Below are 144,179 nucleotides of genomic sequence, written 5' to 3'. Positions count from 1 at the left end.
TGTCATTTATCACATCAATTTAGTAAATTATGGAAGTATGGCTTAGTGACCAATAACGTATTAATTTTCAAGAATAGTTCATCTCATCTGGTATGTTTAGGGACAAGAGATAGCACCTCAGCCATTGTACAGAACTATGTCATTGTCCATTCAGGGCTCACAGAGAAAGTATGAATGACTCAGACTGAATCATATCCTCTGTTCAAAAGGCAGTTTAAAACAAACATTATACTTTTTATGAATCAGTCACTTAGTGTTGTATTCAAATGTGAATTGTAACCAAAATGTGTCTATATAAAAAGGTTTTAGAGAAAAATGCCCTGAATATAAGAGTTCCAAAAGTTGTTTGATGGAAATTTAGACCCTTAAATTCATCATCATTGTCATTTTTTTCCATTTCTTTCATGTACATACACCTAGAGCAATAGATAACATACATTATTAATACATTCAGTTTAACAAATACAGTCAACTTTTCATATACGTAGATTCCACCAAGTGTGAATCAAAACTATTTTTTAAAATTGTGTCCATATTAAACATGTAGAGACATTTTTCCATGTTATCATTCCCTGAATGATACAGCATAAAAATGATTTAGATATTATTTACATTATATTGGGCATTTTGAGTAATTTAGAGATGACAAAGTGTACAGGAGGATGTATATAGTCAGCTATAAATACTACACTATTTTATATCAGAAACTCGAGCATCTGCAGATTTTGGTCCTAGAACAAATCCTGAAGCATGACTATATTTATGTGACATGAGGATAGAAACCAGGAAGATGATTATAAAAAGATTTGTTTCTCACAACTACTTTATATTTTTTAAATTGAGATAAACTATATGTACATAAATGACCACCTTTAATAATAAATACATTTATATTTTCCCCCAGTGATCCTCACCTCCTTGGCATCTCCTGGTAACCACCAATCAACTCTCTATCTTTATTAGCTCCACTTTTTAAACTTCCATATATGAGTAAGAACATTTTATATTTGTGTTTTTGTTCTTGGCTTATTTTATTTAACATAATGACTCTCAGCTAATTGCATTTTGCTGCAAATGACAGGATTTCATTCTTTTTTATGACTGAATACTATTCCATTATGTAAACCTACCACATTCTCCTTCTCCACTCATCTGTTGATAGTCACTTTTGTCAATTCCTTATTTTTGCTATTGTGAATAGTGCTGCAATAAACACGAGAGTGCAGATATCTCTTTGATATATTGTCTTTTATTTCTTTTGGATACATTGCAGGTTTTTAACCATTAAAAGTGACATGGCCAAATTTTTTAAAATCCTGATAATATCAAATATTGACAACATATACACCAGACTTTATAAAACCAGAGGCAAAAAGAGCAATTAGGAAGTAATTGGGACAAGACAAGAAAGAGCTAAGTAGCACTACAGCTAAAAGAGTGGCTGCAAGTAAAAATAAAAAAATCAAAAAAACATATTTAGGAAGAAAAAAGCAACATGATGGAATGATTGATAAAATACCAGAACAGAAAGCAAGTAGGATACAGGAATATGTAGAGGTAGGAGTAAGAGAAAGGTAGTGAAAGACCGCAGCCTTAATCTCAGGTTTTTAGTGAGATGGATAAGATATTAGCCAGGTGGAAGGACAATTATATATGTGTTTTTGAAATTTAAAGAAGCAGTCTAGGCCAGATGGAGTGATGTGAGAGTGTGTAGTCTTGACCTTGTGTGAGAATTCAGCCAGACAAAATGCATTGAGTGATAGAGGAAGAATTTAATAATGAAATAATGTAGAATACCAAGTGAGAATCTTTTTTGAAGAGATAAAATATACTGGTACACTTTCAAGGAATCAGTACATTTAGCTAACATCTTCTGAGAAATGATAATACAGAACTTTTTTTTTCTACTCTAATTTCTTCAAAATGTATCACTGGAGACTACATTCTGTAGTTCCTAAAGGAGAGCTCGAGCAGACCTGTAACTCTGCTGCTCTATTTCCTATATAACAAATATTTTCCTGTAATAAGAGTTAATTGTAAACAGTTCCCATAAGAGTATAAGAATGTTCAGGGAAAGATATTAAATTATTAAACGGAATTGGAGTTAAACTTAATTTAACCCAACCCGTGTCTCCTTATCCAGCTGGGCTTGTAGCAAGCTGAAAGGCAGAATGGGAAAAGCAGGGAAGTGGTGTGTTTCTCTTCTACCTTTGTCTGGAATTTGTGTTTGTCTTTAATTTTCAGCAGTTTAACTCTGAAAGGTCTATGTGTAGGTTCTTTGTATATGTTCTTATGGGTTTACGGGTCTTTTCTCATAAGTAAGTTAATATTCTCATAAGTTTTTAGAAATTCCGAAGTATTATCAGTTCAGAGACTGTATCTTCCTGACTCCCTCTGTCCTATTTTTCAGAGATTTTAATTGGAAATATTCAAAGCTTTCATTACTCATTTTTCTTTTAGGAACTTTTTCTAATAACATTTATAATTTTTATCATTTTATAATTTTTGTTTATGCTTTAGGTTGCCTATTTTCTACTGAATTGTTTTCCTGTTCACTGATCCTGTCTTCTACTGTGCCTCATCTTTCTTCAACTGATACTTTGAAATGTTAACATCATTTTACTCTATTCGTTATAAGTTTAATCTTCTTATTTTCTGTAAATTCGATGAAAACTCTGCTCTGCTTCTTAGAGGACTTAAACTTGGCCCTTTAGTCTCCTTCCCTAAGAATATTCAGATTTCAGCAACTGTGTTAGGGGAGCATGTGTTTGGGGCTTCTCCTATTTCCAATTTTGTCTCTCAGTGGCCCTTTTCAGGGAAAAGTTCATATCATAGTCTTATGTTCACATGTGAAAAATTCAAATTCGCTTAAGGAAAATTCAATATCAGATTAAGACATCACTTTTCTGTGGGTTTTTACCCTTTGTAATATTTATCTTGTTAGTCCAAGGCATTTTAACAGTTTTCTGAAACCTTTAAATATGTACTTATTTTTTTCTTATTTAATACAACTTCTCTAGTTTTTTTTTTCAAGGAAATTTTGGTCTTCCATAAGTCATTCTATCTCGCCCATCAGTGAAAGTCGCAACAGGTCCTTTCGTGGAAATATTATATTCATTATGGGCCCCTCCTACTGGAGTTCTCTTGTCTCCAAAAAATGCCTCTCCATTTTTGAAGACTACTTGAAAAATCAAGTCACTTCTTACTCAGGAGTCACTCTAGTTGTAGATGCTGAGTCTCTCCCATCTTCCTGGCGTTCTCATGTGTTGAAATTTGAGATGATACTATAATAGGTTTGTTTACCTCGTAGCTTTTGTTCGTTTCACAGGAAGTACTTACACATTGCTGGCACCAGCGATGAAGGAGATTAGGAAAGACTTGCCATAGTTTTGGTTAGAAACAGGAGAAGATGCTAAATTGGAATACATAAGAGGATAGCCAAATGGTGATTAAGAGTCCATCTGAAGTTGTAGACCATAATTTGGTCTCAGTTTTAATGGAAGTATATTCCTCAAATAATCACAGTAAACATAAAAATGACAAAACTATTTTACTAAAACTAATCTTGGCATTAATTATTAAAAACCAGTTTGGAGAGTATATCATAGCCATTATGACTGAGTAACCATCACATATTCCCTGTGAAATAGGTATTCTAGGTCAATCAGTCTAAGTCATGATAATGTTTTCAACTTTGTCAATGCTTAGTTTGGAGATGGACAAGTTTGACAAATTTGGACCATGAAATGCAACTAAATATTTGCTTTGGACTTTTGATAAAGTTAATCCAGTCTTTTCCATTTGATGTGAACAAGGATGCTGGGTATCACAATTTCTGCTAACAGACATCTCATGTTCATGAGGAGAACTGACCTTATGATGAATGTAATCTTCAGTGGCAGAGAAGGGGCACAGAAATAAACTTAGCCCTTCATAACATCTTTTAGAAGCCAAATCAAACATTCCAGGAGACTGGCCTAAATCTGGACTACCTACTATGTGGGTTCATACATTTTATTTTTAAATGCTATTTAAGATGTAGTTTCCATTTTTCATATGTAAAATAATTAAATGAAATGCAGAATAGGTACCTGGAAATATTCTTTAGATACATTTTAAAACATAAAGGACAAAAGTTTAAAAATTTTGGAAGAAAGAGGTTTAATTAAAGATTGGATCAAAATTATGTTTATATGTGTTAATTATATTTACCTGTAATCATCGTTATTTAATCACTTTATCTGTAAATTTTGAGCTGCTCCCAAACTGAAAATTCCAAAGGAGCTACCAGAATTATTAGATCTGTGGACTTCAAAGCATCTGAGTATAAAATGAAAGACTCAATTGTACAAGTTCACATTTGACTAAAGGTAAACCTTATGATATATATAAATCGTGAAAATGGTGGAATCGAACCAATCCTACAAATTAAAGCATTTTAAACATTCAGAAAATATATCTCATAATGTGATAAAAGGCATGCACTTGCTTCTTTCCTATTTTTAGCATTGCTATCTAGCAGAAATTCACCAAATAAAGCATTTAGTCTGACTATATTGCTTTGAATCATTGCAATGACTCTGGATTTTATAAATGAATTACAAATTATAGGAGAGGTTTTACATTCTAACTGTGTTTTACCTTTTTTCTCTCTCTTGACTTATAAGAAATCTTCCTAGCATACCTCATTACATTATTCAGAGTACATTAATCTCACCACTTTTAAAAATAAACACCTGCCAGACTTCTGACACTGATTGTAGCTAAAGAAACTTTTCTGAAATTGTCCTTTTAAATATCTGTTATCCCTGGGGATAATTAGAAGAAAGGAAATTTGAACATGAAACTAAATTCAGTTTTTGTATTTTAATACAACAATAAGTTCTCTAACATAAGTGTCCTTTAGGTCATTCTTAAATATATGCTAAAAATTATACTGGAGTATGTTATTTAGAAGCCAAATTCTTCATTCTTCCTAAATAATGTGCATGGGCTAGAAACACATTAATTAATTTCAGAACCCATTATAATGTTATTTGCTTAGTGAATGGAAAGGTGGAATCTCACACAAACACAGTTTTACCAATCAAAAAAATAGCATTAATACAATTTCTTCCAAAATCATATGATGCTCTTACATTCTGGGAAATCATTCAGGCTTGACAGCAAGAAAACACTTTTAAATTGGAAAAGACTTTAGTTATCAAAGTTTTCTCTCAGGTTTTATTTCTCTTTTAACTTCTTTGGTCAGTAATGTTCCACTCAAGTACACTCTTCATAGCTTTTGAACACCATTCCCCATGTACTTATTTCCCACTTGAGTGCTATCTAGAAGAAAATGTTAATCTACCTTCACCTATAAAAAATAATTATTTCTTCCTGATTGATATAAATTATTAGACTGAGCTACATGAAATTGCCAGCATTCAACCATTTTGATCTACAAATCCAGCTTGATGGTACAAGCTAATATTATCAAAAAATTGAGAATTTCTTCATATCAGAAAAAGGTACTCTAACACAATCAATAATAAAAATTAGTTGTGATTTGTAATGTTTCTGAGATTGTAATTTCCTTGGATTTCAATTTATCTGCTATATAGTATGAATAACATTATTTTTGCCTAATATTACTTCCCCTATTGCTAATTTCAGGGATAATTTTATTCTGCTTTCTTAGAAAAATAGAATTACAGGAATAAAGGGTCTAAATATAGGGATTTCAGTTTACATGTATCTGGCAGAAACTGGGGGAGCAAAAATAGGTAAACTAGAGCTAAAGGACTGGAAAGAGTCTCTAGTGCTTTCAGCTGAAGCATAGGCTGAGGCAGGTGGGAAGGAAACCACCAACCCCAGGGACTTTTGACAAGCCTTCTTCTCTTTTTCCCAGAACTGAAAGTCATAGAGGACACCAAGCATCATGCCTGACCAGCAATGGAACAGCCGTACCTTAATGTTTATCACTTCGCTTCCACTTTCCTAATTTCACTCAAGTTTCTATTACTGAGAAACTCAAACTTGTACTAAAACAAAGAAGAGGATTCCAAGGAAAGTATGTCCTTTAAGTGATCATTCAAAGACTTTTGTCTCCAAGAAAATATCATTTTTTCCAGAGAACCTAATGATATAAGCTTAACACTGAGATACATCACACCCATGATTACGCAAACACACATACACAGGCGCACAAACTCAACTCAAAGATCTTGCCAATAAAACTAAGTGAAAAAGCTTTTCCTGGATCTTTAGAACATATTGACACTTTGTGGCCCACAGGCATAATTAGTAAGGTAATTGGTAGGAGTTAGAATGCAAATCAGCCCTAATAACAACATTCTTTTCATACTCTGAAAGAAAGATGATCTGCTTAATCAGATCCTATGTGAGTAATGAATCTCACATCTGTCTGGTCACTTCTGAGGCCCTCTGCTCCTATTAGAGGATTAGTCAAGTACTCATGTGTTAAAGCTGCTACCCACTAGACCTCCAAGTCACCTAATAATCATTAATATAAGTAAATACTAATGGCTATGAAACTAGAGGAAAAACATTTTACCCCATGTGAAATCTCTTTCCAAAGAGACAACAAGCTCTTATTTTCGAAATATTTAGGCAAAATTATTGTACCAATCAGTTCTACCATTTGGATAAAACTGCTTTCAATTTGGAATTTTCTGATGTTTTCTTCATGATTAGATTGGGATAATATATATTCGAATACAATATTAAAAAATAAGGTTTAAGACTGTCACTCAATTGGGTTATAATTATTTATTTTTGCTATTTAGTTGTAGGAGTTCCTTATATATTTTGGATATTACCTCTTTATCAGATATATCTTTTGCAAATATTTCATCTCATCCTGTAGGTTGTCTTTCCATTCTGTTGTTTGCTTTGCTGTGCAGAAGCTTTTTAGTTTGAAATAGTTCCCTTGTCTATTTTTGCTTTCATTGCTTGTGCCTTTGGTGTTTTATCCAATAAATCATTTCCAAGGACAATGTCAAGATTTTTCAATGTTTTCTTCCAGAAGTTTGATTGTTTCTAGTCTTAGCTTTAAGTCTTTAATCCATTTAGAGTTGATTTTTGTGTAGGATGTAAGATAAGGGTTCAATTTCTTTATTTTGCATGTGGATATCTAGTTTTCCCAACATCATTTGATGAACAAACCATCATTTCCCCATTGTCATTCTTGGCACACTTATCTAAGTTAACCATATAGAAGTGGTTTAATTTCTGGGCTCTCTATTGTGTTCCAGTGATCTATATGTCTGTTTAATGCCAATAGTATACTGTCACAATTACTGTAGCTTTGTGACAAGTAACCTCATTAACAATGGGCAAAGGAACTGAATAGACATTCCTCCAAAGAAGAAATATAAATTACCAAATGGGATTCTTAGTCAGCATCACTAATAGTGCATAAGATCACTAATATCAACAAAATGTAAATCAAAACCACAATGAAATATCACCTCATACGTATTAAGCTGGCTATTATAAAAAAGCACAGATGTTGATGAGGATATGAAGAAAGGGTATCTTTATAAACTGTTGGTGAAAATACAAATTGGTGAAGTCATTATGAAAAACAGTATAGAGTTTCATGAAAAAATTAATAATAGAACTACCATATGATATAACAGTTTCACTTCTGGGTATTTATCCAAAGGAACTGACTTCATTATTTTGAAGAGATATTTGCACTCCCATGTTTATTGCAGCATTATTCACAACCTAAATATCTATCAACAGATGAGTGGATAAATAAAATATGGCAAATGCATAGTTTATGTATATGGAATAGTATTTAGCCTTGAAAAAGAAGAAAATTCTACCATTTGTGACAACATGGATGAACCTAGGAAACATTAGGCTAAGTGAAACAAGTCAGACACAGAAAAACAAATACTACATGCTACCATTATATAACAGATCTAAAAACAGTTAAACTTACAGAAACAGAGTTAAATAGCTGTTGCCAGGAACTGGAGGAAAGCAGAAACAGAAGTTGTTGTCAAAAGATACGGAGTTTCAGTTATGTAAGGTGAAGAAATCCTAGAGAATTACTGTACAATGTACTCCTATTGGTAACAATACTGTATTGTATATTTAAAAATTTACTAAGAAGGCAGATCTTATGCCAAATGTTCTTATCACACACACAAAAAAACTAATAAACAAGAAAGCAGGAGGAAACCTTTCGAGGTGATGGATAGGTTTATGGCATAGATTGTGGTGATGGTTTCATGGGTATATACAAACTCATCAAGCAGTATACATTAAACATGTATGGTTTATTGTATGGTAATCATACCTAAATAAAGTGGTTTAAATTTTGTCAATAAAAATGACTTTAATCTAGGAAACAAAAGTAAATAAAGAACTAGTAGATTCAATAATATCAAATATAGAGTCTAAACAGCAGATTATCAACTAATTTTATAATCTCAATCCATAATAATGAAGGCATTTTACATTGTGCCTCAGTAAATAAATATACATATATTACTGAAAAAAAATCAGGTAATTTTATTTGTTTTAAATGTTGCTTGTAATCTGTGAAACTTATTTTTCAATTCTGCTATGACTCGCAATTTTAATAAACTAGTCTAATTTAGTCCATATCGCAGATGAAATCAAATAGTCCTTTCTCCCCTCTACAGCTTTGGAGAGCATTTGGTTGAATTTAACCTCAAAGATAGAGAGGGAAACTGAGACATAATATTTGGACAGAAGATATAATCTTTATCATAATAATGTCTTGTAACAATTTATTTACATGGGCTGGAAACACTAAAGGCTAAGTATGAAAAAAATAAATACATATTTTTGTAATTTTCATAATGGCCATTACAGTTAAATTAGATGAATCAAGAATAAAGAAGTTAATTGCATGGATAAAGGTTGTAAAGTAAGTTAGTAGTAAAGAGGGGAATAAAAACCAAGCATCTGTCCCCCTCAGTCAGTTTCACATATGTCCTACAAATAGTAGATATAGCAGTAAATTGCATTCTCTCTAACGCTTCTTATTACCTAGGGTTGCTTTTCACTATAAAAGAGAAAATGAATGTAGAAAATTCAAAGCTATGTACAAATGATTTTGGTTCTCAATTTCACTTCTCCATTGAATATAAAATTTTCAAGTACCATGTAAAAATGTCCTCTGTTTCAAGTGACTAGCATTATAGCAGTCCCCATGGCACATTCACACACTTGAACTGAAAGGTAATGTTACAGAGATCATTTCCAAATGGAGATAAAAATAAGAGAAGAATCCTTCATCCTAAGTCCCATTTGGAAATATGGCTCAAAAGCATGTTTACTTATTACTTCTGTTTGCTTAAAGAGGTGGACACACGTCTAGGGAGCAGTTTCAGAAAGGGCAAATCTGTCAGGGATCTATCAAGTGACTAGAGTATGGTCTAGGCATGTGAGGAATTCTAATATAGGTATTTGGAGAATCTTATGAATTCAGTTCTTGTTTAGGAGCCTAAAGAATAATTCATTAGCAACATTTTTTATTGCCATAAGAAAGATGCGGGGCCAGTTCCTAGCGTCAGTTGCTACCTCTTCAGGCTATTTGGCAAACATTATGTAGTAGATGTTGCCTGAAAACAAAGTTAGAGGCCAAAAAATATGACGTGGCTCATCAACAATTCTCCTAGCCAAGAAATAAGCAGCATGTTAATGGGCCCTCAGATATTAGCTATCCATGATGTGTTGCACTGTTATGCTGCATGTGTATGCATGAAGAAGAAGGGATAAAGTAAATGCAGGAAATAGATGGGCACAAATGCCCTTCGAACTTGACCAGCTCTATATAAACATTAGGGTGATTTACCTTATCTAAATGCATATGAAAAATGATTATAGCCATTTTAAGTCACTAAATTATTGACTCTATTCAAAGGAATAAAGTCCTAATATAAAACAAATTGTTTTGTTTACTTTTGCTTACCTAATTTTAATAGGATTTTTGTTTTGCTTATTACAGTTTCTTATTTTAAACCTACAATGTCAGTAACTTCACTTGTGACTAACTGCTCCTTCTAATGGTGATAACTTTTTAATTACTCAACATATCTCTTGGTGGCACTTTTTCACATTAAAACAAGTTTGATAGAAGAAAGTCAGAACTGGAGTATTTAAATGAATTTGAATTATAGCTATTAACACTATAAAAGTCCAGGGAGAAAACAGCACAAAAGGATAAAGGAAATTTTTGATAAGGGATGATAAGCATTCTGACCCATGGTTAACATTGTGCTGAAGTAAGTGGTTTATAAACTTGATTCAATTAACTGATAAAGGGACACACAAAGTTGTGTGCAAAACTTTTCAGTAAATATGTATTTATGCAATGGTTTACTAATTAAAGGATCCATAGTTTTCATAATATTTAAAAGCAATCTCAAGTGGATTTGTGATCAAAAGTACTAAAAAATCCCTACTCCCTCCAAAGAGTAGGGAGTAAAGCCTCATAACGATCTTGCCAAACCTTAACAAAAACTAGATAATATATACTTTATACAAAATGTTTAAGAGAATTAAAAAGGAAAGAACTATATTCAACTTATTTTGGGTGCCAGTTTACACTTGATATTATAACTGGACAATATAAAGATAAAATGATAATTATAGACCACTTCTTTGGATTCAACATGTAAAATGAAAATGAAAATTTTCTGCATAGAACTCAACAGCACGTAAGTCAATCTAACACTAATGACTGTTAATAGGTAAAAGGTAAAATCTCAGAGACTTAACACAATAGAGACTTTTTTTTCTTACTCAGATAAAGGTAGTGATAGGGAGGGAAGGCTGAGTGTTATGCATCAAGCAGTCATTAAAGGACCCAGTTAGCTTCTTCCAAGGTCATAGGGGTTGTGACTTCCAGCCAACAAATGGGAGAAAAAATATAATTCAGTAGGGAGAAAGGAAAGACCATTTAGTGGATGGTGCTACAATAATTGTTTATTAGTATCAAAAAATAAAATGAAATCAAATACCTACGTATTACCTATAGCACATTTAGTTACTATGAGAATATTGATATTTGAATTAGAATCCAGCTTCTTAAGGCCTGGATAAGGAAATTAAATCAAAGAATCACTTCCACTGTATTTTACTGGTCAAGCTGTCACAGAACCCAGAATGTCTAAAATAAAAATATATGGTGAAAATACATCATTTTGACAATTATAAAATGTTTATAATACATTTTATGTAGTAATGCATTTGCTTTCTAAAAGCAATTAAATCAACATATCTAGTGCCAGCTGTAATAACTTTCATAACTTCAAAGTAGTGATTAGTGTAAATATTTTGAGATTTCTGAATCAACTATTTTGTGATGTAAAATGATCTACTGTTTCTATTAGTAACAAAGTAGTAACAGGTGCTCTTAATTGTACTCTGTTTTTTTGCCTATATACTTAGTTAAAAGAATTACTAAATTTCATTAAGAGTTTATAGAAAATATTTTTTTCTCATGCAGGTACTTTGTAGTTATGTATTCATGGATATTAAGTTATAAGACCCTGCTGAAGCCTGGTTTTTATTTGCCTCCTATTGCTTTCATGTCATTGACAGGTTCATTATTTATCGTTTTGTTTTTTTCTTTCTTTTCCTTCTTTGACCACTACAATTACATCCTTCAACAGATTATCTTTTTGCTGTATAGTTGCAATCTAAGTTTGAGTCTAAGCTATGTTTACTGTCTTGGAAACTAGTAATAATTGCTCATTGGGGATATCATTTTATCAAGGAACTTTCAGAGAGATAGAGAAAATAATCTTCAGGCAGAGAAGATAGCCAACCCAATTCTGCTAAATAACAACTCAGCTACATAACAAATACTTAATAATGGTTATGATTAAGTGACTTTTGAGGATAAGTTATTTGCAACTAGATTTTATTTTTCCCTGTTCTAGAAGGCACCATGGCCTTTATTCTGTGTCCTAGGAAGTGAGAAGGTTGTAGCTATAAATCTATTTTTTTAAAAATTTCTAGAAGATATTGGGTGTAAAACATTGCTAATTTGGTGTCTCTCTAACAGTGAACAAAATGGGACAAACAAGCATTCTGAAAACATAAACAGAACATACCTTTGTCTCAAAGCATTTAGGGCTCAAGAGAAATCATTGCTGCTTTAGCGCCTGGAGAAGAGCTACAGCTCAGGTGTTCAATAGAAGAGATGCACACAGGCATCTATGTTGTCAGCAAGCTAGCACTATCAAAGCATCTGGAGACAATAGGAGTCAAGGATACCATCTCTAGCACAGATCCCCGGTAAGCAGGCCTTTTTAGGAAAACTTGCAGTGCAAGTTTTCGAGGAACCTCATCAGAGAGCTGCAGCAGAGATCCTCAACATGACCAGATCACCCCATCTCACTTAGCTCTCCCACTAACAACTTTATCTATTATTTGCCTTGTTCTCCCCATTATATTTTTCATTGTCAGAAGTCACCATGTCTTTTTATTTTAATTTTCTATTGTTTATCTCTCTTGGCTATAATGTAACTTTTGGTCAAGAAGAAATCTTATTTGTCTGTTCGTTGCTTTAACTGTGGTTCTCAAAAAGCCCAATTAATATTTATCAAAATAATGAAAGGATGAATGAGCATTATCTATTCTTTCTTCACTGTTGCATGGGAATAGCTGTCCCTGGGTTCACCAATAGTCTTCATGTTACTAAATCCAAAGGATCGTATCAGCAGCATTTGACAAAATTGAACTCTCCTTTTTTTCTTAAAACAATCTGCATTATCAACTTCCGTGCACTCCAGTCTTCTAATTCTCATTTTCTCCTTTCCTTCTCAGTCTCCTCTACTGCTTCTGCCTCAAACTGACTTCTATCCGGGTCTTTTAGAACTCTTTCCTGAGTTCACAACTGTTCACGTTCTAAATGCACCGTAGACAACATATTCTTATTCATACAAAGACTATTTGTTTGTCTCCTAAATACGTATTTCTATGTGTCTGTATACTAGACCACACTTCTCTGTCTCGTGGATATATACAACTATATCTTTGATATATGCACTTTTTTTCAAAAGTGTAGAATGTATGCTTGGTCAGGTGCAGTGACTCATGCCTGTAATCCCAACAGTTTGGGAGGTCGTGGTGGGTGGATCACTAGAGGTCAGGAGTTAGAGACCAGCCAGCCAACATGGTGAAACCCCATCTCTACTAAAAATACAAAAATTAACCGGGCATAGTGGTGCATGCCTGTAATCCCAGCTAGTCAGGAGGCTGAGGCAGGAGAATTGCTTGAACCTGGGAGGGCCAGAGGTTGCGGTGCACTAAGATGGCACCACTGCACTCCAGCCTTGGCGACAGAGCCAGACTGTGTCTCGGAGGGGGGAAAAAAGGGTATAATGTGTGCTAAACTAAACTCTTAATTTTTGAGACCCCAGATTTGTGAATGCTAGTGTTTTATCATTGCAAGAAATAGTTCCACCATCCAATTCATCATACAAAACTTACACATTGTGCAACAGATAATTTGTGACACCTTCTCCTTTCTCATACCCATCAAACCACTAAAAGAACCTGTCTTGTCATTTCTGATTCTAAACATTTATTCATTTTTTTGTTTTTTTGTTTAATTAATTAATTAATTAATTAATTTATTTATTGAGACAGAGTCTCGCTCTGTCGCCCAGGCTGGAGTGCAATGGCATGATCTTGGCTCACTGCAACGTTGGCCTCTCAGGTTGAAGCAATTCTCCTGCCTCAGCCTCCCGAGTACCTGGTACTACAGGCATGCGCCGCCATGCCCGGCTAATTTTTTGTATTTTTGGTAGAGATGGGATTTCACCATGTTAGGCAGGCTGGTCTCAAACTCCTGACCTCAGATGATCTGCGTGCCTCTCCCTCCCAAAATTCTGGGATTATAGTTATGAGCCACTATGCCCGGCCCATTTATTCATTTCTTACAATGTCCACAGACATTAGCATGGTTCAAGATTGAACTGTTATAATTTCTTTTTTTCTTCTATTTTATGTCCCACTATTGTCTTCTTCTAATCTATTATCCGTTTGCAGTCTGTAAAATTTTCATGTACTCTTTCAAATCCTTTAATAGTTTTCTATTGTTCTTAGTCCTTAATATACCTGAAATGTCATGCCACATCTGGCCCCTGTCAAGAACTTTTGTCTACCTAACAGCTCTATTTGGGTATCTCGCACTGTCTGAATTCATCAACTTTTTTCCAAAAGTGTTTATTAACCACTTTTGTTGTTGTTGTTGTTGTTGTTGTTTTTGACATGGAGTCTCACTCTGTGAGCCCAGCCTTAACCACTATTTCTGATTTCACTTAATGCCTAGTGACTCAGTCTAGATTCCTAAAAGTAACTGCTGATTATTTTCTGTTATTCAGCCCATGCCCTAATCAATCACCAAGTTCTTTATGTATTTGATTTTTAAGTTTTATTTAAAAAATTTAAATTTTAATTTATACATAATAATTGTACATATTTATGGGATACAATGTGATGTTTCTATAAATATGTAATGATAAAATCACCATAATTAGCATATCCATCACTACAAACATCTATCATTTCTTTGTAGTCAGAACACTCAAAATCTCTTCTAGCTATTTTGAAATATACAATAAATTATTGTTAACGATAGTCACCCTAATCTGCAATAGGACACCAAAGTTTATTCCTATCTAACTGTAACTTTATACCCACTTATATTTTTACCTGAAAGTATCTTTAAATCTTTCAACTATTTGTATTTTGCTTCTTATAACAAGTAACAATTTTGATACTCCTATATTAAAACTAGATTTTCTTATGCAATTAAAAATAATTATGTAGTAATATTCTTAGGAATAGTATATTTCAATATTATGCAATACGGAGTATTTAGGTTGTTAATAGTATTATTTTAAACTGTGCTGCACTGAAGTTACTAATTTGTTTACTTCTCCAATTATTTTATTGTTTAAATTTCTGTGATAATGGATCTAAATATATGCATGGGTTGAAATATACACATTACCCTCAAGAAGAATTGTACTAATTTATGTTTCAAAAAACAATGTACAAAAGTGCTCACACCAAAGCCAACGTAAGTGACATTACTTAAGGTGACACATTGTGGTCGTTTTAAAAAAATGAATTTATTCATTACATTGATGTTTAAAAAATGAATTTATTTATTACAGTGAGCTTACATTACAAACATTGAAAAATTTTTAAATGTTTAATGTCCCTTCAAATTTTCTCTTATGCTAATTACATGAACAAAACTTGTGTGCATTTTTCTGCTATGGTCATCATTTTCATGTTAACTTGTTAGGACATTTTACATTTTCAAAATTTATGTTTTTTTATATATTGAAAGCATTTTTCCAGATTGTCCTTTTCCTATTTTTTTTTAGAAATTGATGTTCAAGTATTTTATATAAACAAATTATTCATAAATTACCGCCTCTTTCACTTTGTTCATTTTCCTACAGTAAAACTCACAGCAGGATTACATATGTATTCAAAATTTTATCTTGCAGCAATTGTATGGTTTTCTAATATCTATTATGAGGTAGTACTCAGGTTGAGATTTATTTATTTATTTATTTTTGTATCTGCTCCCATGCTTGTTGTTTACATCTATGCCACTTGAATATTTCCTAATTTACCATTATTTGTTGTCTTCATCTCATATTCATTTATGTATGTATTTGGGCATGATGCAAGACAATCTATTTCCAGTGTAACACTGTTTCAGAACTATAAGTTTTTTTGCTTTTTTTGTTTGACAGAGTCTCACTCTGTCACCCAGGCTGGAGTGCAGTGGTGCAATCTCAGCTCACTGCTACCTCTGCCTCCCTGGTTCAAGCAATTCTCCTCCCTGAGCTTCCCAAGTAGCTGGGATTACAGGCATGAGCCACTGTGCCTGACCTAGTAACATAAGTTTTTAATTACCATACTTTATATGTTTTAAAAATTTGGAGGGAAATTATTTTTTAATGTTCTGAAAGTTGCTTAACTCACATTTACTATGTGAGGTAAGCTTTAGAATTAATTTTTTGAGAACCATCAGCCATTACTTTTGGATTTTGATACTGACTACCTTGCATATAATTTCAATTAGATAAAACTGACATCTTTACAACTTTAGGTCTTTCTATATATGAACATTCTGTTAGAGGCAGTAGGCAGACAAATTTCTAGATAGATAGGGGCACGTCCCTGGTGAAACCAGATCTTCAACCCAAAAACAGCCCGAAGCCTGAAAACCAGGTTGCCAGTTCTGGATGGAGTCCACGACCAGAGGGAGAACCTCTATTCCTGTTTGCCAGCTCTTTCCTAGCTGGTTCTTTCTGAATAATGCTTTTTAACCAATGGAATGTTGCCTTTTGCAAGGCACCTACCGCCTGGGCCTCCCCAGTTCTGAGCCTATAAAAACCCTAGACTTAGCTACACATGCCTACCTTCCAGTAGGGACCTGCCTTCCAGTAGGGACTACCCACTTCGGGTTCCCCCTCCTCTGAGAGCTGTTCTGTCTCTCAATAAAATTCTTCCCTGCCTCCCTCACTTTTTGGTTGTCCTCATTCTTCTTGGACACAGAACAAGAACCTGAGACCTGCCGAACAGCAGGTGCCAAAGATGCTGCTGTAACACCATAGCCCTCCCATCTTCCATCCTCCACTGGTGCTGAGTGGCAGCCCCATGTGACAGGAAGTGGAGGCAGAGCTGGGCCAGCCCAGGAGCCACGTGCTGGAGCCAGGTGAGGAGACTGAATGAGCTGGGACATGACCCTTTTTTCCAAAGCATGGAGACGGTGGGAATGAATAAACTGTAAGACATATGAGCTGTGAACCTTCTGGGGCCCAGACCTACTCCATAAGCCAGAGTTGTGATATGCTGTAACCGTATATTTGTACTACACAAATTTGTTGCTCTAAATTGTGCTTCATGTTTTTACTTTGTTTTTACACATATTTTGAGATAATTTCATCCTTAATATTTTTAAATGTTGCATATATTAGAATATTCTGACTTCATACTTGAAGGTCCTGTGACAATGTCTAAAATTCTTGGCACACTAAACTTTTTCCTATTGAAAACATTTATCTTCTTTTGCAACCTGTTGTCAAAAAGATTGCTAAAGAGGAAGCTTTGAAACTATCTCATTTTTGTACTTTATTACTTGTTCAGAGAATATTAAATTTTTACTTTACCTTGTGAATGTAACTAAATGTAGATCAATTTTCACTAACATTGCTTGCAACTCACTCAGTCCTTTTAGCTCAGGGAAAATCCATTATAATATAACTTCTGACCACTTCTTTTTCATTTAATCTAATCACTTAAAGGAGCAGATGGACAGTAGAATTTTCTTATATATGAACACTTTTCTGATTTGTTTCAATCCCAAATCTCTGAGTCACAAGGCAGACAGACACACAGGAGAGATCAGGGTAAATGTATTTCTCTTTAAAGACTCAGAGATTCAAAATGATGTGTTGAATTTGGGACAGGTCAATCTTAGTCTAGCTCTATATTTTTAGTCAGGTGAAGTGTCTTCAAAATTTTTGTCTTCAGTAGTCCCTCAGCTTTCTATTCTATTTTATTATACATCTTCTTAGGCAGGTTTTCACTATTTTGTTTTTTCCATTTGTTTTAATTTTGCAATGTTGACTGAGGATGTCTTTTAAAATGATATTTGAGTATGTTGTCCAAGTACCTTTTTAAAGCAAAACCTATGCATTTTTTTTCCACAAAAGGCAAATTTGGGTTAACAGGCAGAATATGGTATTCAGAGAATTTGTGACAAAGTATAGGCACAGGCAAGTGGTTAAATGTCAGGGACTTTCCAAGAGGGATATCAGAAAATCACCAATAGTCAGGTCATTGGAGCATGACAATGAACAATTTAGGAGCTGTCACTGTTCAGAGATCCACAGAAGTAAGCTAAAAAATAACTGCATGAAGTAACAGGGTGACATATTAGGGGACTAATTGCAGTCTCTGAACTGGTGAGAGAAAAGGGACTGACCAGAAAGAAAGCAGGAGTTCAGGGTGAGGAACTTAAGTGGGAACCTTTGCCCAGGGGACCAGGACCGATCTGCGATTACAGACATATACCTTCGAACAAAGCAGAAGCATAGTTTCTTGATTTGGCCTGTATGGTCACAGCCAGATTGGTAGCAATGACAACTTGTTGCTGACCATCTGGCCGTGAATTAAATCCTTGCTGGCAAGGGAGAATTTTGGGTCTAGAAAGTACAGCAGGGTTAAGCTTAATGTCAAAAAGTCTGGCAAACGAATGGTAGCCAGCTTCTGATGCTGTGAACAACTGGCCCATTTCATAATGTATTCATACTACTTTTTTTTTTCAGTAGTCTTTAATTATATACTTTAATTAGGAACATTAGAGCTTTCTAGCAATAGGTACTTCTCTTATTATTAAGAATAGCGTATCGTATACAGGATATTCTTCGTTCCTTGGTAAACATTGCTTATGTTGTCTACATGTCAAAATGTTTATCTCAGCCATTTCGAATGGTGGGGCATATTATTTAAAATCAAGAAATACAGAGTATCTTTAAACTTGAGATATTTCCCTGTTATGCACATTTTAAATTTAAAATGTTGCATTCAAATGAAAAAAGAAATGTGTCAAAATTTGGTAATTGGTATTTCCAATAAATGCCATAATTTTCTATTCTTTTAGAGATCCTGTTATTAAATTAGTCCACCAAAGCATATTTATGACTTATTTATATTGTCTATTCTCAAATTGACACAGATGCAGACATGAACCCTTTCTCATACAACATTACTTTCTGGACATATTTGATAAATGATTTTATAAATAAAAATTTTAAAGTGTCCACTTAATTTTTAGTAATCTAGGATGGAAACCAGAATATTCGATGGGTGGGGTTAGTGATTAGAATATTACTTTTACTTCTACTCCTTAAAGCTGAATAAGATGCTGCTTGTCACTTTCCATTTTTGTATCAGCCTGTTGACTTTACAATCTGAAAGCTCTTGATCTTTAATGATCTGTAGCACATCTGTATGCATAATACTGTCTTCCAAACTCCTCAACAATACAAAAACATTAGGCACGTATCACAGAGCTCTTTTAATACATTTTCTACGCAACAATGCTTTTCCCAAATGCAACCCATTTTTGCATAAAAAATAAGATTGTACTGTGTGGAGATAATCAGGTAGTTATGCTGAACTAATGAGCTTTTCTTTTTCTGACAGTACTCTGATACAGTAATTGGAGAATTTAGTTATTCCTTAGATTCAGGATGATGAGTTCTCTACCTTTGGTTATCATGAAAGATTTCCTTATACTAGAATATCCTGGTCAGGTAAGTGCATTAACAAAGCAACACTCCAATCCATTGATAACATTATATGAAATAATAAGCTGTCTATTCATTTACATAAAATCATTCATTAAAACTGAGATACTTTGCATATAATATAAATTAATTGTGCCCACTTGCCAATGTTATTTTTATTAAATAAATGGATCTGAAACTATGTGTTATTTTTCTTCATTATTACATAAAACAAAATCTTTAAAAAGTGGTCACCGGGAAATGATAATACCAGTTAGGATAACTTAACTTTGTTTAGAGGAAATATTTCTTCTAACTTGAAAACACATTTTACGAGTTATATTTTCACAATTTTAGACATTCTGCCTCTCATTCTGTTTGTCTCAGGTGCTGATTATCTTTCAGAATTTAGTCTTGATGCTCTATGACCATATACATGCTCTTTCTGCACTCTAAAAATAATATTCAATACAAAATACAAAATAGGATATCAAGGGCCTACAAAATTCATTTAGACTAGTAGCATATTTTTTTAGCACATGTGGGCAACATTCTTATGAAAAGATGTTTTATTGTTTCCCCAATATGACAAAGAAGCTAGTGAGAAAGTGGCAAATCCTCCATGTTTGGCTATTTTACTTTCAAGCTCTGGCCAGTTTCTTACACTGTTGTGGCAATAGCCTTTGGTTTCCTATTTCCTATTTCTTTCCCTTCTTTTCATAGTTTGCTGTATTCACGGTTGAGGAAATGAAAGCTTCCATACTGCAATGAAGTTAGTTTCTTGCATGTACCCAACATAAGAAAGGCAAGTAAATGACTACTTTTTAAGATAAGCATGTCTTACCTCCGAATCTATGTTTAGAGATTTTAAAAGTATGGTATTACTTTTTAAATATTTCTAAGACAAGCATACTTGAAAAAATGTTATGCCTTTTTCTAATTCCCTTCCTTCCCTGGCTTGTTTGAGGGAACCCAGACAATAAAACAAAGCTGATGAGAAGCCAAGAAAAGACATGATTAAATTAAAGCAAAATAATGAAAGAACAGAGTCACTTACATGTTCAGCAAAAGCCAGCAAAATATATATATATATATGAACAAAAGAAGAGAGGGGAAAAAAGGAAGGGAGGGAGGAAGGAAGGAAGAAGGAAGGAAAAGAAGGAGGGAAGGAAGGAAGGAAAGGAAGGAAGAAGGAAGGAAAAGGAGGGAATGAAGGAAGAAAAGGAAGGAAGGAAGGAAGGAAGGAAATGTTCTCAAACTAAAATGTGTTTTCTGCGAGCTGAGTGAGCAAAACAGAGATTTCTTGCAGCTGTTACATTTGCTCTTAGAGCTGAAGTGGTAAATCAACTCAAGATGATCTGTCAGCCAATCAAGAATCTTTACATTTTGGCTGGGTCTTTAGTACAGAGATCTGGGTGGTCACAGGTTGCTTTCCTGTAGGATAATGTTTAATGTACTGTACAGCACATCCTTGAAAACTGGCCAAGACTAACATGGACTTGGCAGACACTTTCTGCAGCTCCGGGTGCCAACAGATGTCTTTGCTAGGTGAAAACAAATAAGAACCAAAATTCTTCCCAGCCTGCTGAAATAAAAGGTTCCTGGGAATTGCTGAGTATTAAATTGCTGTCCTAAAACCTTTCATTTTGTGCTCTTGTTCTGAGTTGTGTTTTTGTTGCAATTGGCTCCCTGCCTAGGAACTTGGTGTGCTCTGCTGGGTTAACCATGATAAGCAGCTGGCGTGAGGGACCACGAGCTGATTCCACAGTGGCTCAGTGGAATTCAGGATTACCTCTACCACAAGAGGGTAGTATAAATCTTTGAAAGGCAGAGGTGATATTTTGATTCCCATCCACAATCACTCTTCTCTTTTAACCTGGTCTCTGGCTCTGACTGTTTTACTTTTCCCCTTTCTCTAGAAACTCATACAACTGCCATTCTGCAAGCTTACATTGCTGTGGCACTTTATTAGCTTCAAAACTGTCAAAAAACAATCAGTGTGACTGTCTCCTGTCTGCAGGGGAGGGGGATATTCAACAGTTAGAATCTATATTCATATACTGGTAAACATGTTGAAACTGTCCCCTTAAGACCCATGAATAAGACTATGGAATGTTTTCTTAGTATTCAATGTCTATGTAATAGAAGGAAAAGGGATTAGCTGGAGGCGAATATGCATTCACAAATATTTGTTATTGAAAATTGCAAGAAAACTTGCTCATTCATTTATAAGTATTTTATTGAGATTTTTATTAAACCTCCACTACATACTACACACTAAGGATACAGCAGTAGGCTAGAGAGACCACCCTGCTCTCATGGAGCTTGCACATGAGTGTGAAAGACAAATACCAAGTGAGTTTACAAACAGTTATAAAAGTCTGGTGGTGGTAAGTGTGAAGAAGGAATATGAATCAGGATAAAGAGATGTGGGGAAAAGGGCAGCGTGATTTAGATAAGGTGGGTGAGTAAAGTTCTTAATCAAATACACAGGTGAGTACATATAAATTGAGTGGTATTTATCCATTCATTTAACATGTATTTATTGACTACCTAATATATATAATTTATGTCAGATGTTCTATTTAGCATTTAGTCAATATTATTTACATTCTTCAGGTATCAATTATTGCCACTCTTGCATAGCATAGATTTCAAGATATAAGGTTTTGATATTAAACACCTGTGTTTGCATCTTACTGTAATGTGGCCTCTGGTAATTTTTAAAATACTTTTCCTATATATAAAATAATATGTACCATAGAGTTGTCAGGCATATTAATGACATAGCAAGGGAGAAGGGCCAAGCATAATACTTGAAGCACAGTTTATACCTATCAAATGTCAGTTATTGAAATTCTTAAAATCAATGCATAGCCATATCTTTCAAGTTAAAAATATTAACAGTATAATCATGGGACCCTTTCTGTCCTTAAAAATCTTCCATAATTTAATGGTACAATGTTCAAAATGAACAGTTACAGACTGGAACAGAAAAAAAAGAAAACTGCCATTGCTTTTCTACAAATGAAAACAAGTTAACTCATAAGCCCCCATTTTCAAAATATTGTTCGTTCAAGGTAAATCAACTACAGATGGTCTCTGACTTCCCATGGTTCAGCTTACGATTGTTTAATTTTACAATGGTGAGAAAACAATATGTATTCAGTAGAAACTGTACTTCAAATTTTGAATTGTGATATATTCCCAAGCTGACAATACGTTGTATGATACAATACTCCCTTCTAGTTCTGGGCAGCCAGTGAGCCAAAGCTCTCAGATGGCCAAGAGATCACGATGGTGAACAACTGATAATCTACAGTGTGCTCTGCTGGTAAGTATTTTTTGTTGTGTTTTTTTTTTTTTTTTTCTTGGAGATGGGGTCTCACTATGTTTTCCAGGCTGGTCTCACACTCCTGGGCTGAAACACTCCTTTCCTCAGCCTCATAAATAGCTGGATTATAGGCGTGAGCCTCTGCACCTGGCCAGAAAATGTCTTCAATCATAGACTGCAGAGCTCCACCGCCAGAGTTTGTGATTCAGGAGGTCCTGGGTGGAGCCTGATAACTTGAGTTTCTAACAACTTTCCAGGTGATGCTGATGCTGCTTGTCCATGGACCACTCACCCAGATAAATCGTTATTTTCTTTTGGGCTTGAAAATCATTTTGCTACATTTTTCCTTCTTCGTATTTTATAACATAAAACTTATCTCTCAGTATTTCAAAATCAGCTCTTAGTATTTCAAGTCTAATTTTGCTAGGCTTCCTTTTAGGATTTTTATAGCTTTATGTCTTACATTTAAGTCTTTAATTCATCTTGAGTTAATTTTTGTATATGGTGAGAGATAGGGGTTCCAGTTTTATTCTTCTACATACAGCTTGCCAGTTTTCCCAGCACTGTTTATTGAATAGGATGTCCTTTCTCCAGTGTATGTTTTTGTCAACTTTGCCAAAGATCAGTTGCTTGCAGGCATGTGGCTTTATTTCTGACTTCTCTATTCTGTTCTGTTGATCTATATATCTATTTGTATACCAGTATCATGCTCTTTTGTTTACTATAGCCTTGCAATATAATTTGAAGTCAGATAATGTGATGCCTCCAGCTTTGTTCCTTTTGTTTAGGATTGTTTTGGCTATTCAGGCTGTTTTTTGGTTCCATTTGAATTTTTAGGGTTGGTTGTTTCTAATTCTGTGAAAAACGACATTGATAATTTGATAGGAGTGGCATTGAATTTGAGGATTACTTTTGGTAGTATGGTCCTTTTGATGATGTTAACTTTTCCAATTCATGAGCATGGGGTGTTTTTCTATTTGCTTGTGTCATCTCTGATTTCTTTAATCAGTGTTTTATAGCTCTCCTTGTAGAGATCTTTCATCTCCTTGGTTAAATGTATTCCTAGGTTGTTTTTTTTTTTGTAGCTATTGCAAATGGGATTGAGTTCTTGATTTTTTTCACAGCTTGATCATTATTGGTGTATAGAAATGCTATGGATTTTTGTACGTTGGTTTTGTATGCTGAAACTTTGCTGAAGTCATTTATTAAATGCAATATTCTTTTTGAGGAATCTTTAGAGTTTTCTAGGTATAAGATGATATCATCAATGAATAAAGATAATTTGAATTTCTCTTTTCCAATCTAAATACTTTCTGTTTCTTTCTCTTGCCTGATTGCTCTAGCTGGGACTTCCAGTACCAGGTTGAATAGGAGTGGTGAAAGTAGGTATTCTTATCTTGTTCTGGTTCTTAGGGGAATGATTTCAAATTTTGCCTGTTCAGAATGATGTTGGATGTGAGTTTGTCATAGATGGCTTTTATTATTTTGAAGTATGTTTGTTCAATGCCTCCTTTTTGGGGATTTTTGTCATGCAGAGATACTGGATTTTATTGAATGCTTTCTCTGCATCTATTGAGATAATCATACAGCTTTTGTTTTTAATTCTATTTATGTGGTGAATCACATTTATTGATCTGTATATTTTGAAGCATCTTTCCATTGCTGGAATAAAACTTTGCTGTGTTATCTTTTTGATGTACTGTTGGATTCAATTTGCTAGTTTTTTGTTGAGGATTTTTGCATCTATGTTTGTCACGATATTGGTCTGTGGTTTTCTTTTTTGTTGTATCATTGCCTGGCTTTGGAATCAGGGTAATGCTGGCTTCATAGAATCAAATAAGGAGAATTCCCTCCTCCTCAATTTTTTGGAACAGTTTCAGTAAGATTAATACAATTGGCCTAGGCAAAGAATTTATGACAGAGTTCTCAAAAGCGAACACAACAGAAACAAAAATAGACAAATGGGACTTCATTAACTAAAAAGCTTCTGCACAGCAAAAGAAATAATAATAAACAGAAAATCTACAGAATGGAAGAAAATATTTGAAAACTATTCATTAGACAATTCTGGCTAATATCCAGAACTATAAGGAACTCAAACAACACAACAAGAAAATTCAAATGACTCCACTAAAAAGTGGGCAAAGAACATGTAACAGACATTTTTTTAAAAAAACATACAAGCGGCAACAAACATATGAAAAAATGTTCAATATCACTAATCATCAGAGAAATGCAAATTAAAACCACATTAAGATACTGTCTTACACCAGTCAGAATGGCTATTATTTAAAAATTAAAAACAACAGATGTTGGTGAGGATGTGGAGAAAAGGGAACATTTACACATTATTGGTAGGAATATAAATTAGTTCAACCTCTATAGAAAACAGAATGGAGATATCTCAAAGAACTAAAAATAGAACTACTGAGTATCTACCCAAAGGAAAAGAAATCAATATATGAAGTGACACCTGCACTCATATCTTTATTGCAACACTATTCACAAAAGCAAAGACATGGAACCAACCTAAGTAAGTGTCCATTAATGAATGATTGAATAAAGAAAATGTGGTGTGTATACATACACACACTGAATATGTTATATTATATATATACTGAATGTGATATATATATGCATATTTATATGCATACGCATATATATAGAGAGAGACACACACACACTGTGGAATACTACTCAGCCATAAAAAGAATGACATCATGTCTTTTGCAACAACATAGATGGAACTAGAGGCCATTATGTTAAGTGAAATAACTCAGAAACAGAAAGTCAAATACAGTACGTTTTCTTAAAGTGTGTGCTAGACAATGTCTATATATGAATATACAGAGTGGAATAATAGACACTGGAGACTCCAAAAGGTGAGAGATAGGGCAAGGGATGAGAAATTATCTATTGGGTACAATTTACACTATTTGGGTAATGGTTACACTAACAGCCCAGATTCCACCACTATGCAATATAGGTAGGTCTTATAGAATTTTAAGAAAACGTTTTATCTTTCACCAAAGCTTAGTTCTTTTTTTTTTTTTTTTTTTTTTTTTTTTGAGACGAGTCTCACTCAGCTGTCACCTAGCCTGGAGTACAGTGGCGCAATCTCGGCTCACTGCAAGCTCCACCTCCCAGGTTCAAGCCATTCTCCTGCCTCAGCCTCCCGAGTAGCTGGGACTACAGGCGCCCGCCACCACGCCTGGCTAATTTTTTTGTATTTTTAGCAGAGACAGGGTTTCACCGTGTTAGCCAGGATGGTCTCGATCTACTGACCTCGTGATCTGCCCGCCTCTGCCTCCCAAAGTGCTGGGATTACAGGCGTGAGCCACCGCACCCGGCCACCAAAGCCTAGTTCTTACAAAACTAGTGTTTTGTCTTTCAGACAGTGGTTTACTCCTTTTTCCTTACTGTGTTTGCATTTGCTTCAAAGATGAATGAAATAAAATACCAAGAGATGGAACTATGTTTCAGAAATAATTTCAAATGTAGACTTCTAATTTTTTTCCACTGTGGTCCAAGAAGATACTTGATATAATTTTGATATTTTTGAATTTATTGAAACTTTATAGCCAAGCATAATGGTGTATTTTGGAGGATATTCCATGCATAGATGAGAAAAATGTATATTGTGCCACTGTTAGATAGAATATTTTTGTAAATGGCTATTAGCTCCGTCTAGAGTCCCATTCAAGTCCAGAGATTTTTTGTTGATTTTCTGATTCAATCAAATGTACTTTTCCATTTGGAAGAAAAATAAATCTGCATGTATTGAAAAGTATCTACTGTTTAAGTATTTTCTATTTTGGCCTTCTGATTGCTAAATATGATTTAGGCACATGAGAGTCTTTCAAACTCTGGAGGTATCATACTGTTTTGCAATTATGTTCTGTTAAATAACGCTTAGGCAGATTACAAGTACTTAGCTAAATTAATATGAGCAACCGTTTACAATCTGTTATATTTTGCTTATGGTAATTTTTAAGAGTTTATGTTGGATGCACAAATAAGCTAGCTGAACCTGCTAAATGAAAGTGTATGCACTTAATCCTTTTTCTCTTACTGCATTTAAATTACACCATAAGAATTGTTCTTTTTATAGCATGTTCTTAAGAGCCTAACTGAATACCTTTGCCATTAAGGACAATATTATACATAAATACATACCTACAGACAGGCACATGTACATATACATACACTCATACATTTTTTAAACTGTGATGAGACTAAACTAGATACAGCACATGTATACAAGAGCTTGCTAATATAATTTCTATGACTAAAACAAACTCTCACTCAAATTTTGATTTTCCTGGCTTCAGGAAGACTAGACAATGTACTTTTCATAAGATTTTAATCATGTTTTTTCAAGTAGTCTTAAATTTAACTGGGGCTGAGGTATAAGATCTCTATTTTGATTACTGGAATTTGGGCATGAAATTGTAGTTGCTATTTTTTGTGGTTTGTATGGTTCGTTGTTTTGGAGACAGGGTCATTTCATTATATTGCTTAAGTCCATGGGATGGTTTTCCCATAAGGGTGTGCATGGCATTTACACCTTTATGGCATGCAAACATAATTATCATACCGTAATATTTGAAACTGATGGTGATAGTGGAGGAAGAGACTGAAAAGACCAGAACCTGTTATGAAGCAGGCATTTATTGGAAGCTGCTCTTTAGCAAGTGAGGTTTCTGCTTTCAGACATGCCTTTGTGTTTGAAGCTCTACCTTTTTTCTATTAGTCTCTGTAATGCAGTCCTACAGAGACATTTTTTTTTCCAAAATGGTATCATCCCATCGCAGATTTCTAGCTGCCAGCTGCCTGCTGCTATTTCTGTTTATTTCAAATAATCAACAACTCTTTTTAAATTTCTACAGGCTGAGTTTCTGTGGTCCAGTCTTTCTTTTGGCTAAAAAATATATTGGCTTCACATGAGAGCATGTCTACTAACCATGGCTGTAAAAGTAATTGATGCATTCTAGTCCAGGATCTTGATAATTTCAAGTGTATTTTGCTAATTGAAGACAACATTAACACAGTGCTTGAAAATAAATCATGTCTGAATACTGAACAAAGGAAATGATAGTGTTTAAAGGTTCTCTAAGCTCTGAGCATACATTATTAATCTTAAATTGTTTTCATTTTCATTTCTTCCCCTGGGTGTCATTCATATGGGAGACCTAATATTTTGCCTACCCAGCAACTATTTACCTTTTATTTGGTAAAAGAAGCTTTACTTTTGGGGAAGAGATAATTCTTTCCTCAATCTTAGTCCATGTGATTTGAGAGAGTTTAGCTCAACTTTGAGCTTTAGGAATAGATGTAACCCCAGTGTGGCCATTCAGGGCACTCTAAGCTTCTCAATGACTCATTACCTCAGTTGAACCAGTGAGATCCTTACATATGAGTTTGTTAAAACTCAATAAAAAGAATGTTTGTTTGTTTGTTGTATGTTCTCAAAAAGAAATTTTTAACTGATCCAATATCATCTTGCTGTCACTGGTTGTCACTTGGCACTATTTGTGTTTGAGAATAACTGACTAAAAATAAAGTCAACAAAGATAAAAGCAAATCAGTAGTGAAGACTTACCTTGTGAGCTATTCTTGACTATCTCATTTGAACACATATATCATGTCATACCTAAAACTGTTTCTATGCTTGAACTTCTCTGTTATGCCTGCCAAATACTCCTTCTCTTTATTTTTGTTTGGAACAGTCTGCATTGGGTTACTGCTCCCCACAACTAAATTGTATTGTAGAGTGCATTGATTAATATAGCATCCTTAGCTCCTAACACTGGTATTGATACTTACAAAAAAAAGCATGATAGAACCATAAACTCTAGGATAAAGCAAATCATGTATTATGTGATAAATTAGTAAACACTGTTTTACTGACATTAACACCTATCATTTTACTTCCATGGCTACAAAGAAACATTTGATGTAATATGTACTCAGATATGAAAGTGTTTTGCTCTTCCTTATCTTTCTTTCCATTTTTGATTTTTCTCCTGGGTTTACTCTCAGTATAATGTGGCTACTTTTGTTTTATAATATTTAGTGATATTTTCTTTTATGAAGTAAATCCATAAATAGGGTGCTTATGTATCCATATAACACAGTATAATGGAGACTGATGATGAGCTATGGAGGTAACAGAATACAATGACAGCTCTGAGCCCTATAGGTCAGGAGAGAGTTGCTGCCAAGTGTAGGATTTGCCCAGCAAGACCTTGGTTTTCAGGATGATTGTCATTTCATTGTATTATACTGGGCCTTTAAACAATCCATAATTTATTGCATGTCTTCTGGAATGTGTGCTTCCAGGACAGAGTCAGCAATGTACGGACTTTCCTAAATAACTTTATCAAGGTCTTCAATGTATGCCTGTAAAAGCGAGGAGTAGAAGGGTTTTCTATACTTTCCAAACTCTAGATACAAGGCTTTTGTTTCATGCCTGATCAGTGTAGAATATGAGGGCTGGAATGTCACTTTTACCTCCACGCCTTTAGCTTCACAAATACACTCAGGGACTCAGACTTTTGCTGACTATAATATTTTCCCAATATGTAGAGACAGTTTTTAAGATCTTGTACTGCTCTGAATTGTAATAGACATATATCTTAACCCTGGTTCTCCTGCTTATCATCTGGGAGCCCTTGGGACGTGGTCAGTTTCCTCCCTTGTAATAAGGAAAAATCTTAATGAACTATTTTCTAGGATGCTGGTTATTGAATGAGATAATCCTGATTTGTCCTTAAAATTTTATTTAAGTATTAGTGTAAGTATTATAGTCAAATGTTAAAATAGCAATGTAAAAAATAAGTTCAATTCTCAAGTAAACATTTGTTTTACTAATAATTTCTAAGATGTGTGATTTATTCAAAAATATTCTCTGACCCATATATGCTATATCATGAAATTATTTGGCTGAAGTGACTCCTTGATTTATATGTTCTACCTGGCTTCTTCCATCCTCTTAGTTATATGAATATATTGTAAGCATACAATTGGCCATGTGTTTGTACTTGCATTCAGTGCCCAGAGAGGTCACATACATGAAATTGTCCCCATGAGGGAAGAGTAGCAAAGACCCTTGAGATAAATGAATCACCCAGAGCAAAGGAAAGATGCTCTTCTCTGGAATTCAACATAGTCATGGAGTCACAGCACACAAGAAGTGATCTATCAGTACTGCCTCAAGGTCACAATTTCCAATTCAGAGAATCACCCAAGAGAGGGGTTCAGAATTAGTAAGTGCTTCTGGGACTGCAGCAGAAAGCAGTGCAGGAAGAAACACCATTTATAAAAGTGAAGAAGCTACAATGAATACTAAATTTTTTTCTCCTTTCTTTGCAAGTGACAAAACAAGAAAGCACTCACTTACCTAACTGACATCACATGAAATGAGAAGTGATAGTAATTATGACTTATTAAAACTATTGTAAATCATTACCATTGGTGACAATGATAAGCACAATTATCTAGGACAGAAGAGATAGTTGAACAAACAAACAAACAAACAAAAAAACACTCTAAAAGGACATAAAAGAGAGAAACCCAAGACAATAGATTTATTTTCTTAAAGAGTAGAGAGAAAAATAAATCACACCTGGAGTTATGGACTAAATGTTTGTGTCCCCCCAAATTCATATGCTGAAGCCCTAGCCCCAGTTTGATGGATTAAGGAGGTAGGGCCTTTGGGAGGTAATTAGGTTTAGATGAGATCTTAAGAGTAGATGACAGTGATAAGATTAGTGTCCATACAAGAAGAGAGAACTGTGAGAAATCCATGTCTGTTGTTCAAGACAACCAGTCTATGTGATTTTGCTATGGCAGCCCACACTGACTAATTAACTGGATGAGATACAAGGTTAAAATTTTAGTGTTCAGGAGTTTTATGAAACATATTTTATATAAGTTTTATAAAACCATATTTAATTACCCTCACTAGAACACATATTTGTATTTTATCTGGAACATAACTGTATTTGTTTATAAATAAATAATATTAAAACTAATATTAATAAGGTTAATAGTAATCGTTTACCTTTATATATGACTTCTAGTTTTGTCATTAACTCTTACTATAATGATTTTAGTAAGTCCTAGAGAGAATCAGGCTTGTCAAGACTACAAAGCAAATAGGATATAATTGGCACAAGAATTTATATTTTTTCTAAATGCTTGATCAAGGTTTTATTACAATTTCTACTTTGTTCTGAAATCGGCTAAGTTTATAAAATCTCCATTAAGCTTATGGACAAAATTTTATTGTTTAGCTAAGTGGCATTATAATTTTTCTCTTTTTTTCCCAATTGTTCAAGTTAGGAAACTTAGAACAAAATTATCCTTCATTGTTTTAACACTGGACTTAAAATTCTTTTTCAGTATATCAACAAATACACTAAAATAAAGTTCTCTCTAATTACTTCATATATATCTTAGCTTTTTATTAGTTTACATTTTTCTGCTATGTATTATTCTTCTTCAAATGCATGATCCTACTATTATTTTCATTAGAACTCATCTCTTTCTAATCTGAATAATTTCTCCAGCTGTCCAGATCCATCTGTATTTTTGATCAAACTGATTTATTATCTCTTGCTTCTAACATTTTATTATTATAGATTTGGATGTGCACTCATTCACATTTTCCACTGACTGCTTATTGATTGTGTTGAATAATATCAAAGCACATTCTGATCTCCAGGAGCCTTCCTTGATACTTCTATCTTCCAATGAGGCATAAAATAATTGCAGTTTTCTGTTTGCCGGGCTAATTTGTATATTCTTACTGGCCATTATTTATATATAATAAAACATTAATGAAACTTCTGTTTTTCAAAACTCAACTTTTAGAAAAAAGAAGAAATGATAAAACAGTAACTAGAAAGTATGGGGTTTTCTAAAAACTGACACAGTAATTGTATAGGCATATCTCCTTTTATTATGCTGTGCTTTATCGCTTCTTGCAGATACTCTGTTTTTCTACAAATGGAAAGTTTGTGGCATCCTTGACTCAAGCAAATTTTTCAGCACCATTTTTCGAGAGGGTGTGCTCACTTCACCTCTCTGTATCGTGTTTTGGTAAGTCTCACAATATTCCAAACTTTTCCATTGTTATTGTACCTGTTATAGTGATCTGTGATAAAGTACCTTTTATGCTACTATTGTAATATTTGAGGGCACCATAAACCAAACCCATATAAGACATATAAGACATATCTATTAAGTAAACTTCATAGATAAATGTTTTTGTGTGTTCTGACTGCTCCACTAACTGTCTCTTTCATTCTCTTCGGGCCTCCTATTCCCGAGACACAACAATATTGAAAGTAGGCCAATTAATAACACTACAAGGGCCTCTAAGTGTTCAAGTGAAAGGAAGAGTCACACATCTCTCACTTTAAATCAAAAGCTAGAAATGATTAATCTTAGTGAAGAAGGTTATGTTGAAAGCCAAGACAAGCTGAAAGCTGGACCTCTTGCTTGAAACAGTTAACCAACTTGTGAATGCAAAGGAAAAGTTATTGAAGGAAATTAAAAATGCTACTCCAATTAACACAAAAATGAACATAGAAACTAAAACAGACTTATTACTGATATAGAAAAAGTTTTAGCCATCTGGACAGATCAAACCAGTCACAACATTCCATAAAGCCAAAGCCTAAACCAGAGCAAGGCCCTCTTTTATTTCATAAAGGCAGAGTGAGGTCCGAAAACTGCAGAAAAAAAAGAAGGTTCATGAAGTTTAAGGAAAGACGCCATCTCCACAACACAAAAGTGCAAAATGAAGCATCACGCGCTGATGGAGAAACTCCAGCAAGTTATCCAGATGGAGTTAAGGCAACTCAGGAAGGTGGCCACACTAAACAACATATTTTCAATACAGACAAAGCAGTTTTATATCAGAATAAGATGCTATCTGGGACTTTCATAGATATAGAGAAGGAAAAGTCAATGCTTGTCTTGATCTATGTAGCAAACTTTCATAGCTACATTGACAAACTTTTAAATGTTAAGACTTAGATACAACAATATCTTCAGGCATTCTATTTGGAAAATATACTACAGACCCTATAGGAAATGAAGATAATTGGTCCTGCTAATTTCAGATGGAGAATGCAACCTCAGGCAACCTTTCATCCCCTATCTCCAGACAACACAAATGTATCCAGAGAGAATAATCAGTAGATATTTTTTAGGCAAATGAAAAATATGGAGATGTAAGTCTCCCTCTTTTTATGATCAGATAAAATCAGCTTACCTGTTTAACTTAAATTTTAATTTCTCATTCATATAATGCAGGTTTTAAATACAAAATTTTCTAAATATTTTTGCTGATACGTAAAACACCAGCACATAATTCCTTCTACCTTACATTTAAGAAAGGTTCTATCTAAATGAACTCTGTGGCAGTGAAGGTATTTATATTCTAAAGCTATTTTTTCTAATTAAGAAGCAGATGATGTAGCAGTCTTTGCCTTTCTCATGGCCAAACTCAGCATTATACTGGGGTGTGCCTTTCAAAAGGAACACTGCCTTTTCTTCCTCTACTATATTGGTTGCTGCTTCCTGCATACTACTGTATTTCCTAAGAAAATATTAAGACAATGCCCCAAATTCATAGTCTTTGATCTTGGTCCTTCATCCTTATTGCCTATTCCTACACAATTTTAAATTTTAGCTATGATCAAGTAACTTGATCAGATTTTTAAGGGACTTTATTAATTGGGCCTTGTTTGGAATGAACATATAATCATTCCAGGTACATAAAACCCAAAATAAAACATCAAGTGTTTATTTGCACTTCAATAAGTATAAACATGGAGTGGTTCAGAGATGTTAAAGGAAGCATTTATTAAATGAAAATAGCATAAAAAATAAGAAGAAAAACTAATATATGTTGGTTAGCATATAAGGAATTAGAATAGGAAGAGAAGTTAAAAGGATATCAAAAGTTTCAATTATAACATAGAAGTTCTACTGTGGATTTACTTGATTAAATTATGTAACCAAAGCAATCTCTTGTTACATCATTTTAAAGATGACAATTATAAATACTAAATTGTTCCTGAGATTTAATTTAAAAAGCAGATCTAAAACTATCACTTGTTCATAATGATAGGTGACCATAAAATGTTAGCTGTGTTAATTACTTCTTTCCCTGGGGCAGTACTTAGTGAATGCTTCTTTAACTATTTGGATGTATAAGTTAAAATATTATACGAAGGAGCGTGATGCAAAGACGAAGTGACACAGATTTCAAAAAACAAGGAACACATGGTTAAGCTTATCATCTCCAGAGAGGAAATCTATAGTATAATAATTCACTGGATAGGTGAACCTCATTAGTTTAATAGAAACATGGCAACAGATATCCAATAAAACCATTTAGCCAGGCATGGTATAACACTAGCCAATCTTAGATTGCTATTGGGTTACCCAAATTTTATTTAAAAAGGAGCCTTATGTGTGTATTATATGTACATATTTATATTTTAAGTTCTTTAAAATGTTGATGCCTCTTAACATTGTCATAGGCCAAGCAGTAGAAGCGATTACCTATGCTTTGGGGACCTTAGCTGTCATTTCTTATGACATAGCTGGACAATGTAGGGTAAGCAAAATTTTATCTCTACCTTCTTAGAGTTTTGGCTGGGCCTGAGAATTAAATTGATATAAGACAAATTAACAGGAGAAGAGCATAAACATGTATTTCACATAAGTGTTAAATGACATGAGAACTTTCATGAAAAACTGAAGACTCAAAGAAGTGGCCAAACCTACATGTTTTTATACTAGGTTGAACAAAGAGAGGCAATTATGTAAAAGTAGCTAAACCCTGTGCAGAGGCTAAAGGAAGATAATAATTATTTTAAGAAAGTCCATTTGTACAGTGAAAGGGGAGGGTCAGAGTGCTCTTCTTGTGTCTGTGGTATTTATACTTTGCCTTTAGCTCAAAATAGTATTTATGCCAAAGTGGCATATTTTGGGGTGGCATATTCTGCCACCCTTCAACAGCCATAACCCCTTGCTTTATATCAACAGGGCATTTAAGAACCATTTGAGAAAAAGGTATATGGTTTATCATTGTCGTCAAAAGATATTCCATAATATCTTCTGAAAAGTCCAAGAGAACAACAAAATTAAGTCTGCAGAATGGCAGTAATTGACATGGAAAAATATCTTGGTGACAAAACTAAAGTATTTCTGAAAGGAATCCTGTATCATTTTATTATTAATACTATTGATGTTCACAAGGGATATGTTATTCTGAGGTAAAATAAAGAGACTGACGATTCTGGTGATTCCAAAGAGCCAGACTAAATCGAACATATTTTAGGAGTACTTTAACCAAAATATATCTCTTGTATGTCTTTTTTAAATGTATATACAAGAGTGATACATTTTTAAATGCAAGTCTAAATTGAGTCCAAAAATATTTTTTCCATAGTATAAAAAGTAAGAAAATACTGAGATACATTTTAATTTACAGTGTTTTCTTAATGATAATTAAAATAATAGTGTGTCATAAAATTGATCTTGTCTTGGGTTTAATGAAATACAGTAGTTGCTCAGAAACTATAAAATCGTGATCTAGCATGTATCCTAGGATGAGCGTTGTTATAGACATTTTAGATTTTTTCCTTTTCTTTTCTTTCTAGTTCAGGTATGACAGCCAATAGACCCCCACTGCAGATGCCACACAAAGTTACAAGTATTACATTCTGGGACATGACAGCATGAAAGAATGAACAGAGAACACATTTAAGTAAAATTAAGAGAAATGTGGAGGGGTTCAGCTCTTAAATGAGGTGTAATTGTGGGATTATAGTTGATCCATTTGATATCGATTTTTGATGCTTTATGGCCATGTATTCTCTTTGGAAAGCATGGCTGGATTAGCCATATTATATTTGTTCAAATAAAAATAGTCAAGATAATTCTTTTTGCAGTCTGGGAAAATCCAAAGTCTACCTAAGAGGCAAAGGCTTTTTTATTCTAAAAAATACATGTACCATTCTCACTTTTGAGAACTTTTAAAGTAATATATTTTAAAAGTTTAGTAGGCAGATAGAAAGTAGAAAAAAAAAGTGAAGAAAATGATTTACATTGAGCCAAGCATAGAGATTAAATGAAAACACAGAACTACTTAAGTCCAAATTTGTGCAATTGTGGCCTCCATTTTGCACCTGCACTGTGTGGGCATAATTTAAATGAAATAACATCTGGCATGTTGTAAGTGTAGTCATCAACAATTGCAGAAGCATTTAAGTTGTGACTGCACTTATGGGGAAAAAAGAGAGAAAACGCAATTAAGAAGACGTGAGTCTAAGATAGGATTAAACTCACAATTTCTACATAACTCATTCTTTAGAATCCAGAGGCCAAAGCCCCAAGCTGAAGAGAATCTCACAGAGAATCAGAAGTTCTGAAGCAAGTAGTTCAATCATGGAGTGGTGGAAAGAGAGTGGGCTTTGGAGGTGATTAGAATGGGTCACACAGCTCAGCCTCACCACTTCCTAGGGGTAGGGAGTTGAACCAATTAAACGTTTTGCATCATATGTCTCTCAGTTGTAAAATGAGAATAATAAAAACCACATGAGTTTAAAGTGAGAATTACAGTAGAGTGTGATAAAGTAGGAGGCACCATGAATGGCAGCATCCTTTCTTAACTCTCGTTGTTATTTCTTATATTTCTGTCCTTATATTTTATATAATAATGATATTTTTATGTATTTAACTTGACTCTATGTGTCTCAAGTTGACTTATAAATTCACCTACCTCATACCCCAGGGACTGGGGAATCATTTATTCATTCTAAACCATGTATAGAAAACCTCTTATGTGTAAATTAATAGGCCAGATCCTGGAATTAAAATTGTGAGCATGAAGAGACATGCTCCCTTGGTTCATATAATCTACTGGGTGACACAGACATTAATCAACTATACATAAAAAGTAAAGTGACATTACAAATGTGATATGCACCATGGATGAGGGATATACCTTGCGATATAAAAGGGTGCAGGAGTCAAATAAGTCAGGAAAGTATTTAGTGAACCACAAGAGAAAGAAAAAATATCTAGGCAAAAATGTGAGGAAAAAACATAAAGACAAGAAAAAACCTAAAAAACAAAACACAAAAAAATCCCTGAGACCTTTTTTGGCAGAAAGGAGCAATGTATATGAAATAAAAAGAAAATGTTTGGTATTAAAGTAAAGATGAAACAGATAACTGAAAAATTTATAGAGGTCTGTATCAGGTAATGTGGAATGAACAGTAGGGTTATCTATAGAGGGTTGAAGCCATGAATTATGTTCAAAATATATTTGAAATTATATAACAATGGAAGTATTCGTTAAAATGCAAATTGTGCCCATAATGGACATTTTGACTGGCAGTCAGATAAATTTAATTTGCAATGACATTTCTTTGAAATGCAAGCTCTAACTTTGGGAGAGATATAATGTACAATGTATAAGTGGGAACAGTAGAGTTTGGCATGACAGATGTTCACACATACTTTCTTCTTCCTCTTGATCACTTCTATTTTTCCCTGTATTTAGTTCATTTCATGTCCAAAAGTGGAGTTTCAATTCAATTTTAATCTGGATTAGACTACTATTTCTGAGATAGATTGCACAAATACAGTAGTACTGCTAATTAGATAGATAGATAGACAGATAAAGTTAGATGGTACGATGGACAATGCAATTGCATTGATGTAAGATCAATGCAGTTGTAGAGCAGTCCAAAACTTGAGTCTGAGTATGGATTTTTTTTTTTGGTTGCAAATCCTAAGGGAAATATAAAAATGTGATTGTACCTTAAGTCTCTGGGATGGACACCATAAATTAGACAAATAATACAGAACATGTTTTTATTAAGTTAAAATTTTATTCTAAACTATTTATCAGTCTCAACATATTCTGCTTATATATTAGTGAAGTAAGTCATATGTCTACATATTAATAGGAATAAATTCTCTAAAACACTGTCAATAATACAAACACCATCTAATAGGAAACAACTATTTAACAATACTAACAGTAATACAAAATTAATATTTTTGTAAATTCACTGGATTTTTACAAAAAACTTCAGATAAATATTATTACTCTTCAGATAAATATTATTACTCTGATACTGCAAATGATGAAACTGAGATCCTGAATATTTAGCTTGGGTAAACAAAGACACAAAGCCATAGGGCTAGGCATATAGTAATTTTATGAGAAATATTTGTTGAATTAATAAACCCATGGACTATCCAAAGATAAAACCTAGGTCTCCAGAACTTATCTCACTATATAACAAACAGAACCATTGGATAGTATAAAACATACTTAGAAGCCAGAGCTACATTTTCTTTCATTTAATCATTGGTTTATGTATTCATCCACTCACTCATCTATTCATTCTGTTATTATTCATAAATTTGTTGATAGCACATTATCTCTGAGAAATTTTGTTAGGTATAAAGATGCATCAATACATGAAACAATCATGTCCTCAGTCTTCACAGAGTGTGTAGTTTATCAGAGAATATAGACAATTATACAAGTAATTTCCATGCAGTTAACATAGGAAAAGTAAAGAATGCAAGGGAATCAGAAAGTAGGGCATACTAATCTGTGGCTGGGAGAGGGAGACAGTAAAAAATCCTCAGAAGTGAATTTAAGCCAAGTCCTTACCTAAGAATGGGAATTAGCCAAGTGAAGGCAGACAGCATTTGGAAAAAGTGGGAGAACAGTGCATGCAAAAGAACTGCATGTAGAGAGGAAGCTTATAGGCTAGAAAAAAATAGTTCAATATGGATGAAAGATAGAGTGCAAGATGGAGTGTGAAAAGACATGAAAATAGAAAGAAAAGTAAGGGCCAGAAGATGGAGAGCCTAGTATACCACATTAAGACATTTGATGCATCCTCGAAGCAATGGTTTGTTTTGAAATAGAGGATTGGTTAAGCAGAGGAACATCAAGATCAGAGATGCATTTTTGTTTGTCTTTTTAAAGATCCTTTTACAGAGATCTTATATAGACAAAATTTTAGAAAAAAACAGAAAAGCCAGATGATAAGTGGATATCAATTGATTTTAGTGGTATTGGAGAAAATTAAATAATTAGGAGGTATGTTTAAAGACATCTACAAAGCATCCTAATTAATTTGGAGTGAGTCTTTGGGATGGCTTCCCAATTCTGAGTCCCAGGATTAAACAGGCCAATCCTGGGCCGGGCAAAGTGGTTCATGCTTGTAATCCCAGCACGTCGGGAAGCCAAGGTGGGTGGATTACTTGAGGTCAGGAGTTTGAGACCAGCCTGACCAACATGGTGAAACCCCATTTCTACAAAAATTACAAAAATATTTAGCCTGGCGTGGTGGCACACACCTGTAGTCCCAACTACTCGGGAGACAGAGGCAGGAGAATCACTTGAACCCGAGAGGCAGAGGCTGCAGTGATCTGAGATCGCACCACTGCACTGCAACCTGGGCAACAGAGCGAGACTCCATCTCAAAAATAAATAAATAAATATATAAAAAATAATAAAATAAAAAAATAAACAGATCAATCCTGTCTCTGGTAAATATTGCAGATTGGTTCAATCAACATATATTCTTTAAACTAGGGAATGGTGAGGTAAAATCTCATTTCTTACACTTTTGAAGCTAAGTTTTCAAAAGTGACAAAGTTGTACACTGCAGGCTCCCATAAAAGACTTGAAAGGTTGAACTAAAAATTATGTGGAAGAGGTCATGAGGCTTTTCTAGCAAGCAAAGTCAGAACAGATTTTTCTATTTCCTTTTTTGGAGGTTTTCGTTTGTTGGTTTTTTGTTTGTTTGTTTTTAATAGTAGCCATATAAGGGTTTCTGTTATCAGGTCCCTGGCATTCTGTATGTTTAGCGGGCAGAAAGCTGCTGCTGCTTCAGACTTTCAATAAAATATTTCTATGGTGTGATTGTATAGTTTTCCTATTTGTATGGTTTCTAAAAGTTTGGCATGTAATTCCAGTAACTAAATAATATTCTTAAATAAACTCATTTGTTCTTTCATACTAGCTGCAGTGGATTTTATTGTCAGCTGTAAAAATTCTCTCCTAGTTATAACTTGTTTTTCTAGATTTTGCTGGGGTCATTATTAGCTATGTAATTTTTGAAAATATGAGATCCCTTGCTCAAAAATATTAAGAATTTTAAGATGGCAAAAACAACATTAAATCAAACACTGAGAGTTTCTAATCACAGACCCCTGTGCACCTTCACAAGTCATACACTCAGAAAGCCAGTCCTGGCTGGGTTATAAAAAAACTGCATGGGCAGATGTGGTTGGGGCAGAGGGGTGATTCAGGAACCAGGCATTTTTACGCTTAAAGCTACACCATCTTGTAGCTGTGCCATCTTGAAAAGCTGCTAGTTGCTGGGTTAGCAAAAGAGAGACAGAATAATCACTCAAGAGCTTATCTTTATTCTTCTTGGAAGTGCCTTATGCTATTTATTTCACCTTAAAAGACATTGGACCAAATTAGCCACAGGCTGTCTCCTAACTGAAAAGTTTCTGGGAAATATAAGAAAATAATTTTGATGGTGGTGAGCTTTGTGGTATTTGCTACAAATCTCAATGTGCACTTCTACAACTCACAAGAAGTCCTGGAAATCCACAGCCTTACCACCACCAGACTAGAGTCTCTACTACGAGGCTTATCACAGGATGTGTCAGGGAAGTATAAAACTTGAAGATGAGTAGAAAGGAGCTGAGCTATGTAGCCCTAACTCCCTTTCCCTAACTCAGCAATCTAATCATTTATTCTTTCTTTAAAGGGGAGTAGATAGAGATATGCCTGGAGTATTATTCTATGGGAAATCAATATGCATGGAAACTAAAGGCCATTGGAACATGAGATTACCTGCCAACAACTTTTCTCCTCCATGCCCCTTCTATTATCACTAGTCATGGAAGTATCAAGGACAATATGGATGATGAGGATATTGGATTGTTTTAAGGCAATAACAGTACCTGTGGGTGAACCTGGTGCCCAACTATCTTCAGTAAAACACCTATGTGCCCAGAACCCTGAACATCCCAGAAAGGAAGAAAGGTGGGCTGCTTAATGAGTACATCTCCTAATGCATTGGCACCCCAAATACTGTTCTTTTCAAATCCCCTTTCCATAAAAAGGCTTGCAAAACTGCTGGGTTATTTTTTGTTGGTGGTGGGTTTTTGTTTGTTTGTTTGTTTTTTGTTGTTGGTTTTTTTTGTTTGTTTTGTAAAGAGTTGCTGGAGGGAGGGAAGGGGGCTGGAATTAAACAATTATTTTCACTTTTAATTTTACAGATATTTACATTCCTGCTTATATAAATTAAACTCATTCAAAGAGTAGCTAAAATAAGCTTAATAACAAAGGCAGAAATTTTAGAGACAAATATAGAATTGCAATGTATAATGAAACCAAAGAAAAGTCATTGATCTATTATTTGATGTTTCAGAATATGTACATTATTCTTCTCATGTGTGGAGTGTACTTAAGCCCTGGAAATGTCTATTATGAAGATACAGCGCTGGAATCTGACATAATTACATGTCTGAGTGGTAGATCAGGGTAGTCTTAATGGCACTTGATTTCAAGAGAGTTCAGATTTGGTACAGTGTTTAGATTTATAACCTTTGAAAATCACAAAATATTGCATTAAACTGTTCTAATATTTTATACAGGGTCACTTTATTCTTGCCTTGATGTGACCTTTATGTAGTTGGTTGCTTCAGAGCAGATTACTGGTTCCCAAAGGTTACATGGAATTCATCTTTCTCTATTTTACTTCCATTCTCAGTCACATTTACTATTTCACTGCAAACTTCTTTAAAGGTATGGGATTCTCTAATACTACTTGTTAATAATATGTGAATATGCTAAGTTGTTTTAAAACTTATAAGACTAGTTTTTATATATTTGGTCACTTATCACACATTTAAGCACCATACATTAGATTTAACTGCTGTTTATTCAGGTGTCATTTGAAGAACATTCATATAAATATATCTTAATGGAGAGAAGTGAAAAGCAAGTGTGTAAGGACTTCAACATAAAGAAAAGACAAATAGCACATTGTAGGATTCAGTTGCAATGGGAACAAGCTAGAGCACTTTATTTATAAGATATTCAACCATTTTTCAGTATGGCTACAATTTTCTTTAAAACATGATTACTAAATTTCCTAAAATTTACAAAGAATATATAATCATCTCCTTCTTATGATAATCTTCAACTACTAAAAGTGCCTTTATTTTAAAATTAATGATAAAAAAATTCTATACAAAGCAATATTTTGATCCCACTTCACAACAAAGAAAGCATTCATAATGGCATTACTTGTCACTGATAATGCTATTTATAGTTTCTTATATTTGGTAAATTATTAATACTGCTGATTGTGTTTATTCCAAATGTTAGCAAGTCTCTATAATTTTGCTTTTTAAAAATTTTACTAACACCTCTAATTGAAAGCTTTCTCTAATTGAAAGCTTTTTTAAAAAAATGTGTTTAAATAGTGGTAAACTATTTTTTCCAGTTTTCTTTATTGTATCAATTTGTAGAAGTCAAAATAAAAGACACTTTTACCCAAAACGACATAAGGTAACATATATACCAATAGTCATGTCAGATAACTTATCAATATAAGCTAAATAGTAAACACTCACATGCACTGAAAATTCAGCTACTGAGAATCAAGTAGCCTTTTTTAAATGTGAAATTACAATGAACAAATGGATTATGAGGATTGAATCAACAGATTCAAAAAATGGAACACTGCTAAGTATTTGTAATACTTCAATATTTATTGAATAAATCCTATTTATATATTATTTCATCATTTGAATCTATATCTTTTTAACAAATTAGCATAGAAGAAATGAGACCATTCAGCAAAGTACTGTATGAAAAATACCCTAATATGAAAAATAACATCTTTGTTATATTCATAATATCAAGGAATATATAGTTTTAGTCTGAGATCCCCACAGGCAGGAATTTAAGGCCCAGCTAAGAAACTTTTCACCCACCTCTGCCAAAATGGTAGGCGATTCTTTACTGAAGGTAGAGAGGAAGCACTATACAAAAGGGGGAGAATGTAGAAAAATACATAAAGGTCCAAACAAAATGTACCTACTTTACATTGATTAATCCACAAATATCTACATTTGCAATAGTTGCCAAAATGCTATTCGAATCTCGTTTCTTGGAATATCCAAGAGTATACAGCAAAAGCTATTCTGTTCTTCCCTTCTTGTTGCAGTGACAACAGGCTCCCTCTATATGGCTCACTTTTTGGCCATAGTTGTAATAAAAGCTATAAAATTTACTCTTCTGTTTTTATTTTTAACCTAAATGTGTTCTGTGAATTAATTCACTGGTCAAACATATTTTATCACAGTCTACCACTAAGACACAAAAATCTTGTGGCAACTTCTTAGATGTACATTCTTCCAACTGTGATTAAAAATACATATTTTTAAATATATATGTAATATAAATATATATATATATTTAAATTTTGACAGAGTCTTGCTCTGTCACCTAGGCTGGAGTGCGGTGGCGCCATCTCTGCTCACTGCAACCTCCACCTCCCGGGTTCAAGCGATTCTCGTGCCTCAGGCTCCTGAGTAGCTGGGACTACAGGCCCAGGCTACCATGCGTGGTTAATTTTTGTATTTTCAGTAGAGACGGGGTTTCACCACGTTGGCCAGGCTGGAATTGAACTCCTTGCCTCAAGTGATCCACCCATCTGGGTATCCCAAAGTGCTGGGTGATTTTTTTTTTTTTTTTGGCGGCGCATTTTTACTTTTATCACGGACAACGTGACCCCTTCCACACCCACAAGTCAGTGCTGTCCAAGCCCCACCCAGGAGCCCCTGTCCAGCCACTGCTCTCCGAGGGCTTCGCCCAGGCTTCCGTCACATTATCACTCGCCAGGACGTACAGCAGCTCTTCCACTCTTACCTGAGGTTGTATTATAAAAGCACATGCTGGTTGTAAACACCTCCAACAACGCAGAAATGAGCAAGGGGAAAGTGGAACTTGCTGTGGACGTGGCGACAGGACCACACTTTTGTTCCTGTTGGAATGCTTGGGTCGGTTTCACAAGTCGCCTCACAGTCCTGCAGGCTGAACCCGTCTGTCTGGGCGCCTCGCGCTGCCTACCTCCTGGGGCGACATGGACGGATGCGCGCTTGTCTCAGCTTCGGTGCGTGCAGTGAGGAGTCTGCACCAAGAACGGTCCATCAATGAGGGAGAGTACTACCCGGGAGGGGCTTCCATGCCTCCCATAATGGGCACTTCCTGACTTTCTGCAGGAAGTGCTGTCCTTGAGTCATTCTGTTTTGTCCTGAGGCTGCTGCGAGGAGGGGGATAGGTAAGCACATGCTGGAGGCTTCAGTCCAGGCACAGCAGCAGGTTCCAGCTGCCCTGCTTTCTGCTTTCCCTGGCTGGAGAAGAGCAGCCCCCAGCAGGCTGCGGGCACAGTCCCAGCTCACGCACGACCTAGAGTGCACTGCAGGGCCCCAGCACCCCGCCTTAATTTTCACCCTTGTCCCTCCTGCTTTCCAGCTTCGAGTCCTTGTTAAAAGGAACTCGAACCACAAAGTTATAAACACGACACCTGCATTCCCTTCCAATCCTTCATGGTTTTTCCAACACTTTTTAAAAAACAAATTATCCTTTTATCATATGCTGAAAGCCCTACCCATACCAAACCCACTTCTGCGTCTGACTCTGTTCACTGACCCTTCATTTACTTCCTAAACCGACCCTTTTGGTAACTTTCAGTAAAGAGGTAGCTTTAATAAATACATTCTCCAGAAATCTCCAGAACCTTTGTGTGGGTCAGGGTGAGAGGTGCCCCCACGATGTAAACAGAACAGCTGAGTCCTCCAGGTAGGTGCCAGGTGCGATCTGCACAAGGCCGCGTGTGTGGGAGGCATGGAGTCAGAGGCGCTTACTCAAAATGCATCCCTTGTCTCCAGCAGAGCACACAGGCCTCAGAGCCCCGTAGACAGGGCTGGTCCTAACGGATGCACGCCACTTCCTGGGCTTGGGGGATGGTACGCCAGAGGCTGCCCACAGCAGGAAGCCCATGCAGAGGCCAGGGCTTCTTGTCCCACTAGGCAGAGACCCCAGAAGGAGCCAGGGGGCAGCATCAGAGCCTGGGGCCTGGGCAGGGATGCCCAAGAGCACAGCAGCTGCAGGCCATTGGGAAGGCCAGAAGACGGGGAATGGAAAGCCGGGGACGCATGGAGTGACTCAGAGAAGGGACTATTCAGCTGGGAGTCCTGCATTTGCCCTTTGTGTTTCATCCGGGGATTTTGAAACCAGGTTTTTATCTGGACCTCCCAGAGCTGCATCTCCCTGGCCAGCCTCTTCCGCTCTTGAGAGCCCAGGTACTGGTGGTGCCGGAAGACGGTCTCCAAGGCGCGGAACTACTCAGTGGTGAAGGCTGTGCGGACACCTGGGGCCCACCAGGGGTTTGGCCCCTTACTCAACCCAACCACAGTCCTCTCCGGCGCAGGCCGATTTGAGGACCTAGCTTCCTTGATGCTGACGGCCTGAGGGGGCTCCCGGGTGCCGGATATCTGACCCAGGCCAGGGAGGCTCCCCTGGGAGACCTGGCAGGCCTGGAGGTGTGAGTTGGCTCTGAGCAGCTGCTCTGGGAGAGCCAGTCCACGGAGCCAAAGCTGGAGGGCAGCTGCCGGCCACAAGGTGGGGAGGAGGAGAGACGCAAGGCCGTCAGGTAGGCCGGAGGGAAGGCCGGGCGGGGCTGGCCAGGCGCAGGATCTACCTGGGTGATTTTTTTAATCTATAAAATAATATTTGCTTTTAATTTTTAATGTTACTATGTTGTCAATATATTGTAAAGCTTAAACTCTTTTTCTTTAAGACCACGTAATTTGAGTTTTTTAAAAATTTTTGCCAATTAAAAGTGAGATTACTTTGATTTAATTTCTTGTGATAATATTTATTTATGGCCTGGCGTGGTGGCTCATGCCTGTAATCCCAGCGCTTTGTGAGGCTGAGGTGGGTGGATTTCTTGAGGTCAGGAGTTCTAGACCAGCCTGGCCGACATGGTGAAACCCTGTCTCTACTAAAAATACAAAAATTAGCCGGGCATGGTGGTGCGTGCCTGTAATCTCAGCTAATTGGGAGGCTGAGGCACGAGAACTGTTTAAACCCAGGAGGTGGAGGTTGCAGTGAGCTGAGATTGCACCACTGCACTCCAGCCTGGGCAACAAAGTAGGTCTGTTTCCCCCCAAAAAATATATATATAATTTTTTTATAATGCTGGCACTAAATGGTGGTTGCAATATGTATAACTATCAAGCAGATGGCATATTTTAAACCTACAAAATACATTTACTTCATGTGTCTAATTATATTCGACTGGTTGATGTGACAACAGAAAACAGAAGATAAATTCTGTAAATTGGGGTCACTTATAACAGTGATGAACATCTACTAAACTAAATTCTCACATCTATGTCTACAAGATACAGTTTTGGAGGATGGGATAGAAAACAATTTTTGACATAGAACATACAAACTCTTTAAACTTGACACTTTTATAGTATGATTTCTACTACCTTGCGTATAACAAAACTCTAAAGTGTGTGAATTTTCAGAAGTAACCACACATGGCATTTTCCTTTAAATTTCTTCTTACATTGAGTGGTTTCTGTCATCTTCAAAAACACTAGAATGGAGATCTCTTACAACAAGTAACTGATCACTCAGTTGGCTAAAGTCCAGATTGAGGGCCAGGTGTGGTAGCTCACACCTGTAATTCCAGCAATTTGGGAGGCTGAGGTGGGAGGATTGCTTGAGGCCCAGAGTTCGAGACTAGCTTGAGCAACATAGCAAGATCTTGTCTCTATCTCTACACACACACACACACACACACACACACACACACACGAGACCAGATATTGTGATCTGGTTCAGAGCCATTGTTTCCAATTACACACCCTTCCCTTTTGTTTAAGAGTATTTAAAAGAAACCCAGCAACTTCCAAAAAAAAAAAAAAAAAAAAATCCCAGAAGGAAGAACCACAGATCCTCAGTTGGGTTCATTGTTAGCATCCCTGAAATATCTTGCAAAGGAACTTATTGGAAGTTTACTCCCTCTTTAGTTCTTTGAAATGCTTCTCCCAACTGTACAATATACATCAATGGTACAGCTTCTGGAGAAGAAACTTTCTTCCTAAAAACAGATGGTAACTACATCATTGAAGCAGACAATCATGTATGTGTAATTTTATAGTTATTTTATTTTTATATATTTTTAATAGAAGAAAAGTAAAAGGATATAAAAACTAGCTGATCACATGTTTTGAGTAACATTTCCTCCCCCTTATACTCAGGGTCAGCTTGCATTCCATTTGATTAACATTGATTTGATATTTTTGTCTTTAGAATTGATTTAGATAAATAGGTAGGATGTCAATATTAGGAGATTTCCTCCTCAATAAGCTGCTTGCCTTCTCTATACAATGTGTTATGTCATTTCAATTTGGGTGATAACAATCTAGAATCAAAGCAGCTGTTTAATCTTCATTCATAGCCACTTTGTGGGCAGTGGCAATTGTCACCACTCCCATAAAAATTCTGGAAGATGTGACACTAAGTAAGATGATAATCAATACCACTTTCCCAGGATTCAAAAGCATTAAGGACTATGTGAAAATAGCAGGATTTTGACAATATTTAATGAAGTCTTTTCTCTACAGCAGTAGACATTATCAGAGAAAGAATATCAATGATATCTACTAATTTGTGTTATATATCATAAAAGAATGATATTTGGGTAAGTTACAAAATGAGTAAACTGTAATTATGGACAAATTTGGTCATGGTAAATAATTTGCCTAATTTTCTTCCCTTCAATTAAAATTTTGTTTTATTAAATATATGGATGTTAATCTAAGTATATTGTTAAACAGTAAGAAATAGGGTCTATAACATTGATGTAGAAAATGCTTGTGTATATGAGAGTGTGCCTACTACGTGTTTTCTTAAACTTAAAACATAGCAACTTTTTGAGAGAAATTTTTAGCCTAATTTTGCAAATGTGAAAACTGAAGTACAGAGCTTGAGAAAATCATTGTCAAAAAGAAGCAGGAATTAAGCTTCTGTTTGACTTATTCCAAGTCCCACCCAAGGACCATGCAAAGACTTAAAGCTTCTTAACTAAGCACCGGAGAGAGAGAGAGAGAGAAAAAAATAGTGTTGTACTCTTACCTCCAGGCAATACAGCCAGTGTTTTCTCTACTTGCTCTCAGTATTTTTGTGAAAAGATTTACTCATGATTCTCAAGCAATTTCAATGAAAGCCCAACTGCTTCAAAAATTTTTATGTCAGCACTAAATAACAAAAGTCTTAAAAAGCAATTTTAGAATCACATTGATATAGTAAATAATCATTGTGCTTACAGGCTGATAGGGTCTGAAACCAGGTATGTTTTATGTATAGCAATACTTTTCACCAGTCACGTGGAACTAATCATCAGGTGTGAAGTTAAGCTGACTTATGGCAAAACACATGCAGACTTCTATGTAAAAAGGAAAAAAGCACAAATCAAAGGAAAATTAGTGGTGAGCTAGAAACAGCCTTATCTTTGAATTATCTAATTTATGTGACTTATGTCTTCCATCATATTTTTCAGTAATATAGCTTTTTGAAGTGAATTGCCTTTTGGGGCAAGAGGAAATAAATGAGTAGATGAATAAAGGAAAAATGAGGTACTGAAGAAGAATGAAGACTTTCTAATATATCTCCTACCACGTATATAGCATGAGTACTTACGTAGTTAACTCTTCTCCTAATCCTAAGCAATATCAAGGTTTATTGTTTAATACTAAAGATGAAATAATACTTGAAGTTACACAAAATGTCATATATTGCAAGTATCATGATTACTGTCATTTAAATAAATTGTAAATCAACCTTCTTCTTGTTGCTGAGACAGAAATTTAGCTGCTGTGAAATACTGGGATCTTCCTGCTTTTCCACTAAACCATTATTGTCTTTTATATTCTAAAATCTGTCATATGAATTATTGCCAAAATAATAAAGAACAAAGAATCTCTGCTGCAGAGAAAATCCTCTGGGAATTTCTCACAGGCAAGGTATTTCTCTTTTTCTTTTCTAAGGACACGCAAAGATTCCTTAAAGCAGGAGTCAGCAAACTTTTCCTTAAAGGGGTAGATAGCAAATATTTTAGAATTTTGCTGGCCACTCAGTCTCTAGAGAGTCACAAGTACTAAACTCTCCAGTTTGTCTCAGAAAAGCAGCTATAAACATATGTAAAGAAATAGCAAGTCTGGGATCCAATAACCTTTTATTTACCAAAACAGGCCAGAGTTGGTCCACTGATTCTAGTTTACTGACTGATGCCATATAGGGTAGGTTCATCCTACCTTCCATTTGCCCGGAATAGCCCATTGGAAATTTTTAAAAAGTATTTCCAAATCATAGTAATCTGCCTTTGTCTTTACTCCCCTTTTAGAATGAAATCTCTTCAAAATTAAATCTTACTCATTCTTCAAATTCCGCCTGAAATCCACCACATCAGAGAACTCCAGAGAGTATGATATTTCATGCATACTAGACTATCATAAACTATTTCATGCATTATGTCATCTTTTATCTTGCTGACTTATAGCACAATAATGCTCTAAGCATGAAAAAGAGAGAGGCTAAATAATTTTCCATGATCAAATGAGGAAAAAGCAACAGTAAAGCCAAACTCTTTTGAATTCTATTTTGGCGGTCTTTATTAAGCTATTAACAATCTTATCATTACAAAAGAATACCTAGGAACATATAGGTCAACATTCCATCAAGCACAAAAATCCCCTCTAGTTGTTAACTAGCAACTGATATCCAGCTTTAATATTTCCAATCATAAGAAAATAACTACAGATGTGCCTTGATTTACAAATAGCTTGTTTTTTAAAAGGACCTTTGTGAATGCATTTCTTATTAAGCCAAATGACATTATAAAATTACTTGCTAATGGATGCAGAGTTGCTGAAATGGTGAATGTTTGTCCCTATTAATAAAAACTGGAAGTAGAAAGAAAAATAACGAGCTTCAATACCTCCTGTGGAAATTTATCCACGATTGGACAGGTCTAAATGCTTTTTCTTTCTTTTTTTTTTTTTACTATAAGTTTTAGGGTACATGTGCACAACGTGCAGGTTAGTTACATATGTATACATGTGCCATGTTGGTGTGCTGCACCCAGTAACTCGTCATTTAACATTAGGTATATCTAAATGCTATGCTATTTCTTATAGTGAACAAAACTATCTTTTCTGTAATACTTACTTTTCTGCTACAGATTTACTTTCACAGTGTCTTCTCCCCCTTTTCTGTGACTAATCTTCATATATTGAAGAAAAAGTTGTCATGTATTCTCTAAGAATTTTTAAAGGACTGTACCACACTAGAATCGTGATTTTTTTTTTCTCCATAGCATATGATTCCAGGAAAACTTCCAACAACTCACGTGTACATATGTCACTCTTAAAATATGATGTTTTCATGGTAGCAAGTGGTCTGACTAGCAGGAAACAGTGAGACTTGTCTTTCATGCCTTGTGAACTTGAATTTCCTTAAAATAGACTGTGCCAATGATAGACTCTTTTGATAAATCTGTTAGTAGTTTACATATATTCCTTGTGTTTCAAGTAGACTTTCAGTAAGTTAAAAGCAGAAATAACTCATTCATGTTACAATGAATTCTTACATAAACTATTTCCTCTTATTTCCTGGTCAGTTGAGTATTCAATGGAGGCTTGAAACTCACACTATAATGTGGAATTCTACGCGATTTAACATCTTATGTTGTCACTAATAATACTGCATAGTTGAACGTCTTAGGCTTAATTTCCTAAATTAGTGGATCTCTCTTTAACAAAGGAAAGATTCTTTCATGAGTAGTGAAGTCCCTGAAAAAAAAAAGTTTGAAAAGTTCTTTTTGAAGTCTTAGCAGTAAAGTCAAAGACATGACAGGGTACTGTGCATTTAGATGTATATTTTCACTAGCTTTTGCTGGGATAAGCACTCTCTGGAAGAAACTCTCAGAATGCCAAAGGTTGAAACTGCTTCCAGCTTGTTTTTATACATAGTCATGGATCTCACCATTTGTGATCTAAAGTTCTGAGAATAGACTCTAAAGCTGGTGATCAGCAGTGAAAGAGAGCTTAAATATATCAGTTTCTTATTTGTTTATGTTAAATAAGCAAGAGAAGAAAGTTTAAAGATATCAGTAATATAGCAATTGAGACTCCATTTAATTTGTTCCACATAGAGTCAGCATTTTTGCTTAATTTAAATGTTTTGAATCTATTTAATTTTTAAATTAGATTTATCTTTATAAATATTGTTTTTAAATTATTGTGAGAGCACAGAAGAGGAAAATCATGTGTGACAGACAGATGTTTAGGCAAAACCAAACAAAAACAAAAACACATGGGTAATATGTCTGATTCTATCAATGTTGCAAGATTTTCTCATCAAGCTATTTATCTAGTGATCTGCAAATGGGCATGGCATTTTCTAAGCCTTCCAAATCAGTGTGATGCAGCCTAAGAGCTACCACATCAAGGCTCTTATCTATAGGATAAGCCGACTAAACTCATTTGCAAGCCCTGACTTTTTCCTTCTATTCTCATCTTGAGTGGCTCATTAACTTGGAGTAGTAGTATCAATGTATCAATGAGCTGGTTAAAGGCTGTCAGCATGAACTTAGATTTCAAAGTGGCTGTGACTGAAGCAGTGACTGTCATTTTCATATAGCAACCATTCTGTGGAATTTGATGATCTCCAGATTAGGAGCAGAGCAGGGATTTTCTGAAAAATGTGTGCCTATAGACAGTAGCTTCAGTCATATCCAAGAGTTCCAAATTGTTGCTGCTGATGGCGTACCTTATGGTTGTGAAACTTGCCTAACCAGCCTCCAAAATAAGTGAATTCCTTTCAAGGTATACATTCCTTACTAGTTCTGTTTCTCTAACCGAACCCTGACTAATACATTTATTAATGTGACAGAGGTAACAATGCATGACTCCAAATGTTATGTCATAAAAGGTGAAACAGCTTCTGTTTGGCTATCTTTCAGATGCTTGCCCTGGAAACCAACCATGATGCTGTGATGAAATCCAGGCAACTGAGTTGTGTTTCAGCCCAAAGCAGCAAATGGAATCCAGGTGACTGACATCATTATCTATCAGACATGTGAGAGAACTCCTTAGGATGATGTTACTCATTATCTGCAACCACATGAGAAACCCGGAGCAAGAACCACCCAGCCAAGGCCAATCTCTAGAACTTTGAAAGATAATCATAAATGAAGGTGTCGTTTTGCACTATTGTTTACACTACTCTGTGCTTTTCACACAGCAATACATATCAGTTACAGACTGCATTTATATTTTGTTAAAATCACAAATTTGGAACCACATTTTCACAATTTGCTTTCTTACGTGATTCTAAGTTACGGATTTCCACAATAGATTTGTTAACAAGATTTGGAAGAAAGGAGTTAGCTTGGAAAATCAGACTAGAGTGAGATCCTCTTACAAGTCACATATTTTAATGTGGATCTACTGGCTCACGTCATTGGCTAGAGGCAGTAGCTAGCCCACAACAGCTTTAGATTCTGCCAGATCTCCTTGGGACTGCAGCCAGACCCAGAGCTCCTTCAGCTTCCATTTGATCTCTTTCTTCAGTTTCCCTGGATCCTAGACCACACTTACATGAAACTCCGTAGAGAAATACCTCAGCGATACTGCAGGCCCCCCATACAAACAAAATTGTAGGCTGGAGACAATAAGAGACTAATATAATATAGCTTTATGTGATGGACAAATTTCAGTTTATCCTCATGGGTTTAAGCTCATTCTCAAATACTCTACTTTGTCTTTCTTCTCTCTCACTTTATTTCTATTTTTCCTTTCTAGCTTCAGGACCATCATCTGACATAGGGGAAGAAGACTTACATAGAAGGCCTAACCAGCACCCAAGATCATGTAAGGTTTAAACTTTATAATATATCCATTTTGTTTCTCATAGTTCTCCTTTTGTCATCAAATCAGAACTGATAACAGTGATCCATATTTTGAAACCCAGTGTCCTGTCTGAAGTTTCTGCTTTCAATGATTCCCAGTATCTTAGTTCAGGCTGCTATAATGAAAATACCATACACTGGGTAACAGAAACAACAAACATTTTTTTCTCGCAACTCTGGAGACTGGCAAGTGTAAGATCAATCAAGGCACTGGAAGATTTGGTATCTGGTGAGGGCCCACTTTCTGGTTCATAGATAGCCATCTTCTGGCTGTGTCCTCACATGGTAGAAAAGGAGAAAGAATTCTCTGGGGTCTTTTTTATAAAAAGGGCACAAATCCCATTCATGAGGGCTCCACCGTCACAAACTAATCACCTCCCCAAGGCCTTACCTCCTCATACTGTTACATTGTGGGTTAGGATCTCAACATATAAATTTGGTGAGAACACAATTGGTCCTCAGCAACCAGTCTCAATCATGCCTCTGTTCACTAAACTTCTTTCTATGTTTTGAAACTCAGATGTGAAATAGACCCCCTTTTCTTGAGTTTTTTTATAGTCACTGTTCGTTGAATATTTCATTGAAGTTCTCAACCAGTGGAGAAGTTTTACATTGAAGTATAATGTAAAATGTATTTGGCCACTTTCTTTTTCGCATTTTTTGTTGTCCACCTGCCTTTGCACCCTGCATCCTCCAGGCACTTTGCTCAGTTCTAGACTGTCTCTACGACTGTGATTACCTGTCTATGTTTTTCTGTTTCTCCAGATACTCCTTACCCCTGAATCCCAATATATCTATTTTCCTCACTTTGTACTTCAGAACCATTCATTTCTCCCCTTAATATCTGTATGTAAAGATGCTAGAAGTACTTGTCATCTTTTAGTAGCATAGAAAAGCTGAAAGAATATTGAAATTGAAATATAAATGTTTTATAATTCTCCAGATTGTTTCTTATGATTATATGTTTGAAAATTTCAAATATAGAAAAATATATACATATTTTTAAATTGGGAATCTATTCATTTAATAAATTGCTACTGAGTACCTTCTATGTATCAGACATTGTTCCAAATGTTGGTGAGGCGATGAACTGAACAAACATTTTGCTCTCATGCAGCTTATCTCCTAGTGGCATGTGTGAGTGTAGATAGATGATAAAGTACAGTTTATATATTATATCCATTGGGGACCACTTCTATGAAGATAATTAAAGCAGGATAAGAACAATAATGAAAGACTGTTATTTTGTACAGGGTGGTCATGAAAGATTTCAACAATAAAGATGTATTTGAGCAGAGACTTAACAGGAGGGAGGAAACAAGCCATGCAGCTATTTCACTGAAGAGTATTTCAGGTAAACTAAACAACAAGACTATCCATGAAACTCAAAAGCAGAGTAAGTAAGTAGAAAGGTGGCAAAAGTAGAGTCATGGAAATATGGGGAGGCAGGGTTATAGCAAATAGGGACACTTTAACAGCAAGGACTTGTATTCGGAGTGTGATGGAAAGTCAAAAATCTTTGAACAAAAACTATGATTTCACTGATTTAGTATTTTTTGTTTTTAAGATTAAATCACAGAATTAAGAATCACAGGCAGAAGCAAGGAAAAAAATTCTGAATTCTCATTACCTCTAAAATTATTTACTTAGGCAATAAGTAAATGTAAGCTTAGTGTAATATAGAACATTTTTGTGTTTTGCTTGCTGTTGGATCCTCAGAAGCTAGGGTAAATTATTATAAAATAAATGCTCAATAAATATTTTCTATGTATTGGCTTATACTAGACCAATCAATCTTGGCCAAGGGGAGTATTTATAAACATGGCTGCAACATTTGAACAGCTTAAAGTTGTTCATAATATTATTTATTACTATTTTAATGTCTGTAATATCAGTAGCGATGATTCCTTCTTCATTTTTGGTATTAGAAATTTTTATCCTATTTATTTTTTCTTAGTTAACCTGGCTAAAGGTTTATCGATTTTATTGATCTTTTCAAAGAACCAGCTGTTCAGTTTGTTAATTTTCTCTCTTGATTTCTTATTTTTTTATTTCATTGATTTCTGCTCTAATTATTACTTTTTCCCTTCTGTTTAAACAGGCCTTCTTTCTTTAGTTTCATAAGATGGAAACTTGGGTCATTTATCTTAGACCTTTGTATGTATTCAGTGCTATTAATTTGCCTCTAAGCACTGTTTCTGTGGCATCCCACAAATGTTGTTTTATTTTCATATTAGTTCAAAATATTTTTTAATATCTCTGGCAATATCTTCTTTGCATTATGTTGTATTTAGAAATACATTGTTTAATCTCTAAATATTTCTAAATTTTTCAGCTATTTCCAGTCACCTATAATTTCTAGTTTAATTCTAGTGTGGTCTGGTACATACTTTTTATTTCTATTTTTTACATTTGTTCAAGTGTATTTATCTCGGTTAATATTCCGTATAAGCTTGAGAAAAATGTATATGCTGCTGTTGTTGGATGAGGTATTCTGCAAACATCAATTAGATCTACTGATTAATTGTGCGGTTCAGTTTGAAAGTATCATTGTTGTATTAGGGTTCTCTTGGACAGAACTAATAGGATATATATGTATATATGTATATATATCCTATTAGTTATCGTATATATCTTACATACATATATATAGAGGAGTTTATTAAGTATTAACTTACATGATCACAAGGTCCCACAATAGGCTGTCTGCAAGCTGAGGAGCAGAGAGAGCCAGTTCCAGTCCCAAAACTGAGGAACTTGGAGTCCGATGTTTGAGGGGAGGAAGCATCCAGCATGAGAGGAAGATGTAGGCTGGAGAGGCTAAGCCCATCTCTCCTTTTCATGTTTTTCTGCCTGTTTTATATTTGCTGCCAGCTGATTAGATCATGCTTACCAGATTAAGGGTGGATCTGCCTTCCCCAGCCCACTGAATCAAATGTTAATACCTTCTGGCAACACCCTCACAGACACACCCAGGATCAACACTTTGTATCCTTCAATCCAATCAAGTTGGTACTCAGTATTAATCATCACAAGTCCATCTCTTGTGAATTTGAACAAATACATATCTCCTGAGATCATAAATAATCTTCAAATAAAGAATAATAAAGTCATAATTATACCTAACATAATACCTATCCTTCGTACAACCTGAAATGCACCAATCCCCAACCCAAATACTATTACATAAAGTTAAAAATACTTAAATGCTGATATGAAGTCAATAAATCTTATGTCACATGATAAAGGAAAAGGAAATAAAATGAATATCTTAGTACAAGTGTATACATGCACAAACATGTTTTTAACAAAAGAAGGAGGAAATACTCATGACAATTACAGTCCTCGTTTCTGCAGCTGGTCACATGGTTGTAGCTGGTATTGATGACTACCTTCTTCAACTACCCATTCTGTATGCCCTTTGCCTTCAGCAAGCACCTCAGCAGGTTGTGGTTTTTTTCCTGGTGGAGTAACCCAAACCTTCATTCCTGAAGAGCCTGGGCCATTTGTAGTCCTGCCTGGACTGGGCTGTTGTAGTTTGCCATTGACCTTAATCACAGGGCATGGTAATACTAAGAGACACCCTAATGGATCTTTGTATTCCATGCATACTCTTCCTTACCTCCATTTTGGAGTAGTAGACTGATTTCATCTTGATAGTCGGGGGTCAGTCACCCCAGCCAACACTGTAACTCACTTCTTAGCCTGTTGACTTAAAGGTAGGAGGAGCCCAAAGTGTCCAGGTGGCAATCTTAACTTCCAGTTTTATGGAATAATTGTTGTGTCTCCTGGTGGCAGCATTCCTCACTCTGGAACTAAGACCTCTAGGCCAGCAGAATGTAATGTCACAGGAACAGGAAGTAAAAATTTTGCTAGTGGATCACTAGGGGTGATAGTGAGTGGTGCCACTTCCACTTCCACCCCTTGATTACTGGACCTGTAAATCCTGGCTATGGGAGAAACAGTACCATATACTGGACGCTGATTCAGAGCATACACAGCCTTCTGGAGAACTTTGTCTAAACCTGCAAAGTATTGTCACCTAGTTGGAGTTGTAATTGTGACTTCAAAAGGCCATTTCACTGTTCTGTCAATCCAGCTGCTTCCGGATGGTGGGGAACATGGTAAAACCAGTGAATACCATGAGGATGAGCCCAATGCTGCACTTCTTTAGCCATAAAGTGAGTGCCTTGGTCAGAATTTCTATGCTGTGTGGAATACTATAGATAAGGCATTCTGTGAGTCCACGGATGGTAGTCTTGGCAGAAGCATTGCGTGCAGGATAGGCAAACTCATATCTGGAGTAAGTGTCTATTCCAGTGAGTACAAACCTCTGCCCTTTTCATGATGGAAGAGGTCCGATATAATCAACATGCCACCAGGTAGCTGGCTGATCACCCTGAGGAATGGTGCCATATCGAGGACTCACTGTTGGTCTGTGCTGCTGGCAAATTGGTCACTCAGCAGTGGTCATAGCCAGGTCAGCCTTGGTGAGTGGAAGTCCATGTTGCGGAGCTACTGTGTAACTTCTTTCCCTGCTACCATGGCCACTTTGTTCATCGGCCCATTGGGCAATGACAGGCATGGCTGGGGAAAGAGACTGAGTGGTGTCCACAGAACGGGTCATCCTATCCAGTTGATTATTAAACTGCTCCTCCGCTGAGATCACCTCTTGGTGAGCACTCACATGGGATACAAATAACTTCACAGTTTTCAACTACTCAGAGAGGTCCATCCACATACCTCTTCCCCAAATTTCTTTCTCACCAATTTTACAATCATGCTTCTTCCAGATCTCTGACCATTCAGCCAAACCATTGGCTACAGCCCATGAATCAGTATATAGTCACATACCTGGCCATTTCTCCTTCCATGCAAAGTGTACACCCAGGTGCATGGCTTGAAGTTCTGCCCACTGGAAAGATTTCCCTTCACCGCTGTCCTGCAGGGATGTCATAGAATGGGGCTGTAGTGCTGCAGCTGTCCACTTTCGGATAGTGCCTGCGTATCGTGCAGAACCATCTGTGAACTAAGCCCTAGCCTTCTTTTCTTCTGTCAACTCCCCATGATCATAGAGAAATCCCCATGAGGCCTTCAGTGCAGGCTGAGGGAGAGAAGGCAGGGTGGCAGGACTGGATACTATGGGTGTTAGAACCACTTCCTCAGGTAACTTTTTGTGCCTTCAGGACCTGCTCAAGCTCCATCACATATATATCACTTCCATTTAATGATGGAATGCTGTTGTGCATGGGTCATTCATGGCTAGATGGGTCAGAAAGCACCCAGTTCATAATAGGAAGTTTAGGTCGCATGGTGATTTGATGACCCGTAATCAAATGTTCAGTTTCCACAAAAGCCCAGTAACAGGCTAAGAGCTATCTCTGAAAAGGAGAGTAGTTATCTGCAGAAGATGACAGGGCCTTGCCCCAAAATCCTAGGGGCCTCTGCTGTGATTCACCTATGACAGCCTCCAAAGGCTCCAAACAGCATCTCTTCCTGCCACTGACACCAGAAGCAGCATTGGATCTGCTGAGTCACATGGCCCAAGTGGCAGAGAAGCTTGCACAGCAGCCTGAACCTGTTGCAGAGCTTTCTCCTATTCTGCACCCCACTCAAAACTGGCAACCTTTCGGGTCACTTGATAAATGGGCCAGAGTAACACACCTGAATGAGAAATGTGTTGTCTCTAAAATCCAAATAGGCTACTAGGCATTGTGCCTCCTTCTTGGTTGTAGGAGGGGCCAAATGCAGCAACTTATCCTTCACCTTAGAAAGAATATCTTAATAGGCTCCACACCACTGGACCCCTAGAAATTTTACTGATAGAAGTATACCGAATTTTAGTTAGATTTATTTCCCATCCTCTGGCCAGCAAACGTCTCACCAGTAAGTTTAATGCATTGCTACTTTTTGCTCACTGGATCCAATCAGCATAATATCATCAATGTAATCGACCAGTGTGGTATCTTGCAGAAGTAAAAAGTGATCAAGGTCTCTCTGAATAAGATTATGGTGCAAAGCCAGAGAGTTCATATAACCCTGAGGTAGCACAGTAAAGGTATATTGCTGTGCCTTCAGTGGCCTTGCCAGCTGAAGGCAAATTGCTTCTGGCGGGCCTTATGGACAGGAATAAAGAAAAAGGCATTTGCCAAGTAAATGGCTGCATACCAGGTACCAGAAGATGTGTTAATTTGCTCAAGCAGTGAAACCACATCTGGTACAGCAGCTGCAACTGGAGTCATCACTTTGTTAAGCTTATGATAATCCACTGTCATTCTCCAAGATCCATCTGTCTTCTGCACAGGCCAAATAGGAGAGTTGAATGGGGATGTGGTGGGAAACACCACCCCTGCATCTTTCAAGTCTTTGATAGTGGCACTAATCTCCGGAATCCCTCCAGGGATGCGATATTGTTTTCGATTTACTATTTTTCTAGATTGAGGCAGCTCTAGTGGCTCCCAGTTGGCCTTTCGCACCATTCCTGTCCATAAGGCCCACCAGAAGCAATTTGCCTTCAGCTGGCAAGGCCACTGAAGGCATAATAGCCCTCACCCTACCAGTCAGGGAGCCAATGTGGGGGATCTGTCAGCTGCTAAGTATGTCTATGCCAATTATGCATTCTGTCACTGGGAAAATGACCAAAGAATGAGTCCAGGGACCCACTGGACCCACCGGACCCACCAGACCCACTGTAAGTTGGATCTGAGCTAAAACTCCATTAATTACCTGACATCCATGAGCCTCTACTTTAACTGGAGGACTGCAACGACATTTTGGGTCCCCTGGAATCAATGTCAGCTCAGAGCCAGTGTCCAGTAGTCCCCAAAATGTCTGATCAATTCCCTTTCTCCATTGCACAGTTACCCTTGGAAAAGTCCACAGGTCTCCTTGGGGAAGAATGGGAGAAAGATTCACTGCATAAATTGTCCATATGTAGTGGAATCCTTCCTCGAGGGGACCTGGCCTCCCCTTCATTCAAGGGATTCTGGGTCTGTAAACTGGCTCAAGTCTGGAAATTGATTGAGGGGCTGTGATCCCCTGTTTTTATAATGCAAATTAGTCTTTTGCTCATTCCACTTAGAAGTTTTCTGTTTGTATAATTTAAGTAGGAATGCTGTAGGCTTCCTATCAGTTTCACTTCTAGGAACACTCTGATTAATTAGCCAATGCCAGAGCTCTATGCGAGTCAGATTATTCTGATTGTCGCTTTGCCTCTGCTTTTCATTACTGTAACTACACCCACCTTGCTTTTGATGGTTGAGTGCTGCCACTTGGTCCCTGCCATCTTGGGATCCAATTACTCCCATTGTATTTAAATGTTGTAGTTGAGTGACTGTGGTTCCCACCGTTAGATCTGACATACAGAGAAGAGCAATTACAGGGCTCTTCAAAGATGCAGGTTCTGCCCTCACAAATCTATTTTGCAAGACATTGGTCAAGGCTATATCTTCTAGATTCTCCAAGCTGGGATGAGTAGGCCTAAAGCGACTAATCCACTCCACCATCACAATCTCCCTAAGTCTTTGAATCCCTTCCTCTACATTAACCCAAGGGAGATCAGGCATTTCCAGCTTGCTCACATTGGGCCATCATTTAATCCACATTTCAGCTATCCAAGCAAATAAACTATTAGAACCCCTTTCAACTTCCCAAGCTGCAACATTAAATGCAGAATCCCTACTTAGCGGGCCCAAATCAATAAATTTAGCCTGATCCTACTCTGTTTCTTCCACAATTTTCCCATACCTTTAATATCCATTCCCATGGCTGTTCTCCAGATTGCTCTTTATATAAATTAGAGAACTCAAACAGTTTTTTTTAGTGTACTCCACCTCCTCCTGGGTCACACACTCAACCTCACCTCTAGGGGCCCGCTGAGATTTTAGTCTAGTTATAGGTCTAGAAACAAACAGGGGTGTTGGGGATGGATTCTGAGGAGAATCAACATTATCTTGCCTGGCAACTGCCTCAGGGGAGTCATCACTGTTGCCTTAGGCAGCACAGGGTTTATCTCCTCAGACAAATGTGGAGAGGCTTATGGCAGCATGGGTCAGGGAGGGGATGTTGCCACTACTGGGGATGAGGAAGGTGTTCCTTCTGGGAGAAAAGGTTCATCAAAGTTTACAAACTCAGTGTCCCCACCTTCATCAGGGTCCTCCCACACATCCCCATTACAAGTTGCAGGGTCCCATTCTTTTCCAATCAATGACCTCATTTTAACAGTAGACACCTGCTGAGGCTGTGCATTCATCTTTTGTTGCAGATCAGCCACTCGCATGATAAAGAGCTTTTGTCTGTTTTTCCACAATTTCAGCTCTTTCTCTACAGGAGATAAAACTCTTAATCAGGGCAATCTTAGCAGTTTTGAGGCTCAGTATCTGCTTCTGAAGCCAGGAGACAGAATCCCTGAGTTCTTCATTTTCTTTCATCACTTTTTCCAGTGAACTTAGGAGCAACCAACCAGCTTCATTATGTTCCTTGTTTCTCCACATATGGTCAAAAGTATTATATATAGAGTCACTAAACTCTATGCCTCTCATGAGCAGTGAATCAGGAGTGTCAAATGTATTTATTTTGTGTAACTCTCTAAACAGTTCATGCAAAGGACTATCAGTGTTCTTCATAGTATTAGAAGTAGAGTCCTTAGCATTTTGGGTCTAATCATATTAAGCAACCAACTCTAGAAACTCAAACCCAAAAGAACTCAATCCTTAATATTCTTTTCCTCTAGAACCACTCCTGGTACCAAAATCTATTAGTCAGGGTTCTTTTAGAGAAACAGAACTAATAGTGTGTATATATATATATATATACACACACACGTATGTATTGACTTACATGATTACAAAGTCCCACAATAGGCTGTCTGCAAGCTGAGGAGGAAGGAGAGCCAGTCTAAGTCTCAAAACTGAAGAACTTGGGGTCCAGTGTTCAAGGACAGGAAGGTTCTAGCTCAGGAGAAAGATGTAGGCTGGGGAGCTAGGCCCAGCTCTCTTTTTCATGTTTTTCTGCCTGCTTTATATTCACTGGCAGCTGATTAGATTGTGCCCACCAGATTAAGGGTGGATCTGCCTTCCCCAGCCCACTGACTCAAATATTAATCTCTTTTGGCAACAACCTTAGAAACACATCCAAGATCAATACTTTGTATCCTTCAATCCCATCACGTTGACACTCAGTGTTAACACCACACTTGATTTTGCACCTGTTGAATATGTTAATTACTGAAAGAGTGTGTTGAAATCTCCAAATGTAATAGTCACATAGTGTGAATTTTTATGTTAAACTTGCTAGGAATTGGGCTATGTTTAATGTTTACTGTGGTTGTAGTTGGCAGTCTTCCAATTGATCTAGTTGTCCTTATTTTTAATATTTCCTGTTTTCTTTTGGGTTTCCTAAGAACTCCTTGAATTGAGTCTTTGTCTTTCAGCAGTTTCAGCTGCAATCCACTATTGTTTATGGCCCCACTGATGTTGTGGAGGTAAAGTTTTGGGAAGGGGAGCATTCTATAATTTTATTGTTTATCAGTCTTTTTTTTTTGTACAACAGAAGTTTAGATTTATTACATATTTATTTCCAAGGTACCTTTGTTATTATGAAAACAGAACTAATACTTGGCCAAAAAAAAAAAAAAACCCAAAAAACAGAAAAAACACCACTTCATAATCTCAGGTTTTCCACTTCCAGAATAAAAGGAAAAAATATCTATTGCAGACACGGAATCAGTCTCCCTTGGGTAAGTATGTGTCACAGATCGACCCAATTCGTGGGCAATCTTTTCCCATTGACCTGGAGTCCCTCCTGGGAACTTAACCATACTTCTTATCAGTTGGCTGAGGTCCTCTTCTGTCCATTCAGGTGCATTTTTTCTTCTGTGTTCAGTTCCTGTTTTCCAACCAATCATCCATTTGTTCCTCAATTTCTTCTATGGAAGTTCCATGATCATAAGAGTGAATCTATATACTTTCTAAAGGTGTGTATATAGGAAATTCAGGTTTTAGTTTTTTAACTTTATTCTGTTTAGAGGCACCATGTCCTTGGACTTTAACCCTTCACAGATATTTTTTAAACTCTCTTTTTCTTCACTTGTGTAAAACAGCCAGGTTAGAAGGGACTAGAATAGGACAGTTAACTTTTCCTCCAGATCAGCTGAGCCCTTTGTTATGAAGAAGACTACAGGATTTTAGGATGGTTACTTTTCCCTTCTGCTGTGGCCATAGGGATCTTTACTGTATTTTCACTGAGATAACTGGTGGGGTTATCTCAGGGGTTCCCCACTGAGGAACTGGTGGGGTTCCTGGAGGTGAAATTCACAAAAGTCTTGAGACCCTCCTGAATCTGCATCACCCAGGAGTTCTCACTCTCATACTGTTATTCCACTCAGCCTTCCACAATCTGTCAAAGTCACCACTGGAATATTACTACTAGGTTATGGCTGCAGTGGCTTCTGTTCCAAGTAAGCAGAGCTCTGCTGTGATTCTCTGAATTCACCTATTTCAAATTTCAGTACGGTAGTTTGCCCTGTGGCCTCAATTCTCTGATGGGTTCAAAACATCCTTTTATTTTCTGCTTGTTCAGCCTTTTTTTCTTGTTGTAAGCATGGGAATAGTGACTTGCAAGCTCCTTACCCATCAGAGGTGAAACTGGAAGTTCCCAAGTGCTACAACCAGATGAATGTTAATTGGAGGATAGTGGAACGGTATTCAGAAAAATGTCACCAATAAAATAATAAACATACATTTATTTTAGTATACATTGCCAATATGCATAAAAATATGAAAACCTAATCAAGTAGGCTGAATGTAAATGTCTTCATTAAAATTCTATCATTTTAAAGAGTTAATGGATTTTAAATATCTGGATGATATGTATGTTAAGAAAAGGTATGTTTCTTGTTATTTCTACTGAGACTTCACACTACCATTAAGAGATGCAAAAGAAGTGTGGAAGATGGAATCCAACCATATTTGGAACATTTTCAGGGTGCTTTGTGTCATCTTAGAGTCAGATAACAGGCTGAGTACCTGGCATGAACACGATAATGACTGACCCAGACTGTCATCTTGTATTCCTGCTTCTATTCTTGCCAACATAGAAAAAGGGATTAAAACTGGTAAATGACAGAGAGATGCCATTGAAAGAGCAGCTAACTTTCATTATGTGGCATATGGATTCATTATTTTTCCTTAAAAGCCTTTTCTTCCTTCTTATACTCATTGCTTTGTGGCCTAAAAAATAGCTGAATTGCTTTGGACCCCTGTTTGAAAGGGCTCAAATAGAATGTGCCTTTTCTAAACAGTAACAATAAAAGTTTTCTTTTTCAAACAACCCTGCAAACAGGATGGCTCACAACTGGCATACTGTGACCTAGTTACTGTTGGTTTCATAAGAATATTCGCAATAATAATGCGGCCACCAATTGCAGCTTGCTGAACAGCTAGAAACCAATTCAGGGTCTTCTACAGACCTATCCACATCAGGGCAATCTTGTCCTCCAGGTATTCAAATGTATAGATATTCTTATATTGTAAATATTTTTTCTTTGTTCTCTTGCTTCGTATGGAGAGAGATTTCCAAGATTAAATTTGCTGTAAAATTCAAGTTCTTTTAAACTGAGACTGTATTTTCCTCACTAGTTTCTTCTAAGGGTATGGAGTTTGGGGGGAATCCTAAACAAATGCCAATTTATTTTCTATGTATTTTCAATTCATCAGTAAGGATAAAATTCTGTGGTTCTTTAAAGAGTGAACAAGTACAAAGGATACTTCCAAGAAAGTCAAAGAATGCATGTGATAAAACCACAAAAGTAGTAGTTTTGTTATCAGAAATATTCTACCCTAGTTTGTGCCTTTTAAATTTGTTTTAAAAAAGCAAATATTAGAAACTTCTTTACCATAAGATACTAAAATATAGGATATTACACACAACATTTCAATGTCATTGTTCTATTGTTTTGTAGCAGGACAAGCCACAGACAAAACCCCTCAGACACTGAGTTAAAGAAGGAAGGGCTTTATTCGGCCAGGAAATTCAGCATCACTCAAGTCTCCAACAACCAAGCTCCCCGAGTGAGCAATTCCTGTCCCTCTTAAGGACTCACAACTCTAAGGGGGTCCGCGTTAGAAGGTTGTGATCAATTGAGCAAGCAGGGAGTACGTGACTGGGGGCTACATGCACTGGTAATCAGAATGGAACAGAACAGGACAGGGATCTTCACAGTGCTTTTCTTAATCAAATAACCGATTAGGTCAGGGATCGATCTTTAACTACCAGGCCCAGGGTGTGGCGCCGGGCTCTCTGCTTGTGGATTTCATTTCTGCCTTTTAGTTTTTACTTCTTCTTTCTTTGGAGGGCATAAGACAATATGAGGGGTGGTCTCCTCCCTTATTCCCCTCCTTTGAGAATCTCACTCAGTAGTGGGAGTTCTCACTTTCATTCTCACTACCCATGTCTTCTTGCCAGACAGATCAATAGTGATTCATATAGTACACTTGTGCTGAAGCATTTTGACGAACTAAGGTAGCAGTGAAGCTTTTTATCATTTGAAGAAGTACAGGTAGCAAACAAGGGAGCAGTAAGCAGGTTCCTATTACTATTGTAACTCCTATTATAAGAGTTTTAAATCCTCCTAGCACTGGGAACCATTTTCCCAACAGGGCCCCAGGATTAAATCCATGCCACACTTGCATGGACACATATGCCAGTTTTGTCATATCTCTATGTCTTCAACTACTTGCCCTTGATCAGCTATGTGTAGACAGCAATTAGTAAGGTTAAATTTCCCACAGACCCCTCCTTCAGCTGCTAGCAAGTAGTCTAGAGCAAATTCATTTTGATAGATAGCATTTCTCATCTGAGTTTCTTGCTGGGCCAGAATAGTCAAGGCTTTGCTGGTTTTATTAGTGATTATTTCTAAGACAGCTTGTAACCGTATGATTCGGTTGATCATGTAAATGGGGGTCCGGTACCCCCACGAGCCATCTTGTGCCCAAGTAGCAGGCCCATAATATTGTATGATTCTCTAAGGGGGCCATTCATCATCTTTCCAATTTCCTGTAGCTATGCTTCTCTTTTCGCGGGAAGCATAGACAGTTAAGCCCAGGAGTTCGCCTGTTTTTATGGGCAGTAAGAAGAAAGATCGTTTAATAGTGCCAATAACACAACTACCTGCCCGCTGGTCGGGTAATTTGGCATAAGCTCTATGCCTACATATCCAGTATGATCCAGTGGGGACTGTCCAGTCCCGTTTGGACTCCGGGTGGGTCCATATGGTTTGCAACTTGGGAATTTATTAAATAGATTCCTCTCTGTGTGATTTGAACTCCACCAAGTGACTGTTTTTGTGGTACTATTATACAGTTTCTGTCCCAGAAAACTAAGTCGTCCTATGGGGTTAGTGAATTATTTTCCTTCTGTAGCTATGCAATATTGTCCAATAATTGAGGCTTTTAGGGCCTAGAAATTATCAGGGTGATTCTTTTGAGCTGGGAATTCATCAGGAACTGAGTCTGTAGGTACTAATTCTCGGGCTTCCCATGGCCATTGATCTCCCATTACAGTTCCTCCACATACATAACATGAAGTGACATTGAGAGACTGGGCCACATGCTTGGCTAATTGCAAAAACAAATTTCTTGTTTTTCCTGGAATTTCTGGTGATGGCACATTTAGTTCATCATAGAAAGTTTGAAACCCTGGCTCAGGAGAGCATTTGTAAACTTCTCCTGGAACTAAGATATTTACTCGAGGATCCAGTCCAGCCCTGTCGATTCCTAAGTTTACATGCTTCCCTTTTTTCCAGCGAGGATCAAGGGCATTGGTTATTACTAGCTCTAAGGGGTACATTATCCCTTAGTACAGGAAGGGCCATTTTTTCCTTTCTGAAGGTGAACTGGATCCTTTTCATTTTTTATCCAAGTGGCCCAGTGACACAAGACCAGTATCCACATTCATTTCCACACAGTCCTAATTCATGACAAATGTACTTATTTTCAGTCATATAGCCTTTTTCCCAACTAAAAGAGCCACACCCCCTTCCTAACTTATTGCTATTAATGACAGCACAGGCATCAAATTTCAAGATTATGCGTTTGGGCACCCCTTTTTCTTCTGTTCTGGCTAATACTTTACTTGTATCATTTATGAGTCCCCACCAGTCTTCAGTCCTTAATCTTATTTCAAAAACTGTGGACATGGGAGGCTCAGAGGGATCATAACACACATCTGGGCAGTCGTTTCCTGGGCTACATACCTTGTACTGAGGGTCATTATATAAACATGTTCTTCTTAAAGTTCCTAGGCATTCATAGTAACTATAGAACAGAAAGATTGTTTTAACCTGTTGCCCTACCTCGGTAACCTGATGTATACACTGAGAACAGTCCTCCGTGCGGGGAAAATCCATGGAAGTTTTTACTATACAAGTCCAAATTATAAGGAAAATGAGTCCCACGATGATCTTCCTCATGCTTCAGCCATGCATAGACCAGTCAGCTTCCAGGTGTGACTGGAGCAGGGCTTGTCATCCTCCTGAGAGTCACTTTGCAGGGGTTGTCCCGGCTCGGTTTTGCCTCCCAGGTTTCAGCAGCTGCAGGTTTCACATGGCTGTGGTGGATCCAGGCTGGGATTCCTTCTACCTTTACAGCCGTGGGGGTGGTCAGGATGACGGTCTGAGGTCCTTTCCACCATGGCTGCAAAGGGGCTACATTCCAGTCCTTGATCCACACGTGATCGCCTGGAGAGAAGGGGTGAACTGGGGAGAATAAGCTGATGGGACACCTCTCATTTACCCAAGTTGAGATTGTTTGTGTAATTTTTCCTAAAGCCTGTAGCTGTCACTGTAATTCAATTTCACCTAACTCTCAGGGAGTGCCTGGAAGCCCCTGTAGTATAGGAGGAAGCCTATGATACAGTATTTCATAAGGGGAGTATCTTGTTTTCTTAGAAGGAGTGCATCTAATTTTAAACAATACCAGAGGAAGGGCCTTATCCACTTTAATCCTGTTTCCTGACATACTTTCCCTAAACTATTTTTGATAGTCCAATTTATTTGCTTCACCTTTCTGGAACTCTGAGGTCGGTAGGCGGCATGTAGCTTCCAAGTGATTCCTAATGCCTTTGGTGTCTTCTGTACCAAGTCACCTGTTGGTGACTTGGTCTGTTATCTGAGCCGATTAGTAAGGGCAGTCCAAACCTAGGAATAAGATCTCGGAGAAGCACACGGGTTACCTCATAGGCCTTTTCAGTTCGTGTTGGATAAGCCTCCACCCACTCAGAGTAAGTACACACAAGAACCAGCAAATACTTGTTACCTCCACATTTTGGCATTTCTGTGAAATCCACTTGAAGATCCTCAAAAGGAGCCATTCCATAAGCTTGTATGCCAGGTGGAAGAGCGGGGCCTCGCCTCGCATTATGCTGTTGGCAAGTAACGCACTGTTGTGCTACTGCTCTGGCAAAGGTTGGCAAGTGTGAGATGTACAAGTACCAGCCTAACAATTTTTCAAATGACTCTTGACCTAGATGAGTGGTTTCGTGCATGGCCAGTATGACTGTGGCTCCCAGCAACTGTGGCACAGCTACTCCCATCTGGCAGTCTGATCCATCCTCCTTTTATTATTCGCCTCCCGTCTGCATGGAAGAAGTCTTTTTCTTCTTTAGAATAGGTAGGTACCAGGTCAGGTGTTTGAGGGAGTAAGGGGGCTGCTATCGATGCCCAGTAAGGGGTAGATGCTGCTTTTCGAGCTTCTGAATCAGCTTCAGAGTTTCCTAATGCCACTGAGGTGGAGGCTCGCTGGTTTCCCCTGCAGTGCGTGACTGCCACTTTCTGAGGTTTCCACACTGCCTCCAGTAATTGTAGAATTTCTGTTGATATTTTATGTCCTTTCCCCCAGAGTTTAACAGGCCCTATTCCTTATATAATGCTCCATGCACTTGGAGGGTTGGAAAGGCATTTCGAGAGTCAGTGTAGATGTTTACAGTCTTAACCTTCACTGAGTTCTACAGCCCGAGTTAAAGCAGTGAGCTCAGCCTTCTGGGCTGAAGTGCCCTGTGGCAGCAGTTTGACTTCAATGACAGCATCTAAAGTTACCACCGCATATCCTGCACATCTTTCTCCTTGTGAGTTGATGAAGCTGCTTCTGTCTACGTATAACTCCCAGTCTACTGATGCCCATGGCTGGTCCCGAAGGTCAGGTCTGCTAGAATAGACTGAGTCCAACACCTCTACACAGCTATGCTTGACCGGGCTCTCTGATACTGGGAGCAGGGTGGCGGGATTTAGGGTGTTACAGACTTCAGTGGTTATGTGGGGATTTTCACTTAGCAAGCTTTGGTACTTGGTTAATCTAGCATTTGTTAGCCAATGATGTCCTTTGATATTCATCAAAGTTACCACAGCATGGGGGGGCCTTTATATTCCGGTTTTGCCCAAGGGTTAGTTTATCTGCTTGTGCTAACAGGGCTGTTGCTTCCAGGGCCCTTAGACATGGTGGCCAGCCTTTGAAAACCCCATGTAGTTGTTTTGAGAGGCCACTGGCTTTGGCCAGGGCCCCACAGTCTGGGTTAAAACTCCAACTGCCATTTTTTCTCTTTCTGGCACACAGATTGTAAAGGGCTTTGTCAAATCTGGTAGTCCTAGGGCTGGGGCCAACATAATTTTTTCCTTTAAGTTACAAAAGGCTTGCTGTTGTAGAGGCCCCCATTCAAAGGGCTCCCAGTCGCCCCCCTTTGTAACCCCATACAAAGGTTTGGCTAGCACTGCAAAGTTTGGAATCCATAATCTGCAAAACCCCACATCTCCTAGGAATTCCCTTACTAGCTTTCTGGTTGTAGGTTCTGATAGGCTGTAGACGACCTGCTTTCTTTCTGATCCCAGGCTGTGCTCCCCTTTCCGAATAGTGAATCCCAGGTAGCGTACCTGCTGTCTGCAGATCTGAGCTTTCTTCTTGGACACCTTATACCCACAGTCCTCCAGGTGCCGAAGCAGGGCATCTGTCCCTTTTGCGCACCGGACTGCTGTGGAGTGTCCCAGCAGAAAGTCGTCCCCGTATGGGAGCAAGACAACCTAGCTCTTTAGCAGGAAACTTTTGCAGGTCTCAAGCCAGGGCCTCCCTGAAGATAGTAGTGGAGTTCTTGAACCCTTGGGGAAGCCAGGTCCAAGTGTACTGAGTAGTGACACCTGACTCCGGATCTTCCCACTGAAAGGCAAATAGCTTCTGGCTCTGGGGAGCTATTCTGATGCTAAAGAAGGCATCTTTTAAGTCCAGACAGGTAAACCAGCTATCCTCAGCCGGCAGCAACCCTAACAATGTGTAAGGGTTAGGAACTGTTGGGTGCAGAGTCACTGTAGCTTAGTTGACCAAGTGCAAGTCCTGTACTGGTTGGTAGTCCTTGGTCCCTGGCTTAGGGACAGGCAGGAGGGGGATGTTCCATGGAGACTGGCAAGGAACTATAATTCCATAGGCTTTCAAGCACCCGAGATGAACCTGGATTCTTTCGAGAGCTTCTCTGGGAACCGGATACTGCTTTTGTCTGATTGGTTGGGCCCCAGGCTTAACTTCTATGAGTACGGGGGCTTGGTTGACCACCAGTCCCGGAGCATTATCCTCTGCCCATACTCGAGGCCATCACTTAGCTAGAGCTGGTTTTATCTCTTGGCCTGGCTCGGTTAGAATAAGTCTCCATTCTTCTTCCTGGGGGACCATAAGAGCCATGACAACTCCTGTTCCTGGTAACTTTAGCTGTAAAGAGACCTGTTTTGTAAAGGAGATGGTGGCTCTCAACTTGCTAAGCCAGTCTCTTCCCAGCAAGGGCAAGGGACAGTCAGGCATGTACAAGAACTGGTGAACTATTTCATGTCCCCCCACCAAGCAGGTCCATGGTAGACCATCTGCTTAGTGGAAACTCCTGTTGCTCCCATTATATCAATGGTTTTCTTGGATAAGGGGGTGACCGGGATGGTCACTACTGAATGTTCAGCACCAGTATCGACCAAAAACTTAATGTCCTTGCCCCCAATTGTAATCCTGACCATGGGCTCCTTGGGAGTGCTTGAGCCTGGTCCCCTTCAGTCCAATAGCCCTTCAACCAGATTGAACAAAGCTCCGTCATCTTTATCTGAGGTCTTTTGTTCCAAATCACCTTGCTTTTCCTTCAGTTGGGGACACTTATCTTTCCAATATCCTATTTCCTTACAATAGGCACATTGGTTACCTTGCAAGCGTGGGCGATTAGACTGGGTATTCTTCCCGGAACCCCCCTTTCCCTCTCCTTTCAGGGGAATTCCCCTAACGGCCATGGCCAGTAAGTTGGCGTTTCACCTGGCCTGGAGTTCGCCTTCCTTACGGCTTTCTCTGCGGCTTGTTGCATCTCTATTTACAAACACTTGATTGGCTATTTCCAGTAACTGTGAGGTATTCATACCCGCAAACCCAGCCTGTTTCTGCAATTTTCTCCTGATATCTTCTGCACTTTGACTAACTAAAGCCATGTTAATCATGCGCTGATTTTCAGGGCTATCTGGATCAAAAGGAGTGTACATACCGTAAGCCTCAAACAGTCTTACATAGAATTGCACTGGACTCTCCTCTTTTCCTTGGATGACCTCAGAAACCTTATTTACATTTGTAGCCTTTTGAGCCCCTTTCTTTAGACCTTCTATTAATGCCTCACGTTACCGTCTTAGCCTCTCCATGTCTGGTCCCTCATTCGGGTCCCATTGGGAGTCTGTTCCTGGCAGCTGAATTCTTATATATTCTTGGGGATTTTGGTAATTGGCTGGGACATGCTCCTCTAGCCACTTAGTTGCCGCCGGGAGCACCCTTCGCCTTTCATCTATATTAAAGGGGTACATGAGCAGCTGGTGGCAATCCTACTTGGGGGCAAGTAGGATTATGAGTCTGTATAATAGTTTGGAGCAAGTCAATTAAAGCTTGAAGCTTTTCGGTGTAAGATGGAGTATTATTTTTCCATTTGAGGAGTTCAGCAGAGGTGAAAGGTTGATACACAAAGGCACACCTTTCCACCAGGTGTCCATCCTCATCTACCCCAGTATATCGCTGCTCTCTCAGGGGCATTTGGATTCCAGTCTTGGGCCGTAAGCAAGCTGCCAAGGGAGGAGTTTCTCCTGTGGCTTCACTTCCTCTTTTGTCTACTCTGGGTGGTCTAGGAGCGTTGCTATCTGGTGGAGTTGTAGGTGCTGTGGGCTCAGGAGTTGGGAGTCCTTCCTCTCGATAGGCGGGGGGGTGCTGCTGGTACCAATTCCTGCCATGATTCTTCTGGTGTTGTGTCGGACAGGACTTTTTGGTGCTGACTTCCCTTGGTGGGTGGAGCGCGAACCTTCCTTAACTAACTGTCTCTTTGCTACTAGTACTGTTGCTGCCTGTCTTCTTAACCACTGTGGGGGTCCAAAACTAGCTGTAACCAAGAATCTATATACGGAAACTGATCTGGGTGCCCTGGCTTACAGGTTACCCTGTGCCATACCTTCAAGACAAGGGACCTGTCCAGGCTTCCTTCTGACGGCCAACTCACCTCTAATGCTGGCCGGTCTATCTCACACAAAATTCTAAGTTTTCCAGGTGTCATAGTAACTCCATAGTCTCCCTTAAATCCCTTTTTGAAATTTTTCAACATAGTTCCTAGCGGGATGGGCTTACTTTGTGCCTGACCCATGTTTTCTCAAGACAAAACACCACGCTCACACCACACACACACCACAAAACAAAGAACAGGTAAAAAGGGCACACACACACTTTTTCAGTTTACACCAAATCAGAATCAGAACCGAAATCAGAGTATCAGGAAGTCCAAGCCAGGTCAAAACTAAAACCAAAGTATGAAGCAATCCAAATCAAGTCAAAAACAAAAAAACAAAGTGTTGGTACGGACATGCCATGAGTGATCAGGCCACGCTTCTGCTCAAATGGAGTAGGCAAGTTCCAAAGACTAGTCTTACCAAGTTTCAGATGTCCAGACTCCAAGTGCCAGTTCCTTCACGGTGTTCAGCCGCTGTGTTGATCCTCCATGGGGGCCTGTCAAGCGCTGCTCTGGTGAGGCGTTCCACTGGGGCAATTGCCCACCCGGGAGCGCTCTCAGGATCCGCGTCCTGCGTTGCTCAAGCTGGTGGAGTCCCCCTCAGGGTTGCTCCACAGGGCAGGCCTAAGTCACCTAAGGGGCTGCCTCTACCATCTGTTAATCACCTCGCTTCCTGGTCAGGGAACCAAGAAATGTAGCAGGACAAGCTGCAGACAAGAACCCCTCAGACACCGAGTTAAAGAAGGAAGGGCTTTATTCAGCCAGGAACTTTAGCAAGACTCACGTCTTCAACAACTGAGCTCCCTGAGTGAGCAACTCCTGTCCCTTTTAAGGGTTCACAACTGTAAGGGGGTCCGCGTGAGAGGGTTGTGATCGATTGTGCAAGCAGGGGGTAGGTACATGACTGGGGGCTGCATGCACTGGTAATTAGAATGGAAGGGAACAGGACAGGGATCTTCACAGTGCTTTTCTTATGCAAATAACTGATTAGGTCCTGGTCAATCTTTAACTACCAGGCCCAGTGTGTGGCGGCGGGCTGCCTGCTTGTGGATTTCATTTCTGCCTTTTAGTTTTTACTTCTTCTTTCTTTGGAGACAGAAATTGGGCATAAGACAATATGAGGGGTGGTCTCCTCCATTGGTTTCTATGTCCTAACATTTTAATGTTGTCTTCCTTAAACTGTATGCCTTCTTTACACACACACACACACACACACACACACACACACACACACACTCACACACGTATGCATGTACCCTGATTCACTTGGCTTTGTTCTTCCAATTCTCTAATTCCAAAATGAGCTACTCTTTACCTAACGGATACAAAGATGCCTGCTAATATATATTAGCGATGAAAAAAACTTTCAAGCACAAATTTCTATGGACTGAATGTTTGTTTCTGGGGAACCCGGCATGGACAGCATTATGTCAGGTTGTGGAAGTGAAGGTGCCACCCCAGGGGGTCTGGAAAGCAGAGCCATTAAAGCAAAGAGGATTATTCTTGAGCCTTAGGATATCATGGACTTTGCCTTGCTAAGTTTTGAATTTGTTTGGGAACTCTCACCTCTTCTTTCCTTCCTATTTGTCTCTTTTGGAATGGAAATGTCTATCCTATGCCTCTCCCACCATTGTACTTTTGAAGCACATTACTTTGTTTCACAGCTTCACAGCTGGAGAGCAATTTTACTGCAGGATGAATTTTACCACAAGTCTCATTTGTCCCTGATTTAGATAATATTTAGCTGAGACTTTGGACTTTTAATTTTAGAGTTGATGCTGAAATAACTGAAGACTTTGGGGAATGTTGGGATAGAATCAATGCATTTGGCATGTGAGAAGAATATGAATTCGGGGAGGCTAGGGGTGGAGCGTATGGACTAAATGTATTCTTCTAAAATTCGTATGTTGAAACTCTAATTACCAATGTTATAGTATTTGGAGATGGGGTCTGTGGGAGGTAATTAGGTCACAAGAGCCCTCATGATGGAAGTAGCACCCTTATAAAAACAGACAGGAGAGACTTTTCTTCCGCTTTCTCTGCTCTCTGCCATGTGAGGATACAAGAACGTGGACATCTACCAACCATGGAAATAGTCCTGTCCTCACTGGACACTGGATATACCAGTACCTTGATTTTTGATTTTACAGACTCCAGAACTATGAGAAATAAATTTCTCTTATTTAAATAACCCAGTGTATGGTAATTCGTTATAGAAGTCCAAACTGATTAAAATAGAAGTCCTTTTTTTCTATCTTAATAAATAAAAAGATGCATTTTCTATAAATCGCAGAGTTTTCCAGGACTAATATCGAGTAGATGCGATGAAAAACTATTTTTGAACTGAATAAAGAATATAGTACATCTCAATCTTTTTATACCAGTCTTTCTCGTTCTGCTAAGTGTTGTAGTAATTAACAAGCTTGAAGGATTAAGTAAGATGATTGTTACTTTTAACAAATATTTTGGAAAATTTCATGACACAGAGATTGATTTACTTCAGGCATATCACAGAAATTTCATTCTGAAGGTGTCTCCCTTGGTGAAAAGAAATGTTTGAATACTTTTTTTGAAATTGTGTTTAGAAACAATGTTCATTAATGTTATGGATTCATTCAGTTCTAGGCAGCACTGCTAGGCTTAAATGTCCTCTTGTAGAGGGTTATTCTAGAAAATAGCAGCTTATATTTTCAATTTCTTGACCTTTGACATTTGATATGAGTCATTTTTGACCTGAATGGCATGAGCTATTTTCATTCTGCGTGTAGTAATTGTTCTCAGGAACCTGTGACTTAAAACAGAGAATTAACGTTATTAGAGATAGTCTCCTGAAGAAGTAGTTAAGCCTTCTTGAAGGCAAAGCAGGAATATATTTCTTTCTACACTTTTTAGACTTTCCTTGATAATTATCACATTCTGTTTAAATTAACTGGATATACCCTAGAATGCTCTAGAAAATAAAACACCAAAAAAATTCAATGCAAATAGTATGGTTTTGTTAATTCTAACTTAGCATGTCAAAAACTGAAATGTTTGTTATTTATTTATTCGTTGTTCAACAAACATTTGTTGAGCGCCTACATTGTGGGGGACACAGCCTCATGCTTGATTATTCAATATAAGTAAAAAGACAGATTAGGTAGCTATATACAGTGCTCTGTTTCTTTTATGAAGTCTACATAGTATTTCTATAAAGCATAATATTTATTTCTGTGTTGTGAGTAGAGAGGGGTCAACATAGAGAGTTACAGAAAATGTAAGGAATGTAACAAAAGCAGAAAGAAATGACAAGAAGTATTATATAGCTATGATCAGGTAGAAAGAGGGCCTAATGTTCAGTTTCAAAATGATGCAGTGATTATAAATAGTTCCATAGTTGAACTAACATCCTAGACTTGATGCCACCAACCCTATTCCTTGATTCTGGGGAAATCAATTATCTGTGTGAGATCAGGATAATAATTTTAATATGAAGAACCAAACATTAAAATACTAAAGTGAATGGCAAAATTGAGATTATGTCCTGGGCTTGATAGATGTGGCAGACCAACAGGAGCTAGCATTACTAATTACAAAGTAAAAGATTAAAAGGAAGACTATATAGAGGGTAAAAGCATGATTTATTCCAAAAAGATTGGTATACACTATTGAGGCTAAAGATATTGTATATAAGACATCTCAAATTAAGGAAATACCATGTACAACATAGCAGAAATAAATAAACACATAAGTTTGTACATGTAAAGAATAAGTTGATATGGATGGACTCCAAGTGAGTAGGAAATATTTAAATTTAAGCTAAAATTCTATCTGAAACCAGATGAGGAATGAATTTAGAGTTCATCAGGTTGGTAAATAGAACTGTAATAAGATTATAGCAGGAGTATTGAAGTATCTCAGATAATTTTTTTAAATAACCTAATAAAAGAACAATAAGGACCATAAAGGGGAGAGACTAAGGCTATCACTTTTAAACAGCATCAATGATATTATTTTTACCTCTTGGAATTAATTTGATATTAGGAAGGGTCCAAAAGTCTTTTAGAGTAAAAATAAATAATATGATGAGCCATATGATAAAGCTAATAGTAATAGTATTTGAAATATGGAACTTAATTATAGAGTATAATTTTAATGAAATAAAACTTTTGAATACTTTGTATTTTATGTCTCATATTCATTTAAAAAACCTCTTACTTGCATTTGGGCAATAGCTCTTATACTTAAAGGCTAATATATTTCTGGTTTTGCCTTAATTTTCTTCATGCTAAATAATCATAAATAATAATAATTAAGTTAATCTCTTAATAAATAGATGTATTTTAAATTTATTAGTATTGTCTCTGTTTGAAACTTAACTTAAAATTCCCCACATTCCATATACAAGTATTTCTATATGTAATAAAGTGTAGAGATCCCAATATATCATCATATTATAAAACCAAATTCATTACAATATATAGAAAAATATGTACATATAATATTTTTAAAATTTTCAGGTTATGCTAGCTCAAATTTTTTTTAAAAGCCTTTATTTACTAAAAATCAGTTTTTGTGAATGGAGTTAAAACCGTGTTAGCCACCTATTGTGGGATCTGGCCAGCAGCCCACAATGCAACGGGGCTCTCTCTTTTTCCCTAGGCGGATCGGCAGGTTGAGAAATAATAGACACACACATGATAGTGAAAGCTGGGTCCAGGGGGGTCACCACCTTCTGGTCCCGCGGTGCCAACAATGCACTGGATATACCAGCATTTATTATTAAGTTTAGTGAGGGCGGGCGTAGGTTAATGAGGGATTTAGGGTCATTTGATTATGAGGTGAGATGGTCACTTGGAGATGAAGTAATTCTTTAACATAACATTTGTATGTAGAAGTATAGTACATTTGTATGTAGAAGTACAGTATACAGAGATAAGAATTTACAATGTAGTGTGTGCATCAGTAATTTCTAACAGAGCCTTAAAACAGAAACACAATCTTTCCATAACCTATGATTAGCAAGATATTAATCAGCAGTAACAATTGCCACAAAAGTTGGTTACAAACAATCCATGGAAACAGGACGTGAAGCTAGATAACCGGTTAGACCAGAAATTCTCAGAAGGGAGCATGCCTTAACCCTAAAGAGGCCTGGAAGAGCCGTGGCAAGATGAGGGCGTTTATAGCCCTATCTTATCCATATGGACAGGTGCCCCCCCATGTGTCTATTTATAGGCCCTCCACAAGGGTCGCATTCCATTCCCAGAGCTATGAACATGTGCTTTTCTGGGATAGGAATCTTGGTGATGTGAAACCTCCCTGACTGCACGTCCATTCATAGGCTCTCTGCAGGGGGAAGCACATCACGCGCTGTTGGCTCGTTCTGGCAGTCCAACCTAGCATTGTCTTTACACAATCCTGCATGCAACTTTGTATTTACAATAATCAGGAGCATTTCATCTTTTATTCTGTAGCAATAGTTTCAGGGGGTCTCCCTACAGCCACCCTCATCTTTTCCCTTCCCCCTATATAAAGCCAAAATGTAGGCTATGTCTGATATAAACAGTAAGTAAACATGATTTTGAAATGGAAATGGACTTAGAAGTAGATCTGATGCTCTAAGTACCTCTAATCCTGATGCAAATATACCGTTAGTGAATTCTATAGTATATGTAAGGTGAAATTTTTCTCAATAGGGAAAAAAAGTAAGAATTTGAAATAAGGTGATGTGAGCTCGTCTAATTTTCCACTCTGTGTCACACATTGATGTCCCTCATAATTCATACCTGGGGGAAAGCACAAGCAAGGCAGGAGAAGTCTGAAACCATGTAAGTCCTACTGTATTAGTGAAAGTACCGATTAAAGAACATGTTATATTATCAACAAGAAATCATGAGAGCATTAGTGCATAGTTGAGAAGGAAAATAATTTGGCTTAAGAGGATTAGAAATCCCCGGTTTCTAGTTAAGAGTAATTCCAACCACATAGTAAATAAACAAATTCAATAATATTTGAGGTTTATGAATAAAGATAGCCAGAAGGAGAGAAATGACAATGTGATGATACATGCAAAGCTTTGTTTGCAGAGCTTCTGAAAAAAATCTGTTTCAGAAATGTCTCCCAGAGGGGAGAAAAACAAAGCTTGCTGTTGCTGTTAAACTCTTGTGGCTAAATCATTGTTTTGCATTGATTTGTAATGTGTTCCTTTTCCCTAAGAATGTCACATTATTTATTGAAATCATGATATTAGAGTAATTGATACACAGTTAAAGCATTCTAAAAAATAAACTTTGCAAGAATTGTGATTCATTTATCTTTGATTTTATTGGTTTTTGTGTGGGTCATTTATGCATCAATCTTCAATACAGTTTCATTTGCTTTATGCTCATGTATTATTTGTAAAGTTTGTTGATGTTTCACCAATGGTTAACAAATCAATGGAGACAAAGAAAAAGAAAGAAAATTATTATTCTTCCTGCCTTTGGCTGATGTAGTATAGTTTGTCCCAATTATCCCCATGCAATAACAGAAATAGTAATTTATCTCTATCTCAAAGAATTATTCTGAAAATGGAACAGCATAATTTAAGTAAAAATGTTTTAATATTATAAAACAATTTGCAAATAAATGATCTATTACTTTTTATTAATATAATAATTACCCTTGATAACCATGCCTTTTTGGACATATAAAAATAAAATAGGGCAATTATAAGTAATTCTGAGAAATCATGGGGAAAAAGGTTACAGACATTACACAAAAATATATTAAACCTGTATCAAATTTTAGTCTAAAAATTAAAAAATTGAAATATGAGATTTTGCTCAAGGTTAATTACTAGAAATCAACATACAGTAAGTGGTATAAAGCAGAAAGAAATTCTCAGTTGTCCTCCATCTTCGCCCCCTCACTGCATCTTTCATTTTTCAAGGCTGCAAAATGAATTTGCTTCAGACACTGCAATTGATGCTGCCAAAAACTTGCAAATATGCCTTTATCCTTATCTTCCCACAGCTTCAAAAGAGAAAAAGGGGCCAGCTTGTAGGTGCAGAGGTAGGGAAGGTGAAAAACAATTTCAAAATTTAGTGAATTTCTTACTAATAAGGAGTTAATATCAGAATAAAGAATTAATTTAATCTTAAAGTAATACAGTGTGTTTCCTAGTGTGTTTTAAGTAGAATGCAGTGACTAGATACTTGACGGGACAGACAAACCAAAGTTTTACCATTTGAAAAATATGTGATTTCTGCTAAGTTTCTCAAACTCACTTGTCCTGGGAAGAAAATGTGAAAAGAAGTGAGACATTTAGTATATTGCAAGTATAAAGTTGATACCAAGTAATGGCAGTTGAGTTTCTGATTACCATTATTACTACAGATGTCAAATTATATCTTAAAAGTGAATATTTATGGCAGTTACCATAATTTGGTGTGATTGTCCCCCGCAATGTGAGCATTCTGATGTTAGTTAATAGAATATCCTCCCTCTTTCATTGTGAAAAACTTTTAAGTTTATTAGATTGAATATCTTAATGCTAGACCTAGGGAGAATCAAACAAAACTTAATAAATGGTATATTCAAACTAGAGTATGATAAATCTAAGTATTTTCTCTCTTTTGTGAGTTATTCAACACTTGCAGTATGGCAGGTTTATCAGTCTGAATAGCCATTATTTACATGAGATGCATTAGAGATTAATTAAATACTTAAGTGAATTGTATTGATTAAATTTATACTACGCCCAGGTTATTTTCAGGATTTGTAAAATAAATTCCCAATCTTAGCTTATTTTGTTATTTGGAAATTACTCCTAAAATAAAATGTAGGAAAATTTCATGAAGGTTGATTATTCTGACCACTACTTGCTTATCATGTCCCTAACATGGTAATAATATCATCAATAATGATCTTGCCTCACCATTTTGCTTTTTGTTATTAAATTTATTAAATATTAATACAATTTAAAATAGTAATGTATTTTCTATTGGCTCCTAAAACTTAAGAGTAACATAATTGAGAATCAAATCTGGAGCATTTTAATTTTTTTTTTTTATATTTCTCATATGCTTTTAGTAGATTTCTGTATATATGGCTGGGCTGGATTAAGACAACAGTACCTGCATTTAGTTTTGTAATAAGTTACAACAAAGTAAACTCATATTTCTGGGCATTAGTGTTTATGGTGCTATAGTAAATAAAATATTAACCTTTAAATAGATGCATTTTACTAACGTTTCTGTCCCAGTTAATGAATGAGATGTATGTTATGACTATAACACAGCAAAGGATTTACTTTGTGAAAGTCAGAAATCTGAATACACTATGGTTTTTTAATATGTTGTAATACCACTGGCAAGACAAATCTTGGGGTTCCTCTATAACTTAGGTCAATTTGTTGAATTCAATAACAGAGTTATTTAACATTTAGTTAACAGAGTAATTTAACAGAGTTCCTGATACATTTGTAATGTTTAAATAAACATTATTTTCCATTTTATCTCTGTCCTAGGCTGCCTTGCTTTGATGATTAAGATCCTCTTTTTCAAATAGATGTGCTTTTTAGCTCAAGTTCAAAATCTTGCTCATATCACACAAAGTCCAGGCTTTTTGCTAATACAATAATGTTATCTGGATTACTACTTTTCTATGAATCGTCCAAGACCTATGTGTTTATGTACACTTTAAACTTTTTTAGTAGTTCATACATTTTTGAATTCATTTTGCCACACTTCACGATACTTTATTCTTTATTGTCCCAGTTAGTGTTGCTCTATTATTCAGAAGTCCTAAAATAAAAATGCATTGCACTACAAGTGGTGCTCCTTGCTTATTAGTTTAATAGCGGAAATTTGCCTTCCATACTTACTTTTTAGACTGTGAGTCAATTTAACAGTTTGGTTATGCCATTTGTAATATTGATATTAGCCAGTCATTTCAGCTGAAATTAAATCTTCGTATAAAAACGCAAAGATATATTATTTTAAATTGATTACATTTGCAAGACAGGTATTTTGACATAATTATTTCACTCTAATGCTAGATTAAATTTAGGTTAAGTACTTAAACTCTATGAGATTAATCCAGCTATGCAAATTTATGTAGGCCAGACGGTTCAGAACTTAAACTATTTAAAGGTATTATAATGTGAAAACCTAAAATTTATAATGAAAGAATGGGGAAGAAAGGCATTCTCAGTGCTGCCAGTATGTCCATAGGCTTTTTGTACTGACTTCCTTCCATGTTCAACATTTTGACCTGTGATTTGTGAAAGATTCATCCCTTTCTGCCTTCAAAGTGCCACTTTTCATGAGTAATTTATTCACGAAGCTCTGGGTCTCTCCTTTTGTAAGTGGAAGAGGAATGAGATGTGATCAGGGAAAGTATGAATACTTAGAGTCTAAGTTAGATAAAAGAAGAAATTAAAGTCAGAGCTGGCCATGGAAAAGAGCTTCTGTTAGTAATAAAAAATAAAATAACAACAAAATCCAAAACAACCTAAAAGAGGGTCTTGAGAATTATGGACTTTAATTTACCATTTTATATATTACTTAAAGTAGGCATCAATATCAGATCATTATTTCAGTTGTGGACAATATATTTATTTATTGACTAGCACCTTACATAAACTTACTGTCCGCTTAAAACTGCCATAAAAGTTCAAATTACTTTTTATGTAGTTTCAGATCTTACTTGGTATAAGTCCCTGAAATATCTGGGATACTGACATGGACTAGTGTCTTTATTCTCCAAGAATTAGGTGAGACACAATTAAAATGTTGCCTTGACTCCTGTTTCTCACATCTCTCAAAATCTTAACCAGCTTTCAAGTTTGAATACAGGTCCTACTTTCATCGTGAATATTTGCCTGAACATTTCAACATACATAATCTTTTTCTCTAAATGCATAAAGCATCTCTTTCTTGCATATACAATGTGGTATTAGACACTACTTCATAAAGTTTAAACAATATTTAAAGACTATGTGTTCATATTTTCTTCCTTTTGTCCCCTAAAATATTTCACCTTCTTACATTTCAAAGACTGTGATTCACGCTTCACTTTTGTATACCCAAGTATAACTCTGTAAGCAAGACAGGCACTATGTTTTTGAGTTGTGGCTTTGGTGTCAGAAGTTTGACCTCTTCACTTACTGGCTACATGACCTTGGGAAAATCAACTGATATTTCTAATCTTTGTTTTTTATTATGTATATATAATAATAATATTAAATTCATCAGGTTATAGGAATGAAATAAAATACCATATAGGAAATAGTAGTGAAACCATAAAGTACTAGTAAAATTGGATATTGTGACAAAAATTAAGGTTGAATGGACAAAAGAGTTTTTATTCTTTGGAAAGATTTACTTTGGAACGGATATAAGGGATTCTGAGATGCAGACATAGAGCACTTTGATAAATATCACCCAGCTTAATTGTGTTCTACATCTAAATTTTTAAAAAGTCATCAGTTCTGCAGCTTCAGCACCTTTTTTGTTCTGTTTCTGTTTTTCAAAGAAATATGACTGTTTACCATTTCCCTATTTCTCAAAAGCAGATGTAAAGCCAGGATGACACCTGGATGTACCTAGCATAAAAATGTCTAATTTCTCACACTTGTAAGAATTTAGCCTTCCTGTTTAAAAACCCAGGTTCCAAACTTCTCAGTATGACTTTTATTAATATGATTTTAATCATGTAATGGGTAGCAACTTATTGGTTACATTATATAACATTTATTATTATGTATGTATTGATAATTGACAAACTAAAGATGGCTGCAGAAATACAAATCTGCATGTGGGTTCCAAGGTATTTCGTTATGGAAGAAATTATAACATTAAAATAAGGAAATTTTCTTTGGTTAATGTTGCGGGAAGTAAGGAACCCAGAATGGAGGGACCAGCTGGAGCCGAGGCAGAACATAAATTGTGAAGATTTCATGGACATTTATCAGTTCCCCAAATTAATACTTTTGTAATTTCTTATGCCTGTGTTTACTGCAATCTCTGAACATAAATTGTGAACACTTATCACTTCCCTAATAATACTCTTATAATTTCCTATGCCTGTCTTTACTTTAATCTCTTAATCCTGTTATCTTCATAAGCTGAGAATGTACGTCACCTCAGCATCACTGTTGTACAAATGGATTGTAAAACGTGTGTTTGAACAATATGAAATCAGTGCACCCTGAAAAAGAACAGAATAACAGCAATTTTCAGGGAACAAGGGAAGATAACCATAAGGTCTGACTGCCTGCAGGGTCGGGCAGAATAGAGCCATATTTTTCTTCTTGCAGAAAGCCTGTAGATGGATGTGCTGATAGGAGAAATATCACTGAATTTTTTTCCCAGCAAGGAACAACCCTGGGGAAGGAATGCATTCCTGGGGGTAGGTCTATAAATGGCTGCTCTGCTAGTGTCTGTCTTATGCAGTTGAGATACAGACTGAAATATGCCCTGGTCTCCTGCAATACCCTCAGGCTTACTAGGATTGGGAAATTCCAGCTTGGTAAATTCGAGTCGGACTGGTTCTCTGCTCTCAAACCCTGTTTCCTGTTAAGATGTTTATCAAGACAATGCTTGCACAGCAGGACATAGACCCTCATCAGTAATTCTAATTTTGCCTTTGCCTTGTGATCTTTATGGCCCTTTGAAGCATGTGATCCTTGTGACCTACTCCATGTTTGTATACCCCCTCCGCTTTTAAAATCCCTAATAAAAACTGTTGGTTTTGAGGCTCGAGGTCATCATCACAGTCCTACCAATATGTGATGACACCCTCGGAGGCCCAGCTGTAAAATTTCTCTCTTTGTACTCTTTCTGTTTATTTCTCACACCAGCTGACACTTAGGGAAAATAGAAAGAAGCTATGTTGAAATATTGGGGGCTGGTTCCCCCGATAGGTTAATTAAGGAGAGAAAGTGGCAAATTCATCTCCCTTCCTTAGAGTGTCTCCTTGAGAATAATAATAGGCCCAGCCTTTTGATTTTATATAGCAAAGTCAAGTCCTTTCTGCCCCTTCATATTCATACCTTCAAAATTCACTGAAGAGTCTCTCAAGATGGTGGTCCAAGATGCCATCACAAGTGTAACCATTTGTTTCTCATGGAGATAACAGAAGCTTTGTTTATTTTACTGTATAAATTTATGTGAATTTCTGTCCATACTTTGCAGTCTCTCATGGACTGTCTGCATGTGTATAATTAACATATACTCAATAATTCTCCATCTCTTCTCTATTGACACAAAGTTGGGGAGGGAGGCATAATTTTCTATTTCCCTAACAGAACCTCTTTGCAGCCACTTCTACCAGAAGTTCAAAGATTTGTCATAGTCAAGAAGATTCTAATCAAGCCTTAGAGGGAATGCAGGAATAAATACAACCTGTAAGTAGAGAGAAATAGGTAGAAACAAGTTGGCCCTATTTTGTGTCCAAAAACTCTTGCAAATTTTGAGATGAATCATTTTTGAGTTGGAGAGTGTGCACTCGACCAGACAAGTATGAATTCTGGGATGCACAGGCATAAATACAAAACAATAACACATATTATAGTTCTAATTTGTTCAACAACCACCTTGTTTGAACTTAGAATTAACTACCTGGGATGGGACCTTTACTATTGCTCACATCCTGAGGTACCATTCTTCAAAGGCTGTGGAGAAGTAGAAATCCTGCATGGGAATAGGAGCTTAGACAGCAGCCTGGCCCCCAGCCATATTGCCTGCTCTGTAATCTGGAGAGCAGAGAGTCTAGTACTTCAGCTAAATCTGTCTTCGGTGCCATTGTAAGGTGGCTTTTTCTGGAGCAAGGATACTCTGGTGATGATTGTAAAGTGTCACAACCTCATAGAGGGTCTTCTGAAGTTTTATATTTAAACAGAAGTTTGGATTGACTATAAGCAATAGTATACATGTAATAATATATTAGTAGAAGGAATGTCAATTATAGAAAGTTAATATATTATTCCCTGATTATTTGGTCTTTAGGATAATCAGTTTGAATACTAGGCACAGGACTTTATTATTCTGCCAGAACAAGAAATTCCATTCAAAGACTTTATAAAATTCTAGTCATTTAAATATCATAATTTATTTGAACAGTTCATATTTTGTAATAAAAAATTTGTATTTGTTAGATAAAATAATGTTTGAGAATTTATAAAAATTGTGATTCTTACATTGTTAGACTAACCTATAAAAAAGCTCCTACCCTGAAAGATTTATCATATAATGCTTGCCAAATTTATACATTTTTAAAATTCTAATTGATAAATAACTATTTTATATGAAAGCTATTAACTAAGGCTATATAGTTATATAATAAAAATATACATTACTTTCAGATCTTGATGATAGATGTCTTTTTATTTTTTAATTTTAATTTAATTTTTTTTTTTTTGGGGGGACGGAGTCTCGCTCTTGCCCAGGCTAGAGTGCAGTGATGCTGTCTCGGCTCACTGCAAGCTCCAACTTCTGGGTTCACACCATTCTCCTGCCTCAGCCTCCCTAGTAGCTGGGACTACAGGCACCTGCCAACATGCCTGGCTAATTTTTTGTGTGTGTTTTTAGTAGAGATGGGGTTTCACTCTGTTAACCAGGATGATCTCGATCTCCTGACCTCATGGTCCTCCCGTCTCAGCCTCCCAAAGTGGTGGGATTACAGGCGTGAGCCACCATGCCCGGCCAAAGGTATATGTCTTAATGATTCACATCAGTTCACAAAACTTGATTAAATAATGAAGTAACTAAGAATTTGCTACTATGAACCTCATGAAATATACATTTCTTTAAGGCTAGAAAGTTGATCACTTAATATCTTTTTTGAAGAAAACATAGCATTTTAGTGTATGGAATAAATATACATAAAATAAAATGTAGTGAATTATTAAGATTTAATTTAATATTAACAGTCACATTTCACAATAAAAAAACATTGATTAAATTGTCTAGCATATTATTTTTTAGGTGGTACACATTCTTCTTTATGGTACGGGGATAGTGAAAAAACATTCTAAAATGCAATGTCAGCTTACAGATGCAAAAATCACTAGGTGAGTTTTCATCCACCAACAGATGTATTTGAAGCAGCCTAAGTACAATAGGATTTTTTAAAAAGCTTTCACTCATAAGCTCCATCATGAATAAAATTAAAATACTTTATTGCCTTCATTAGTTTTCTTTCCCCCAAATCTCAAGAATATGCTTTCAATATCATCCATCAGAATCATCTGTGGAGGAAAGGTCACAGATCTAATTCTTCATTCAGGCACAGAGGACATTAACAGCTAATACACAATGTGAGATATCATATATAATAATTAGGGTGTAATTATGTTCATATATTTCCTTGTAGATGTCTTTAGACACTAGCTGTTCTTCCACTTCAAGAAATCACAGTGGACACTGTTCCTATGGTTACCAGGAAGGATGCATTTATGGAGATAGCTCAAGACCATAAAAGGAGTAAGAAACTAAGCCAAAATTGCCCGCTGGCCTGATAAAGACTTTGTCCAGCACTATTTCTTGGTTATCCTGATGCTAAGACAATTAATGAAACATTTTACATGAATACACTAATTTAATTAATTTTCATTAGACTTTAATCCATTTATTGCTGCAGCTCTAGATTCCTGATAAAATTTTTTTAAAACAAAATAACTTGGGAAAAGAAATCTTTTACTTTAAAAAAAAATCATTCTTAAAAAAGTGTTCCCTGAAACATTGCTGAAGTGATAAATGAAATAGTACAGGTAAAGTCAATTAGTATTTAAAATAACAATCCAATGGGAAATAGCAATGTTCTGTGTACAGTTATAGGTTCATTTAACTGAACATTGGCCTAATCTTTTTATTATTCTTATTTTTCTTTTACAATAACAGATTTGAAATAAAACCTACTTATTTTCACAAAACATCTGCTGAAAGAGAGAGACAGATAGAGAAAGAGATGGAAATTATAATATCTCATGCTCTAATGAAGTGTAAGTAGAATTAGTGGGTGAAATGAAGATTGTAAGAAATTACTAATTTTGTCTAGAGGAAACTGTAATTTGTGAGAAAACTTTGAATCTTTCTCCCTTTTCTGTTTATTAATTTGCATCACAAATATATGATTGGCCAATGTGCCTAAATACTCTTGCTAATTTTGATATGGAAAGTAATAATGTTCAATATGCTAAAGTTTGCAGAATGCAGATGTTTACACATATTTATATACACCTATAAAAGCTTACCAGAAAAACTTTTTTAAGTCAAAGGTAAAATATTTAATCATTTTTGTCTAGTTCTCTTTATTTTTAAAATCTCTTTGTTTCTAATACTCTTTGATAGTCTTTGTTTCTAAGATCTAGGTTGAAGCTGATGAAAAACCCAGTTTTTTTTAATTCATATATTTTTGCATGCTTCTCACATTAAGTATCTTAGAGAAACTCAGTTTTCCTCAGCCCAGCAAGTTTGATTCTTGACTGCCAGAGCTGAGAGACACATAGAAAAACAATGGCATTTCATGCAAATTTTCTATTTAAGCAAAGAGAATCCAAAAGCATTCACTTGAACCCTCCATCATGTATTCTGATATATTTTTTAATAAATAAGGTATAATTATTTGTGTATGTCATCACATATTCCATGGCACACCTGAGAGCAACTTCTGTTAAAGAGCAGTTACCCCATTTTTCACAGAAGATTCTGAAATAATTAAGTTAGTAAATCATCACCTAGTCAGGACATCAGGCTCTGCAGTTACTCTCTTTGATCTTCATCGTAATTATATACTTGTGTTGATCCCTGAATATAAAATGTACTGACATGGATGTGCCTTTGACTGCTCTATTCTGGAGATATTTCACAAGCTATTTATAATTTGATGTTTTTATTCTAACTCCCTATATTTCTTTGACGTATATATCCGGGGAGAAGTGTGTGCCATAGACTGCAACCTCCTAGGAGGTAAGCTACTTACAATCAGTTCTCATTGTTCAGTGGCTGTCAAAGTGACATTTAAAAACAAGCAATTAATCAACACTTAGTGTCATGATGAGGATGATTAAGACAAGTATATATTTTGGTTAAAGTATAAATATATGAGGAAGATAGGCAATGCCATTTTTTTCAAATGTACACACATATACACACACATACACAATAAGAAATGTATTTAATAATACATTTTACCTTATTTTCAAGGCTTATCATGACAGTAACTATTCTTTAAATAGTAAGAAGGAGGAAGGTGGTAATATGAATTACTACCACCAACAGAAAATAATGCTGTTGATTACCCATTAAAATGGTACAGTAGTATCATTGTCTGTTGGACATATAGATCAGTTTTTTTCTTCTAAATGCTATTTCAACTCTCTATTATTAACATATATATGTATGTGTATATATATATGTATGTGTGTATATTTTTATTAGAAAAAATAAGAATCTATTATTCAACTAGATAAAATAAGAGGTAAGAGATAACATAGTAGAACTCAATTATCTACTAAATAAATATTACTCCCATTCTCTGTGGAACACCAACAATATTCTCTTCAGGGAAGTGACACTGACTATTGTAGAAAGAACAAGTTAATGTGAAAAATAATGTTTCAAGTCCTTATTATTTTATTTTCTTAAAGAGTAATCAGAGAGGGGGAAGCATAATACTTCATTACCATGTCTGTAGAGGAATGGAAGAGCATATTATGCAAATAAGAAATACAAGGCATTCCTTGAACCATAGTCATCCTTGAGAGAAGTGGAATGTGTCTCAAGTTCTGTTTTATGAAGATATCAACATTTTTGAAAAATATGGAGACGAAAAATAGCAACATAAAAATAAATCTCAGACCTTGACTACTGATTGAATTTTTTCACCTGCTATCCATTACTATTTAATCTGTACATAGAGAAAAAAATCAGCTGAGCTGTCCAGAAACATCTGGATGTTATGATACCCCACAAATAGCCACAGCTAATGAGCCTAAAGATAGGAAAAGCATTACCTGGTTGCTGTTTCAGCCTTCAGCCAATGAATATAAATAAGCTTTCATTGATCTTTTGTCCTACTAAAATGTAATCCAGTTTATTGAACTGGTGAATTACATTAACCATTTTGACATTATTTCTTTATAAATCTAACATGGTGTCCTTGTTCTGTTCTTCCTCTCCCTGTATTAGAGAAACAACAATAAAACAAAATAATTTTCTTAAGCTCAGTGATTCTAATAATTGATTAAATAATTTCGGTAGAAAATTTCATTTATATGTATAACATATATATTTACATATGTAATATATACGTTTTGTGTATATTAAATACACATATGTACACATTCTACCTCTCACATATCTTTATGTCTATGCTTACTCCATACAAAATGGTCTGCCTTAGTACGTCTCCCGTAAAATTAAAATGATGATAATGAGATCCACCCCACAGAATTTTGTAAAAATGATATTAAATAGTATGTATAAAATGCTACATACATAGCAGGTGCTGAGGAAATATACTCATTGGTATGATTATTGTTGTAGCTATTAGCATATTATAAGAGCATAAAATCTAGAACTAGGATTTATGCTGAGAAATTCACCCACAATTAGGGAGACAGGTTGCATTGAGACTAGGAAGTATGCCCAGACTAAGCAATAGGTTTATCAAAGTAGACATGTAAAAGCTGAATCTAGATGTTAGTCACTCAAGACCGGGACTTCACTGGAGGAGAAGTGTCTTCAATAAGCACCCTTAATACCTCCCTGCCTCAACTGGAGGTCATTACATTATGTATTTTATATTATATATTCAAGGCCATGTTCTGAGATCTTGATTGTATTTTTTCCTTGGTAATAAGACAACAGGAAACTATATCCACTATGTATTTCCTAGTGGTCAAGACTTCTATTGTCTTTAAGTCCTATGCTTTTATTGGTCTAAGAATGGGGGAAAATAGGGGAAGGAAGACAGCAAGGGCTGAAAAATCGTTTTGGCTTGCCTGGGAATATGCATAAATTGACACCAGTGTTTTTAACATGGGAAACAAGAAGTATTAATAAAAAACATAATATTAAAAGAATTAACAATGAAAGTAAAACTGCAGTTTTTATTTAGCACTATTACAATACACTTGATTCCATCATTTAAAATTACTGCCAGATATACAGTTTTGCATAACTTTCACAACCAGTTGGTAAACTAGCTAGAGTAAATAATACTTTCTTCATTTTACAGATGTGAAAACTGATTTTGAGAAGTAAAGTGATTTATATGTTCTCATATATACGTAAACAATAGGTATAAGGCAGGAATCTATCTCTTTTACCTTCAAACATAACTTCTTAATATTCTTATATTTCAACTTTATAGATTCGTTGATGAAACAAACATTTATAAATAAAGTTCTAGCAACTTCAATGCTCAAATGTGAAATAAATATGTGTGTAGATGTGAATAAGAACATACCATGTAATGTTCAGTAGATACTATTCAGGGTTAGTTTTAAGTCTTCTTTTACTTATTATAATCAAGTCATAAGTGATCATTGTTAATAAAGTTGTTAAAGAAGATAGAAGATAAAGTCATATTATGATATATGTTTGTTGTATTAATTTATCTTATTACAAATATATACCAAATTTTTATCTTAGAAAATAAACTTCAGTGTTGTTTTACGCAGTTTTAATTACTTCAAAAACTACTTTTTGGGTACCCACTCTGTTCTCATCCTGAGGCATCCTATATTTAATTAAATTACAGCAAAATCTATAAAAACACCAAAGTGATCAAGGAAGGCTTTCAAATGAGTGGCTTAAGTAACTGGGTAGTCTGTACCATTTGCTGAGAAAGAGTAGACTTGGCCCAGATAGTTTCAAAAGGCAGAGAAGGGAGGAAGTCAATAGCTGTATTTTTCACACATGGTATTTGAGAATGACACTCAACATGGAAATAGAAATATCAGGGAGGTGGACTGGTCACACAAGTCTGGAGTCCAAGGGACCTGGGAGAAACTATAAATCTGGGTCATCAGTATACAGAAGTGAATTTCACTTACACGTGGTAGAGATAAAAATAAGAGTTTGGCCTTGAAACGGCTCTGACAATTAGAAACGGGGTAAGAAAGAAGAGCCTGCAAAAGAGAATAATGAAAACTTGCAGTGGTACAAGAAAAATCCTAACTGTGGCTGAAAACAGGAGAAAAAAATGTTTTAAATATACTGAATTCTGGAAAAAATTGGCATGAGATGTGTAAGACTTGTAAATATTTCATTGGCCTGGTAGGAAACAAATGTATGCTTTGAGAATTTTTTTTGCAAGATTTGTATCAGTCAACGTTTGATCAGAGAATCAGGACTAATTACTAATTACATGAATAAATACTTTTTTCTAGGGATTTGACCTTAGAAAGTGATAGGAACTCATTAGGCTACTGCTATGGTTTGGTTGTGTTCCCACACAAATCTCATCCTGAATTATAATTCCAATAATCCCCACATGTCATGGGAAGGACCCAGTGGGAGGTAATAGAATCATGGGGACAGTTGCCCCCAGGCTGTTCTCATGATAGGGAATGAGTTCTCACAACATCTGATGGTTTTATAAATGGCGTTTCCCCTTTGTTAAGCACTTCTTGCTGCCATCATGTCAAGAAAGACATGTTTGCTTCCCCTTCTTCCATGATCGTAAGTTTCCTTAGGCCTCTCCATCTATGCTGAACTCTGAGTCAATTAAACCTCTTTCCTTTATAAATTAGCCAGTATTGGGTATGTCCTTAGAGCAGCGTGAGAATGGACTAATATAGTAAATTGGTACCAGGAGTGGGGCACTCCTATACAGATACCTGAAAATGTGGAAACAACTTTGGGAATGGCAACAGACAGAGGTTGGATAGTTTAAAGGACTCAGAAGAAGACAGGAAAAGGTGGGAAAGTTTGGAACTTCCTAGAGACTTGCTGAATGGCTTTGACCAAAATGCTGATAGTGGTGTGGACAATGAAGTCCAGTATGACGTGGTCTTAGATGGAGATGAGGAAATTGTTGGGAATTGGAACAAAGGTGACTCTTGCTATGCTTTAACAAAGAGACTGGTGGCATTTTGCCCCTGCCCTAGAGGTCTGTGGAACTTTGAACTTGAGAGAGATGATTTAGGGTATCTGGTGGAAGAAATTTCTAAGCAGCAAAGCATTCAAGAGGCGATGGAGCATAAAAGCTTGGAAAGTTTTCAACCTGACAATGCAGTAGAAAAGAAAATCTCACTTTCTGGGGTGAAATTCAAGCCAGCTGCAGAAATTTGCATAGTAATGAAGAGCCAAACATTAATCAACAAGATAATAGGGAAAATGTCTCCAGAACATGTCAGAGACATTCATGGCAGCCCCTCCCATCACAGGCCCAAGGCCTAGGAGGGAAAATGGTTTTGTGGACCAAGTCTAGGAAAGCCCTGCTCTGGGCAGCCTAGGGAGTGGGTGCCCTACATCTCAGCCACTCCAGCTGTGACTAAAAGCGTCCAAGGTACAGCTCAGGCCATTGCTTCAGAGGGTGCAAGCCCCAAGACTTGGCAGCTTCCACATGATGTTGGTCCTGCATGTGACTTGAAGAAACAAGGAAAAACTGAAATCTCCAAGGATAAATGAGCCTTATGCATTCAGGATGATACTGACATTGGTCTCCATTCACCTCTAAGCCTTCAGCTTTCACAATAGGGTAGTACTGCAAGAAAAACTGGAGGGATTTTTGGTCAATAAACTGAGTGCACTTTGCCAAGTTAAAAATGCACATGACTGAGGAGTCTGTGACCCTTAAGCAGGAGATGAGGCAGGAGCTGGAGTTGCCGTGAGCCCAGCTGCTGTCCATGTCAACCAGGTGAGCCACCAGTAAATGATGAACATGCGTGAGCTACGGTAGCAACTCGTCCCCTCCTCTGTCCTTCCTATACTGAAAAGAACATGACTTCATTTCCGTCATCTGCATCTTGATGACAGTGCCTCTCATTGTCCAATTAAGCCAGAATCACGCAGGGAAGGAAAATGAGAAAAACTAGTTCTAGTTTAACTAACTCGATAAAATTTTTTCTAAAGGTTGAAAAGTGGGAGATGAGTAGATATATACAGCTCTTCCAAAAGTTTTGCTAAAACAGACAGAATTACAAAGTGAATATTTTGTTTAGTTTTCATTGTTTTTGATATATTTTGGTTCTATAACTTAGTAGATAATGAAGCAATATCATTCTATATAAGATGGTAGGTAGTGGAAAATGATTCAGCAGAAATGGAAAGATTCATGCTGAAGGGAAGAGAAGATAAGAAGAGAAGTAGCAAAGCCCTTGAAAGTAGATGAATAAATGCTATTAACACTGTAGGTCTAGGATATTTCTTTTCAGTGTTTCTTCTTGCTAGGTATTTCTAATGTAATTTAGTGGTTAACAGAACAGATTCTGAGACAGATTGTCTAGCTATAAATCCTGACGCTACTACTTAATAGTTGTGAGGCATCATGAATCTATGCATCAAATTGCTCTTTTAAAAGTGTCAATACTAGCAGTAGCAACTCATAGGGTCATTGTGAGGAAAAAAAATACTAGTGGTACCCATCCACAGGGTTATTGTAAATAGTAAGTAAGTTAATACGTGGGATTCACATAGAACATCACTGGCACTTAGTAAGGGCCTAGCTATTATCTAAATATTTCAGTGCTTATAGTATATATAATTTTTTATCATTTTTGTTTAACATTCTAATGTTAAGATTTTTTATTATTTAAACTTCATTAAAATATTTATTATTTTATAATATTCTAGCATATAGAGCGTAACAAAATAGACTTACCTTTCTCTTTTTCCATGATGGACATTCAAGATTATCAACTGTGGCTGGGCACAGTGGCTCATACCTGTAATCCATCACTTTGGGAGGCTAAAACGGGTGATCACTGGAGGTTAGGAGTTTGAGACCAGCCTGGCCAACATGGTGAAACCCCGTCTCTACTAAAAGTACAAATATTAGCCGGGCATGGTGGTGCATGCCTGTAGTCCCAACAGCTTGAGAGGCTGAGGTAAAAGAATCACTAGAACCTGGGAGGCAGAGGTTGCAGTGAGCCAAGATTGCGTCACTGTACTCCAGCCTGGGCGACAGAGTAAGATTCTGTCTCATAAATAAATAAATTAATTAAATAAATAAGACATAAATAAATATCAACTGTGCATTCAGAAAGTTTCTAATTTTTTAAAAACACTTCTCTTGGTTTTTTGTTTGCTTTTACACAATGCTATGGTGAACATCTTTAAACACAAAGATATATCCATTTTGATTGCTTTTGTAGAATAAACCACTAGAAGTGGAATTCAGTGAATGATTCCCAGTATTTTTAATGTTTTGTCTTCTGAGTAATGAAGTATATCTAAAAATTAAATTTTAACTTTATTGAAATTAAACATTTTAGCAATGTGTGTTTATCATTTAGTTTTAAATCCACACTAAATACTATTAAATGCTAAAATACCATGGCTTTTCTTCAGCTGCATCTCTGCTAAAATGAACACTGAGCCCTCCATTAAAAAAAAAATAACTTTCCACAGACATATAAATTATAGTAATTACAATAGTTTTTCAGCTTCTCTTAGCATTTGCTCTTCTGTATCTGATGTTTACAATTATATATTTTTACCATGAAACTTAAAAACTCACTAAAGTGAGATAATACACATAACTTCTGCACTTCAGTGATTGTCAGTGACCATTTTGAATGTGTCACTTGTTATATTTCACAATTAAAACATACGGATAACTTCTTTGTACAGCAATTGCTTTCATTATCATCATAGCTAGTGACAAACCTGCCAAGATAATATTCCCACCTGTCTCTCAAAGGAGAGTTTAATAATCTCCTTTGTGTTGTTAATTTGCCCAAAGTTGATCTCCTCCAGTGTGATTTACCTACTGTTGGTAAATTTGTTAACAACTGTAACTATGTCTTTATTTCCAATGTTAATCAAGATTTTGTAATGTGGAGTTATGACAAATATTCCTAAACATTTTCTAGATGAATACCCACAAGTCACAAATGTCCACTTGGTTGTTGAAAAAATTACATTGTGAATAAAGTAGAAAAATATATGCCTGCAAAAGGGAAGAATGTTATTCTATATAAGCATAGTCACTAATAATGCCATAATCACTGTTATTAGAAGCTGCCTCATTTTCTTTGCAATCACCTGTCTTTGAAGTGAAAAGATAGGCTGTTCCTAAGAGACAGAAGCTGAATGAAATGCACTTGATTTTTTTCTTTCTACCTTCAGTCTGGTGTTCATATCCATAAGAAAAAGAAAAATTCCTTTTTTTTTTTTTTTTTTTTGAGACAGTCTTGCTTTGTCGCCCAGGCTGGAGTGCAGTGGCACGATCTCGGCTCACTGCAAGCTCCGCCTCCCGGGTTGACGCCATTCTCCTGCCTCAGGCTCCTGAGTAGCTGGGCCTACAAGCGCCCGCTACCACGCCCGGCTGATTTTTTTTTATTTTTAGTAGAGACGGGGTTTCACTGTGTTAGCCAAGACGGTCTCGATCTCCTGACCTTGTGATCGGCCCGCCTCGGCCTCCCAAAGTGCTGGGATTACAGGCCTGAGCCATCCCGCCCGGCCAAAAAAGTACATTCTCATAAAAGTTCACTCTCATGATTTCCTTGACACTACACTCTCTTGTGCCTCTCTAATCTTTTCTCCTTTTTTTCCCTAATATCATCATACTTACTAATAATTAGGCACTTATAATTTTAGAATACTCTATCAAGTACTCCAAATGCATTTCTCCTTTAACTACCTGAATAATACTATTAGATATTTTATTACAGAAAGAAAACTAACTTCCCTCCAGATAGTCATGTTAATAAGAAACAAAGATGCAAATCAAATCCAGGAAGTGTGACTGACTCAGTACTAATGCATTTAACCATTACTGTTAGTCTTTTATTCCATCACCAGCTCCTTTTTATTCATATGACTTTTTAAGTGTTTAGTAGGACCTAAGATTCTGTCCTCTGTCATCACCTCACTCTGAACACTCTCCTTCCGTGATTTCCTTCAGATGATTTCAGATTCTATTATGGGTTGAAGGCTACCATATGTTTTTGAACCAATGCAGAATCTGCTTCCAAGATGTAGTTTCTTAGTTTCATCTGCCTGGTGGATACATGTACCAGGAAAGTCCACAAAAAGCTCAGCATCATTGTGCCCATATGTGATTATGTAATTTCTGCAGCTCCAACCTTTCTCTGCCATACTGGTTTCTATCTTGAATTTTCTATCTCTGTGACTGCTTCAATATTCACAACATACTTAAGAAATCCCTTGCCTCTTTCCCACTCCACAGTTCAATTATTTGCTAAGGCCCAGTAATATCAACTCATATAAATCTGAATTTATCTTTGTTTTCTATTCTCACTGCTGCTAACACACCATTTCCTTTCTTTATTTTCTCTGTAACAGAAAAATCTGTCTTTCTTCCATCTCAAATCCATTCCTTCGGGTAACCTTAGAGTAATTTTTCTATAATATTTTATAACAACCCCCATTATAGTAAAAAGAAATTTGAATTTATTTAAGTAGCATGGAAACTTATAATCTATATTATTCTATATTAGTCAGAGTTCCACAGAGAAACAGAACCACTTGGATATCTATGGATATATGAGGATATGATTATGAGAATTGGCTCACATAATTATGGTGGCCAAGAAGTCCCAAGATATGCCATCTGCAAGCCGGAGAACCAGGAAACCAGTGGTGGAATTCAGTCTGAGTTCACAGGCTGAGAACTGATGGAATAATTGGTATACATCCCAGAGTCTAAAGTCTCCAAAACAAAAGCTCTAATGTCCACAAGCAGAATATGAATGTCCTGGCTCAAGAAGAAAGAGAAAAAGAAAATTCACCTTTCTGCTTTTTTGTTTCGTTCAAGCCCTCAATGGATTAGATTATGCCAGCCCACATTAGTGAGGGAAGATCTTCTTTACTCAGGCTACTGTTTCAAATTCTAATCTCTTCCAGAAACACCTTCACAAGCACACCCAGAAATAGTGTTTTACCAACGATCTGGTATCCGTTAGTCCACTCAAATTGACCCATAAAATTAACCATCATAAGTCCAATTCTTGTCAATTTGGCACCCATGAGCATACCCTTAAACCATCCTTAATCTCCAAATAAAGACAATAACAAGGTTATAATTCCATCTACATGATACAAATATTCTGCTTGCCTACAGCTGAAAACTCAGAAGTGGAGATAAAAGTTCTTGAGTAATATTTATTCTTATCTGATGTACCCTAGTTTAAATACTATGATGTAAAATTAACAATACCTAAATACTGACATAAAGTCAATACATTTTATGTTACATCATAAGGGATTAAGAAAGATAAGAAAACCAATATATGTGCTTAATATGTGTATATATACACACAAATATATTAATAACAAAATAAAGAGGAAATACAGTTGAGCTTTGAGCAACAGAGGGGTTAGTGCACTTGAAAACCTGCATACAACTTTTGACTCCCAAAAGACCTAAATATTAATAGTCTACTGTTGTCCAGAAACCTTACCAATGACGCAACCAATAAACATATATTTTGTGGGTTATATGTTCTTACAATAAATCAGGCTAGAAAATCATAAGAGAAAATATATTTACTATTTATTAAGTGGAGGTGTTATCATCAGAAAGGTCTTTATCCTCATTGTCTTCACGTTGAGTATGCTGAGGAGGAGGAGAAAAATTAGGAGTTCTTGTTTTAGCAATGGCAAAAGCAGAAGAGGTGAAGGAGGTGGAAAGGGAGGAAGAAGAGGCAGGCACGCTCAGTGTAAATTTACAGAAATACCTTGTATTTGCTGTCTGACTTTCTTGGTTTTTTCATTTCTCTAAAAATGTTGTTATGTGATACCAAGCCCTCTTCAACTTATTATTTTAGTTTCAGTGCCCATATCATAGGAGGGTCCATGTCATGAAAGAAATCAAAAGCAGTCTTGTATAATTAGAATCTTTCTGCCAGATTGTCTAAAGTCAGTTTGTGTTCTGGCACTGTTTTTGAAGCATTCATATTTATCAAATCATCTTCTATAAATTCCTCTGTCGTGGTATCTATTAGCTCTTAAATTTTTGCAAGATTCATATCTTGAAGCCCTTCAGCATCCTAACCCTCACCTTCTTTTCCATATCCACAGTCTCTTTCATGATTTCCTTGACTGGCTGTATCATTAATCCCATGAAGTTATGCATGACATCTGGACAGTTTTCTTCACCAGTATTGCATTGAAAGCCTGCTGGCTTTCACAGCTTTTTTAAGTATTAACAATGGTATTTTCAATAATCCTTACAAACTTTCATGATATTCTCTCTGTATCAGGCTTCTCTTCCACAGCATTGACAATTCTTCTCATAGAGAACCACGTGTAATGAGCATCAGGGGTCCTATGACCCTCTGTTCTAGAGGCTAAATTAGAGATGTTGTGTTTGGGGCAAGTAGAATGTTTTGACACCTTCACTATTGAACTTCTGGGGTCTGGGTGGCCAGGGGCATTGTCCAATATCAAAATAACTTTAAAAGATAGTACCACACTGGAAAGATATTTCCTAACTTTAGGAACAAATCATCAGTGGAAATAATCCAGAAGAAGGGTTTTCATTGCCTAGGAGCTGTTGTAGCATATCCAAAAGACTTGCAGCTGATGTTTAATTTTTCCCTTCAAGGGTCAGGGGTTAGCAACTTTATAAAAAGGCAATCCTGATCATCAAGCTGACTACATTTTCACAAACAGTAGAGTTAGCCTATCCTTTCCTGCCTTAAATTCTGGTACTCACTTCTTTTCCTTAATATCAAATGTCTTTTGTGGCATAATTTTAAGAAGAGGACATTTTCATCTGCATTAAAAATCTGTTTAGGCAGATATCATTTCTCCTCAATAATTTTCTTAACAGAGTCTGGGAGCTTGTCTGCTGCCTCTTGGTAGGCAGAAGCTGCTTTTCCTGTTACCTTGACATTTTTTAAGCCAAAACATCTCACTAAAATGATCAAACCATCCTTTTCTGGCATTAAATTATCCAACTTTAGATTCTTCATCTTCCTTTTGCTTTAGTTGTCATATAATAACTTCATTTTTTCTTGAATGATATTATAGTCTACTGGTGTGCCTTTCTTATAGGAATTCTGCACCCATATAAAAGCTGCATTTTCAATATGTGATACAAATGTAGTTTACAAAAGCTTTTTTGCACCTGCTGGTGTGACCGCATTGATGACTTCACAAATTTCCTTTTCTTTTTTTTACAATGGTCGTTATCCCGAATTCATTTATCTTGAAATGGTGGCAAACCACACCTGCAGACCTCACTCTTTGGTACATATCAAGCAATTCAACTTTGTCTTGTAATGTCATAATTTTTTTTTCTGCTTCCTGAGAGCACTTTCAGCATCATTTATGGCACTCCCTATTGGTCCCATGGTGTTATTCATGGTTTACAGTATTGCTCCAAACATGGTGAAACATATGTAAGAACTGCAAGAGATCACTTTTTACTGTGATAGGCAATTTATTGAAGAGACAAACTGCAAATTGGAGATGATTAGCATCACAGGTGTTTTAAATGGATACTCAGAATACTTCAGTTCACTGCAATATCAACAGGAGGTGGCTACGAAATTATTACTGTAGTACAGTATTACTACAGTTAATTTTATGCTGTTATGATTTAATACTACAAATTTATTTGTTTACATTTCTCTTGACTGCAATGGCCCCATGTATGATCTATGAATAATATCTGTGATTGTGTACATTTTGATAAAGTTTTACATTTTGATAAAGTTTAATTCTCTTCAATAGATTTGTGTATATTTCATGGTATTAAATGATAAAATTGACTAGTATGTATATATATTTTTGCATTCACAGCATACCTAATTTTTCAAATTTTTAAATATTTCTGGGCTATGTGGATCAGTTTTTTTTCAAAATTTAACCCGTCTCCAAAAAGGTTTTCTAATGTATTTATTGAAAAAAATTTGTACAAGTAGATCCAAAGCACTCAAATCCATATTGTTCAAAGGTCAACCGTACCAATGACAACTACACTGCTAGTTTCTATAATGGGTTATGTGGTTTAAGTGGTATTTATAATTAATTTCTACTACCCATTTTATATCGCTTTGCCTTCAGCTAAAACCTCAACTGGTTGTGGTTCTTGATGTGACAGGGTGAGACAAACCTTCATTTCCGAAGGGTCAAGGCCATTTGTAGTTATGTCTGGGTTGTGTTGTAATTTTCCATTGAACTTAATCACAGCACATGGTAATATAATCATGTGCTGCTTAATGACAGGGATACATTCAGAGAAATTTGTTGTTAGGCAATTTTGCCATTGTGCAAACATTATATAATGTATTTATGAAAACCTAAATGGCATAGCCTACTGCACACCTAAGCTGTATGGTATAGTCTGTTGCTCCTAGGCTATAAACCTGAACAATATGTTACTGTTCTGAATACTGTAGACAATTGCAACACAATGGTATTTGTGTATCTAAACATAGAAAAGGCATAGTAAAATATAATATTATAAACTTTGGGGATGGTGATCTGTCATTCAGTGAAACATCTTTATGCGTTATGTGACCATATTAAGATACGATATGCCCTCACATACCTCCTGTATTCCAGACATACTCTTACTCACCTTTACTGTGGCATAGTAGTAAAATTTCCCCTTGGTAGTAGGATTAGTCACCCCAGCCAACATTGTTATTCCCTTCTAAGACTGTTAACTCAGAGGTATGAGAAGCCCAAAGTGGCTGGGTGGCAGTCTAACTTCCAGTTTAATAAAATCATTATTGTACCTTCTAGTGAAAGCATTTCTTCCTCTGGAACTAAGGCCTCTAGGCCAGAAGAGCATAAAGTTGCAAGAACAAGAAGCAAACATTTTGCTAGTGGATGAATAGGTATAATGATGAGTGGTGCCACTCCCATTTCTATCCCTTGATTCCAGAACCATAAATCCTGTCTTTTGGAGAAACAGTACCATATGTTGTACTTTAGTTAAGAACATATACAGCCTTCTGGAGCACATTACCCAAGCCCTGCAAGGTACTGCCATCTGCCTAGAACTGTAAATGAGTCTTCAAAAGGCCATTCCACCATTCCATCAAGCCAGCTCCTTTAGCGTGTTGGGGAACACGGTAAGATTGGTGAATTGCATGAATATGCGCCTATTGACACACTTATTTGGCTGCTCAGTGAGTTTATTTGTCAGAAGCAATGGTGTGTGGAATACTATGATGGTTGGTGCATTAGTTGAATTTGCATAGCCATAAAGGAATACCTGAGACTGGGTAATTTATTAAGAAAAGAGATCTATTTGGGCCACGGTTGTACAAGCTGTACAAGCATGGAAACAGCAACTGCTTGGCTTCCTGTGAGGCCTCAGGAAGCTTTTACGCATAGCAGAAGGTGAAGGGGGAACAGGCACATCACACAGTGAGAGAGGGAACAAAAGAGAGGAGAGGAGATGCTGGGCTTCTTTTAACCACTAGTTCTCTTGTGAACTAATAGAGTGAGAACTCACTCATTACAAGGATGGCACCAAGCCATTTATGGGAAGTCCACTCCCATGACCCAGTCACCTCCCACTAGGCCCATCTTCAACAATGAGGATCACATTTCAACATGAGATTTGGAGGGGAGAAATATCCAAGCCATATAAGTTGGCAAAGAATTTTGTAAATCCATATATATTTTGGCAGAAGCATTGGTGTAGAGAAGGCAAATCCATATTCAGAGTAAGTGCCTATTGTAGTAAGGACAAAATGTTACCCCTTCCATGATAGAAGTGATCCTCTATATCGGCCACCAGGTAGCTGGTTGGTCACCCCAAGGAATGATGCGTTATCAGGAGTTACATCTTGGTCTCTGCTGCTGGGAGATTGGGAAATCAGAGGTGGTTGTAACTAGGCTGGCTTCTGTGAGTGGAAATCTATGTCGCATAGCTCCTGCTTAGCTTCCATCCCTGCCATTATAGCCCATTGTTCATAAGCTCATTGGGTGATGACAGGGGTGACTGGAGAAAGATTCTGACTGGTGTCCAATAAATGAGTCATCCTGTCCACTTGATTATTAAAATTGACGTCTGCTGAAGTCACCCTTTGACCATTAATATAGGACACAAATATCTTCATGTTGTTTTCCCATTAGAGAGGTCTATCCACATGTTTTTCCCAGATTTCTTTGTAACCAATTTTTCATTCATATTCCTTCCAAAATCCCCACTATTCAGTGAAAAAATAGGCTACAGACCATGAATCAGTATAAAATTTCATATCTGGTAATTTCTCCTTCCAAGCAAAGTGCACAGCCATGTGCACTGACCAAAGTTCTGCCCACTGGGAATATTTCCTTTCACCATCGTCATTTAGGAATGTCCCAGAAAGGGGCTGTAGTGCTACAGCTGTTCACTTTGGGTAGTGCCTGCATATCATGCAGAGCCATCTATTAACCAGGCCTGAATCTTCTCTTCCTCTAAGTATCATAAGGAACTCCCCATTAGGCTGTAGGTACAGGCTGGGAGAGAAAAGGCAGTGTTGTAGGAGTGAGGATCATGGAGATTTGGACCACTTCTTCATGTAAGTTACTTGTGCCTTCAGGTCCTGCTCAGCCCAATCACATATATACAACTCTTATTTTATGAAGCAATGCTACCGTACACACCCAATTTTATGGCTCATTGATTCAGATAACACTGTGTTTATAATTAGCAGCTCAGGTCTTATGGTAACTTGGTGGCATATGGTCAAGCATTCAGTCTCTGTTAAAGCCCAGTAGCAGGCCGAGATCTGTTTTTTAAAGGAAGGTAGTTATCTATGAATAATGGCAAGGCTTTGCCCCAGAATCCCAAAAGGTGTACTACAATTCACCTATGAGGACCTACCAAAAACTCCAAACAGAATCCCTGCTTGCCACTGATACTTCAAACACCACTGATGTCAAGCACCATTGGATCTGCTGGTTCTTATGGCCCAAGGGGAGAGCAGTTTGCACAACATCCTGGACTTGTTGCAGACCCTTTTCTTGTTCTGGCTTTTGCTCAAAACTATCATTCCATCAATGGACCACAGTAACGTACTTAATGAGGAATATGTTGCCTCCAAAACCCAAATAGGCCCACTGGGCACTGGGGCTTTTTCTTGATTGTAGAATGGCCCCAATGCAACTTGTTCTTCACCATAGAGGGGATACATCAAGGTGCACCATACCACTGGGCCCATAGAAATATCACTGATGGAGAAGGCCCAGAATGTTAGTAGGATTTATATATCATCCTTGGGCACACACATGTCTTCCCAATAAATCTAGAGTAGTTGCTACTTCTTATGCATGAGGTCCAATCAGTATAATGTTATCAATGCAATAGACCAGTGTGATATCTTGTGGAAGAGAAAGGCAATCAAGATCCCTGTGAACTGAATTATGACACAGGGATGGAGAGTTAATACACCCTTGAGGTGAGACAGTGAAGATATATTGCTGACCTGGCCAGCTGAAAGAAAACTGCTTTTGGTGGGCTTTATGGACAATTATAGAAAAAAAAAACCACATTCGGCAGGTTAGTAACTGCATAACAGGTACCAGGGGAGATGTTAATTTACTCAAGCAATGGAACCACATCTGTTATAGCAGCTGCAGTTGTAGTCACTACTTGGTTAAGCTTACAATAACCTACTGTCATTCTCCATCTGTCTTCTGCACAAGTCAAATAGAATTGAATGGGAATGTATTGGAAATTACTGTCCCTGCATCTAAGTTCTTTATGGTGGAACACATCTCCATAATTTCTCCAGGACTTTGGTATTACTTTTGATTTACTATTTTTGTAGGTAGAGGCAGTTTTATTGACTTCCATTTGGCCTTTTCTACCATATTAACTCTTGCTCCAGGTTGGAGAAAAATATGGGAATTCTGCCAGCTGCTAAGTACTTATATTTTAATGATTCATTCTGAAACTAGGAAAAATAACCACAGTTTGGGTTTGGAGAACCACTGGGCCCACTGTGAGTTGAACATGAGCAGTAATTAGTAATTACTAATTACTAATTAGTCATTGATTACCTAATTTTCATAAGCCCTTAGTCTAAATAGAAGGCCACACTGATGTTTTGAGTCTCTTGAAACTGATCCAATATCCAGTAGTCTCAAAAAAGTCTTAATATTTTCTTTTCTTTTTAGTGCACAGTTAACCTGGTAAAAGGACATTGTTCTGTCTGGAGTAGACTGGTGGAAATATTAGCAGTATAAATTTTCAGTGTTGTACTGATGTTTTTCCTTGAGGCATAACTGGCCTCCCTTGCATTCATGGAGTCCTGGGTATGCAAACTGGCTGAAATCTGGGAACTGTTCAAGGGACCTTGACTCTATATTTTAATGAGTTGAATCAAATTTCTGTTCATTGGACCTGTAACTTTACTGCTTATACAGATCAAGTAAGATTTAGTAGACTTCCTATTTATTTTATATCTGAGAACATCATGATTGACTTGCTAACACCATAGATCTGGGCAAGACATACTATTCTGATTGCTCCTTTGACTCTCTTGTCCATTTTGGTAATTATGCCCACTTTGCTTTTGGTGGTTGAGTGCTGTCACTTGGTCTCTGCCACCCTGTGATCCAGTTACTACTACCATTACTATGCTATCAATAGGATTTCCAATTGAGTGGTGGAGGTTCCCACTGTTAGGTCTGCCCTACAGAGAAAAGTAACTACTGAGCTCTTCGAGGATGTTGGGACTCCCCTCACAAATTTATATGTTGAAGTTTTGTTGAAAGATATGTCTTCTTGACTCTCCCAGTGTGGATGAGTCAAGAAGGTCTTAAATGGCAAATTTACTCTAATACTAACATCTCCCTAAGCCTTTGAATCTCTTCCTCTACATTAAACTAAGGAAGATAAGGCATTTCTAATTCACTCGTTGTAGGCTACCTTTTGATCCATGTTTCACTCAACCAAACTGTTAGAGCCTTTTCTAACTCCACGAGCTGAAGAATGAAATGCAGAACTTCTGCTTAATAGGCCCTTATGAATAAATTTATCCAGATCCAACTTTATGTTCCTTTCACCATTTTCACACATCCTTTATATTAATCGCACACATGTTCATCTGGATTTCTGTTTCTGTAAATTAGAAAACTCAAGTAGTTCTTCTGGATTTATAGTCCACACCCTCATGGGTCACACTTTGTACTTCACCTTTAAGAGCCTGCTGAGATTTAGGTCTAGAAGAAAGAGGAGGAAAGTGGATCCTGAGGAAATGAGTATGTCTTTCTTGAAAAGGTAGTTACCATTTTTCTCATGCAATGCGGGGTTAATTCTTTCAGATGGAGTTGGAAAGATCAATGCCACTGTTGGGAAAGCAGCTTCTGCTGGGTTTGGGAAGACCACTTTTGCTGGGTATGGGGAGACCTCTTCCAGTGGCAAAGAAGACTTATTAGATTTTAAGGGCTCATTGTCTCCAGCTTCATCGGGGTCTTCCTACACATCCTCATCCTAACTTACAGTATCTCATTCTTTCCCAATCAATCATTCAATGCTCTCACTTTAACAAGAGACATTGTGTGAGGCTGAAAGTTTAACTTGTGTTGTAATTTAGCCAATGTCAGGATAAGGACCTTGAAAATCTAAGGTCCTACATTTGATTTTCAGTAATTGCAGCGCTGGGCAGCAGGAGATAAGGCTGTCCCTCAGGGCACACCTAGAAGCTCTTAGGTCATTTATATGGCCCTTGAGCTGCGAATTCAAATTCCTTAAACTCCTCCTTTCTCATCACCACTTTGCCCAGCAACATTAAGAAGAACCAACCAATGTTATTATATATTTTTCACCAAAAATATTTGGAAGCATCATATTCAGAGTTACTTAGCTCTTTGCTTCCTTTAGGTGATTGCTTAGTAGTGTCCAGTGCAGATATTTTGGATATCTGTATAAACAGTTCATATCATAGAGTATCAAGGCTCACTTTATGACTGGAAATAGAGTACTTATAATCTTTAAATGATCACATTACAGAAGAAGTTCTTCAAACCCCAAAACCAATTCAGAAAACTCATACTTAAAATTCTATTCCTCTAAAACGATTTTTGGCACCAAAACCTGTATTATTCAGAGTTCTCCACAGAATCAGTGGGATATATAAATGCTCCTCATCTTACACTGAGATTTCATTCTGATAAATCCATCACAAATCAAAAATATTATAAGTCAAAAATGCATTTAATGCTGGCAACAGAGCAGATGGTCCCAAACTTACGATGGTCCAACTTACAATTTTTCAACTTTACAGTGGTGTGAAAGTGATATGCATTCAGTAGAAACTGTTACCCCATTGTAAGCTGTAAGGAGCTTTTGACTTATGATGGAGTTACATCCTGATAAAACCATCATAAAGTTGAAAAATTTTAAGTTGATCCATTGTAAATTGGAGACCGTCTACATATAAATATATGAAGAGATTTATTATGGGAATTGGCTCAGGCAATTACGGAGGATGAGAAGTGCTGTAATATGTTATCTGTAAGTTGGAAAACCAGGAAAGCCAAATGAGAAATTTACTCCAAGTCTGAAGGATTGAGAACCTGGGGAGCCAATAATGTAACTAACCATCAGAGGCCAAAGATCTGCAAAATGAGGGAGCAGGGGGCAAGAGGTACTGGTGTAAATCTTGCAGTCTGAAGGCCAGAGGAGCTGTGATGCCTGCTGACAGGAGAAGATAGATGTTGTGAGTCAAGAAGAGAGAGAGAATTTACTCTTCCTTTTTCTTTCTGTTCTACCCAGACCCTCAATGACTTTGATGATGTCTGTCCACATCACTGAGGGCAATCTTCTTTATTCAGTCTATTGATTCAAATGCAAATCTCTTTCAGAAACACCCTCACAGACACACTAAGAAATAATGTTTGACCAGCTATTTGAGCATCCCTTAGCCCACTCAAGTTGACACCTAAAATTAAAAATCACATATGCCAATATTTCTAACTTTCATTATTTGCTGCTCCTCCAATGGATGTTTTCTTAGTAGGTCAGATTTTCTATTGTTTCATGCTTTGAACTTAAGCCTAATATGTATTCCATTTTCTTAATGGCTTGCCAACAGGAAAAATTTTTACTGTCTGTTAAGATCAGACTTAATTTTTTTCATTCTTTGTCAAATTCTTCTTGTTGCTTTGATTTTTAATTACAATATTAAAAAGTGTTCAAACAAATTTACCGCTTCAAGTGCTATCTTAATTTTTTCTTCGTTTTAATTCTTGTTTTCACTATTTTTGACACTACTCTCCTTCTAGTCATATTCTAAAGACTTCAAAATATATAACAGTTTTGTTTTAGTAAACTTTTGAGATTTTTATATATGCAATAATTTTAGTTTTACTAAACTTATCAACAGCTCTTATTAAACAAAAATACTCATTTTACCCATCCTCTCCAACACAGTGTTTTGTTGCACTTTTGAAAAATATTTTCTCATTTTTGTTTTAATTAACCTTCTAAAATTAAGTAATAGTAAGCATATTTTATATATGAATATTCTAAGATTTTCCAAAAGCATCCTAGGCCACTTGCCTATTTTTTCAATGAGCTATTTCTATTTCCTATTGAGTTGAAGTGACTATATATAACACAAATTATTATTTTTGGCCTATTATGCATTAAAAACATATTTTCAGCCTGCTTTTATTTTATGGGTTTGTGAAAGATTTTTCTGCATTTTTTTCCCATTTTTATATGAGCAAACCTTTTCAAACCTTTTTATGGCTTATAGGCTTATAGATTGTGTCATCCTTAGAAAAGCCTACTCCATTAGAAGACATAAAGAAAAATTATATATTCTTCTAGTACTTTTTCTAGATTCACTTTAACATGTATAAATTATATCCATCTAGAATAAATTTTATAGTAGGGCATGTAGTAGAAATTCAGATTTACTCAAATGCCTAGCCAATTTCTCCACCATTATTTGTTTACCTACACATGTTTTTCAACTAATTTTCATAGGTTAAAGCAATTTATGTGTGAGAGGTGATTTTCAGGTTCTCTATTATGCTCCACTGATTTGTCAGTCTACTCTATATCAACCATTTATTAACTAGAGCTCTATCATTTGATGTCCAGCTGTACTATTTCCTCTGCCATTATCCCAGTCCTTCTGTTTGACAGATAATTTCCAATTTTTCTTAGATATTGCATTTTTCATTTCAACTTAAAGAACAGTTTTCTTACTTCATACAGATAAAGTAGTATTACATAAAATATTAATTTAGAAAAAATGACGTTTTGAATTACTTAATCTTTCTATCCAGTAACAGAATGTGCTTTTACCTTTTATTAAGGTAGTCATCTCTGGATTGTTTTGTTCTGGTTTGGTTTGTATTTTTGTTATTCTGAAAGAGTTTGTAGTAGGGCATTTGATGTATTTAGATTGTCAATTGTAAATATAATATTTGAATCAATTTCTTTACTCACTGATTATTATTGTACTAGCATATATGAAATTTTATATGTTTGTCTAAGTTATTTATAATCAAAGCCTATTACTGATTGTACTTATTACTTGATAATTTTTTACATCTATTTGCTGCATTCTATTTTGTAAACATGTATATATAATCAAACTATATAGAAGAAATATAGTTTACTTCCATTTTTTCCAGTCATATACATCTTTTTAAAAATATTTTACAAATATATATGTTACTGTGGAGACACTGTTTTTGAGACATTTAGAATTCTACACTCCATTCTCTTTACTCTTCCTGTTCTTAATATTTATTATCTCTGCTACTCTCAGAAAAGACTTGAGCAGAAAATAAGGGAATAAACAAAAAGCAGTAGCACATGGTTCATATTTGCTATCACCTCTGTGTCATCCTCATCAGTCATCCTACCTGAAGCGTCATGTGTTCTCAAAAATGCATCAAATGGTAAAAAGAATAAATGGGTAACACAGAAAGACATTGCATATACAGCAAGTCATAGAGAGCAAGATATTTGTTAATATAGTCATGCATGCATAGTGAGGAATGAGAAATGCATCACTAGGAGATTTCATCATTGTGGAAGCACCATACAGCATTCTTACACAAACCTAGATGGTAAAGCCTACTACGCACTTAGGCTATATGGTATATATAACCTACTGCTCCAAGGCTATAAAACCATACAGCATGTTACTGTACTGAATATTTTAGCCAATTGTAACACAATGCTAGGTATTTGTGTATCTATACATATCTAAATATAGAAAAGGTACAGTAAAAATATAGTCTAAGAAATAAAAAGTGTTACACAATCATAAGGCACTTACCATAAATAGAGCTTGTATGACTGAAGTTGCTCTGGGTGACTCAGTGAGTGGTGAGTGAATGTGAAGGCCAAGGACATCACTGTACACTACTGTAGATTTTATAAACACTGTACACTTAGGCTACATTAAATTCATTAAAAATACCTTTCTTTCTGCAATAAATTAACTTAGCTTACTAAATAAATAACCTAGCTTAATAAATAACTTAGTGTAACGTTTTTACTCTATAAACTTTTTGTTTTTGTAAACTTTCTGATGCTTTTGTAATAACACAGCTTGAAATGAAAACACACTACAGCTGTACAAAATATTTTCTTTCATTATATCCTCATTCTGTAAGCTTTTACTATATTTAAATGTTTATTTTTGTTTTTTCTTTTTAAATATTTTTGTTAAAAATGAAGCCACAAACACCTATATTAGCCTGGGTCTACGCAGGGTCAAGATTATTGTATTAGTCCATTCTCACACTATTATAAAGAAATACCTGAGACTGGGTAATTTATAAATAAAATGGGTTTAATTGGCTCATGGTTCTGCAGGCTGTACAGGAAGCATGGCAGTGTCTGCTTCTGGGAAGGCCTCAGTCTCAGGGAGGTTTTACTTATGATGGGAGTCGAAGTGGGAGCAGGCATCTTACGTGGCAGGAGTAGGACCAAGAAAGAGCCAGGGGAAGTGTCACATACTTAAATAACTAGATCTCACTATAACTCACTACTCACATTTATGATGACAGTACCAAGGGTCATGGTGTTAAACCATTCATGAGAAACCACTCCCATGAGACTTGAGCAGGGACACAGATCCAAACCATATTAATCGTCAACATCACTGTCTTCCATCTCCACATCTTGTCCTGCTGGAAGGTCTTGAGACTTGAGCAGGGACACAAATCCAAACCATATCAATCATCAACATCACTGTCTTCCATCTCCACATCTTGTCCTGCTGGAAGGTCTTGAGGAGCAATAACACATATGGAACTGTTACCTTCTACAATAATACTGCCTTCTTCAGGAGTAACTCCTGAAGGACCTACCTGAGGCTGCTTTACAGCTAACTTTTATTTTTTTTTAAATAAGTAGGACTATACTCTAAAAGATTAAAAGTATAATATAGTAAATACATAAATAACATAGCTGTTTATTGTTATTTATATTATGTACTGTGCATAATTGTATGTGCTATAGTTTTACACAACTGGCAGTGAAAGAGGTTTCTTTACACCAGCATCTTCTATACCTGGGTAATGCATTATGTTATGATGTTTATTTGATAGAAATTTTTCAGCTTCATTATAATTTTATGGGACCACCACCATATATGTGGTTTTAAGTTGCAAAATCAATCAAAACCCAAACAAATGACATTTCCATACACCCAATGGCATTCAAGATAAACCAAATCAAGAACTCAATCTCATTTAAAATAGTCACACACACAAAATTTGGAATACATTTAACCTAGGAAGTAAAAGATTTCCACAAGAAGAACTACAAAACACTGATGAAATAAATCATAGATGATACAAACAAATAGAAAAACATCCCATGCTCATAGATTGAAAGGATCAATATAGTTAAAATGACTATCATGTCCAAAGTAACCTACAGATTCAATGCAATTCCTATCAAAGAGCCAACCTCATTTTTCACAGAATTAGATAAAAATAATCCTAAAATTCATATGTAACCAAAAAAGAGTGACTAGCCAAAGCAATCCTAAGCAAAAAGAACAAAGGCAGAAGCATCACATGATTTGACTTCAAACTATACCACAAGGCTACAGTAACCAAAGGTGCATGGTACTGGTACAAAAATAGACACATAGATCCATGGAACTGAAAAAATAACCCCAAAATAAATACATATACCTACAATCAACTGACCTTTGACAATGTTAGCAAAAACAACTAATGGAAAGAAGGCACCATACTCAATAAATGGTGCTGGGAATGAAACTGGACTCATATCTCTTACCATATACAAAAAATTAAGTCAAGATGGTTTAAATACCTAAACATAACACCTGAAACTATAAAAATCAAAGAAGAAAACCTAGGAATAAGAATCTACAAGGAACTCAAACAATTCAACAAGAGAAAAGCAAATAACCTCATTACAAAGTAAGCAAAGGACACAAACAGACATTTTTCAAATTAAAACATACAAGTGGCCAACAAACACATGAAAAATGCTCAATATTACTAATCAAAGAAATGCAAATTAAAACTACAATAAGATAACATCTTATACCAGTCAGAATGGCTATTACTAAAATGTCAGAAAACAACAGATGTTATCAGTGATATGAAGAAAATTGAATGCTTAGGTACTGTTGGTGGGGATGGAAATTAGTTCAATCTCTATGGAAAAGAGTATGGAGTTTTCTCAACAAACAAAAAGCAGAGCAACTTTTTGATCTGACATTCCAACTATTTGGTTCCTACCCAAGAGAAAAGAAATAATTATATCAATAAGACACCTGCATTTGTATGTTTATTGCAGTACTATTCAAAATAAAAATGTCATGGAATCAAACTAAGTTTCCAGGAATGTATAATTGAATTTTAAAATATGGTGTGTGCATACAAACACTGACATATATATACACACATATATATATAGATATACACACACATATGTATATATAAATATATATAAAATGAGATTATATCTTTTATATATATACATACTTATGAAAGATATTTCATTTTTATGTATGAAAATAAAGTATGAAATCCATTATGTGTATATAATGTATAAATAATATATTTGATATATAATATACATATATACATAATATATGTATGTATATATACATATATGTCATATATATACATATAATGTATGTGTGTGTATACAGTGGATTACCACTCAGCCCTTAAAAATGAAATTATTTCTTTTACAGAAACATAGATGGAAGTAAAAGCCATTATCTTTATTTAAATGGCCCAGAAAAGGAAAGTGAAAACCTTTGTGTTCTTACTTATAAGTGGGAGCTAAACAATGGGTACACATAGACATATAGAGTAAATTAATAGACACTGGAGACTCCAAAAAATAGGACGGTGGGAGGTGAGTGAGGGTGGAAATATTACCTACTGGCTGCAATGTTTACTATTCAGGTGATTCAGGTGATGCGTTCACTAAAAGTCCAGATTTCACCATTATGCAATATACCTATGTAACACAACTTCCCTTGTACCTCTAAATCTATAAACATAAAAAAATTAAAAAATATCATTATTACCATGATAACAACAATAAAAAGATAGCCAACCTTTGGAGATGTAGTACTTGTAAGGGAAAGGGAACACATTCCCTTTGCTCTATGAAGTTTAGCTAAAAATCAACTGACAAAAGGCAGATTAATAAAAGAAACAGTGTACAAAATTTATTAATGTGCACACGTGTGTACAACAGTCATACAAACTATGAGCTCATAGAGAAGCCAGAGGGTTAATGCTTAAATATGCTCTTCATAGGGCATATGACCCAGGAGGCAGCAGACAGACATTAAAGGAAAGTGAGGGCCGGAGCTGTCCAAGAACAAAAGTTGTCTTATTATGCAGATAAAGTCCCCCAGGTAATCTTTTGGAGCTGTCTTCAGAAGAATAAACGAGAAGTGTGTCTGGCCATGGTGACTTCCAGTGGCTTCTCTTCTCAGGTGGTTGGTTTTTTTCATGTTAGTAAATGAGGCGGCTTAAGACAATTGCATTTTTTGGTTTTTTTTTTTTGGAAAGCATTTTTGGTCAGATAAGAAAATTAGAGAGAGACCACCTCCGTGCACGTGGAGAGAAACAAGGTGAGAGAAACCTTGATTCTGAGACAGCTTCTCAGGTCTCTCAGCATGTCAAAGCACCAGTCTTTGAGGGTATCACTTTTTGTGCCTCAGCATACCCAGAGAAAAGAACCACAGTGACTAGAAAAGAAGCAAAATAAGAATTATTTCTCAGGCTAAAACATGACATAGTAAACAATATCAAAAACCTTATAACATTTTAGCAAAATTTAATGTAATGAGAATGAAAAAGTTTGCCAATGCACCAGTCTTTGGGGTATCATTTTCTGAGCCCCATCATTGCCCTGTTTGAAATTTGTTTAGCAGTTTTATTCACTAAAAGCTGAGTTGGTGACTATGAAGAGAAAAATCAAGTTAATAACTAAGTGGCAAAGAAATGTATTAAATCAATCTCCCTTTTGTGAGAATAAGCCTGTCCAAATAAACAGTTGTATCACATTTAAAGAGATGGCATTGCAAATGGACTTTCAAAGTTACCCCTCTATATAAGATTCACACAAACAAGTCTTAAATAAGAGGTATTTCTATGGAAATAAAAGAAAAATAAAAATTACTAACTGAAGTAGTCTATAAACTAATTTGTTTAGAGTCTGGAGGGCAGTCAGTTGAGAAGATTCTTAGATTTCTGTTTGAAGCATCTCCAGTTGCATCAGGCAGGCAGTAGCAACCTGAAAAGTTTTTCTGGTTTATACTTTGCATGTCATAAGGTTGTTTATACATGAGCTTTATCTTGTAGGGTCTTGGGAAGAAGGTAGTTTCAATATCAGTGAGTCCAAGCCAGAAAAATTGGAGAAAAATGTGGAAATGTTAGTTTGGAGACTTTCAGCCATGAAAGAATTCTGGATTCAGTTCAAATTTTAGTCTAATAATAAAAATCAAAAACAATTCACAAGGCTTGAATCTAATAGCAGGTGCACTATGGTTTTCTTCTGACACACAACTTTTTGTTTTTCCATTCTTCTATTTAAGCCAAAATCATAGTAAGAACAATTTATTTGTAAAATAAGCTGTAGTCCTATTATACTTGGCCTGATTATTTGCATAAAGTGCAGTAAGAATAGTAATTTATCATTTAGGCAGTTTTAAATCCTTTTTTCTGGAACTTTAAAAATAAGGAATCTCAGATTGAACTTCTTAAAAGCCTCCTGAGACTAAAGCCTGTGTCTGTTATTCCTGTGTGAATCAAGTGAGTATCACCCTGTTTAAGATCCCAAAATATTTCAGCCGGTCAGAAAGTGCTGTTCTTTACTTAAAGCAAGGTCAAGAACTCTGTAAAAAATAGACATGCAAGGTACCAGTCAAGTTTTTTCTTGGGATTTTTAATTGGCCCCAGAAAAGTAAACCTCAGTCTCTCAAAGCAGTCTGGCCATATTTGAAATTATAACATTCCAGTTGATATAGTTTGAATATGTGTCCCTGCCCAAATCTCATATTGAAATGTAATCCCCAATGTTGGATGTAGGGCCTGGTGGGAGGTGGTGATTGGATCGTGAGGGTGAGTTTTTCATGAATGGTTTAGTACCATCCCTCTTGGTACTGTCCTCCTTGTAGTGAGTGAGTTCTCGTGAGGTCTGCTCATTGAAAAGTAGGTAACACCTCCCCCTCACCCCTACTCTCTTGCTCCTGCTCTAGCCATATAAAGTGCCTGCTCTCCCTTTGCCCTCTGCCATGATTGTAAGTATCCCGAGGCCTCCCCAGAAGCCAAGCAGTTGTCAGCATCATGCTTCCTACATAACCTAAGAACCATGTGCCAATTAAACCTCTTTCTCTTATAAATTACCTAGTCTCAGGTATTTCTTTATAGCAATGCAAGAACAGACTGATACACCACTCAGATTCTTAGTAAAATAACCAGTGCCTCTAATTGTGTCCTGTTGCAAAAGAAAACAGATTCTTATTAAACTTATGCAAACAACTGTATTGCTATAAAATAAGAATAATCATGAATAGTTTTGAATTCTGGAGGGATCCAATAGAGAGAAAAGTAAATATTTCCATTTTGCATGTTACCTAATTGCTACAAGCTATAAGTAGCTTGAAAAATTGGTTCTGAGAAACAAAAATAATCAGCAATGTTTCAAATTTAAAAAGTAAAAAAAGTAATTTGAGTCCTTCATCAGTTTAGTCCCATGTAGTTAATTCTAGTTCTGCTTGATGTTAAGTTAGCAATTTTGTAAGTCTAGTTTTCTATCATTGATGTGTAATTTGGGTAAGCCCAACAAACAATTTTTGCAGTTTTAGCATATGGAAAAATCAAGCAAGTATAAAATATCACAGGAGCAACAGTTTTATGACCTTAACATCTAGCATAGGGAAGATAAATTTGCCTGACCAATAGACTTAGGCAAAAATGTCTAAATTAAATTCTGAAGACATTTCTATTTTATTTTGCCAACAATTTTAAAACTAGCTTTATTTATCAAATATTATCTCAGATCACATAGAAATATCACACACACATGACACATATAGACATACAGACATGAACAGGAGCAGATCTTATAACTTTCAGTAAGATTCTTCATTTGCTGGCTTATAGTTTGTCTTTTCCATTCAGACCATCAATCTTCTTATTACCTGTTCCATTGCCCCAAACAATTGTTAGCTAGGCGATCATAAATTTATACTTTTAAAGGGACGATTCTTACATAAAAAAGTAGAACATTAATATCCATTTAAATCTCAAAGACACAGAATTTAGATCTAAATGTCAGAATGTTGTACTTTGGAAACAAGTTTATTTCAGTAGGTGGCTTTTTAATTTATTTATTAACTGGATTACTGAATTCAGGGCAGAGTCCATTAACAAATAGGGCTGAAGTCCCTCATGACTCTTGGGGCTCCACTTGAAAGACGGTTGACCCCGAAAGGAGCCAGTGGTGCCTTGGGTATATTCCTTAAGGAGACTCAGAATCACTAGAAGTGATTCTCTAGAACCCTTCATGTGATAACCAGAAGTGTGTGTGTGTGTGTGTGTTTGTGTGTGTAAGTAATTCTCCATTCACTGCTCATCAAAGGGAGGAGGTAGAGGCTTGAAGGAAAACATATCAATGATTAAAGACAACTGGATGGAACTATGAAGGTGGACAAAACGAGGAGTAGAAGCAGATGCAACAACAAGTCTTAAAGGAATCAGTTTGGGGAGATTTTAATCTTCCCAAAAAGATCAATAAAATGTTATGTTTTTCTCAGTAAAAATTTTGCCAATAAGAAAGAAAGCAGAGACCAAACATATAATTTTTTATAAAAAGTGTTTCAGTTGACTAAAAAGAGTCCCCAGAGGAGAAACAGGATCCAAAAAAGGCAGAAACATCTCTAAAAATGTGTATATATGTATATATATATATATATAGATAGATAGATAGATAGCCTGAATATCAGCTTTTATTTAAGCCAATTTCTGACCATAAACCTCTTTAAAAAATCTTTTTTTTTTCAAATTTCTTATTATCAGGCTTCAGCCAGGGCACACAGCCAATATTCCTGCATTTTAACCTTTTTTTCCTCCTTTTCTCCTTTCTTTTAAACTAAAGATATTTACCAAGTAACTCAGAATGGAAACCAATAAGCCTTTTAATATTTAACCAAGGTCTTGTGAGCATCTCCAAAGTGATGCAAAGAAGCAGTCCTCACAAGATCCAAAGCCACTCCCAAAGGCAGCTAAAAGAAAAAGAAACTTAGCAATGAAGAGGAAAAGAATGGCTGCTTATGAAAGGGAGAAAGATCAATAATAAATGGATGCCCTCAAAAGTCGAATCGCACAAATATAAACTCAAAACAAATAATTCAAACTCATTCTTATAAATGTTTCTTTTTTTGTCAAGGTAAAGTATGACATCTTCAAGTGATTGGTTCTCTGATGGAAATTGAGCTTGTGCCATGGTGTGTCAGTGAATGTATGGAACCCTAGCCACTAGACTTCAGGGTAGAGTGCCTTTTTTGCCAAATCTTGCAGGGTATACAAGCAGGCAGTTTGAGTATACAAAGGATTTTAACTTTAAATCCTTTGTTTAACATCTGATTTCTGACTTAAAAAAAATACCTCCCAAGAAATTTTTTAAGGCTATATTTTTGGGGTATTTTCTTAAAATTTGATTTCTGCCTTTAAAAAAAATCTTCCAAGAGATTTTTTCATGCTATATTTTTGCTGTACTTTTTAAATATAGTTTAAGTTCTGTGATACATGTGCAGAATGTGTAGGTTTGTTACACAGGTATACACATGCCATGGTGGTTTGCTGCACCCATCAACCCATCACCTGCATTAGGTATTTTTCCTAATGCTATCCTTCCCCTAGCCCCCTGCCCCCTGACAGGTCCCGGTGTGTGATATTTCCCACCATGTGTCCATGTGTTCTCATTGTTCAACTCCCACTTATGAGTGAGAACATGCGGTGTTTGATTTTCTGTTCCTACGTTAGTTTGCTGAGAATGATGGTTTCCAGCTTCATCCATATCCCTGCAAAGGATATGAACTCATCCTTTTTTATGGCTGCATAGTATTCCATGGTGTATATGTGCCACATTTTCTTTATCCATTGATGGGCATTTGGGTTGGTTCCAAGTCTTTGCTTTTGTGAACAGTGCTGCAATAAACATATATGTGCATGTGTCTTTATAGTAGAGTGATTTATAATCCTTTGGGTGTATACCCAGTAATGGGATTGCTGGGTCATACTGAATGGGGAAAAGCTGGAAGCATTACCTTTGAAAACTGGCACAAGAAAAGGATGCCTTCTCTCACCACTCCTATTCAATGTAGTATTGGAAGTTCTGGCCAGGGCAATTAGGCAAGAGGAAGAAATAAAGGGTACTCAAATAGGAAGAGAGGAAGTCAAATTGTCCCTGTTTGCAGATGACATGATTGTATATTTAGAAAACTCCATCGTCTCAGCCTAAAATCTCCTTAAGCTAATAAGCAACTTCAGCAAAGTCTCAGAATACAAAATCAATGTGCAAAAATCACAAACATTCCTATACACCAATAATAGACAGCCAAATAATGAATGAACTCCCATTCACAATTGCTACAAAGAAAATAAAATACCTAGAAATACAACTTACAACTTACAAAGGATGTGAACAACCTCTTCAAGGTGAACTACAAACCACTGCTCAAGGAAATAAGAGAGGACACAAACAAATGGAAAAACATTCCATGCTTATGGATAAGAAGAATTGATATCATCAAAATGACCGTACTGCCCAAAGTAATTTATAGATTCAGTGCTATTGCCATCAAGCTACCATTGGCTTTCTTCACAGAATTAGAAAAAAACTACTTTAAATTTCATATGGAACCAAAAAAGAGCTCGTATAGCCAAAATAATCCTAAGCAAAAAGAATAAAGCTGTAGGCATCACACTACCTGACTTCAAACTATACTACAAGGCTACAGTAACCAAAACAGCATGGTACTGGTACCAAAACAGATATATAGACCAGTGGAAGAGCACAGAGGACTCAGAAATAATGCCACACATCTACAACCATATGGTCTTTGACAAACCTGACAAAAAGAAGCAATGGGCAAAGGATTCCCTATTTAATAAATGGTGTTGGGAAAACTGGCTAGCCATATGCAGAAAACTGAAACTGGACTCCTTCCTTACACCTTATACAAAAATTAACTCAGGATGGATTAAAGACTTAAACATAAGACCTAAAACCATAAAAACCCTAGAAGAAAACCTTTGTTGTACTTTTTATAGAAACAAATAAGTAGTTGTTTGAGAGCCCTCTAAAAAAGTTTTCTTTTAAATATAACCAATTTACTTATTCCATAAGTGACTCAAATCAATAAGCCTTTTTCACAGAAAGTCCCAGGGGTAACATTGCAGGTTTAGCATACACCATGGATGTAAGGGGCATTTAAAAAATGGGCACATAAAAGGTATCCCCTCATGATTCCTCACAAATTCACTCCCAGGAATAGGCTAAGATAACAAAAGACTCTTGTTGCCATGGACAGATAAGGACAGTGTTTGTGCATATGCTGTCTCCACTATCTCACATATTTGTTGGGGGCTGCCAGTCACAGACTTATTAATTTATGACACTGAGTAGGTCCTCCTGGGTCTAAACTTTCTTAGGCTAACTGGGCAACAAAGGTTGAAACAACAAAAGCCCCTAATAGGTGGGAGCTCTTATTAAGACAAACTCCCTTGAGAGTTTCACACATAGAAAACTAAGAGAAAAAAGTGTGTGCCTTTTAATATCTTACGTGACTCAGGGTTCCCAGATATTTCACATTGGCCACCGGAAATTATCCAAAAAATCATATTCTCACCCCGATGGTGGATACCAAGAGAGTTTACTCTCACTTGGTCACAGTCAAGCTCTCAAGAACATAAAAGAAGATGAGAAGGAATCTTCATGACAAATGAGACAGAAAGACAAGGAAAATAATAAAGACTCTCTGGTAAGAAAAGGATCAGACAATATGAATATTCAGATAAAAAAATACATCATAGTTGCTATACCTAAGACTAGTCTAAATAAATGCTTTTCTCCCATTAATATTAAATGTGAAAAAGAAAAAAAAAAGAGACAAACCGTGATTTCACCATTCAGTTGATGGGATTCCAAAGACAGACAACCAGAAATCTGACTGATAACAAATTCTTATACTTCTGCCAGTTCGCTAAGTTCTAGGTTCCCTCGACTGCAGCTTACAGAAGAGAGAGTTTTGTTTATTCGACTCACATCACCAAAACTGTAGGGGCCAAGAGGAAAGTTTTCCTTCCCCCTCTGAAGGGTAACTAAAAAATCAACTAGCAAAAAATGGATTAATAGCAGAAAAGATGTACAAAGTCTATCAACCTGCCCACGTATGCACAGGAGTTGCACAAAATATGAACTCAGAGAGGGGTCAGATGGTTACTGCTTAAATACTCTTTCATAGCGGAGAAATGTATATATCTTGGAGTCATTACAGGAAGGTGAGAGGCAGAGCTGCACGGGAACAAAAGCCTTATGCAGATTAAGTTCCCCAGGTAATTTCTTAAAGCTGCTCTCAGAAGAATAGATGGAAAGTCTCTGGCCATGGGGATAACTCCTAGTCTCTTCTCAGGTAATTGACCTTTCCTGGTTATTTTATGAGATCTCTAAAGACAGTTAGGACAATTGCTTGTCTTCTGGATAGCTTTCTGGGTCAGGTAAGAAAACTCCAGAGAAAGTCCCTCCCTGCCCTTAGGGGAAGAATGAGACAGGGTTAGAGGAAACTTGATTCTGAGGCAGCTTCTAAGGCTTCTCAATATCAAAGTGCCAGTTTTTTGAAATATCACTTTCTGAACCCCAACATACTCCAGAGAAAGAAACAATAGTGACCAGAAAAGAAGCAAAAATCAGAAATACATCCCAGGGTAAAACATGACCTAATTAAAAGAAATTATAACATTCCAGGGAAATCCAATGTAAAGAGAATCAAAAAAGAGAAAAAAAGAAAAATGAATAAAATATCTACAAAGAAGAAAAACTTTCAAAACATTTTGGCTTAACAGAAAATCTTACCTATTTATTTAAAAAGTAAAAAATAGGGTTGCCTCAGATTTTCCTTCACAATGCTGAAACTAGAAGACAATTCTCCTGGATGATTTAATCAGAGACTCTAAAATGGTAATTCATCCTGTGATAAATCCAATCTATTGCATCTGATGCAATCAATGTCTACTATTTCTATACCTCTCACTTTGAGATATCAAAGTAAAAGAATATTTGTGAAATAACTTGTTTCATCAAATAACTTGGACCTGTGGTACACAAAAACCCTAATTTTATATATAACAAAGTTCATTTTTTTCCCCTATAGGCTTCATTTGTGATCTCAGTAGATGAAAATAGACGAGATGTAAGGATCACTCATCTACCTCCCCTTGAAGTTCATCTTTTAAAATTCATCATGGTGTTTCTTCCCTAAGATATCTTCTAGTTGGAAAGGATTTTCAATTTAACTGGATAGACAATCTTGAGAATCTTTGATAGAAAGGGGGCACTCAGAGCAACTAATGTAGTTAGAATGAATACATAAACTGACTCAATAAATACATAAACATGGGATAGTGAAATGTCTTCTAAATTCAGTGATTACATTTATTGGTTAATCTTCTTTGGGTTCTGAGCTACTTACATGTAATAAAAAATCACAAAATTAACAAATACAATTCTTAGTTATTCATTTATATATGAAGAACTGAATACCGAATGACCCTGTCTTGATTTTGATCTCAACTGATTCCCAGAGTTTTTCCTGAACTTTTCTTACTTCACAATCAGCAGCCTGAATATATTGTGACTAAAACTGCCCTTAAGTATTTCTTATTCAAGGTTACTTCCATAACATCAACCTAGAATGTCTTCAATTAGCTTTTCCCACCCTTCTTACTGTTAAAATTAGAACACCAACTTTCCCACCTCTAACACTACTCTATCTCATTAGCAAAGATATTTGAGGCTTAATTGAGTATAGGAGTATCATGTTTTATGGTGCTTCACTGTATTGACTTTTGCAGATATTGCATTTTTTACCAATCAAAGGTTAGTGGCATCCCTTGTTAAACAGATCTGTCAGCACCGTTTTTTCAACAGCATGTGCTCACTTCATGCCTCTGTGTCACATTTTGGTAATTCTGTAATATTTCAAACTTTTAAATTATTATATTTGTTATGATGATTTGTGATCAGTGTTCTTTGATGTCACTATTGTGATTGTTTTGGAGCACCACAAATGGTACCTGTATAAGACAAATAACTTAATTGATAAATGTGTGTGTTCTGACTTTTCATCAGGTGGCTATTCCCACATTTATCTCCCTCTTTTCCTCTTCTCAGACCTCCCTATTCCCTGAGACACAACAATATTGAAATTAGAGCAATAAATAACCCTACAATAGCCTCTATGTGTTCAAATGAAAAAAAGACTCAAACATCTCCCACTCTAAATCAAAAACTAGAAATAATTCAGCTTAGTGAGGAAGGCAGGTCAAGAGCTTGGACAGGCTGAGAGCTAGGTCTTTTGCACTAAACACTTAGACAATATGTGAATACAAAAAAAATTCTTGAAGAAAATTAAAAATATGACTCCAGTGAACAGATGAATGATAAGAAAGCAAAGCAGCTTTATCACATATAGGAAAGAAGTTTTAGTGGCCTAGATAGATTATCAAGCCAGCAGCAGCATTCCCTTAAGCCAAAGCCTAATCTAAAGCAATACTCAAGCTCTCTTCAATTTTATGAAGGCTACAAGAGGTGAGTAAGCTGCAGAAGAAAAGTGTGAAGCTAGCAGAGATTGATTCATGAGGTTGAAGGAGAGAAGCTATCTCTATAACATAAAAGCACAAGGTGAAGCAGCAAGTGTTGATGGAGAAGCTGTAGCAAGTTACCCAGAAGATCTAGCTAAGAAGGCTGATGAAGGTGGCAACACGAAACAACAGATTTTCAGTGTAGATGATACAGCTTTATATTGAAAGATGATGCCATCTAGGATTTGTAGCTAGAGAGAAGTCAGTGCTTGGCTTGAAGGCCTCAGATGACAGGCTAACTCTCCTTAGGGGCTAATGCAACTAGTGACTTCAGATTGAAACCAATGCTCATTTACCATATTAAAAATCCTAAAGCCCTTCAGAATTATGCTAAATCTACTCTACCTGTTCTCTATAAATGGAACAACAAAGATTAGATAACAGCTCAAATGTTTTCAGCATGGTTTGCTGAACATTTAAGTTCACTGTTTAGACCTACTGTTCCAAAATAATATTCCTTTCAAAATATTATTGCTCATTGACAATGCACCTGGTCACCCAAGAGCACTGATGGAGAAGTACAAAGAGATTAATGTTTTTATGACTGCTAACAAAACATTCTATTGGCAGCCCATGGATCAAAGAGTAATTTTGACTTTCAAGTCTTTTTATTTAAGAAATACATTTTGTAAGGCTATAGCTGTCACAGATAGTTATTTCTCTGACAGATCTGTGCTAAGTAAATTGAAAATCTTCTGGAAAGGATTCACCATTCTAGATGCCATGAAAAATATTCAGGATTCAAAATATCAACATTAAGAGGAGTTTGGAAGAAGTTGATTCCAACTTTCATGGATAACTTGGAGGGGTTCAAAACTCAGTGGAGAAAGCAACTGCAGATGTAGAAATAGCAAAAGAACTAGAAATAGAAGTCGTGCCTGAAGTTGTGATTGAATTGCTGCAATCTCATGATAAAACTTAAACAGATGAGGAGTTGCATATTTTAGATAAACAAAGAAAGTTTCTTGAGATGGGCTCTACTTCTGGTAAAGATGGTGTGAACAATGTTCAAATGGAAAACAAAGAATTTAGAATATTCATACAAACAGGAGACAGAGAAATAATGGGTTGAAGAGGACAGTTCCCTAGCAAAGTCCCCACACTCAAGCCTGGAATCCCCCAGCCCTAAATGAGAACAGGTATTCCTGCTTTCACGTCCAAAAGGTTGCCTTTTGGCCCACCACATCCCTTATCCTATACCCATATAAACCCTGAACCCCAGGCTCCAGAAGCAGATGAGCAGAAGAATGGCAGAAAAGCATGGTAGAGAAGGAAAAAAGAAAAGGAGTGTCTGAATACCGAGAGGAGTTTGTCTCAGGACAATCGAGGAGGAGATCAGTGGCTGGACAGCCAAACTCCAGGAGAAGATCATCTTCCCACTCCATCCACCTTCCTGCTCCCCATCCATCCCACTGAGAGCCACTTCCACCACTCAATTAAACCCCTACATTCATCCTTCAAGTCCATGTGTAACCTGATTCTTCCTGGGTGCCGGACAAGGACATGGGTACCAACAGGACACTGAGCTGGTTAACACTTAAGCCATCTGTGAATAGCAAAGCTGAAAGAGCACACTGTAACACATGCCCACTTGGACTTTGGCAGTTGAAGACATCCACCTTTAGACATTAATGTTGGGGCAGAGTCCAAAGAGCTCACCCTGGCTCCTGCACCTGCCTATCTGCATGCTCCCCCTCCTGTAACGGGTTTGAACTCGCAGGAGCCAACTGGAGAGCCACAACCCTGTTGCACATCCTATGAAGGGAGCCAGGGAACTCTCCCATCTCAATATTACAAAAACTTAGTTGATAAAGCTGTAGCAGGATTTGAGAGGATTGACTCTAATTTCAAAAGAAGTTCTACTGTTGGTAAAACAGCATCACATGCCACAAAGAAATCTTTTATCAAAGGAAGAGTCAATCAATGTAGCCAACTTCATTGCTGTCTTATTTTAAGAAATTGCCACAGCCACTTCAACCTTCAGTAACCACCACATCATCTTCAGCAGCCATCTACCTTGAGGCAAGGCCACACCAGCAAAAAGCTAATGACTGGCTGAAGGCCAAGATGGCCATTAGCCTTTTTAATCAATAAAGTTTTTTAAAATTAAGGTATATACATTTTTGACATAATGCTATTGCACAGTGAATAGATTGTAGGGTATTATAATGTAACATTTATGTGACTGGCTAGCCAAAAAATTTATGTGACTGACTTTATTGCAATATTAATTTTGTTGTGGTGGTGTAGAACAGAACTTTCGCTATCTCCAAGTTATGCCTGTAATTCAGAAATTTCCATTTAGCTTAGTAGGATTATTTATGTCACCCTTAAGCTCTCACTTTGTTGAATTTTTGTTATTCACTTTTCATAGGTATATTAATTTAAGAAAGTTTGGTTGATCATTATGTCACAAACTTTTTAGGAAATTGTGCTAATTAAGTTAGTCCTGAGCATTTTGAAATATAATGTCTATCAAATACTACAACCATTGTTTACTTAGTAAGAGAGATGATATAAATTGATCTATGTAATTTGGAATATGTTTGCTGAATAATATATTGCACATCATATTATAACACATCACAATGTAAGGATAAGAACAGGAATATAAATTAACATTTTTAATCCTTATTTTATTCTAGGTGTTATACCTGGCATGGTAGATACTATTTGCTTTCTCCCTGCTAACAAATATACAATATATATCCTAAAATGTTTTATTCTACAGTGTTAAATCAAGTTTAGCCTAAAGCTGCCCCCTTACATATTTTAAGTTTGGCCTAAAGGTTTCTCTGCACATCACGAACTATAACCTAAATGAAGTTATAAACAGACTGTAGCCTACACTTGTTCCAATCAAAGGTGGCCAACTGTTCAAACCGTGTTCAATAAGGCAAACACCAGGCTGTAATCAATCTATCTGTTTCTGTTCCTCATTTCTGTTTTCTGTACATCATTTTCCCTTTTCTGTCTATAAATCTTTTTCTACCAGAAGGCTGCATGTGAGTCTCTGAGCCTACTCTGGCTCTGGAGGCTACCTGATTTGCAAATCGTTCTTTGCTCAATTAAACTTTAAACTTAATTGAGCTAAAAGGTTTTCTTTTAACAATAGATAGGGAAGCAGATGCTTATAGTTATGTGTCTTGCCTAAGGTCAAGATGTTGAACCTGGAATTTAAACTCGGGATCGTATATTGTGATTAAATTTATAACTATTAGGAAAAAGATTAGTTATACATAAAGCGATAATGTACATGAAAATACTATCCAACATTTTTGTAAATTTTTGTTTTTTCAAATTCCCCCTATCTCTCCTAGGTAACATTTATGTTACACAAAAGTTTCAGAGGAAAATTGCTTTAAAAAATGCATGGCTCTGATTATTCCCATCAACAGTTTTCAAGAACTGTATTAGTAAATCATCAGGGAAACACACTGTATTGATGGCTATTTATTTATAATTACTCTCATTTTTCATATCAATGCTGAAAGATGTGTTTTAATTTACAGCAGTGGGTATATGAACTACCAGTAGGTAATCCACCACTCACCCCCCATAAAAAGAAAGAAAAATCCTAGAATTACAGGGAAAGTGCAATATATATTAACATGAATCTGTGAGTATGATCTGTATCTTTTAAGAATCTTTTCTTTTTCAGAGTATATGTTTTTCTCTTGTATCTCATTTGGCCCCTTTTATGGACCCATATATTTAAAAGACTTGCAACAATACTGACTAATATGACAGAAAATCATGTATTTTAACTTTGAAGAGAAATTTTGATATACTGACCTTCAAGTTTCGCTAACTGATGCTTTTATAAACACCAAATAGTTTATTTCTCATACTTTTATTGAATGGCATCAGTGATTTTGGAGACCTTTGGAATTTACAATTCTATTTTTGCTGTCTTGCTCTTAGAATAGACCAAAAAAAATTCCCAAAATGTGATGAGTTCACAAAATCCCACCTACAATTAAAATAAAACAATGTATGTGTGTGGAGGAAAACAACTATTTATTTTGACAGCTGCCTTTGCCAATTGCCATATTTATTTGCCAGTGTCTTGAGGACATAAAACTAAAACACATCGTTAAAAATGTATAGGGAATATATCTGTTATGTTTGAGATCAAATAATTAACCAGTAACTTATTACTCAAACTCTATTTAATGCCATTTTTATAGAACATGAGAAAATTTATGCAGTAGGTTTATTGTAATAATAGTGATAATAGTGATAGCATGGATACTGTAAATTACCTATTTAAGAACCTGTGTGTATAACTGTTGAGAAGTTATTAAATTTTTTTGTTTTCATTCACCCTTTACAGTCTACACCTAGAGATTCCTAGAGAGAAAAATTAAGTCTTGGACTTCAGCAAAATGAATATTTATTGAATTAGCTATGTAAATAGTCTAAACTAAGAATAACTTTTTCAGTTTTGGGAGGAAATGCCAACAGTGTTTTCCATAATGGCTGTACCAATTTACATTTCCAACAACAATGTACAAAGTTTCTTTTTACTCTACATCCTCACCAAGATTAGTTATCTTCTGTCTTTTTGATAATAGCCATTGTAAACAGGTGTAAGGTGATACCTCATTGTGGTTTTAATTTGCATTTCCATCATGATTAGTGATAGTGAGCATTCTTTACACACTTCTTGGCCATTTGTAGGTGATACCTCATTGATGTTTTAATTTGCGTATCCCCAATGATTAGTGATGATTACTTTTTGTATACCTATTGGCCATTTGTATGTTTTCTTTTGAGAAATGTCTATTCAGGTCTTTTCTCCATTTTTAATTGCTAGTTTTTCCTTGCTGTTGACCTTTTTGAATTCCTTATATATTTTGGATATTCTCCCCTTATTAAACATATGATTTGCAAATATTTTCTCCTATTCTATATATATTCTCTTCACTTTGTTGATTGTTACCTTTACTGTGCAGAAGCTTTTCATTTTGATGTGATCTCACTTGCACACTTTTTGATCTTTTGCCTGTGCTTTTGAGATCATATCCAAAAAAATCTTTGCTGAGATCACTATCAAGAAATATTTTCCATATGTTTTCTTCAAGTAGTTTTAAGATGTCAGGTCTTGTAAGTCGTAATCCAATTTGAGTTGATTTTTATATATGGTGTGGGATAAAATGATTCAAGAATCTCACTTTTGGGTATATATTCTACGGAAATAAAATCAGTATGGCAAATACATATTTGTGCCCCCATGTTCATTGCAGCATTATTCACAATAGCCCATATGTGGAATTAGCCTAAGAACAGATAAAGAAAATGTAATATATATACACAATGGATTACTATTTAGCCTCTAAAAAAGTAATAAAAACTAAAATTCTGTCATTTGCAACAATGTGGTTGAACCTGGAGGACATTATGCAAGATGAGCTAAGCCATGACAGAAACACAAATACTGCATGATCTCACTTATATGTGAAAATGAATAAAAGACAAACTCAAAGAAGTGAAGAGGAGGATGATGATTTCCAGGACCTGAGACAGGGGCTGAAGGATAGAGAAATGGTGAAAGAATATAAGGTTTCACTGAGACAAGATGAGTAAGTTCTGGAGACCTATTGGACAGCATAGTGACTATAGTGACTGTAGTCAACAAGAATGTATTGTCTACTTGAACATTTCTAAGAGAGTAGATCTTAATGTTCTCAGCTCACTCAAAAAAATATGTAAGGTGATAGATAAGTTAATTAGCTTGATTTAATCATTTCTTAATGTATAGTTATATCAAAACATCACTTTGAACACTGTAAATATATAAAATTTTAATTTCTCAATTATACCTTAATAAAGCTTAAAAACAATTATGCTTTTTAAATACAGAATGCAATTCAAAACCAAATTCAATATAAATTATCCCTCTGTAAGTATTAATATACACATGTGTGTATTTATGTGTGACTGTATATAAACTATGAATCTAATTTTAACTACAAAATCTAAAACTTTAGAAAAATGTTGACATCATTTAGTCACACTCTCAATTGAAGCCCCCAAAATGCATCCTTTTTTTCTGTTTCACAGATGATTAAGCTGAGATCACATAATTATTTGCCTAAGTTTATTTTATAACTAGTAAGTTACAGAGATCTTGTTCTCCAGTATCCAACCTTAGTGTTTTTTCTCTAACATGAAATAAGTTAGAGGCAAACGTAAAAGACAGTGAAAAGGTAAAATGCAAAGTATATAAATAGCTAAATTAGGAGCATTGTTATGTTTTTTATCTTTGTAGCTACAGTTCATATTATGTAGAAATAGTTCATGTGTCTCTTTAAATATTCAATAATTGGGGTTCTAAATATTTTCTTATTGACATAAAGGTGAGCAAACTTTAGTTCTAATTTTGTGTAGAACGACATATTTATTTTTATTTCTTTTTTTCTTATGCTATTAGTCTCTTCTCTCCCCCTCTTCTATTCCTTTCTACACACATATATAGCTAACACATAAGCACACAAGGTTTACAAAAGCCAGCATCCTTATCTTTGTGGTTTATTTAAATACAGAATAAATATTTGTAGATGTTAAATTTAGAACTTGTAAAAACTTCCTATGTCTGTTATTTAACAATTAGGGTACGACCTTAAAGTGTTTAAACACCCTATGATCTCAGATATTCAACCTCTATTTTAAAAATAAAAAAATGCACAGCTTCATTTACTCGACAAAAGTTTGTCTTTTTAAATACACTTATTTGAAATTTAATTTATGTATAAATCAATACACAGATTTTAAAGGCACAGTTTGATGAATTTCACAAGTACATGTACTCATGAAATCAGCACCTCAATGATGCTATTATCTCAAAACATTCCATCTTATTCCTTTGCAGACAAACCCCTGACCCTCACCCTCTACCTCTAGACAACAACTGATTTGCTTGCTTTCACCACTGAATTGTTTTGCATGTTCTAGAATTTAGTATAAATGAAATCATACAGTATTTAGTATTTTATGTCTGATTTCTTTTGTTTAACATAACATTCATCTAGTTAGTGTATCGGTAGTTTGTCCCTCATATTAATAATAACTATTCTAGTGTATGGATACAAAACAATGCATTCAAATAGTCATTAGTTAATGGGTAGTTGCAGTATTTACCATTTGGAACTTTTATGAATAAATTACTGTAAACCTTCACATCGGGTCTTTTTTACACATATGTTTTTAATTATCTCAGGTAAATACATAGTGAATAACCTAAAAATTGCTGGATCATATGCTAACTGTATGATAAGTGTATTTAACATTTTAAGAAACGGCCAAAGTTTCTTAAAGTGTTTGAAACTGCCAAAGTTAAAGTGTTTGACCACTTTAATTCCCATTGGCAGTCAAGGAGAATTCCACTTGTTTCCTATTCTTCCCAACATATGGGATAGCCAGCCTTTTACATTTAGCTATTCTAGTTGATGGGTGGTGGTAATTCATTGTGATTTTAATTTTTCTTTCCCTGAAGACTTTTTTTTCTTTTTTGAGATGGAGTTTTACTCTTGTTGCCCAGGCTGAAGTGCAATGGCTTGATCTCAGCTCATTGCAACCTCTGTCTCCCAGGTTCAAGTGATTCTCTTGCCTCAGCCTCCCAAGTAGCTGGGATTACAGGCATGCACCACCATGCCTGGGTAATTTTGTATGTTTAGCAGAGATGGGGTTTCACTATGTTGGTCAGGCTGGTCTTGGAACTCCTGACCTCAGGTGATCCACCAACGTCGGCCTCCCAAAGTTCTGGGATTACAGGAATGAGCCACCGTGCACGGCGTTTCCCTGAAGATTAATGATGGTAAGCTTTTTAAATGTTTTTATTGACCACTTGTATTATTTGTTTGGGGGGGTGAAGTATCTATTTTTTGGGGTCCATTTTTAAGCTGGGTTTTTCCCCAAGGGGCCTTTATGTATTTTGGTTACAATACTTGTTACATATATTTATTTTGAGTAATTTTTCCCAGTATATAGCTTGCCTTTTATTTTCTTAGTAGCATCTTTAACAGAACATAATTTTTAATATTTTTAATAAAATCTCATTTGTTAGTTGTCTATTACTATTTAACAACCAGCTTAACCAACAACATTTATTATCTCATATAGTTCTGAGAATCACGAATCTGGGAGTAGCTAGGTGGATGGTTCTGGGCTCAGATCTCCTATGAGGCTGCATTAAAGCTGTAGGTTTGACTGGAGCTGGAGAATCCGCTTCCAAGCTCACTCACATGGCTTTTGAATGGTCTCCAGTTCCTGCTTACATAGGCTTCTCCATAAGGCTGTTTATCACAGGTCAACTCAATTTCCTGAGAGTGTTATTCAAGAGAGGAAAGGCCAAGATGGAAACTATAGTGTCTGATAAAACTTAACCTCAGAAAATGGCATACTATCACCTCTGCCATTGTCTATTGGTTACACACACCAACACTAGTATTGGGTGGGAGGGACTACTACATTGGGGAGTGAAGACCAGGAAGTACCAGGGGATATCCAGGGTTATCTTGAAGATTGCTTACTACATGTACTTATTAATATTTCTTTCATTGTATTGCTTTTTGTGAACTATCTATGCAAATTTCAACTGCTTTTACATCATAAGGTATTTTTGTGTGTGTGTCCTTACATTTATTTTAAGTTTTTGCATTTTAGTTCTAGACAATTACCCATTTCAGATTAATTTTTTGTATGATGTTACATAAGGATTGAGGCATCATTTATTCCATATTAAGGTCCAGTGAAACATTATAATTTCCCCATCTGAATTATATTAGAAAATATTTAAAACATTAATTGCTCAAATTTCCATTTTCAGTAAATTGAGTAACATTCCACAATTTCTCACTCACCCACAGATAACAACCATTAAATATGGAGAAAACTAAATGACCAGTAGGCTCTGGTGAGTAAAGCAAAACAGGAAACTTCTGAAAGGAGTTAAAATATGAAAGTTGCAGAGTAACTTGCTTTTTTAATAGCCATTAGCAAGAGGGTAGATTAAACTCAGTTCCATGTTGGGTGGTTAAAATTTTGATAAAAGCATGAAGTCTATCTGGCATTAAGAAAAAAAGAGAATAACTTTGGGGCAAATACACCCACCTAGAAAGTTAAGGCAAAATGGCAGAGCCTGAGAGCACATGCCAGAGTTGCATAGGTAAACTCTGAAGAACCTTTTGGTTGACTTTAAGCCATGCATGAATAGAATGTAATTAGCTAAAGTAAAATAAAAATAAGACAAAATCAATCTACACGTCTGAGTTGCCACCAAAGAGCAGAGTTTAAAGTTTTAGTCCAACCAGGTTAACAGCTGACTGACACTAAAGTATAAGCACTCTTTGGAAAATTCCCAGAGTCTTCAAAGAAAATACTAACATTGTCCAAAGTACAGTGGAAAATTAGTTAAAGGACTATGAACCAAGAAATGTGCTCTGTTCTCAATAGAAAAGACAATGAATCCAACCCAAATCTGTGATCACAGATAAGAATTTGCAGATAAGAATTTTAATCCAGATATTATAACAATGCTTAGTGAAGTTTAAAAAAGTGTGTTCATAATTAACGAAAATATTTAAAATATTAATAGAAAAAATATGAAATAGAAATTCTGCAAGTACAGAACTATGATATCTGAAATTTTAAGAAAAGATACATATTCATTAAGAGAAAAAAATCAGTGAACCTGAAGATAGATCAATACAAACCAACTAATCTGAAGAACACAGCGAGAAAAGTCTTGAAAAATATTACCCAAACCTAAGGAATTCAAGAAAGCATAACACAAAGTATGACATATGTTTAAGAGGAGTAGTGGAAGGTGGAGAGAGAAAAAATGGTTAGAAAATATATTTCAGTATATAAAAGCCAAAAATTTTCCTTAGTGAGAAAAAGATATAAATGTATTAGTTTAAGCAGCTCAGTAAATCTGAGCAGGATGCATACAAAGAAAACCATTATAGGTACAGAATAATCAAAGCGACAAAAAGGAAAGATAAAGGAAAATATTAAAGTCAGACAAAAATGGCAGATTACATACTGGGAATAATCTCTTGAATGACTACTGACATCTGCAAATATGAAGGCTAGAAAACTCTAAATTACCAGAAAAAAGTTAACTAATTATTCTGCATCCTGTGAATATATCCTTCAAAAATAAAGGCAAAATAAAGACATTTTCAGACAAAATAAAGCTAATAGAATTTACTACCAGAAAACCTGCACTAAAATAAAGTTCCCAAATACTAAATGAAGTTTCCCAAACTGAAGAGTGATGATGACAAAAGTAACTTGGATCTCTGAAAACGGTAAAGAACATCAAAATACTGTAGCAGCCTTGCCAGTGCACCACAATGTCTCAGTTTTGTTGTTTGTTGTGAGTTCTTTGTCTCACAACCAAGAAAATTAAAGAGCCATGAACACAAGGGTGAGGTTGGAGTGAAACTTCAATAAGTGAAAGGAGAAAGCTCTCCACAAAGAAGAAGGGGCCCAAAAGAGGGTTGTTTTTCTACAATTGAATATATGGGCTTTTATAAACAGGCTAGTAGGGCGAGATATTTCATTTACATAAGGAGCAAAAAACTGGTTAGGACTAGGTGTTCATTTGCATAAGGTGCAAATTCCATGTCCTTTTAGCATGCATGCGAACTCTTAGCCTAAGTTACTTTATGTTGTTTAATTTCCCTTTCTGCGCATGTGTGAGGGGGTGGAATTTTTCATTGCAAACGTGCTAGGTTCTGTGTTACTCCTCTTAGGCATGTTTCAAGCAAGTCTCCCACCTCCCTTCCCTGTGCAAACTCCCTTACCTGTGTATGTCCCCAAAAAAAGGGAAGGAATGTGCTTACTGAATCCTACCATGTATACATGACCCTTGTTAGTTACACAGAAGGCATCTTTATGGTGGACCTTGCCTCCTTATCCATCCTTGCCTCCTGATCTTTCAGGCTGTTCCTTTGTTAGAAAAAAAAAACAAAAAAGGAATTCTACCAAGGAGTTGTCCTAGCTATCTGCCTAACTGGTTCCTTTCTCTTCTTCCTTCAATAGTAATGATTAAAGGGTAAATTAACCAGGAAGACATAGCAACTATAAATGTTTGTGTAGACATATTTACATGAACCAAAATTTGAGAGAATTAAGGTAAGATATAAACAATTCCATAATCATAGTTGTAAGTATCTAAACCCATCTCTAAGGGATTAATAAAACAGATATATTTTCAAAGTTGATAAATTATCTGAAAAACACTTTCAAGGCATTGACTTAACTGATATGTATAAAAGACTAGATACCACAACAGCAGCATGAAAACAGAGGACATTAACCAAGATAGACCATATGCTAGTCCATAAAAAGTCCCAACACATTTCAAAGGATTGAAGTACTCCTGAAAAATATATACGTAAAAAAAGAAAAATCCCAAGGGAACTTAAAGGTATTTAAAACTGAATGAAAATAAAAATATATTCAAATACATGGGATATCTGGATATTATTCAAACACTTAAAGTCGAAATAAGACAGGTGTTAATAGCCCACATGTCAAAGAAGAAATAAAAAGTGACACTATAAAATATTTTGAACTGAGAGAAAATTAAAAACACATATTAAAAACAGCAAATGCCACTAAAGCAGTACTTGGTATTTTATGACACTAAATACGTATTTTAGAAAAAGAGAAAGATCTCAAAATAAATGACTTCAACTTCCACTTTAAGAAAATGATCAACGTCATGGTTTTTAGAACAAATTAAATAATAAAGGCCAGACTGAAAATAAATTAAATGTAAAATAAAAACAATAGAGACAATCAATTAAATCAAAATATAGTTCTTTGAGAAGATGAATAAAGTTGATAAAATCCTGGCCAGGATGATCAACAAACTAAACAAGATACAAATTAACAGCATCTGAAATGACAGCAGTTATATCACTCTAGATTCTACAGGTTTGAAAATGACATTAAGGGGATATTATGAAAAATTCTGGCCAGTAAATTTGACAACTTGGATAAAATGTACAAATTAAAGATGCAATGCACTATAGACATTATAGAAAAATCTGAATTTGCACTATATATATATATATATATATATATATATATATATATATATGATTGAATTTGTAGTTAAAAATAAGCCCCCAAAATGCTGACCTTCCTTGCTGAACTTTAGAATTTTACCAAATATTTAAGAAAGAATTAAGAGCAATTCTACACAAATTCTTCCAGAATATTGAAGAGGAGGGAATACTTGTCAATTCTTGTCATCAAATCAAAACTATTATTTTATCAAAAGCAGCCAAATAAATTAGAAGAAAAGAAAACCACAGACCAATATCTTTTATGACCACAGAGGCTAAAATTATATACAAAAGTTTAGCTAATAGAATCCAACAATATGAAAGATAATAAATTATTACCAAGTAGATTTTGCCCTAGGACTGCAAGTTTGGTTTTATATTCAGGAGTCAATCAATGTAATTCATCATATTCATAAGCTAAATTTCTTTAAAAATTATCATCTTAATAGACAGAAATGTAATGACAAAATTCAAGATACATTCATGATAAAAACTTTCAAAGTAGAAATAAAGATACTTTCTCAACCTGATAGGGCATTTATGAACTACTTATAGCTAGCATCATACTTAATAGTGAATGACTGAATGCTTTTCCCAGAAGATTAGAAACAAGAGGAATTTCTACTTTTATCACTTTCATTCAACACTGTAGCAGATACTCTAGTCAGTGAAATAAGGGTAAGAAAATAAACAAAGTTCTTTAGATTGGAAAGAAAATAGTAAAACTGTCTAATTTTCAGATGACATGATTGTCTATATATCTCATATAGTCTACAAAGAAAGGTAAGGTTACAGAACACAAATAAGTACAAGATTATTATAAAAATCAATTGCATTTCTATATATAGGCAACAAATAATTGAAAATTTAAATAGAAAAATATAATTTTGTTATATTTGCATTTACAAATATATATGTATATATGTGTATATATATACATTTACATTAGATAAAAATATTAAATACTTAGAGACAAATCTGACATGGCAAGGAAAGAAATCTTCACTAACAACTACAAAACATTGATGAGGGAAATTAAGGAAAACCTCCCAAATAAAGACACACACTTTTTCATAGGTCAAAAGACATGTTGTTAAGATATAAATTAGCCTCCTCATATGGTCATCTTCTAGCTCCCATATTTCCCCTGTGTTGTGGGAGGGACCCAGTGGTAGATGACTGAATCATGGAGGTGAGTCTCTCCCATGCTGTTCTTGTGATAGTGAATGGGTTTCATGGCATCTGATGGTGTTAAAAATGGGAGTTTCTCTGTACAAGCTCTCTCTTTTCCTGCCACCATCCACGAAGGATGTGACTTGCTCCTCCTTGCCTCCCACCATGATTGTGAGTCCAGTTAAACCTCTTTCTTTTGTAAATTGAGTAGTCTGGGGTATGTCTTTATCAGCAGCATGAAAACAGACTAATATAGGAAATTGGCACTGGAAGAGTGGGGTGCTGCTGAAAAGATACCCAAAAATGTGGAAGTGACTTTGGAACTGGGTAACAGATGGAGGTTGGAACAGTTTGGAGGTTTCAGAAGAAGACAGGAAAATGTGGGAAAATTTGGAGCTTCCTAGAGACTTGTTGAATGGCTTTGCCCAAAATGCTGCTAGTGATATGAACAATAAAGTCCAGGCTGAGGTGGCCTTAGATGGAAATGAGGAACTTGTTGGGAGCTGGAGCAGAGGTGACTCTTGTTACATTTTATAAAAAGAATGGCAGCATTTTGCCCTTGCCCTAGAGATTTGTGAAACTTTGAACTTGAGAGAGATGATTCAGGGTATCTGGCAGAAGAAACTTCTAAGCAGAAAAGCATTCAAGAGATGACTTGGGTGCTGTTAAACACATTGTTTAAAAAAGAAACTGAGCATAAAAGTTTGAAAAATTTGCAGCCTGACAATGCAATAGAAAAGAAAATCCCATTCAAGCTGGCTGCAGAAATTTGCCTAAGTAACAAGGAGCCAAATGTTAATCCCCAAGACAATGGAGAAAATGTCTCCAGGGCATGTCAGAGGTCTTCATGGCATCCCCTCCCATAACAGGCCCGGAGGCCTAGGAAGTAAAATGGTTTCCTGGGCCAGGTCCAGGGTCCCTGTGCTGTGTGCAGTCTAGGGACTTTGTGCCCTGCATCCCAGCTCCTCCAATCATGCCTAAAAGGGGCCAAGGTAGAGCTTGTGCCATGGCTTCAGAGGGTCCAAACTTTCCTATGGTGTTGAGCCTGCAGGTGCACAGAAGTCAAGAATTGAGGTTGGGGAACCTCAGCCTAGATTTCAGAGGATGTATAAAAATGACTGGATGTCCAGACAGAAGTTTGCTGCAGGGGTGGACTCTCATGGAGAACCTCTGCTAGGGCAGCAAAGAAGGGAAATGTGGGGTTGGAGCCCCCCCCAGTGAGGGGATGGTGCCCCACTGGGGCACCATCTAGTGGAGCTGTGAGAAGAGGGCCATTGTCCCTCAGACCTCAGAATGGTAGATCCACCAACAGCTTGCACCATGTGCCGTGAAAAGTCACAGACACTAAATGCCAGCCCATGAAAGCAGCCAGGAGGGAGGCTGTACCTGCAAAGCCACAGGGGCAGAACTGCCCAAGACCATGAGAACCTACCTCTTGCATCAGCATGACCTGTATATGAGACATGGAGTCATAGGAGATCATTTTGGAGCTTTAAGAGTTGACTGCCCTGCTGGATTTTGGACTTGCATGGGCCCTGTAGACCCTTTGTTTTGGCCAATTTCTCCCATTTCAAATAACTGTATTTACCCAATGCCTGTACCCACATTTTATCCAGGAAGTAACTAACTTGCTTTTGTTTTTACAGGCTCATAGGTGGAGGAGACTTGCTTTGTCTCAGATGAGACTTTGGACTGTGGACTTTTGAGTTAATGCTGAAATGAGTTGAGACTTTGGGGAACTGTTGGGAAGGCATGATTGGTTTTAAATATGAATATATGAGATTTGGGAGGGGGCCAGGGGTGGAATGATATGGTTTGGCTCTGTGTCCCCACCCAAATCTCATCTTGTAGCTCCCATAATCCTCCCATGTTGTGGGTGGGACCCAGTGGGAGATGATTGAATCATGAGGGCGGGTCTTTCTCATGCTGTTCATGATCCCATTCATGTGAGAAAGACGCATGTGATCATGAATGGGTCTCACAAGATCTGATGGTGTTAAAAATGGGAGTTTCTCTGCACAAGCTCTCTGCCTGCTGCCATTCACAAAGGATGTGACTTGCTTCTCCTTGCCTTCTGCCATGATTGTGAGGCCTCCCTAGCCATGTGGAACTGTGAGTCCAATTAAACCTCTTTCTTTTGTAAATTGACTAGTCTCAGGTGTGTCTTTATCAGCAATGTGAAAAAGGTCTAGTACACCACCAAATTGATCTACAAATTAAATGTCATTTCTATAAAAACCTTAAATGAATATTTAGGAAAACTGATGAATTCTTTCTAAAATTCATATGGAAATGCAAAGAATCCAAAGTAGCTAAAACAGCATTCAAAATAAAAATAAAGTTGAAGGGATAAAATCACCTGTTTTTAAGACTTATTGTGAAGCTAAAGAAATCAAGATGGTACAGTATTGGCATCAAGATAAACAAATAAGTCTATCAAACAGAATAGAGAGTGCTGGAGTAGAAAGAAGGAATCGATGATAAAAGCAGAATGGTTGAAAACAAATTTTAACAATCAAAAACACAAACAATAAGCAAAATTAATAAAGGCAAAAGATGATTCTCCAGAAATAAAGGTAACACATAATCTCCTAGCTAGACTGATAAATAATAAGTAAAACATAATGAAACAAATAGAAACAGAAAATACTGAAATCACCAATATCTGGGCCAAAGGAGGAAATTTTACTACCTATTCTACCTACATTACAAAGATTACAAGAAAAATTTTAAACAATGTTACACTAGCAAATTGACAATGTAGATGAAATTTACATTTCTACTAGAAAGCATAATAGAATTTTGTTTAGAATAGTATTAAATCTAGGAATCATTTTGGGGGAAATGTGTATTTTAATAAAATTAAGTTTTCTTTTTAAATTCAGGAGCATGCTGTATCTTTCTAATTACTTAGGTATTTCTTACTTTTTCTCATCAATATTTTTTCATTTTTAGTGTACTGATCTTTTACATATTTATATATTTTAATCATCTATATCATTTTATATTTTTGGTTTTATAAATGGTATTTGCATTATGCTGGGTCCAGTCAATAGAAAGAAAGCACACAGTAATTTAAACAGAAGTTTAATGTAAAGATCATTGAAATCTGTTGAAAGGGTAACTCAGATATAAGGGTAGAGTAGGACTGAAAGAGATTCCCCAGGAAAACATAAACTTGGTAGGAAAGCTTTCTTACCAAGATTGGGGTTCAAACTAAAGAATAAGTATACTTGCAACCCACTAGAAAAGAGAGAAGTTTGCTAGTTTTCCTCGGCCATAGGTGGTTCAGTCACCACGTAAGCAGGCAGCAAATCTCTTGGATGCAAGTAAGTTGCTGCCAATAGCCAAGAGTCCTAATATGCTAAGAAAGTGGGATGTCTAGATCACATGACATTAATGTCAGGAAAGCCTTACAATCATTAGTCAATAATGGCTGCAGAATAAATAAGCTGTAATAATAAATTTACAGTCTTTCATAAATTCCATAAATACCTATAGAGAATATGATATGTCATAGACACTAATCTAGGTTTGGGCTGCTACAGAATTGAATAAAATGGGAAAATAACTGCTCTTTTTGGAGCTTAGATTCTTGTTGTAAAAATAGGCCAAACACAAATAAATAAGTAAAGGCAATCCATCAGATGGTGGTAATGCTATGTGAGATGGAAGGTCAAAAGAGTGATGCTGCCATTTCAAAGAGACTAGTTTAAGAAAATGTCACTAAAATGTAGACATTTTAATGTAGAACTAAACATGGAAAAAAAGCAAGCCATTCGTGTGTCTGAGGAAAGATACCTCCAGGCTGAATAAATAAGAAATGCATATGCCAGAGCCTAGATAGCATGTTCAAGAATTAGTAGCAAGACCAGTGTTGCTAGAGCATAGTCAGCAAGGGAATAGGTGGAAGATCAGATGAATTAATTGGCAAGACACCAAGTTATTAATGTCACAGTGTAAAAAACACTCTCTGATCCCAAAAGTTTTCTCACAGAAGTTTTGGTTTATCCTACAATCAATACACTTCTATCTATGATTGAGTGCTTTTTAATTTTACTATTAATTTCAAATAAATATCGATCTTAATGTAAACTTTATTTTTGAAACAACTTGAATTTGGGAGAATTTGAAAGTTTTGCAAAAGGTGTTAATATTTAAATATAAAAATTAAGAACAATTAAATTACCAGTGTCAAATACAAGAGAAAAGCAGAATACATAATGAAAGCAATATAGGACTATATTGGGAAAAAAAACATTGATGACATGGGGGAAGAAAGTAAAAATAAAAGGCCAACAATTTGGAAATTGTACAGAAGTGATACAGGAAATTTATGCTAAATGTATAAGGAATTCTTAGAAATGAATAGGATAAAAATGAAGTGCTTAATAGAAAAATAGGTAAATATGAAAATAAATTTAACAAAATGAAATACAGCTAAAAATCAATCTTTACCCTAACAATCAAATAACAGAAAGATACCATTTGACACATCAGGTGACCAGAGATTGGCATGAGTCATACAATTATATTATGATCAGGATTCAAGGACATGGTTCACTGACCCATCCTGAATATCTGTTTTCTAAAATTTAATTTTAACTTTTTATTTGTTTTTAATTTTTTAGCAATGAGAACATGTTAAATGTGTAAATCAAAAAGAATTATTACATTTATGAATATGTTAAGGATTATAACCACAAATAGGAGAGACCATAATATGCAAACATGCACAAAATTTTTGTGTGAATAATTTATCAATACATACCAAATCCTTAATAATTTTTTAAATATCTTTTAGCCTGACAATCACATATATAGAAGTGTTTTGCAAATTTTAGCTATTTTCAATATAGCATAGTTTATAATTTTTAAAAATTGAATAATCTATCAAAAATAATTAATGAATTTAATTACAATTAATGGATTCTGTTATATCCATGTAATAGATTACTACATATATAGTATATTTTATACATGCATAGTTATTGATGTAAAAAATTTTTGATATAATGTTTAAATAAAAATCATGCTATATAGCTAAATATAAAAGGTTATTTTATTTTAAAAAATTATATCTATGGGGAGAATTCTATAGATTGAAAGCTCTAAAACCTTTTCATTTGCCCAATCTTGATCACAACACTCAATAAATAAATATAATCCTGTCTTTTATGTAATGGTTTCCTTATATATCTATTTTTTTATCTACATATGCATCTTTAGACATGTTTAGTATTACATATTTTCTTAAAACTTGTTGTATATTTTAAGCCTGTTAATTTACAGGTTCAAATGCCATCTTTTTCTTGCCATGTTTCAAATTGAAAAACACAATTCATTTAAATTGCAAATTTCCCCCATCTGGATTTTGCTAATTTTACGCTAATGATTGTTTCCACTGTCCCCTATATTTTCTCCAACTTGGAAGAAATTAGACTTAGGTGAGATATTTTTGGCAAGATCACACATGATTTTTATTTTTCCACCTTGTCTCTTTTTATGTGTTAGTTGTTAGTCATGCTTAATGCCTAGATCCATTAATTTATTGAGAATTGAATCCGATCATTTCTGTTACAATTATTATTAGCTGGGATACATTGTAAAGTTTTCACTTTTCCTCACCTATTAATTGGATATCAGCATATGTACTATTTATTATATTTAAGTGTTAATACTCATTTTATTTCATTATTAAGTAACAATAAAATATTAATAAAATTAACATTAGGGGAGAAAACAGAATAAGTTCTTGGTCCTTCCCTTTATTTTACATATTTCTAGAAAAGTTGTTCCATCTCATCTCCTGAAAGTAACTAATTAGATTTTAAAGTATGATTAGGAACTTGTGCATTTAAACACATTTGATGGGTTTCCATTTATGAATATAAATTCAACCCAGTTTGGAGTTCAGATTGTCCTATCTTTTTTCTATTAAGTTGTCTATCTTTGACTAGTAGCACATCTTCAAGTTGGATCCTGTCTCCTTTTGATGTGATAGTAACAGACAAAATACCCCAGGCTTGTTTTGGTTATTCTTAGCCTCAGACCTGGAATCAGCCATTTTTTCAAGAGGCCCTCACTTTCTTTAGTGGAAAAATGTATTGAAAGACTACTGTCTGGGTGCTAGGAATGCTCATTTTCATCCACTTTTTTCCTTTACTATGTTGTTTATGGAGCTTGAAAGAAAAAGAGAATAATTAATTCATCAATAGACGGATAAAAAGACTAATGAGTTTATCCTGATTTCCAATTCAAATTCAGGACTTCAGGACTACTCAACATTTTCTACTTTATATCTTTACTTTCTTCCTTTTGCCATTAGAATACTGGTTTTGTGATAAGATTTCAGTATTCAATAATTTCTCATTTGCCTTATTCTAAACCATATTCACAATAGTTTTGGAATAACAATGCAAATATTTCCAAAACTAAAATAATGATTGGGTATACTTAATTGTTTTGCATGTGTTCTTTTTTGTTCTCAGCTATATCTGATTTTACTATACCTACTTTGTCCTAGCATATAGCCTTTATACTCTATATTCTCTTCTCATTTAGTCTTATTTCTATATAGCTAATGATATACCCAAGGCTAATTTTCATATGCTGATTTTTATATAAAATTAGATTTCTTGACTTTGAAAAGCCAGTTTGTACCGGAATAGCTTTTCTAACTTTACAGAGGTCTCATATTTTTTTCCACTTTGTATTTAAAAATATAAGATTATTCTGGCTTAATTCCCCTGCCTCACATTTTTTTTTTTTTTTTTTTTTTTTTTAGGATTTGGATTTCAACACTTTAATTTCTTTTGAATATAAGTCACGTTTTCCAAGCTAGGAAACATAATCAACCTAAGGCCATCTAGTCTTGTAAGGATCCAGGCTGAGTCTTGCAATAGTTAGCAGAATGACATCATAATAGAAGATGCTGGCAAAGGGTTATAGAATCTAAATAGTAACAACTTATCTGTATTTTTCATTAGGAAATGGCCAAAAGTCTAGTCCTTAAAGACATGATATAGAGAACATCTTGATCTACAAAGGACAGAGTAACCCAAATTGTATGTTGTCCAACCTTTGGACAGATCAAACCTGGCAGACAGATCAAAGCTGGCCAAGGATTGATAAATAGTGAATGTTTACATTTTGAAACCTTGCTCTGTGATTTTAAAAAGTCCTGATTGAACTAATTTACATTCCCACCAACAGTGTGAAAGTGTTCCTATTTCTCTGCAACCTTGCCAGCATCTGTTGTTTCTTGACTTTTTAATAAATGCCATTCTGATGGGCGGGAGAAGATGGTGTGGGGATTCCTCAAAAGTCTAGAACTAGAAATACCATTCAACCCAACAATCCCATTACTGGGTATATACCCCCCACCAAATATAAATCATTCTATTACAAACATACATGCACACATATGTTCATTACAGCATTATTCACAATATCTAAGACATGGAATCAACCCAAATGCCCATCCATGATAGACTGAATAAAGAAAATGTGGCACATATACCCATGGAATACTATGCAGCCATTAAAAGGAATGAGATTATGTTTTTTGCAGGTACATGGATGGAGCTGGAAGCCATTATCCTCAGCAAACTAACACAGGAACAGAAAGCCAAACACTGCATGTTCTCACTTGTAAGTAGGAGCTGAACAATGAAAGACACTTGGACACAGTGAGGGGAACAACGCACACTGTTGGAGGGTGTGATGGGGGGAGGGAGAGCATTAGGAAAAATAGCTAATGCATGCTGGGCTTAATATCTAGGTTATGGTTTGATAAGTGCAGCAAATCACTATGACACAAGTTTACCTACGTGACAAGCCTGCGCATCCTGCACTTGTACCCCAGAACTTTAAAAAATATTTTAAGAAAATAAAGTCCCAGTTGTTGTCAATGAGAAAGCGACTAAAAAATATTACAGATGGACTCACACTGATACTTGATTTTACCAAGATTTTTCACTACAGCATGAAGGTAAAGTTAAGTGTAGGGGATCAGTTACTTAGATATTTTAAAAATAAATTACTTAGTAATAAGAAATTAGACACACTGCATTCTTCCACTTGCTGCAAGAACAAATTCACAGTGAAGACTATCTAAAAGAAAT

At 36.0% G+C, this 144,179-nt stretch overlaps 1 long non-coding RNA gene and 1 pseudogene across 2 annotated transcripts; one reads left to right on the top strand and one right to left on the bottom strand.

The window, feature by feature from the left end:
• Positions 1 to 44,673: 44,673 nt before the first annotated feature.
• On the bottom strand, positions 44,674 to 49,135 carry LOC109029044 (homeobox protein VENTX-like; annotated as a pseudogene).
• Positions 49,136 to 51,826: 2,691 nt separating this feature from the next.
• Positions 51,827 to 89,249, top strand: LOC134756575 (uncharacterized). 2 transcript variants are annotated; one of them, XR_010129368.1, is made up of 6 exons: positions 51,827 to 51,936; positions 52,690 to 52,758; positions 54,050 to 54,150; positions 86,673 to 86,782; positions 87,200 to 87,300; positions 88,948 to 89,249. It is a non-coding gene; the product is annotated as an uncharacterized lncRNA (long non-coding RNA). The 2 variants fall into 2 exon arrangements; XR_010129367.1 differs by lacking the exon at positions 86,673 to 86,782.
• The last annotated feature ends 54,930 nt before the right edge of the window (positions 89,250 to 144,179 follow it).

Source organism: Gorilla gorilla, chromosome 10, assembly GCF_029281585.2.
Source record: "Gorilla gorilla gorilla isolate KB3781 chromosome 10, NHGRI_mGorGor1-v2.1_pri, whole genome shotgun sequence".
Lineage (NCBI taxonomy): Eukaryota > Metazoa > Chordata > Mammalia > Primates > Hominidae > Gorilla > Gorilla gorilla.
Note: the sequence above shows the minus strand (reverse complement) of the source record. Positions and strands in the feature narration are given on the sequence as shown.